Source organism: Saccopteryx bilineata, chromosome 1 (genome assembly GCF_036850765.1).
Source record: "Saccopteryx bilineata isolate mSacBil1 chromosome 1, mSacBil1_pri_phased_curated, whole genome shotgun sequence".
NCBI classification, from domain to species: Eukaryota; Metazoa; Chordata; class Mammalia; order Chiroptera; family Emballonuridae; genus Saccopteryx; species Saccopteryx bilineata.
The window spans coordinates 48,026,697-48,170,875 of record NC_089490.1 but is presented as its reverse complement, the minus strand read 5'-3'; positions in this window follow the sequence as shown (position 1 = coordinate 48,170,875).

Below are 144,179 nucleotides of genomic sequence, written 5' to 3'. Positions count from 1 at the left end.
CCCCTATTTTTTGCAGTTGTATTCTAGCTTCAAGGCTTTATGATCAGAAAATATGCTTGGTACAACTTTGATTTTTCTGAATTTGCTGATGTTGTTTTTGTGGCCCAACATATGGTCAATTCTTGAGAATAATCCATGTGCACTGGAGAAAAATGTATACTCAGTCACTTTGGGATGAAATGTCTTGTAGATGTCTATCATATCCAGGTGCTCTAGTGTTTTGTTTAGGGCCACTATATCTTTGTTGATTTTCTGTTTGGATGACCGATCTAGAGCCGTCAGCGGTGTATTGAGGTTTCCAAGTATGATTGTATTTTTGTCAGTTTTTGTTTTAAGGTCAATAAGTAGCTGTCTTATATATTTTGGTGCTCCTTGGTTTGGTGCATATATATTAAGAATTGTTATGTCTTTTTGATTCAGTGTCCCCTTAGCCATAATGAAATGGCCATTTTTGTCTCTGAGTAATTTTGCTGTCTTGTAGTCAGCATTATCAGATATGAGTATTGCTACGTCTGCTTTTTCTTGGATGTTATTTGCTTGGAGTATTGTTTTCCAACCTTTTACTTTGAATTTGTTTTTATCCTTGTTACTTAGATGAGATTCCTGTAGGCAGCATACAGTTGGATTTTCTTTTTTAATCCATTGTGCTACTCTGTGCCTTTTTATCGGTGAGTTTAATGTTTACATTTAGTGTAATTATTGACACTTGTGAGTTCCCTATTGCCATTTTATAGATTGCTTTCTGTTAGTTTTGTGTCTTGTTTGACCCTTCTCTTTCGTTTTTCTATGTTTTGTTTTTATTTGGTTGTATTCCATACATCTTTCCTCTGTTGCTATCGTTTTTAAATTATGTGCTTCTGCGGTGGTTTTCTTTAAGTAATGAAAAGGGTTCCTACCCTGTTCATTGTAGTGCACTAATTTGTGAGTACTTTTGCACTCCATCATCCTTTGCTACTGTTAATCTCCATCCTCTCCCCCCCTTTCTTTTTGTTGTTGTCACAGTTTAAATTTGTTTTTTTTGTGTTCTTCTTGGAGCTTTTACTTTTGGCTTTTTTTTTGTTGTTGTTCTTTGTATCTGATTAGAGAACCCCCTTTTGTAATTCCTGGAGTGGGGTTTTCTGATGATAAATTCCCTCATCTTTTCTGTATCTGTGAATGTTTTTATTTCTCCCTCATATTTGAAGGATAGCTTTGATGGGTATAGTATTTGTGGCTGAAAGTTCCTCTCTTTCAGGACTTTAAATATTTGGGTCCAGTCTCTTCTAGCTTGTATAGTTTCTGTTGAGAAATCTGATTATAATCTAATGGGCCTTCCTTTATATGTTGTATTCTTCTTCTCCCTGGCTGCCTTGAGAATTTTTTCTTTGCCGTTGGTTTGTGCCAATTTCATTATGATGTGCCTTGGAGTAGGTTTGTTGGGGTTAAGAAAACTTGGAGTTCTGTTTGCTTCTTGAATTTGAGGCTTTAGTTTTTTCCACAGGCTTGGGAAGTTCTCATCTATTATTTGTTTGCGTATGTTCTCCATTCCATTTTCTCTCTCTTCTCCCTCTGATATACCTATTATTCTTATGTTATTCTTTTTGATGGAGTCAGATAATTCCTGTAGGGCTATCTCATTTTTTTTTATTTTTGGGTTTTTTTTTCTCTCTGTTGTGCCTCAAGTTGCTTGTTTTCTATTTCACTAATACTACCTTCTATCTGGCCTGTTCTATTAGCTAAGCTTGTTACCTCATTTTTCACCTCGTGATTTGAGTTTTTTATCTCTGTTTGATTCATTTTTATAGTTTTAATTTCCCTGAAAATATATTTTTTGTGTTCATTGAGTTTTTTTCTGAGCTCCCTAAATTGCCTTTCTGTGTTTTCCTGTATATCTCTGAGTATTTTTAGGATTTCTATTTTAAATTCTCTGTCGTTTAACTCCAAGGTTTCCAATATATTAAATTTTTTCTCCATAGATTTTTTCTCATCTATCTGTGTTATCTCTCTTTTTTTTTTGTATCCATGATATTTGATTTTCTCTTCCTTAATGGCATCTGAGGGTGATTTTGCTGATAGTATTAATAAGATTTAATAAAGAATAAAAAGTTAAAAAAATAAAAATTTGGCCCTGGCCGGTTGGCTCAGCGGTAGAGCGTTGGCCTGTCATGCGGGGGACTCGGGTTTGATTCACGGCCAGGGCACATAGGAGAAGCACCCATTTGCTTCTCCACCCCCACCCCCTCCTTCCTCTCTGTCTCTCTCTTCCCCTCCCGCAGCCAAGGCTCCATTGGAGCAAAGATGGCCCGGGCGCTGGGGATGGCTCCTTGGCCTCTGCCCTAGGTGCTAGAGTGGCTCTGGCCACGGCAGAGTGACCCCCCAGAGGGGCAGAGCATCACCCCCTGGTGGGCAGAGCGTCGCCCATGGTGGGCGTGCCGGGTGGATCCCGGTTGGGCGCATGTGGGAGTCTGTCTGACTGTCTCTCCCTGTTTCCAGCTTTATAATACAAAAAATACAAAAAATACAAACAAAAAAAAACAAAAACAAAAACAAAAAAAAATTTGAAGAGTTGTTTTTTTAAAATTAATAATTAAATAAAGAAAAATAAAATTAAAATTAAAAAAAGGAAATTATTTCTCCCCTCCTTTTTTCCTCTCCTCTCCTCTCCCCTTTTTCTTGAGAAAATCTTGAGGTAAACTGTGAATTATATTGTACTAAATAGAACGAACAATGCCTGTAATTGAGGGCCTGAATTGGGGAGAAGTAATAAAGGGGCAAAAAAAAAGAAAAAAAAAGAAAAAAAAATGGGTATGGACCCACAAAAAGCAAATAAGGAAAAAATTGAGGTCAAGAATAAAATGATTTGCTTTTAGGTGTTGGTTGACTAAGAGTTATGATGAGAGGAATAAGAGGGAAACAGGAGAATGGGGGGACAAATTAAAAAATTACTATTGTATTTAGTGGAACAAGAACTAGATAAAATGGAGAGCCAGGGATGGGAGCACTGCTAATAAGTTAAAAAGGTGTAGTAAAAAACCCCCAAAATGCCACAAACATAATTTTGAGTCCCAGATAAGATAATTTGTTCATTATTGAGGTTTGAATGAGAGGAGATGTAAAGGAGAAAGGAAGAAACTAATATAGAAGGAGAAAGGAAAGAGAGAGAGAGAGAAAAAAAGAGGGAAGCACTAAAAGAAGAAAAAAGAAAAAAGAGGAGAGAGAGAGAGAGAGTTAAAGGTTTTGGAATGCAACCCTCAAAAAGAGAAAGGAAGAGGAAAGAAAAGATAATGAGAGATGTAACACTTATGGGTAGTGTAGTTCAAGTAGAGGAGAGAGTAAGACCGGCACAGAGTTAAATGACCAAATTGGAGGAGGAAAAAAAAAATCAAGAATGAAGATAAGAGAAACAAACTAACAAATATAATAAAATGGGATAGGTTATAAAGTCTGTGGATTATTCTTGAGTTTGAGAGGTTATCTTCTTGCTTTTTCTTTTCTCTCCCTCTTCCTGGTCGGTGACTCTGTACCCCGGTTCTGCCCCTTTGGCACGCTCAGGTAGAGGTTTGCAGTTCATAAGTCTCTATGGCGATGTCATGTATTTTGCTTCAGTCTCGTTGGCAGTCGAGGCTCATTAGCATTTATAGGCTTCGACAGTGAGAAAGTCCGTGTTCCTGGAGCCTCTCTTCTAGTCTTTCCTTCCACATTTAGAAGCCTGATAATCCAGCTATGGGGTTGCTGCTGCCTCTGCCTGGATAGTAAGAGGCTCAAAGAGCTGGCAACTCCCCTCTCTATTTCCACTCAGCACAGGGCTCTGGGTAAGGCTCAGTCAGTCAGAGCTGCTAGCATAATCAGGCGGGGCTTCCGCCCACTCAAAGACCTCTGGCTCTGCCACTGTCCGGTATCACGGGCGGGCGCCCACTCCCGGGGTGCTTGGAGGAAACTCTCGCTCACTATCTGTGCGCAAACCAGGATATCAGGCTGGAAGTCTCACCCTCTGAGTGAAACCCCTGTCCGCACGGAAAAGTTCCAGCGTTGGAATTGGCTCTTGCTCCCTCCCTGTGCGCGGCTTTTTCAGGGCACTGGGGTGGCCTGGAGATTCTGCTTTTGGCCCATACAAAGGCCCCTTACTCTGCCCCTCTGTGGGATAACACGGGGGCCCACTCCTGAGGTGCTTGGAGGAATCTCTTGCCCACTCTCCGTGCACGCCGACCAGGATATCAGGCTGGCTGCCTCAGGTGAATGTCTTTGAAATGGTTTTCCATGCTAGAGTTCTCAAATTATACTCCACTAAACCCTGGATCAGATTATATATTACTTTTTAATGAGAAGAATGTAGTAACAAATGCTATGTTAAACAAAGTTCAACATTTTTTTTTATTATACACCTTCTCAGAACCTTTCATATCTGAATTATTCTATGAGAATCATTAAGAAACTGTTACTATGCAGCATTCCTCAATTTATGATACTGGAATTCCTTTTTGGAAAACAAAACCAATATAATCTGGAAAATGCTGTTCTTTGAGCACTTTCTCATATGTTAATACATTTTGTCTTAAACAAAATAAAATATGGTCTTTATCCTGTTTTTTTAAATGTAAATTTAGCTATGTGTAATGAATATGTGCTCATATTCATAAATAGAAAGTGACATCATTATTTAAAAATGTATTGATTTTAGAGAGAGAGGAAAGAAGTAAGAGAGACAAAATAATATTAATTTGTTATTCCACATATTTATATATTAGTTCACTGACTCTTTAATCGGCTCTGATCAAGGATTGAACCTGCAATCTTGGCATATCAGGATGATGCTTTAACCAACTGAGCTACCTGTCCAAAGCTATGTTAACATTTTTATTATATTATATTATATTATATTATATTATATTATTTTATTTAGAAAATTAAATTTAACAGGGTGACATTGATCAATAAGAGTCATAGGTTATAGGTAAACATTTAAATAGCATTTGAACTGTTGATTATGTTTTAGACCCATCACCCAAAGTCAAATCATTTTCTGTCGCCTTATATTTGTCCCTCTCTATTGCTTCCCCTCCCCCTACTCCATATCCTCTTCCCCTTGGTAACCACTCACTTTTATCTGTGTTGATGAGTCTCAGTTTTATATCTCACCTATGTGTGAAATCATACAGTTCTTAGCTTTTTCTGATTTACTTATTTCACTCAGTATAATGTTCTCAAGGTCCATCCATGTTGTCGTAAATGGCACTGTGTCGTCATTTCTTATGGCTGAGTAGTATTCTATTGTACATATGTACCACATCTTCTTTATCCAATCCTCTATCAACAGACACTTTGATTGTTTCCATGTCTTTGCCACTGTGAATAATGTTGAAATGAACACGAGGGTGCATGTATCTTTACGTACCAGTGTTTTAGAGTTTTTGGAGTAGATACCCAGTAGAGGGATTGCTGGGTCATATGGTAGTTCTATTCTTAACTTTTTGAGGAAACACCATACTTTCTTTCATAGTGGTTATACTAATTTGCATTCCCACCAACAGTGAATAAGGGTTCATTTTTCCCCACAGCCTCTCCAACGCTTGTTATTATCTATCTTGTTGATAAGAGCCAGTCTAACAGATGTGAGGTGATATCTCATTGTAGTTTTGAATTGCATTTCTCGAATAGCGAGTGAAGGTGAGCATCTCTTCATTTATTTATTAGCCATTTGTATGTCCTCTTGGGAGAAGTGTCTGTTCAGATTCTATCCCTATTTTCCAATTGGATTGTTTGCTTGTTTGTTGCTGAGCTTTGTGAGTTCTTTATATATTTTGTATATTAACCCCTTATCGAAGCTGTTGTTTGCAAATATCACCTCCCATTCAGTTGGCTGCCTATTTGTTTTGTTGTCAGTTTCTTTCACTGTGCAGAAGCTTTTTAGTTTGACATTGTCCCATTTATTTATTTTTGCCTTTAATTCTCTTGCCTTTGGGGTCAAATTCATAAATTGTTCTCTACAGCCAAGGTCCATGAGTTTAGTACCGTCATCCCTCGCCACATCATGGCTCACTTTTCATGGTCTCACTGTATTGTGGATTTTTAAGTTGTATATATCTAATTTTGTATCGCAGATTTTTCACTATATCATGGCATTTGTGATATATAAGTATTTTATATATTTCTTATTTTAATTATTTTTGTGGTAAAATAAGTGTGGGAAAGGTTAATAACAGTGTGGGAAAGGTTTATAAGAGTGTAGGGAGGGTTTACAAAGCCATAAAAATATATATAAATAATAAAATAAATATAAAGTCTCTGTTTTGCTGATTTTTGCCTATCATGACTAGGGGGTTCTTGAACCTAAACCCCGCTATAGATGAAGGACCACTGTACCTATGTTTTCTTCTATGTAACTTATTGTTTCAGATCTATATTTAGGTTTTTGATCTATTTTGAATTAATTTTTGTGCAGGGGGGCAAACTATCGTCAAGTTTCATACTTTTGTATGTGACTTTCCAGTTTTTCCAGAACCATTTATTGAAGAGGCTTTCTTTTCTCCATTGTGTGTTTATGGCTCCTTTGTCAAAGATGATTTGTCCATATATATGTAGTTTATTTCTGGTCTCTCAATGCTGTTCCATTGGTCTTTATGTCTGTTGTTCTGCCAATACCATGCTGTTTTGATTATCATGGCCCTATAGTATAATTTGAAGTCAAGTAGTGTGATACCTCTGGCTTCATTTTTTTTCCCTCAGGATTGCTTTAGTTATTCAGGGTTTTGTATAAGTTCATACAAACCTGGTAATTTTTTTGTTCTATTTCTTTAAAAAATGACATTGAGATTTTGATAAAGATTGCATTAAGTTTGTATATTGCTTTGGATAGTATGGCCATTTTAACTATGTTGATTCTTCCAGTACAGTGGTACCTTGAGATAAGAATAGACCAACACACAAGTTTTTTAAGATATGAGCTGCAACTTGGTCTGTATTTTTGTTCTAGATCCGAGCGAAATTCCGAGATATGAGTCGTGATTCAGGAAGCTGCCGCTAGTTGGCATGTTGGTGCACAGGTCTAGTATCAGCAGTTTGATATACAAGTTGACTGACTTAAAAGCTCGGTTACAGAACAAATTAAATTCGTATCTCAAGGTACCACTGTACATAACAATAGAATATTTTTCTATTTCATTGTGTCTCTTTTAATTTCTTTCAATAATGCTTTGTAGGTTTCAGTATATAAGTCTGTGGGGCAGATAAAATATATTATGCTCACTTTGTTAAAGATGGTCCTGCCCATGTGGAAGCCCGTTGCCCACGTGATATTAATGTGTGTTGGAGGCGGGCTGTAGGCAGGCAGGATCCTTGTAGCCTGGGGCTTGGTTTTAGGACTAAGCCTTTCCCACCCTTTTTGATGTGGGGTGGTGCAATCCCATCATGCCTCAGATAAGTGACTTTGTATTAGAGACTTCCCTATTTTGTATATTGGATTAAAGGTTTTGATTTCTGCACTATAAAGTGGGGCAGACCAGGATCTTGCTCTCTTGGTTCCTGAGATTAGCATTAGAGAGCAGAGAGCAGAGAAAGGCCATGTGGAGAAGGCCAGGAGAAACAGCCAAGATGGCAGAGTGTTGAATGAGAAGCCAGTTTGTCCAGAGTTTGTGCAGAGAGGAGATGAGGAACAGAACTGAATGAGACTGGTGATGTTAGAAACCTTTGATTCTAGGAAACTCGGATAAGTCAGTGGCTTTGTGAGCACTGAATGAGTGGGTTTTGGAGCCTAGTGTGTGTTTTTACTTGCCCACCAGGTGCAAGCTAGGATTAAAGCTAATGGCCCACCAGTTCTTGGCTCTGTTGTTTCATTATCATCTGTCCGAATTCAATGCGAACCTGCATGGGCCAGGCGGCTATGATGGTGGCCATGGCTACTGGCTTCACAAGGTCCTTCATGTCCTTTGTTAGGTTTATTCCTAGGTATTTTATTTTTTTGTTTCAACTGTAAAAGGAATTTTATTTTTTTTAGTTTATTTTTTCAAAGTTTCATTGTTGGTGTATAGGAAAGCAATAGATTTTTATATATTGATTTTGTATCCTGCAACTTTACTGTATTGGTTTATTGTTTCCAGTAGTTTCTTGGTGGAGTCTTTGGGGTTCTCTCTATACAGGATTATATCATTTGCAAAAGTGATACCTTTTCTTCTTCTTTCCCAATATGGATGCCTTTTATTTATTTATTTTGCCTGATTGCTCTAGCTATAACTTCCAGAACTATGTTGCATAAGAATGGTGAGAATGGGCAGCCTTGGCTTATATCTGATTTTAGAGGAAAAGCCCTCATATTTTCAACATTTAGTATGGTATTAGCTGATGGGGTTTAGAACCTAGGTCCTCTGTGTCCCAGTCCAATGCTCCAACCACTGCGCCACCACCTGGTTAGGTTGCATCACAGAAATTTTAATATGTCATGTTGTCATTTTCATTTGTCTGTATATATCTTTTGATCCCTGCTTTTATTTATTCTTTGACCCAGTCATTATTTAGAAGTATGTTGTTTAATCTCACATTTTTGTGGGTTTCTTTACTTCCTTTTTACAGTTGAATTATAATTTCAAAAAGCCTTATGGTCAGAAAATATGCTTGGTATAATTTCAATCTTTCTGAATTTGTTGATGTTAGTTTTATGGCCCACCATATAATCTATCCTTGAGAATGATCCATGCACACTGGAGAAGAATGTATAATCTTAAGGCTGTGGTTCTCAAACTTTTTGAAGTCAGGGTGCATTTAAATCCTACAAATAATTGTAGGTGCACTAATACAAATTTCTGAGAAATATGTTATAATAATTAAGTCAAATATTAAAGAAAAAATATAAAGTTCAAGTGTGCTTTTATGGTAATTAAGCAAAATTAATATGACAAAATTAAATTTATTTGGACATTAAAAAACATTTTTATGTTACATTTTTTGAGTTATGTTTTTTAGAATTTGTAAAAAAGGGTTAAAAAATAAAAAAACCCCAAAAAGTTATCTTTTTATATATGTAGATACATTCTTAGTAAGATTTAGTAAATTCGGCAGGTCCCAGCGTGAATGTGTTAAGTTTTTTCATTCTTATGTTTATGAGAAACATGAGCCTAGTGATTTCTTCAATATTTGAGCATATATTGGAAAGGCAAACTCTTATTTCCTCATTGATACATTGAAGAATTTTTCTCTCTTTACTCTTACTTGTGATGAATGCAGAAAACCCCCACCATGCATATCATCTTAACTTTACACCAAAGGATAGAAGAAACTTGCCTCCAGTCTTTCCCGGGAACATGGGAAGTAGCATAAACAATTCAGCACCACAGCTTAACAGCCTTTTGCAACCTAATCAGGCAAGTGAGGTAGGGGGTTGAGCAGACTGTCAGTTTACAGCCAATTCCCCACCCCTCTGTTTCCCCAAAATCTAAACTCCAAAATCCCTGTTGGTTTTTTGGTCCCCAACAGGCACATATTTCTCTAGAATACCATAGGGCGCACCTGGAAATCTTCTAGGGCACACCAGTGTGCCCTGGTGCACACTCTGAGAACCACTGTCTTAAGGTTTGGGATGAAACGTCCTGTAAATGTTTCTTCTATCCATTTGATCTAGTGGTTATTTAAGGCTGATATTTCTTTATTGATTTTCTGTTTGGATGATCTTTTAATTCCATTAATGGTGTGTTGAGATCTGCAAGTATGATTGTGTTTTTGCCTGTTTCTATTTTTAGGTCAGTTAGTAGATGTCTTATATATTTTGCTGCTTCCTGGTTCAGTGCATATATATTAAGAAGTGTTATGTCTTTTTGATACAATGTCCATCTTTATCTCTGGTTATCTTTGTTGTTTTGAAGTCAGCATTGTCAGATGTGTGTATGGCTACACCTAATTTTTTTTATATCATTTGCTTAGATTTATCTGTATGTCCAATCTTTCACTTTGAATCTACTTTTGTCCTTGCAGCTTTGATGTGTCTTTTGAAGGCAGCATACAGTTGTGTTTTGCTTTATGATCCAATATGCTACTCTGTGCCTATTTATTGGTGAGTTCAGTCAATTTATATTTAGGGTAATAATTGACATTTGAGGATTTCCTATAGCATTTTGTTTTCTTTTCTGGTAGCTCTGTGTCTGGTTTTGTTCTTCTGTTTAGTGTTTCAGCCAGTTGTTTTTTTTTTTTTTGGGAAGGGTCATATTTCCTACTTCTTTCCTCTGTTTATTTTTTTAAGCTGTGTATTTCAGTGGTGGCTTTTTTTTGTGGGTGATTATCACTAGGATATTAAGAGAAAAATGTTCATATATACAAATATCCTTTGTCTTATGAGTACTTCTTAACTCCATCCACCTTTACTATTGCAGCTCTTTATTCCCTCCACTTTTATGTTATTATTGTCACAGATTATCTTTGTTTTTATTGAGACTTTGTGGGAGCTTTTACTTGTAGTTTTGATTTGTTTTGTTCTTTGTATCTGGTGGAATAACCCTCTTGAGTATTTCTTGCTGTGGAGGTTTTCTGGTGATACATTCCCTAAGCTTCTGTATGTCTGCAAAAGTTTGAAGGATAACTTTGATGGATATAGTATTCTTCGCTGGTAATTGTCTTTCAGTACTTTGAATGTTTGAGTCCACTCTCTTCTAGCTTGTAGAGTTTCTGCTGAGAAGTCTGATGACACCAAAATGGGCCTTCCTTTGTATATTATGTTCTTTTCCCTAGCTGCCTTGAGGATTCTTTTTTTTGTCATTGATTTTTGACAGTTTTATAGCCATGTGCCTTGAAGTAGGTCTGTTTGGGTTGAGGTAACTCGATTTTCTGTTTGCTTCTTGGATTTGAAGCTCTAACTCTTTCCATAGGCTTGAGAAATTTTCATTCATTATTTGTTTAAATAGGCTTTCCATTCCTTTCTCTCTCTCTTCTTTTCTGATATACCCATTATTCTTAAATTGCTCTTTCTGATGGAGTCAGGCAATTTTTGTAGAGCTCTTTCTTTTTTTTAATTCATGAGTCTCTCTCCTCTTCTCTCTGTAGCATCTCTAGTTGCCTATCTTCAGTGTCACTTATTCTTTCCTCTATCTGGCTTGTTCTATTAGCTAAACTTACTATGTCAATTTTCAATTTATGTATTGAGTTCTTCATCTTTGTTTTTAAAGTTTTAACCTCCTTGGTGACGCGTTTGTTTTGTTTTCTGAGCACATAAAATTGCCTCTCATTGAGTATTTTTAGAACGTCACGTTTGAATTCTCCTTTATTTAACTCCAGAGTTTCCATGAAGTTGAGATTTTTTTCTGGAGATTTTTAATTTTCTTTCTGAATTACATCTTCTGTCTTATGTAGCCATGGTACTCAATTTCTTCTTCCTTCCTTGATGGCATTTGAGAGTGGTATTGTTAAAAACTCTAACAAGAAAACCCCATTAAAAATATGAAAAATAAAAATTGAAAAAATAGAATATAAATATAAAAAATTTAAAAATAATGACAAGTAAAAAGAAAAATCACAGAAAACAAAAATCAAAAAAAAAAAATTAAAAACAAATAATACATCCACAAAAACATAATAAAAATATAAAATTAACAAAAATGAAATTCAAAAGAGAATAAAAGAAAAAGAAGAAAAAGGAATAAAATCTATTTCAGTTTTGAGAGGTTACTATATTCTTCCAGTTGTTGTCATTGTACTTCAGTTTTAGCTCTGTGAAATTTCTGAGCTGTCCTTGCTGAGATGTTGCTGTCACAATGGTAGGCAGAACTGTAGTCACATTGGTGGGTGTGGCTTGTTAAGAGGGCTTTATGGCTTTGCAGCTTTAACAGTGGTGATCTCAAGCCTCCTGGTACTCCTCCCCATGTCTCAACAGACCAGTAGACCTGACATGAGTACTTCTGTTCTTCATGGGAGAGAGTGGCTTTGTAGAGTTAGCTGTGGGGTCTGTCTCTGACACTCTTTGTACTTGATAAGTAAGGAAGGCAGTATCTGGGAGGCAAGGGGGCTGCACTTTGGTTTTCTCTCTCTGCTGAGTGCAGGTTGCAGGCAGACCATGGGAACACTGGCTGTGACCCCACGCTCTGCTGCCCTTTTGATTTAGTGTCTCCCCTTTTGCCTCTCAATCTATCTGTTGCTCCTGTCAGATGAAGGCTCAGGTTTCCATCTTTGTATCTCAGCAGACAAAACTCAGACAACCTGAGCTTCCCTCCTCCCTGTAGTCCAGCAGAGAAAACAAACAAACGAAAAAAGAAAAAAACACTGAGTCACTCGAGGTTTGTCTCCTCTTTGGAGCCAACTACAAGTGCATTTTTCCTTCTGCTCCTCCTTTTCATCCCACCGCATCTTTAGTCCATTCATTGCGTGGATCTTTCAGGCACACCTGTGAGCCCAGTTGAAGTTCCTTTGCTGCATTATAGTTGTTCAATTTATTGAAATTTCAAGGGGAGATATCAGGAGTATCTCTCATGGTGCCATTTCTCTGACATCAAGTTCTACATCGTCATTTTTCATGGCTCTATAATATTCCATTTTACACATGTATTATCTTCTACTTAACCAAATTCTCTATTAGGGAGCTCTGGGGCACAAAGCCATAATAAAGATATATACACTAGTTTTACAAAAATATTTGCAAGTATGCAAAAAGGTAAATATATCATTAAGAATATGTACAAGAACACAGACAATTCACAGGAAAACAATAGGTCAATATAGACATGAAATTATGTTCAGCTTCACATCTTACCATGCAGTTAAGGACACTGAATTATGTTTTATTGACTCGATTGCCAAAGAATGAAAAGACTAACAAACTCAACATTAGTGTTTGAGAAAATGTATACTTTTTCTCTATTAGTAAAAAGTTTAAATTGGCGCCATCTTTCTTGGGGGTAGATTATCTATACTTTTAAAAATTTTTAATGAGCATATCCTTAAAACCAGCAGGTACCCTGTTTGGCTAATAAATCTCTATTGACTTTTATAAACAATTACTTATTTAGGTCTTGCTGTGGACTGCATGCTTTGTTAGATTGATGGGCATGAAGAATCTCTGTTCTTTACTTTTTCTCAAAAGCTTGTGATAAACACACTTTTGAGCAAATTGGGCTTACAAAGAACCACAAGACTTTCCCCAAGACTTCTGAATACCCATTAATAATAATACATTTGGCTATAATCATAATTAGAATACTGAAATTAATCAAGCTTTTCCTAAACAGATATTTTCTCCACTTTCAGGAGGGATGAAAAGAAAGTTTAAATTGTCAGAAGTTCCTAGCAGGGCTAGCCTTTATTCTTAGTTGTGTGCTAGCATTATACCACTGGCAAGCGTTCTAGTGAGTGCTAATGAAGGGCAGCTTTCAGAAATCAAGGTTTTGTATTCTGAGACATGTGCATGTATTTTTATCTTGCACACTGTCTCTACTGTATTTCCATCATGTTCCCTACTGTAGTCACTGAGCAGTAGTCAACTGGATAAATAAGATAAAGAAGATAAACCAATTCAGCTAGAGGCTTCTTGAAGAAATGAGTTATACTATACCCACCGTGATGACTCTAGTAACCAGGGCTTGTTGCCTAGCCTATTGGGTGAACTCAGTATTTGTTATGAAAGAACTTCATGAAAGGTAATGTTAAGAGCTTAGACCTTTGAAAGTGAGCTCTAGATAGAAAGCCTGGTCATGGATCCTCTCCACATTCATGTACTTTTCAACTGTAATTTCCTAGATATAAAATCACCAAGTGTAGAAACTTGATGGACAAATGGAAATTTAGCTAAATGAGAATTTTGAAGATCAAGTATTTATAAGTGCTCATTTGTCAAAATCAGACATGTGATTAAGATGGAGTATCAATACACAGGTGATTTCATAAATATGAAAATAAAATGGAAGGAGGAGGAAAGGGATAAGAGCAAATATGTGTTAAGTACCTTAGTATTTCTAGTGCCTGTATGCATATATTGCAATAATTCTCCCTACAATGCTGCAAGATTACTGATATTGTGCTTTTTTACACATGAGTTTCTAACACTTTAAATAATTTGCTGCAGACTACTGTTTGCTCATGGAATAAATGGAAAATAAAATCCTCTCTTCCTTGTTACATGAACAGACCTGCTGAAGATGGCTAATCAAAGGGACAGCATCAGAATAATCAGTTTGATAAACTGGGACAGTAGTTCTCAAACTTTAATGTATACCAGAGTCATGTGAGAGCTAGTTATAACCAGCTTTTTGGTCCCCAGCACCAGAGTATCTGAGTCAAAAGGTCTAGCAGGGGCCAGTCAATCTGTATTTCTAACTAGCTCCCAGGTGCTGTTGCTGCTGCCAGAAAGGGGACCATACTTTAAGAAGCACTGGAACTTGACTATTATCATTTGTATCAATTTTTAAAAAGCATTTGAAAATGCTTTTTTATAATATTCATTTGGTCGAGACTTTTCCAGGATTAACCCAGACGTGGTTCATTCAATGAACAGTTCATTCAACAAACTCTTCACTCAACAAGTAGAGTAATGAGGGAGACAGGATATGGAAATACAGATTGAAAGCTGCTCCCAACCAATGAAATATTATTTAATGGGAATTAAAGACAAGTTCTGATCATAAAGTCAATATATGGTTAACAAGAAAGAGAACCTCTAAAAATTCCTAAGGTTACTTCAGAATTTATTAATATAGGTCTGACATTACAATTATATTCTCTGTACTCTGGGGTGCAGAGAATAGCTGGATTAAAGTGGTTTAACCCCAGCTGCCACATAAGGGAGTAAAACAGAGTCTAAGTGCAGAGAGTTTAGCTAAGCTACTCCATGCCATTGCTGCCCTGGCCTCCCTTTTCTTTGGCAAAGTGGTCTACAGTGGCCCTAAATCAACACTAGTGATGTCCCCACCCATGCAAGTACAAACCCTAGGTAGCCCACAATGTCACAGTAAATAAGTTCCTGATATAACTTTTCCAATGGCTTTGTGATAAACAGTCTCCCCACCCCCAGGGACTTCCTCTGTGCTCCTCAGATAAGACTCCCAAACAGCTTACTAAAACCTTACTCTTTTTGGTTTAAGATGACCAATCAGTGAGGCTCAGAAACCCCAGAGCACTCCTCTGTGGACCCTAATAAAAACATTTGCCCAAGTCCTATCGTGTATTCTTGATCTACCTGAGTGGCCCCTTGAGTTGTGCCTGCACTTCCTCCAGGCCCTGTGAGTAATACATTTTTCTGTTTCAATCTCCCTGTGATCTTTTATTAACCAACCTCACCATCTGACATTGCAGGACTCTACTTAGCAAATGTTTATCTAGCAAAGTCACAATACTGTGGTACTGAGAGGTCTAGAACTGCCACAGTTTTTACTGAGAGGTAAAAATGCCAGAACACAGATTTGATGACTGAAAATGCTGGGGATGTAATAGCAGTACTGCAATGGTGAGAAGTTGTACTAAATAAACTCTATCTGCTTCTGACCTAAGATTTAGGATAAAACTATGTCTAAAGACACATAAGCCATTGTTATGCTATAAAACAGGAAGAGCTAACTGATACTATTGGGCTGATTAAAAATGTGCTGGGAGACAACAGGAGAGAGAAAATAGATAGGACCATCAAAATCTGGCAAGGTCTTACAATGATGTTCCATCTGAGTGGGTCATGGAAAAGAAAAGAATTTTCAAATGTAGAATTTAAACTTGTTCAATTCAACCAACACTTGTGGGTCATTCATTGCACATGGGGCCTGGCACCTGGGATATGAAGACAAATCAAACACACTGTCTGCCTCCAGAGTGCCTAGAGAGTAGGGTGGTGAGAAGAAAATAAAGTGGGTTCCAGGTCTTAGGAGGTTCACATCGTAGTGGAGAGAAATTTGCAGTGTAGTGGGATAAAAATTTTGGAAATGGTGGTAAGGGCCTCTGGGGAAAGGCCATGAACCAAAACACAAGCATGGTTGTGACATGGAGGATGCCCTCCGAGTGACGGAGTAATCTAGTGGTTGCCATTTATGGGAATAAAGAGTGAATAGATGCAGTGGGAGACTGTGTGGGAGAGTGATAATGGAAATGAATGAAGTAGACATGCCTGGTGAAGTTTGGGACTAATTATTGGAGTAACAAGATTTATAGAAAAAGTATTGGAGAGTAGAGGGTGACATAACCCAATCTGTGTTTTGGGTGGATAAATCTAATTAAGGATAGATTTGAGAAGCAAGAAGTTGGATGTGAGGAATTAGGTGAGAGGTCACTGCTAGAGAACACGTGAAAGATGAGTGCTTTTGTTTCATCATCATATTAGAAACTTCAAAGATGAATCCAGGTCAAATCATTTGAAAAGGAAAATATATATGATGTATACTTAAAAATATTCGATAGTCATTGCTTTCTTCCCTCCTTTTTATGTCTATTTATTTCTACCCATCCCTCCCTTCTCCCCCCCCCCCCAACATTTTTCTTACAAACTGTTTGGGAAGATTGTCTCTAAGTCCAGAAAGATTCTTTTGTTAAAATCAGTAGAGTGTTTGGCTTAGAAATTCTAAAAGCTGTATTACTAAATTACATTTCTTATTTATCAGTTGATAACAACTGAATTTATATTTTTATGTCATTCACTATGATTTGGACCATAGGACAGGGGCACAAATTATATATTTTTGTTATGTTTTCCTTTCTGGTTTGCTGCATGTTAGAATTACTTTTTTATGAAACCCTACTTTTAATGCAGTGCTATTCTGTGTTGAAGAGATTGTGTCATCCAGTCAGTGAATTTTCTAGACTACTTAACTGCTTGTGTGCTTATTTTATACTGGTGTACTATCCTTTGGTGTGGGAAGATGACAGGAAATAGGTTTTTAGGCTAAACAGTTTTGAAGCCAACAACATTTTTGATTTCAAACAAGGCAGTAAGTATCCTCTTAGAAGTAAATGTCAAATATTCTACCTAGTGAGTAGTGAGTCTAAGGAGTTAAATAACAAAGGCATATAAAATAAAATAAAACTTACTTTAGCACTAAATTGCTCTAAAACTTTATTACCTAATTCTCTTATTTTGGCTATATCGCATCAATAAAAATAACAAGAGGAAATTCTACCTAATTTCTTGATAATAAACATATATGATAGTGATTAAAATTTGTAATACTATTTGTTTTCATAGAGAGGGTACTTGATGTGGTTTTGAGCCATTCTTTGAAGGGATTTTATTTATTGAAAAGCTATTTCCAATGGCTATGGATTGAGATAGAATTTATTTGTACATAAGGTTGATCAGGTTACTCCGACTAATTTTAAAATGAGCAAGACAGATAATTGCATTTTCTCCCTTCCTTCCTTCCTTCCTTCCTTCCTTCCTTCCTTCCTTCCTTCCTTCCTTCCTTCCTTCCTCCTTCCTTCCTTCCTTCCTTCCTTCCTTCCTTCCTTCCTTCCTTCCTTCCTTCCTTCCTTCCTTCCTCCCTTCCTTCCTTCCTTCCTTCCTTTCCTCCTTTCCTCCTTCTCTCCTTCCCTCCCTCCCTACCTCCCTCCTTTCCTTTATTGGTGTAGATAAAGCTAATTTTATTTTCTTGGATAAAATAAATCTTAGGATAGTACTATTTCTGTTATTATCAATAGAATAAGAGCACGTGATAATTATTGAGGGACCACAGCTCTAACATTTAGCAATTCTTTTTCTTATTGACTTTTTAAAAATTGAATTTATTAGGGTGATATTGGTTAATAAAATTATATAGGTTTTAGGTGTACAATTCTCTAATCCATCATCTGTATATTGCACTGTGTGTTCACCACCCCAAGTCAAGTCTCCCTCCATTACCATGACATTTTGCATAGAACAATAAGAATACATTTTACAGTTATGCAGCAATACTGGTGGTATTCTTGACTGTTTTTATAAATCTAGCCCTTGATGCTAGGACTAGAAGTGCTATTTTTGAGTAAAGAAATATATGAATTTGCAACTCTAAGTGGATGAATAAGAAATGAAATTCACTTAAATAATCTCAACTAAGACTCATCTAGGAGTCTGCTCTTTATGAGTGAACAGATATTAGCATATTCCATTTCAGTTGTTTTAGGGGACTTCTCCTTTTCCTAGGTCACATCAGAATCAGGAAGGCTTTGAGGAGCTATGAGAGAGCCTCTAATCTCAGTCCTGAGAGGTTGCTGATATCTCATTTATGAGGCTGGCCTGAGCCACGTAGTCTGGGGTGCTGCTACTCCTGGACCAACCTCAGTGTGAAGTCCTGGCTTAAGCTGACAACAACTGCTGTTGGGCCTTTTATTGCACAGTCTTACCCTCTGAAGTATTTCTCCAAAGTTCTGGCACTGCATGGAAAGTGGCTTCCCATAGTCCTGGGACAATGCAGACCTTATCTCCTTTCCAGCCTCTGGAAATTTCTTGTTTCTCTTCTTACAAGACAATTCTTTTTTCTCCCACTCTTCTTTTGGGATACACAGGACAATCTTTAGTAGTACAGACGTTTAGAGAAGACAAGAAGAGTCTATGAATTTAAATCCTAGGGAAATAATAAAGGTCTTGCTGCTTGCTTGGAATGGGACAAAATTATAAGGCATACAAACATAAAATAGTATGTTGGTGCATCGTAAACTATCTTATGTGGCTCCCTTCTTCTGGTAATACAATGCAGGGTTTGCTAGTCTAGACTGGTTTTGTGTCTTTATGACTGTCCAGGCTGCTGTGCTACACAGTTCAGGGCACCGTTCCCATCAGAGTCTGCGTGCATGGTGCCCCTGTAGTTGAGCAGTGCAGAGGTAGCATGGCTGTGTACAGCCATGTACTTACTACTTCAGAGCTGGCAATGCAGGAAACCTCCGCTACTATCGTGGGTTACAAGGCTAATCCTAGATTTTGCCAACTCCATTCACTACTCCCCCATCCTCCTACACTTTGGAACATGTAACTTTGGCTTATTTTCCTATATTTTCTTTTGCTTACTTATTTGACTCCATTCTTCTGATTTTCTAATCTTAAGTTTCCCTTTGATGCAACATTTCAAAAATTTAAACATATATGCAATGGATTAGTATTTTGGATGACATCTGAAATGTGTAGATGTGACTCAGGCCACTATAGTTTCTTGAATAGCTGTCTCTCAGAGTATGAATGACATCAGTTTCTTTAAAGCAGAGCGCTCTCTTCAGACATTTATTGAAGTTTCCATGTCTAATAGCATTGTTTTTAATGTGAATGGAATGCCTAAGTTTTGTTCTAGACTATAATCTCAAACAAATGGCACAGAAGATTTCTGAAATTCCTGGTGTGATTAACTAATATTGTGTTTATTGATTATATTTTAAGTAAATAAAACTAAATATTTTCTCAAATGAAAGCATACACATTAAATTTTAAGGAAATAAAATGAAATAATAAAAATTGATTCACTGACCAAGAAGTACGTTTTTGAGACATGATATACCTAATACTGTTTTAAGTGCCCAAGGACACACAAAAGACATAGAAGAATTGTTTCTGCCTATAAGCATCTTTAAATCTAGTTGGAAAAAACTATACATAGGAAATAAAACAAGGACAGTGTAAAAAACAACAAATTCCATTTGATAGGTAAAAATATTAAGTACAATACTAACCAGAATATAGTCTCATTGTAGGTTAAATTAGAAAAATGCAACCAACAGGAAAAAAATAAAGGAATAAATTTTCCACTTTGTAGATATATTTGAGGTCTTGCTGGTGGTTTGAAAAAGGTACACTGATGCCGAACACGCTTTATTAAACTAAAGCAGTGGTCCCCAACCCCGGGGCCACGGACCGGTATCAGTCCGTGGGCCATTTGGTACCGGCCCGCAGAGAAAGAATAAATAACTTACATTCTTTCCATTTTATTTATATTTAAGTCTGAATGATGTTTTATTTTTTTTAAATGACCAGATTCTCTGTTACATCCATCTAAGACTCACTCTTGACGCTAGTCTCTATCACATGATACATTTCTCCGTCCCACCCTGAAGGCCGGTCCGTGAAAATATTTTCTGACATTAAACAGGTCCGTGGCCCAAAAAAGGTTGGAGACCACTGAACTAAAGATATCATTAGTCATGCTGGGAGGTAGTAACTCCCAACTCAGGCCAAATAGACAGTAGAAAAAACATTGTCTTGGCAAGAAAACACAAGGAAAGATGAAACAATAAGGCACTTGCTAGGTTCAATAAAGATCTGTATAGACTGAAGAAGTCAGGGGAGAACAGACAGAATTACGAAAAGATCAGACAGAAAAGAATTGTGAACAAGTTTGTCTCCATGAGTCACTTAAGAGTGAAATTGCTATCACATGAGCCATTTCCTGAGGTCTTTGAACTCTATGTCCATCTCCCTCCAAACCCTATGTTTCTACATCTTTTATCTTTTTGTGAGTGACCACTGAAGGAGTTGTTGGGAAGGTAACATAATGGAATTGCTTGAGGCTTTTTTAGAAGACAGAATACTTGAGGGAACCCTGAGTAGAACAAAAAGATTCAAACTCCAATGGCTCAAAAAATGCTACAGGTCTAGGAGACAACTGAGGCTGGTGGTGAGTAGGGGCCATTGGAGAGTACGTGTACGTGTCAACAGACCCCCTGCCAATCAGCTTCACCACCTGTTGTTATAAGGGAGACATGGGCATTTCTGGTCTTCCAATGTTTCAAGAGGAGCCAAAATTCCAATTGTTCGTGTAAAAACATCTTCCACATTTAAAATACTGGTATTCATTTGTTTAAAAAAAATAAAATATTGTGTAAACTAGATAAGACATGTATCTACTGTATTTTTCGTTCCATAAGACACACCTGACCATAAGATGCACCTAGGGTTTTAAGGAGGAAAATAAAAAAATATTCTGAACCAAATGGTGTGTTAAAATATTTAACAAAATATACCACAATAATATTTCTACAATGTAAACTCAACAGCAGTATTAACAACCATTGGCACTGTTATTAACAAATGAGAAGAGACTTTAATGTTCAAATACTCTTATAGTTATCTGGGAACCTGCAGCAGCTAAAAAAAAAAATGAACATTCGCTCCATAAGACGTATGGGCATTATCCTCTTCACTTTTGGGGAAAAAAGGTGCATCTTATGGAGCGAAAAGTACTGTAGTTAGTAATTGGTCTGTGGGTCAATAGGTGCAAACTCTGAGATGGTGTACCGAGCTGAACAGCCTTTATTACTCGAAGGTTTCTGCCTTTCTTTCACCAGAGAAAGCACATAGGGAGAAAGAATTATTTCTCTTTGTGTTTTTTACTTCTAGAGGGAGAGTGGAGCAATTCAGGAGAAGGAGAATGGCTTAGAGACTGTATGGCTGTCAATCACAGAAGCCCCAAATAACCATTTGACCCTGTTGCTACCCTCCATACTTTATGTACCTCAGGACATCATTGCAAGTAGTATAGGACTAGGCAGAACGTGAATGCTCAAGGAACATTCAAGTATTGACTCAAATATTTAATGTAGACACTACCATAGAAAATGACCAATATATTATATATTTACCTAAAAAAGTCATATTTATAGTATATTTTCAGATAATAATCCAGATAAACATGATTGGCTTTGGGTAGATTTTGTAAAATAATCAGAACTTATTTTAAAGGGAGTTTAACATAATAAATAAAAATGTGGGCTATGGAATTAGATTGTCTATGTTTGAAAACTGGCTCTGCCATTTTGTAGCTGGTTTGCCTCAGTTTCCTCATATCTCTGATGGGTCTAAAAGAAGAATCTACCTGATATTGACATTGTGAAGGTCAAAGGAGTTATTGCAGATGATACTTAGGAGGGTCTGGGCACATATTCAGCTGTTAGTAAATGAGAGCTATTATTTCCACTTTCTCTTTCTTCACTTCTCATGATCTGATTGCTTAGGAATCCTCTCCTGCTACACCTGACTCGATCTAGCTTTCTCCTGACAGCACTTTAAAGTGACCTCTATTCATCTTCTCCAAATTTTTTTCCCATCAATTCTAATTAGTTGTCACAAGAAATGCAGTTGAGTGAATTATGATTGACATAAGTTTAGTAAATGACCATTCCCAGGGAAATTTGCATTTAAAATAAAACAAATAAAGAAGCAATTTTTTGTTTCCCAAAACTTGTCTGGTGGTAAGAAACACACACAACTGTGAAACTTCCAGATCCTGTCCTTGAGATTTGAATTTAGTTGATCCAGGATGAATGCTGGGAGTCTGTATTTTTAATAACTACCTCAGCAATTATTTTCAGGCAAGGTTGGAAAAACTACTTTAAGCCCGATAACTCAATTTCTGATATACACATGGCATCTTCTGTAATTGGCTTGTTTTATTATTCTTTCTTGGAGGAGGAGGAGTTTGTATATGTACTTCTAATGTCGCCTAAGTCACAAACATGTGCTACTCTCTAGTCTATTCACACTAATAACCTAAGATCTTAATTTCAGAATTAACTGTGAAACTCCAAAACTTTAAAGTTTCTTTTCTATACAGACTACAAGGAGAAAATCATGGTCATACAAATACTCTTCAGACCACTGCTATTTAAAGTGGGGAGGAAGAGTAGCATCTGAAAACTTGTCTGACATGCTCCATCTCGGGCCCCACCTGGACTTTGTGAATCAGAGGCTGCATTTCACAGCGTCTTGGGGTGATTCACGTGCATATTAAAGCTTGAGAGGCACAGCCTCAGAATGTGAGGAGACCTTGCTGGTACACTAAATTGACCTTATGTAAGTTTCTTGGCAGTGAAATTAAAAATGTTTTCTCCTGTATTCTTGATGCTCTTTTATATAATGAGGTAATTTTAGTGTTTGGTATTTTTTTAATATCATTTTGATGAAAATAAAAACATTCTATTATATATTACTATCGGTGAAAAGCCTCTTCTGTATCCAAATTTCCTGAACATGTGCAATATCTTAAAAATTGCCCTTCAATAAAAATGTAACCATGTTGTAGATAACCATTCTGAACATCAGTTCAGCAAAAGTGCTCGCATGCCTTTCATGCACCGATTTCTTGTAGAAAAACCACATTAGCATGAGCTATATGGATATATCTGTGATTTCTTTGTAGACTGAGTCTTATCCATCTCACTAACTTTTTAGTGAAAAGTTATAGAGAAAAACTACACCCAATTTAGATTAATGACATTTATTTACTCAATAATATCCTCATTTCCATGTTTAGTAGAGAGAACAGTTTACATTTAAAAAAATCAGGCCAATTCAGATACATGTGATAAAATTAACATCATCTTTTTGTCTTCTTAATTTTTACCTCTCATTTCCCCACCTCCAGCCTCCAACCCTCTCATGTAGTGTATGCCCCACGTGCAGTTATTGCTCATTTAATGATTTTTGAATTGATATGCCATTAAGTTTCATTCTCTCTGTATGCTCTTGGTCCTATAATTAGTCTTTTAAATCATTCTTAAATAAACATATAATGTAGCATATTGTGTATAACAAAATGCATGTGGTCTGCACCATCTTTAAATGTGAAAGTGATTCAGTTCTATGTGGACACTCATTGAAGATTATATTGCTTCCACAGAGTATGTTTCTTTGAAGAGAAACACAAACAAGGCATGTTTATATACATTTCTTTTTAGTTTCTTTTTAGTCTTTTTTGGAAGCTCATCAATTTCTAAGTGACTCAGATAAAATGTTATTTCACGTAAGAAAAAGAAGCTACTGACTCAATATCTAGAGCATGTGTTTTTATGGGAAAGATAATTAGCCTTTTTGGACAGTCATCTGCACTCTTCAGTGGGACATATTTTGGGAGAGGGGATATCTGGTTATAATTTTACTTATTAGGAATCACAGGGTTTAAATAAGGACAACCACAGATCACTGATATTGCTGTCTTATTTGTGACAATGAGGACCTCTTTTTCTACCCACATTTATAAGTCAGATCATATGGTTTATTTAAAATAACACTTCAGCTAATACAAACAACTTAGAAATAGAATTGTTGCTGCTTCTTAGAATTGATATTGATGTAGGACTATCTTTGTCATCAGAATATTGTTGGTATGACTCTTATAAAGTTCAAGGTACAAAGCAAAGCATAGAGTCAGTGTAATTTGGGATGGTATATAACATGATATCAACTGTTATATTTATATATAAGTATCATTTTATTTTATGATAGCTATTATATTTCACAGTTTTTCATTGCCACATGTGTTAATGTTTTCAAAAAATATCTTCTCTTTTAAATTCAAACTGGTTTGAAATTTTAAACATCTAAGGAAAGGGTTCTCTTGAAAATTTATTCATTTCATAATACTTTATTGTGTTTTCAGAATATCTTATATTTCAAACTAAATTACCTATATATTCCAACACAAAGAGAGCAGACTCAAGTTCATTATGTAGTGAAATGCCAAGACCAGCTGTTTTTACGATGATCTTGGGTGTATAGGTTCTAAGGACATAAAAAGGCATTAGAGAAAAACATGTTTCAACTGAAAATTCTGATAAACAAAATTGTGTCCATATTTTTCTAATTAAGAAGAAAATGGGATACATACATTATTATATTATTGTGCATTTTAAGCTGAATTTTTTTAAAAAATGTTTTTTAAATTTATTAATTTTAGAGGAGAGAGAGCACAAGGCAGTGGGGAAGGAGCGGGAAGCATCAACTTGTAGGTTGTTGCTTCTTGTATGTCCTGACCAGGCAAGCCCAAGGCTTCACACTGGTGAGCTCAGTGTTCCAGGTCAACATTTTATCTTTAAAAAAAATTTTTTTAATTTACATATTTATTTTTAGAGAGGAGAGAGAAAGAGAGAAAAAGAGAGAGAGAAAGGGGGAGGAGCAGGAAGCATCAACTCCCATATGTGCTTTGACCAGGCAAGCCCAGGGTTTTGAATTGGTGACCTCAGCATTCCAAGTCGAAGCTTTATCCACTGCACCAGGACAGGACAGGGTTAACTTTTTTTTTTTTTTAATGAAGGATGCTACACTGAGTGATGCAAGGCCGGGTCCCCCTTCAGAGTTCCTTATTGACTCCACTACTCTTCTGGATGAAGCTTAAGGCTGTGCTCCTGATGTAGTAGTCACTAGACCAAGGGGCACTGAGCGGTCAAAGTGTGACTACCAAGATTACAAGGACGAATTTTTAATTTCATTAAACTTAATTAATTAGAATTAAAGTTTAAATGGTCACGTATGGCTAATGGTTGTAATCTCGGTAAGAGCAACTCTGTACAGTAAAAACGGAAGAGAATTCTAGTTCCTGGGGAACCATCTTGGCTTTTCTGGTGACTAGAATTCTATCAGTAGATTGCCATATCTCAGAGATTGGTGTTTGTCTTTTTGATTTTTCTAGACTAAACAGCTAATTTAAATAAAATTTTAAGTACAGTTTGTGAAGAGGAGTGGTATGTGTGTTTTCTCAAGTACTTTACTACTAGGATTGCTAATGTCATTATGGGGATGTCTCCCTTCCAAGTTTTCTGGTTTTGCAAGAAGCTCACCCCAAAAATGTGCATGAGGGAGAACGATGTTAGTGTAAGCTTCTCACTCCTCTTGGCTCCATTCCACTCACCACTTCGCCCAACGTAACATGTCCCCCGAGTTACTCGTTTGGGGAAAAGGAGGAATGGCTAGGATTGCAACCATATTCCACATCTTTTTATTCAGTTTCTGGAGATAGAAGGGCTATGCAAATGTGATTTCCATTCATGCTGGCAGAGACAGGGAGGTAAAGCCGCAAGCGCGCATTGCAAAGTGTAAAAGCTGAGGCCTCTTCTGATACAAGTCAGAGATGGAACAGCAGCCTGAGGAACCAACCAAGTTCTTGAATGAAATGTGTGTACCAGTGCTGGAGAAAAGATGTTTAATGCTCTAATTTAAGTTAGAAGACATGAGGGTACGGAATCTGACCAAACAATTTCTGGATCAGTCAGATTTTAATGGTGCAAGGGATCTTATAAAGAACCATTCCCACACTTTAAGTAATGAAATTTGTCCAGGGACGATAAATGAGTCAGATCACATGTATATGGGAAGAGAACTCTGGTCAGCAGTCTGAATCGGCTGCAAGGCTAGTGGTTTTAACTTGAGAACATGTTTCTTATCTAATACTCTGTGGAGAAGGCCATTTACTGTTGCTTCTGAGGTAGGCCTAAAGACAGCATTAGAGAGCCAACCTAAAGCAGGAATGTCTCTTATCTTCTATTCCCAGAGCTACCCAGAAGAGAAATTCTTCAAACAAGTCTTCAAATATGAGCTTTTCAGCTACTCACAATAACCTATAATTTTAAGCCTTTTAAGGTCATTCTGGGAGAGAGGTTTAAGATGAGAGAGTTCTTTTTCCTTTTGAAAAAAGAAACCTCTGGTTTTCCAAACATTTCACAAACCTCTGGAACTCTTTGCAGTGAGCCAGAAGTGGAAAAAGTAACTGGAACTTCTTGGGAAAAATTAGTAGTAGCTGTTGAAAAGAGCATTTATCAGTAATCCAGACAGTAAGGAAGTTTGGACATTGCTGAACAAGCAGTGTGGCCAGAAATGACCAGACTTGGGACATTGCTGGTCAGGTAACTTGGTTTAGATGTGGTTGGGTTTGAATAATTTTCTAGGATTACCATAACAAAATGCCACAAACTTAAAACAATGGAAATTTATTTTCTCAGAGATCTGGAGTCTAGAAGTTGAAAATCAAAGCTTCTCTTTGAAGCCTCTGGGACAGTTTGTTCCACGCCTTTCTCTTACCTTCTGGTGTTGCAGGCAGTCTTAGGTGTTTCTTGGCTTATACAATAGATGCCAAGACATGACAATTTCTACCTCTGTTGTCACAAGGCGTTCTATCCTTTGGTGGTTCTTTCTTCTTCAGCATGTGTCAGTCTAATTTAGGTGTACTCCCGCACACAGTGACATTATTGGGTCTAGACACAGGCATCTGAACCGCCTTAACTGCTGGGATTCCTGTTGGTTTGACTATCCCTTAATCTGACCCTTCAGGTCTATGTGCTTCCAAAGAATTTCACTGACACTATAGAGCTAACAACATGAAACAAATGTTCAAGTCTATTAACAGCTCTACAAACCTGATATGTTTGTATGTTTTATCTCCCTGTTTTTGAGAGCCAATAAAATTCTAGATGAGCCAAAAAGAAACATGTCATGCAAAGTCATTTCCTCCACATTCTTAATAGTTTTAAGCCATAAAAGGGGCAGACTCCATCTAAAAGAAACTTTACATCTTTGGATATGATAGTTTGTTTTTATCAGATGTATCTCTTAAAAGGAAGACGAGAGATATTTTTCTCAGTCTCCTCATTGACTTTTCCTTTGCTCCCCTGCCCTCTCCCATAGTTAACTTTGTTTTCAGCCCCTGAAAGAGGCAATTGTTTTATCCACAGTTGAGTTGATGGATCATGTTTATCTAGAGCGTCTGTATACATAATCACATCCTAAGCGAAAGCTTCTTAAGATGTTCAAGTGTGGTTTGGTTTAAATATTTATACTGAGACATATAGAGAGCTGATATGAATGAGGGGACCACATATTAAATTTTAAACACCAGGTGAATAACACCAAACCAAGTGGAAATGTTTGTTTCTTGTGAATATAATCATTTGGTCAAATTTGAGTGTTAATATATTATTAGATTACTGTATCATGTTTTTGAAGTGCACAAGAACTAAAGTGACTTTGTTCTAAGATAAAAATTCTTGCAAAAGATATGCTATCATTTCTATTTCTTTTCTAAAAACAGCTAAATTGGGATAGCCATAGCTAACTAATTTTTATGATTATAAATTTTATTATATAAGAACTTTCTTAGAACATGCATCATAAAATAGAGATTATTTTTTAAATGTCTAGCTCATCTTCCTGCTTCTTTCTGCATTCCTGAGGTAGAGCTACGTTCAGACCCAAACATCGTCTGGCTTCTTAGCCACCAGTGACCTGACATGGTGGATCTTTCTGCTGAGAATTGAGTTACATTGTGTTTGGAATGGCACTAGCTGAGCCAGGTCTCCTCAATTTGGAGACCTGATACCTTAGTTAATGCTTCCTCACATTTTTCCCAAGGATTTTAACTTTGTTTTCTGAACCTCCAGCCCGGGTTGGGGTCCTGCTGTGAGTGCATCTACCTCCCAGGACCAAGATGCTGCAAACTTTCCTTCCCTTGCTGGCTCATGCCAATTGCTGTTGCTATGTCACTGGCTAGTTTGGAATTCGTGTTACCATCACTCCTGTGAGCCACACTTAAACATGTTTTGACACTGCCACGAACTGACAGGTTGCTTTCCCCTCTCTGTTTCTCAAACTTTCACAAGTCAGCCTCTCAGATACCAAGTGCCACTCTCTAGCCCTGCAGAAATATCACTTTGGGACCCCTGGCTCTGCTCATGGTGGGGAAGGGCCTGCGGTCTGGCCGCTGCAGACTTGGGGTAAGGAAATGAGGACGGAAATCTCATTGGAAGGGAAAGTCTGTGAGACGTGCTGTGAAGCTGCATTTGGAAACAGACACCCCCTTTCTTCAGCTTGGGCATGTGTTTGAGGTGGCTGGGGAGAGGCTCCAGCAGCTTCTGAGTAGTGGGGTTTAAGTCCTCCAGGGACATTGTGCTGTTACTAAAACAATGTTTCTTTCCAGTTTAGGAAAGCTTTCTTTAGTCAATTTCAAAACCTTGATTTTCTACCATTTGGTAGAAAAAAAATAACTGACCATTGTCTGTTTCTTTTTTAAAACAATATAATCATGTTAACACTTGACAAGTGGCCCTAAACTATCTTAATCCAAAGGAGCAATTAATTTCAATTACTTTAGACATTATACTATGTCAAGGAAGGGGCAGTATGCTTAGTAATTCACAATGCCTGGATTAAGATGTGGCTGGCTTCTCTAACTTTATGCATGAGGCCATCCAAATAACAGGAATAAAGTTCTTACTTTATGTCATTTTCCCCCTGAAATCTCAGGCATGGTATTTTGGTAACCAAACTAGCAAACTTCCTCTTGAGTATGAATATTTACTTTCTGTTTCAAGTTTCTCCATTAAAGCAAAGTCCTTATTATTGATGTTTTATTGTTTGTTTGTTTTTTACAAAATACCCATTCAAGTCATTTATTCTTATTATTTTCTTGACTGCTTTCCTATTTATTCTTTCTTTCTCTCTCCTTCTTTCTATAATAACTCACACTCCTGTTTGGCTACTTGCTGAGAAAATGGAATATGGGACAGAGAGAACCAGGAGACAGTTTTTATTTTGGGGGAAAAACCCAAATCTGAAATTAAGATAATCTTAGGTAAAAATTTCCACTAAAAGCCTAAACATCAGGATAGTAGTAAGAACTATTATTGAAGTAGTATTCTTATTTTTACTTTTAATGCAGTCACTGATTAGCAGTCAAGATCGTCAGGCAAAGGCCTTTTGCTCAGAAAGTGTGAAGTCACGGAGGTTTATAACTGGTTTGAGAGTTAAATTTTGAACAAAAGAGTCAGGAACAAAGATGGCAGACGCTAAGCTTTTTCAAATAACCTGATATTGACTTGAATAATCTCCTTCACATTAGTTTTGAGTGATAGGACTACAGGTTCCAGATTTGCCTTCTATTCACTTCAAAATGGACACACATCTTCCTAGATTATTTTCTTAAGGAGCTGACGGTCTATAATATAGTTCATAGGAATATTACCCATGCAGATAGCACTCCCTAGATCTGCACAGTGAGGAGCCTGTGCAGCTGTGTGTTGAGTCCTAGCATGAGGTAGACATTAGAACTGCAGGAATATAAGTGGAGGTAGCTTTCTGACTTATTTCATGCCATCATAAGGCATGCCACATGATGATCTTGGCCATAGAATTGGCTTGCTTCTTCTTTCTTTACCTGGCATCACTTGTTTTTATCTCATTGTTTCTCTTTTGTGTTTTACTTTGAATCTCTGTGTGTGTGTGTGTGTGTGTGTGTGCGCATGCATGTGTGCACGCACTGTGTGGCTATGTCCTAACATAGCTGATGAGGATTACATTTTAAATAACAAAGACAGAGTAAATCTGCTTTTCTTAAGGGGTTGAAGTTATTTAATACTTTCTTTTTTCTAATTCTAAAATCAGTGACATTTATTGAGATAGCTGGTTACAGATATGGGATGCTGTCTTCAGCAGTATGAGTGGACTCAACCTGCAGGGGTGCACATGCCTCCAGAGTGAAGCACACAGCCCCGGGACCAGCTCTGTAAAGCATCGCCTGCACTCTGACTTCCAAGTTACCTGAGAGAACTGAAGGAAGGCCATTGTTCTAGGCAAGTGCCCTGGTGTAGTGACATCATGACTTCCGTAATCATAACTGAAGATCCTTGATTCTCTTATTGTCAGGTTATCTTATATATTTCTCTAATATAATCTATATAATCCTTTTTTGTGGAGGTACAGCTAAAAATGCAATATTACATGTGCAGTTTCACCTGAACCCCCTGAATCCCCACCCCAACATGTAGAATTCTTCTTATAGATCCCATGAATAGGGCTTATATAAGTCTTGGACACATTTAGAGGAATTCAATAGACTGGCAACCAAAAATGCAAATTGTTAAAATATGAAAAAAAATAGGACTTCATCTTTGCAAATTAGCATGTAAAATTTTGCTGAAAATTAGTGGGACAAAACTCAAAAGTAACTAAAACGAATGAAAAATACTGTTCAGATAAGGCATGCCACATGATAAGACCCTTTGTAAGGCTTTGGATACTGGTGATCTGCTCTGTGTTGGCCGGTCAGGGTGCTCATTATGGGCCATTTTCCATCTTGCTGACTACACGCTCAGCTCCAGGCTCAGGGGTGGACCTGCACCACTGCATTGCATCAGACTAGGGCTAGTGACCCCACAGTGCCTTGTTGCAGCTTGGCTAGTATCTAATGAGGTGACTTGTCATAAAGCACTTTGGGGATCAGCTAAGGCTGTGGAATGAAAAGAACAATGAGAGTCAAAAAGAGGAATTAGCAAGCCACTAATACTAGTTCAATTGCAAGTATCCTCAGTGACAGTGAACTGAGGGAGCCTCTGTCACAGGCAGCCAATTAACACTTGACCCTACACGTTTCCATGATAGTTGCTGGTTTCTCAGAATAGAGATCTGACTACTGAGGCTGGTTTTAGTACCCCTTGTAGGAAAGACCACAACACCTGCTTTACCTGAAAACCTTAACCAGCCAAACTAACGGGTAGTAAAGAGTGACTGTGGAAACAGAAAAGATGGGGTTGTGCAAATCATGGGGGTACAGGTTCTCTCTCTCTGCACGCTCCTCCGTCCTTTCTGAAGACTTCTACCTTCATCCAAATTAAAACAAAACCCTCGTTTGTGCAAATATCAACCAGGCAATGCAAAAATGAATGACTGAGGATGCTTGCAAACCATGACCTGGATTTTAAACACACGAGCAATTTTAAATTCTGAATAATTACATGAACAAACTCATTTTAAAGTTGAACAGACAGGCTGACAGCAGAAAATCTTGAGAATTAAGCAAGGGAGCTCCTGAAATTTGTTAGTACATCCATTTTAAGAAGGAGGGTGTGCCTGCGTGCATTTTTGGCAGCCGTGGTTCTGTGGGTAGGTGAAAGCATTCAGACTAACCATGAATGGGAAAGAGCTGATAATTTAGGGCAGAACACAATACGTTCAATTCAGCACGCAGGGAGTAAGATGATACGATACAATGCCAACTGTTTCCCTGAGCTCTGATGGATCTACTATATTAGTGAACTGGAAAAGTTATCTCCTCTGTTTGTACAAGCATGCCACCAATATTCCTCATCCCAAGATGCATTCCAACTGTTTAGTTTCATGCTTCCTGGAAAACAAAATCTCAGACTGCCTGGAAGGCTTTGCTACTTTATGACATTACTGCCAGCATTTCATTAAAACCATATTTCGTCGAATACCTTTGAAAGAATTTTATATACAAAAAAAGAAAAAAAGAAAAGAAAAAGACCATGAACTAAATCTTACTATGATGATATATTTTGACGAATAATTAACTAGAAAGAGAAGCAAAATTCTTTGATGATAACATTATTTGTTGACTCAGTATTTACCTATATAGCAAACTAAAATTAACTGTTACAAAAAAGAAATGATTGACTGTTTGGTTTACATGGTGCCACATGGGCACATTCTAAAGGCTCAAGAGGCAAGCTCTCAGAGGCAGCATGCAATCCGATTCTGCGCGCTGTCACGGGGCCAAGCACTGGTGGTGGAACTTTGGCCTCGGCGAAACCACTGCATATACATCAAATTCGTTGTTTAACAATAACAATAATTTGTAGTCTTCAGTTGGTTTTGTGGCTGTTAGTTCCTGGGTACCCTAAAAAATGAAATCTTACAGAGGTTCAAAAAGAAGAAAAATTTTACTTAAAATCAATCAATTGGTGGAGAGAAACCTGTCAAATCATTTGGCTCAGGAGTCCCCAAACTTTTTACACAGGTGACCAGTTCACTGTCCCTCAGACCGTTGGAGGGCCGGACTATAAAAAACAAACAAACTATGAACAAATCCCTATGCACACTGCACATATCTTATTTTAAAGTAAAAAAAACAAAACAGGAACAAATACAATATTTAAAAGAAAGAACAAGTAAATTTAAATCAACAAACTGACCAGTATTTCAATGGGAACTATGCTCCTCTCACTGACCACCAATGAAAGAGGTGCTCTTTCCGGAAGTGTGGCGGGGGCCAGATAAACGACCTCAGGGGGCTGCATGCAGCCCGCAGGCCATAGTTTGGGGACCCCAGATTTGGCTGATTATAGTATACAGACTAAAGTATATAGGTCAGTAAAGAAATATTAGCACAAGTATGTACAAGAGTGAGCTCTGAATAGGACTCAAAACAGCAGTATCACAAACTTACTTCAGATCTTTATGAGATAAAAAGAACTGTATTAGAGTTTATTTTAAATATATTTATAAGAAATTCAAGCTTCTATGTCCTTACTAATTGCAGAACTAAACCTCTTTTATCAAGTTGGCTTAGTCATTAAAGTCGGGGAAAATAGTAAAGAAGAGTTTGATTAGCCGCTGCTGATGAATATATGGTACACAATTTCATCGAATTCAGTACCTTTGATATATAGAGAGAATAAGTTCTTTAATAAAAGAGTATTTGATTTATGAAAATTAGATATACTTCATGCAATTTTATTAACAAGAAGTTTCTTTCATGGACAATTTTATGTAAATACTGCTTTGAACCAGGTTTAACTTTTATATACTTCACTATTATGAAGTTTAAATTAATGATATTTAAAACTAGTGAGTACAAAACAAAACAAAGTCCAGGTTTATTTTTAATATTTTTAGATGCTTTTGAAAGAGAAATGGATATGATAAAACTCGTTGTATCACTAACACGTGCATAAAGAGGCTCTATAATTTGGAGACATCTATAATTAATCTATATTTTGAGATTCATTTCTAAAATTAAATCTGAGTTTGTCTTTCTGAAATGTATTACGCCATATTGACATGTGGAACATTAGATATCCATTCAGGGTTAGATTTTCCTCCTGTGACAGTTTGGAGTAATTTGCAACAGGCAAGAGTCTTCCATGCTCCGCACCTGTATTTGTGCCCTGTGCCAGACACTCCCACACAACCACATAGCATGGCTGCCTTTTCTCTTGAATCTTCATCTCTTTCTCCCTGTGGGTTCATAGATTTTCTTTCAGAATTTTGCTTTCTACTCCTCCTCTTCTTCCTCTTTTTCTCCTCTTGTCCTCACTCTTCTTCCTCTCCAAATGCTTCTTATCTTCCTCCTTTCCTTCCCCTCCTTTCACCTTCCTCCTCTTCTCTCTTGAGAAGCATTAAAGTATCTCAGAAAACCATTGGTATGTGGTGACAAAAAAGCAAGATAAAGAGTATACTAAAAGACAGGGTGGGCCATGTAAGGAAGGAAATATGTGGGGGAACATAAAAGTACTCAAAGCCCTTTTTAAACTGGAGAGGTGAGGAAGCAGGTAGGATTAGAACAGCATGGTGGGGAAACAAATATAGTTAATACTTTGTTTTTAAAATGATCCATAGTGACACATGTGTTTGATAAAGAGAGCAGGGAAAGTGACAGTTACTATTAAGAAAATAAAAAATATATATCAGAACCTTTAAACTAAGGTGGGGAAGTAGAAATGAGCAGCAATTCAATCACACTAACAAAACTAAGGCAGAAACTAGGGAAATAACAGTGTGAATTAGTAGTAAACACTGGAGTAAGGTGGAAGAAATAAAATCAACAGTAGACCTCTGCTAAATGGGAGTGGACATAATTTACCCATTAAAAGTCAGAAACTGCTACTTTGGGTTAAAAATCAAAATTCAAATACATGAATTTACAAAAAAAGTATGTATTAACAGTCAAGAATTGCTTGAGTTTGAAAATGAGGAACAAACTAAACCCAAAGAAATTGTGAAGAAGGAATTAACTGATATAACACCTAAACTTAATGACATAAAGAACAAAAATTATTAAAAAGATAAATAAGTGCAAAAGAATGTTCTTGGAAAGAGAATTACATATTTCCATTAAGCTTTACCTAAATATCTGACAAAATCAAGCTCCAGGAAAAAAAATTTGCTCATTTAAATTTGGATAATTTCAGGAAGGTTTGAAAAAGATGCTATTGGCTGGTTGGCTGGCTCAGTGGATAGAGCATTGGCTGGGCATCTGGATGTCCTGGCTTGGAGTGGCGGGTTCAATTCCTGGTCAGGGCACATAAGAGAAGCAACCAGCTGCTTCTCTCTCCCTCCCTCTCCTCTTTTTCTCCCTCTTCCCCTCCTGCAGCCAGTGGCTTGATTGGTTCAAGCATTGGCCCCCTGGTGCTGAGGATAGCTCTGGTTGGTCCAAGTGTCAGCCTCAGGCACTAAAAATATAGCTTGTTTATTTGAGGTTTGGCCCCAGACAAGGGTTGCCAGGTGGATCCTGGTCGGGGCACATGTGGGAGTCTGTTTCTCTATCTACCCTTCTCTCACTTAAAAAAGAAGAAGAAAAAGATGCTCTTTATTAAGACAAGGGCATGGGGTGGGAAAAACAAAAAAGAGTAGCACAGTGTCTTCAGGTAGTAATAGCACAACTGTTACTACCATTTGCTCCTGAAGGGATGAGGAGAGCAAGCTATAACCAGAACTTGGGAAGAGAGAGGTATTCAGAGAAGCCACCTTCTGTGGCTTTCAACCAAGAGTCACTTAAAAATCTGAGGTGGACATTATAGGTAATAGCCAAGAAACTATTGATTTAAGCTATAATATTGATTGGTTTTCTCTGTAGGAAAAAAAAATTGAACAATGTTTTGTTTCATCACCAAGTAGGGAAAGTTGTTAAAGTACAATTATAATTTATTATTGTCAAGAGCATAACTTACTTAAAGTTTTGAAATCATATAGAGATTTTAATTAGAGAATCTCAAAAGCTTATTTAAGAAGTTTAGTGTCTTAACTCTCCATCTTAATCAATAGCTAAGTGACGCATATGCTACTCAGGGGAACTGAGGTTGAAATCTTATTTTGATCGAAGAAAAATTGTCCCCATCTGGTGAAGAGAAGACAGCAGCTTTTATGGTGACTTGTATTTCACTTGTCAACTCATAGTACCAGCTTTGGCTACCATGTGGTTTTACAGTCATATTGATGTGGGATTGAAGAAAATCAAGTGTGAAGCATCAATCAGTACTCTAACCAATATTAATCAGCACTGTGGCTTGACATTTGAGGCTGCTGCAGACATTTCAGAATGGCTTCCTAACCCTTGCCAAAGAAATTCCATTTTTCTCAACTGCTGCAATATAGTAGGTTTTTGAGCAGAATTGAATGAAAGAAAAAGAACAAACATGATATAGGTTTATCCCTCTTGCTCTTAGTCACATGTGCACTCTATCCCCTCTTTAATTTCATCATGTCAGACAGGACTATATGAATGATTAATTTTAAAAACCTTGTGATTTCTAAGATTAGTGGATTGGGTAGCCACAGTTTTGTTCAAACCTTTATATGTCAGTAATAATATGTGAGTCACCAGGATGTAAAGGAGACTTGGATCTGTCCTATCCTTTTGATTTCCTGGCCTCACCTCTTTTTATAACTCCTTGAAGTCTTCTAGACTTACATCGGTAGTTTTAGTAGTAACTTCGCCTATGATGTCAAGTAATAAAATAATACAAAATAAAAGATAAGAGAAATCTCAGTGATAATATAGTACAAATTCTAATTTTAAGAATGAGAAAAATGAGATCTAGGGACTTATTAATTGGCTAGAAGACACAGTTAGTGGCCAGAATGCTATTATAAAAGTCAACTCAAAATGTTACAGCACTGGGAACAAACTAAAGCTAACAAGCTATCTCTTGGTATCTAATAAATAGCTTTTTTCATTATTCCCTAATGATTCATAAATGAAAAGTTTAACTTATAGAAAATCTTTATACCTACTTGAAAAATGTATATCTAGGGAACATTTAAATAAAAATCAGAAAAGATAAATAGGACAGGACTGTGCTGCTAAAACTGATATGTATTCTTATTCTATACCTAATGTAACCTATGATCATATGTAAGAAAAAGGTGACATAAACTATAATTTTTTATTATAACTTCAAATTAGGGTACTTATTTAATTATGTAACCTAGTGTTTGAAAGATAATATATTTCTTTCAAGATTTCTAAAAGCTATTGAGAGTAAGGAGAAAAATTTATTTCAAATACATTTTCTTGTAAAGAATAGTTAAATATTTTGCTTTTAACAAAAGAATGGTTAGAGTCATAGAATCCCAGAATTGGAAGGGCAAGTAGAACTTTCTAGTCTAACTTTATACCCAAAATAGGAATCCTTTCTGTAGTGTCTCTGAGAAGCAGTCTTGTGGTCTCTGCTTGCATATTTCCAGTAATAAGAAACACATTATCTGTGAAGCAGCACTTTTTACCAAGATGTCATAAAATTCTTTCATATTGAGCATGTCTGCCACCCCATCCTTATAATTTCAACTTAATAGTATTAGTCCTTCCCTCTAAAGTAAGAGGAGTTTGTTCCTTTTATTTTTATTTTTGGTAGTCATCACACAAATATTTAGAGATTGTTATCCTGTCTATTCTAAGCGTTCTCTTCTGTTGCACCAGCATTTCAAGTTTCTTTAGTTTTTCCATGGAAAGCATAACTTTGAGATGCCCAGCCATTTTAGCAGTTCCTCTGAATATAGTGATTCCTCAGTGTACCCCTAGAAACTGATGCTCATGTAATGATTGTGGGTTCCCAACACTTTCTTGTATATTTTAGGTATTGCTTACCAGCTCAAGTATGGTTGACCATTTACGTTCTTGGATTGGGGCATCAAGCTTTTAGTACAGTCCTGGTTCACATTGAGCTTGGGGGTAAGTAAAATATCCCTGACCATGAACTTTGTTAAGTCATCTTCCTGATTCTGATGAAATTTGGTCAATAAAACTTAAATGCAGAACTCTACATTTTTTTTCTGCTAAATTTTTTTCATGGTTAGTTCCAGGATGCTAGCATATTTGAGCTAACATAGTTATGGCTAATCCAGAGCTTAGCCTAGGTAAAGATGGTATGGTATCTAGTGACAACTCTCGAAATGAGCTTGCATGGGGATATTCTAGCATTTAAAGAATCACACTGATAAGAATAAAAGGGTATCAAAGGGGGAGTGAGGCAGAAGGGTAAAAGTGGAAAAGCTTCCTAAGACAAAGTCCATTAATTTGCAGTTTGGACTAGAGATGGCTAGGAATAAGACATTTTTTTTTCTTCTTTTTTTAGTGAGAGGAGGGGAGATAGAGAGACAGACTCCTACATGTACCCCAACTGGGATCCAATGGACAACCCCCATCTGGGGCTGATGCTCTGCCCATCTGGGGCCATGCTCCTGACTGAGCCATTCTTAGCACCTGAGGAGGAGCATCCTCAGGGCCAGGGGCTGATGCATTCAAATCAATTGAGCCATGGCTGTGAGAGGGAGAGAGAGAGAGAAAGAAACAGAAAGGGGAGGGAGAGGAGAAGAGAGGCAGATGGTTGCTTTCCCTGTGTGCCCTGACCAGGAATCGAACCTGGGACATCCACATGCCGGGCCAGTGCTCTACCACTGAGCCAACTGGGCTGGGCCAGGAGTAGGGCATTTTTAAAAAGATATATTAATATTTTATTATATAGAGCCCATTATTTATGCTAAAAAACACATATGAGTAAATTAGGGGTGAATTAATCAAAGAATATTATTCTAATTTAAATTTTTTTAGGGCAGAGTTTTTTTTAACCACAGCTTTATTAACATTTCAGGTAAAAAACTTTTTTGTTGTGGGAAGCTGTCTGTTGAATTATATATTGTTTAACAGGACACTTGACCCCTACCTACTTAAATGTCAGTAGCAGGCCTACCCCAGTTGTGACAACCAAAAATATATCAGATGTGGCCAGATGTCCTCTGGGGAGATAAAATTGTCCTTGGTTGAAAACAACTTGATCTATTTCAGTAGTTAATAGTGATAGCAATAATAATAAAACATAGGCTGTTAAATTTGTCGTTAAATAGCCAACAACAAACATTAATTTTAAGGAGAATGGCCAGTAATAACATGTCCCATGCTCATTTTTGTGCATGGTCTATATAAAGGATTGTTAATTTTTTACCCAGCCTCTTTATACTATTAGAAGGACCTCATGAATTTTTCTTTACAAAGTTCTCAAAATATTAATTCATTTATTGATTTCTTAAGTAAATATTTGCTGACCTGAGAGTATGTTCCCAGTACAATTATACACACTGGGGTTACAGCAATAAATAATGTAGATAAAAATTTCTACCTTCTTAAAGCATTAATTTATATGTGCACATGTGTTCTGGAAGTGAGGATAAAAAAATGAAAATTAAAATACAAGTTATATAGGGCTATGAAGTTATTGAGGTGTTATGAAGAAAACTAAAACAGGGTCATGATTAGAATGTAGAGGGCATATGTGCTGTTTGTGGAAGAATAGTATATAAAAAATACAAATTTGAACTCAAGTGAACATGAACCATAAGGGTCACAAAAAGTGGTTACAGGAATGACTGAGTATCCTCAGGGCAGGATAGAACCTCCTGCTGCAGTTTCCCCTGAAGCCAGGGAGGACAGTCTTATCACTTGACTGCCAGCATAGTTAATTATTCTGGAATATGGTGACCTTCCTTTGTTTCTAGAGGCTATGCACAAAAGGCTCTTCTGTAATAGCCTCCAGACAAAAATTTCCCCTAAAATAGGTAACCCCTGAAGCTCTAGAGAACTCTTCCTTATAGGTGAGCTCTTGGGTAGCTTCCCAGTCTTGTGATGTGTTCAGGGTTTGGTAAGATTTGTACATGCTCATAATTCTCTTTTTTTAGACTATTGCTTTAACTCTAGAGCCCAGGCTGATGTGTCTCCATCTGGTGATGTTGTGTAGCTTATTGTTGAGTTGATTCTTTCTTTTTATTCTACTTTAGGTTACACAAGTTCAATCCCCTTTTAATTTTGCCTTGATTATTTTTTAATTGTTATTAATCATAATAAACTTTCCCCTAGAATCCATCCGAGAGAAATTGCACCTCTGTACTGTGCCTCCTGCACAGCACACTGTTGTAAGTGCTGTAGAGGACAAGCCTGTCTGAGAAGATGACATTTGTGCAGAGAACTGAATAATATAAAAGAATGAACTATAAAAGTTCTGGGGAAAGAATATTTTAGGCAGAGGAAAGAGCATTGTTATAGACTAAATTTTGTTCCCTCCCAATTCATATACAGAGGTCTTGTAAAGCCAGAAGCCAGGGCCAGAGCCACTATCAGAGCAGCCACCTGGCCCATGCAGGTTCCCATTGGATTCAGACAGTCGGTAAAGAAACAACGGAGCCACAAACTGGTGGGCCATAGTCTTTAATCCTAGCTTGCACCCGGCGGGCAAGTAAAAACACACACTGGGCTCCAAAACCCAATCACATTCAGTGCTCACAAAGCCACTGACTTATCCGAGTTTCCTAGAATCAAAGGTTTCTAGCTCACCAGCCTTATTCTCCTCAGTTCCCCATCTCCTTCCTTATCCCAGATACAAACTCTGTACAAACTGGCATCTCACTCAGCACTCCGCCATCTTGGCTGCTTTTCCTGGCCTCCTCCACGAGGCCTCCTTCCGCTGCTGGCTCTACTCTCTCTGCTCTCTCATGCTAACCTCAGGAACCAAAAGCGCAAACTCCCGTTCTACCCCTATTTTATAGTGTAGAAATCCAAACCTTTAATCCAATATACAAAACAGGGAAGTCTCTAATACAAAGTCACTTCTCTGAGGCATGATTGGATTGTACTACCCCACATCAAAAAAGGGTGGGAAAGGCTTAATCCCAAAACCAAGCCCCAGGCTACAAGGATTCTCAACACACATTAATATCACCTGGACGTTGGCCTCATGTGGGCAGCGACATCTTTAACAAAGTGAGCATAATACATTTTATCTGCCCAACAGGTCTTAACACCCAGCATTTCAAAATGTGACTCTATTTTGAGATAGATCTTTTAAAAAGATAATTAAGAAAAATGAGGTCAAAGAGGTGGTCTTTAATCCAATATGACTGGCGTCCTTATAAGAAGAGGGGATTTGGACACAGACACAGTGTTAGTCAAATAAGTTAGTAAATATGATATATATGTTTGCTCCTTATAGTTTGCATTGGGTGTGGGAGACAGGCTGTAAACTGGCAAGGTCCTTATAGCCTAAGGCTTAGTATCCTTTTAATACTAAGATTTTTTCAATATCCTTCTAATACTAAGATCTCAAAACTGAGCTTTTCCCCACACCCTTGACTGTTGCATGATGTGGGGTGGTGCACTCTTATGAGGAATCCCATTTATGCCTCAGATAAGTGGCTTTGCATCAAAGACTTCCTTATTTGTATATTGGCTTAAAGTCTTTAATTTTCTACACTATAAAATGAAGCAGACCAGGGGCTCTTGCTTTCTTAAATATTGCCATCAGCATTGTAGGGGAGAGGCAGCCAAGATGGTGGAGTACTGAAGGAGAGCAAGTTTATGTAGAGTTTGTACAGAGAGAAGGAGATGGGGAACAGAGGTGAATAAGGCTGATGGGGCCTTTGATTCTAGGAAAACTCAGATGAGTCAGTGGCTTTGGGAGCCCTGAATGGAAAGGGAAGTGTTTTTTCACTGTGTGCATTTTCTCGCCTGCTGGGTACAAGCTAGGATTAAAGGTAATGGCCCACCAGTTCTTGGCTCCGTTGTTTCTTTACCGTCTGTCCGAATCCAATGTGAACCTGCATGGGCCAGGCAGCTGTGATGGTAGCCGTGGCTACTGGCCATAAAAACAGCCAGCCATATGAAGACATAGGGAGAAGCAACATCTGTGCTGGGCAGATAAAATATATTATGCTCACTTTGTTAAAGATGATGCTGCCCACATGGAGGCCGTTGCCCAGGTGATATTAATGTGTGTTGGGGGCTGGCTGTGGGCAGGCAGAATCCTTGTAGCCTGGGGCTTGGTTTTGGGATTAAGCCTTTCCCACCCTTTTTGATGTGGGGTGGTACAATCCCATCATGCCCCAGATAAGTGACTTTGTATTAGAGACTTCCCTATTTTGTATATTGGATTAAAGGTTTGGATTTCTACACTATAAAACAGGGGCAGAACGGGAGCTTGCTCTCTTGGTTCCTGAGATTAATATTAGAGGAGAGAGCAGAGAGAAGAGCAGAGAAAGGCCACGTGGAGTAGGCCAGGAGAAGCAGCCAAGATGACGGAGTGTTGAGTGAGAGGCCAGTTAGTGCAGTGTTTGTGCAGGGAGAAGGAAGGAGATGGGGAACAGAGATGAATAAGTCTGGTGAGCTAGAAACCTTTGATTCTAGGAAACTTGGATAAGTCAGTAGCTTTGTGAGCACTGAATGTGAGTGAGTTTTGGAACCCAGTGTGTGTTTTTACTTGCCCTCCGGATGCAAGCTAGGATTAAAGATGTTGGTCCATCAGTTTTTGGCTCCGTTGTTTCTTTACCAACTGTCCGAATCCAATGCGAACCTGCATGGGCCAGGCTGCTGTGATGGTGGCCCTGGCTACTGGCTTTACAATCTGCAAGCCAAGGAGAGAGGCCTCAGAAGAAATCAAACCTGCTGATACCTTGGTCTTCTACCTTTAGCCTCCAGAACTGTAAGGAAACAAAGTTCTATTTTTAAGCCATCCAGACTGTAGTGTTTTGTTTTGGCAGCCTTAGCAAATCAATACAAGTGTATCTACTGGGAAGAGCTTGATAAGTTTGATGAGCAACAGGTAGGTCAGAAGGAAAAAGGAGGAGAGTGGTAAGAGGTGAGATTATAAGGTGAACAACTTTTTTACAATGAAAAGGAGGACAAAAATAAATAGAAGAAAACAATATTGTAAATAAAAGAGACATTTTATTCATTGCAACAATAATACACTATAATATGATAAATGCATAATAAAAACATTTGTAATATTTTATATTGTAATTATGCTTACATGCCTATTAATTTTTAATACTAATTGTAATAAAAAGTACTCATTTAGACATAAACACGTCACATCACATGCAATGGATCAACTCTGAATTGATCAAATAGGGACATTTACAGATTAGTCTTCAAATACCAAAAAGGAGGACATGTAGGAGGACACTTTTCAAGGGAGAATGGAAGTTACAAAAGAAGGACTGTCCTCCGTAAAAGGGGACAGTTGGTCACCTTAGAGATTAGAAAGAAAGACAAGGGCCAGATCATATGGTGATCAGGAGGCTTGATTTTGTTCTTAGTAAATGTGAATAGGTTTTAGAGCAGGAGGTTGACATGAGTGATCTATGGTGAAGATGGCCCTATGACTGCAGTATGAAAAATGGACTCTGAAGAGCTAGACCAGAGCAGGAGTTGGGTTAACAGGCATGTACAGGAGCCCACATGAGACGAGAACATGGCTTGGACCTGGCTGCTGGTGGTGAAGGAGGTGAGAACCACTTAGATTCAGGGTATGTTCTGAGGGTAGAGTCAACAGGTCTTTTTTTTTTAAATTTTTTTAATTTTTAATTTTTATTTATTCATTTTAAAAAGGAGAGAGAGAGGGGGAGAGAGAGAGAGAGAGAGAGAGAAGTGGGGGAGGAGCTGGAAGCATCAACTCCCATATGTGCCTTGACCAGGCAAGCCCAGAGTTTCAAACCGGCGACCTCAGCATTTCCAGGTCGACGCTTTATCCACTGCGCCACCACAGGTCAGGCCAAAGTCAACAGGTCTTGTTGAAAGTACTGTGTAGAGAAAGGAGAAGAAATAAGAATCCTGTGTTTTGTACCTAAGTAAAGGGCTGAAGATGGTTCTGCTTCCTGAAGGGGGCAAACTTGAGGGAGGAATTATCCTGACCCTTGAATGTAGGTTGCTGTGTTTTTGTTATGTGTGTACACCATGAGATGTTATTCTTTTATTTGAAAAACTTTAAGAGTAATCTTTCTTGGAAAATGCAAACAATATATGAGGATTCCTTTAGTAACCTCACTCTTCAGAGATAAGCACTGCGAACAGCTAATGGTGCATCTTTCCAGACTTTCTAACAGTATATTTCATCTTTCTCTCACTCCCACTCCACACACATTTCTTAGGAACTGATGTCTATCATAATAAAAAAAGTGACAGAAATCTAAAAAATGATACAATTCAATGACACGTGCATTTATAACCCCCTCCTCTTTTTTAATTTTAGGGGGCACTTGTTAGACTAGTATGGAGCAGGCCAGATAGTGGGTGGTAAAACCACCACTTTGAGGCAAAGAGAGTGGCATTCTCAATGGCAGGAGTTGCTATTAATCTGGGCTCAGATCCTGGGTCTTTGTTTTCAACTGGATTTGGTTTTTATTAAGATGAATTTTGTTCAATGAATTTAAGACTTATTTGTCTGTAATTTTACAAGAGAATCTTTCTGGGGGCTGGGTTAAGAGTTATAAACACCAAATGGAGCAGTTTAAAAATTTTTAATTTGATTATTTATTATTACGTTAAAGTCTCTAACTCTTTTTATGTAGTAATCTATCCTTTCTGACATTTTTATATGATTAAACCAAATGTGAACAAGGCAGTTCAAGAAACCAATTTTACTTGCTGAATTCACCAAGTCTCCAGATGGGAAAAACAGAAATGAACAGATTCCATATAAAACATGCAAAGGAAAGGACAAAATAAAGTTAAATTTTTCATCTGAAATAGTTTAATAGAGTAAGTTTTTTAACCCTTAAAGTAACCATAAAATAAGATAAAATAAAAACTTATGTGTGTGGTCATGTTATGTATCACAGAAACATTGTAATATCTTGTGTATAATTCTAGAACAGAGCTTTTTAAATTATAGACCTACTGATTCTCCATAGCCCACCTGTATTGTTCTTCTGGTTCTTCTTCTTCATCCTGGTACAAAAAGAAATATGTTCTAGAACAAATGAGCTACACAATGCGGTCAAAGAAAAGGAGTGAATTCAGAGGACAAACTATAGCTCTAGGAGAAGGAAATAAAGATGATATAACCTAAGTAGCCTTTGGAAAGAGAAAGGATGTATCTCTGTGAGTCACTGTGATAAGCTTTTAACACTGACATCTCATTTAGTCTTTCCATCAACCCTGATTAATGTTATTACAGTAGTCATCCTTATCTGTTGTCTTGTTTCCCTAGGTGCTTTTGTTTTAGTTATATACGATCAACCATGGTCCAGAAATTTTCATGGAAAACTCGCACCACAAACATGTTATAAATTTTAAATTGTGTGGTGTTCTCAACAGTGTGATGAAATCTCATGCCATTCTGTTCTGTCCCGCATAGGACGGGTAACATCTCTGTCTATCACGTCTGTGCTATAAGGCTATCCCAGTAACAGTAAAATTTATTCCTCTTCCTTGAGCTGCTAATGATTTATTTTGTAAATAGTTAACAATGTGGTAATTTATTGCTGAACATACATTTCTCTGTCCAAATGTTAAAGTTGACATACATTATAACACAGTTTGAAAATCTCTTTCATTTCTTTATAGTTAACTAATAGAGTTTATCTAGGATGCAACTGAAGGTATTTATGCAGGCTAATTGGAAGATGAAGATGGCTAAATTCTTAGTTGTGTGGTTTCATATTAAGCAATAAATATCCTTTATACTATATATTAATTCTAAATCCTGCATTTTTACAGCACTTTAAGTAATGTAGATGTTTGCTGTATTTCTTACAAATAACTTTGCCCTGTCTTATTTGACAAACAGGTTAGTGTTAAATAGGAGTGTGATTTGTATCTTGAGTTTTAAAACTGGAAAATGTGAGGATAGCATTGGTAAGATATTGAACTAATAAATTTTTGTCTTCTATAATTCTCAGTTCCAAATAATTTAACAATTTCTTTATGCAGATCTTCAGTTGGCATATATATATATATATATATATATATATATATATATATATATATTTACTTTAAAGAAAAGATAACTTTCTGATATTAAAACTGAAACAAATGTTTACTCTCTGGAAGAAGTAGGGTAAGAGGTAGACAAAATTGCCCCCAGAAAGGAAGAGGAATCGGAAGCCACCTGCTTCTCCCAGAGGATCACGGGAAGGGAAGTGAAGGTCAAATGTGTTTTCTGACTTTAGCCTCAAATATCAGAGAACACATTGTATTATTCAGTTTCAGAGAATATTAAAAGCAGAGAAATATTAAATCATTCCCTTTTTGGAAATCTACACTGCTTCAGAGTGTGAATTAAAAAAAAAATGACAGGGGAGAGTGGTGGTGCACATTAGTGCAGAAGTGGTAGATGAGTGTGACTGGGAGTTCTGCTGATTTGGACACTGGCATGTAAGAAGGGACCCAGAAATTCTGATATGTTCTCAGGAGGAAGTAGAACTTCTCTTACTTAAGAGTTTTACTGGTGAACTTGACAGAGGGGCTTATTGTATTAGAGGCAAATGAATGTTTCAGAAGGACTAGAGGAAGGCGACTTGTTGAGGTAGAGACCAAACAGAAGTCAAAGGCAGACCTCATAAAAGACTCACAGTGTAAGTGAAAGCTGAAGGAGGGCTGAGTCAGCAAAATGTGCAAACAAGCCAACGCCAGCTGCCTGGAGGTCTAATGACCAGGCTGACTAGAGAGAGCACCATGGAGAGCAAAGGACCCAAAAGCCAGAGAACAAGGCATGGACTATGCGCTTGGATTGCTGTCCCTCTTCACAATGAAGGCATGCACATCTCCTTTCCCTCCAGTTTTTACCCATCTTCCTCTCGATGGTGAGGGAAGGAAATCTGAATGACTAAGCATTTATTCAGAAAGGATAAGAGTAACAGAAGAGTCCTTTGTACTGGAAGATGTTTAGGCACTAAACTGCAAAATTAATATCTTCCTCGTTTCCATCAGGTAATGAAGACTTGTGAGGAAACTAGATTTTCTTTGCTCATTTGTAAGCCAGCAGTCCTGTAATTCATAATAACAACTTTTTCTTACAGGCATTTAAAAAAATCAATCATTTTTCTAGGTTGAGACAACACTGAGGCATGTAACCCTGTCCTCTAATGTGGTAGGAAGCTCTTTAGCAGCAACAGTATATCAGCATGTATTGCTTTTCACACATTGTCCTCTTCTGAAGACATTAAACCATCTCGAGTGGACTGAATTATTTCTGTGTAGTAATAATTTGTGGCTAGGAGCACTTCCATCAGGCTCCGATTTTAAGTTTTTCCTTTTACTCTTTAAGAAATACTGATGCTGATATTCTAAGCATATGTGAAAATCTTTCTATTTGGCCTAATAGATTTCTTTGTCTTTGGTTAATTGGTTGAATCATGAACTCATTTCACAAAAATTTACAGAACATGTGCCAGGCATGGTGAACAAAGCTGAAAAGTCAGACATGGTCTCTGTCCTTGTCAAAGTCACATTTGGATTATCTGGATTATTGTTCCTCTATACTCATGACACTACTCTCACATGCAAAGTTTGTTCTTTATTGTCCACAGCAGTGGTCCCCAACCTTTTTTGGGCCATGGACCGGTTTAATGTCATAAAATATTTTCACAGACCGGCCTTTAGGGTGGGATGGATAAATGTATCACGTGACCGAGACAAGCGTCAAGAGTGAGTCTTAGACGGATGTAACAGAGGGAATCTGGTCATTTTTAAAAACAAAACATCGTTCAGTCTTAAATATAAATAAAACGGAAATAATGTAAGTTATTTATTCTTTCTCTGTGGATCGGTACCAAATGGCCCACGGACTGGTTCCGGTCCGCGGCCCGGGGGTTGGGGACCACTGGTCCACAGTACCCCATTGTCAAACAACTCAAGGGAGGGGGGGAAGAGAGAGACAGAGAGAGAATAAGGGAGGAGCAGGAAGCATCAACTCCCATGATCAGGCAAGCCAGAGTTTTCGAACCAGCAACCTCAGCATTGCAGGTTGATGTGTTATCCACTGTGCCACCACAGGTCAGGCAGACAACTCATTCTTTAAGTGTGTACACATTTGTTATTTCTCTCCACTTTTTATTTTTACAGCTTTTTTTCCCCCTTGTAGTTTTATACCCTTTAATAGCATTTAACTTTCTCACTATATTTGCACTTATAGGACCTAGTTTTCCAAGTACATAAGAACTTTTAGAAAGTGTTTTTAAATAAAAATACTGTTTTATAGAGAAAATTATATTGTAAGTGCTGTAATTTTAAATCTACTTATAATATATAATTTTGATGATTTCAGGAAATTATATGAAAACTTAAAGATAATAAGACCATAATGAAAAAAATTTTTTAAAAGACAATATAATACAATTTTGGAGATAAAAATATGTATCAAACTGATTAGTAAACTTTTTATTTTAATGTTAGCTAATCATATTTTTCTATTTTGTTTTTTATATATTTTATTTTTACTTAAAAATTATGGTGATCACTTTTTTATTTTTATTATTATATTTATATATTGATTGATTAATTCCTTAGATTAAAATTTTTAAAATTTATTCTTTTATTTTATTTTTTTAATTAAATGAGAGGCAGGGAGAAAGAGAGACAGACTCCCTCATGCACCCTGACTGGGATTCACCTAGCAAACCCCCTACAGGGAAATGTTCTGTCCTGTCCATCTGGAGCCGCTGCTCTGTTGCTCAGCAGTGGAGCTATTTCAGCACCTAGGCAAGGCCATAGAGCCATTCTCAGTGCCTGGGGTCAACTTGCTCAAATCATTCAAGCTATTGCTGCAGGAAGAGAAGAGAGAAAAAGAGAGAGGGGGGGGGGAGAGGAGTGGAAAAGCAGATGGTTGCTTCTTCTATGTGTCTTGACTGGGAATTGAACCCGGGACTTCCACATGTCAGGCCAACTCTCTACGACTTAGCCAACCAGCCAGGGCTTATTCATTCTTTTTTAGAGAGAGAGGAAAGAGAGAAGGGGAGGAACAGAAAGCACCAACTCCCATGTGTTCTTTGACCAAGTAAGTCCATGGTTTCAAACCTGCAACCTCAGCATTCCAGGTCAACGCTTTATCTGCTGTGCCACCACAGGTCAGGCACGGTGATCACTTTGTAACTTATACACTGTTTAATCACTATGTTGTACACCTGAAACTAATATAATATTTCATGCCAACTATAATTGAAAAATAAAAAAAGTTATTTTAAAAAGCAAATTATCATTTTGAAAATAATTTTTAAATAAAACTATTTTAAAGAGTTAATATAATAAAAGCAAATTTTAGTTATTAAGTAAATATTCCCCAAATTATATAACTTTAATGATTTTCATTGTGTTTGCTCATGCACAGATGTCTTTTGGTTGACAAATATAACCATCTTATTTTACTAGCTGCATGATCTTGAAAAAAGTTAACTCATTACCCTTTATTTTTCTCAACTATAAAATGGGGGAATAATGTTATACTTTTCAAGTTTAAGTATGAGGGATAAATATAATATATATGTAAAGTACTAACCATAGTCTAGCAATATTAATATTATAATTGTTCTTTAAAAAGAGACTACAATCAAATAGACAACCAACAAGTGTTTAAAGAACATTTTCTACTTTTCTAACACTATGAATGTGTTATGACAAATGCAGGAATAAACAGTTTTTATAACTTACTAAAGGAGATACCAGATGCAACCATGACAATACAAGAAAATGATTTTATGTGGCAGGTTATAATTTTAAAAGCTTATCTGTATGATTACAGAAGTAGAAAAGGAGTTAGAGACAGGAGAGAATACTGTGAACTGGTATTATCATTTAGTCATTACAACATGCCTATTATTATGTAAGGAGCTAGAAATACAAGAAGACAGAATTCTTATTCACTAGAAGCTCAGTATCTCCTGAGTCAAGGGAAGTTTCACATGTCCAGTGAGTGGCATTATTTTAAGCAGAAGAGTGGAGCTATACATGGCAGGGAGTAGGCATTTTAGGGTGAGTGAACTTAACTGATGTGGGTTATTGGCTTGGCTAGAGCAGAGGGAATGTTGGAGAGTGGTGGGAGTTCAGGCTGGGTTAGCAAAGAGAGACATTCTGCAATAAAAACACTTGGGATTGCTTTCTGAGCATGGCATCATGTTGCCTGGCATAAAAATATTTTCCTGATTCCTGTTAGGTTGCTAAGTATTTCTTTATTAGCTTTATAATTCTTACATTCCCCTGTATTGCACTGAGAGCCACCAATATGGGCTACAATCTTTTTAACACTTGTTTCTCTGTCACCCAGTTCTCAATTATGTGGAATGGTGGAATTAGGAGCCACACTATGGTGTGGAGTAATCATGTGCATAGATTTTTTTCCCCAGGCTTTTGACATAGAAAGACATTCTGTACCTCCATATTATATTAGACACCATTCCCTAATTCTGTAAGAGGAAACCGAGGTGTAAAGCAGTTGCTTAACACCATAATGAGTGTGTGGAGGGCTGGGACCCAAACTCAGACTCTGATGCCCAGTGTTGGCTTTTCCACTAGATCAGCATCCCAGGAATGGGCTTCTATGACACTCTTTCTGGAGGTGTTAATTAGGGCTCCTAGAACAAAGAGTTCTGGGGAGGAAAATACTCTTGGGAGTGCTGCGTGTTAAATCCTTCTCTTGAAGATCCAAATTTTATGGTAGCACATTAAAAATGTGCAGGAGTTTGACAGTACAAATAGAAACGCATTTGGTAATGTCAAATTGTGAAAATGACCTATTTACAGAGGAATACTTTCCTTTGTACACATGTCTTCTTCTGAGAGGAGGGAGGCAGGGAGGCAGAGACAGACTCCCGCATGCGCCCTGACCTTGATCCACCTGGCAAGCCCCTTACAGGACGATGCTCTGTCCAGCTGGGGCTGCTGCTCCATTGCTCAGCAATTGAGCTATTTCAGTGCCGGAGGCAAAGCCATGGAGCCATCCTCAGTGCCTGAGGCCAAATTGCTTGAACCATTCAAGCCATGGCTGGGGGAGGGGGGCGGAGAGAGAGAGAAGGGTGATGGGGAGAGATGGAGAAGCAGATGATTGTTTCTTCTTTGTGCCCTGATTGGGAATCAAATGTATACATTCCTTCTAATAGGGAGTTATTTTCCCTTAACACCACTTAGGGATGACCTCACTAACCTTCGTCCTCATTCTCAAATTATGGTAGCCAACAGGCTTTGCTGGGTACAGTTATGATGAGGAGGACCAGAATTCTTACTGAGAAGAAAAGTCAAAGGGCCTCACAGCAGGACTTCACCCTTGCAAGTACTACAGGAATAACGAGAACGTTCATTTTGCTGAGTGCCGCCAGACTGATGAGGTATACAGGGCTAAAATATAAGAATCTTAGTTCTCATTTTCTGAAAGCAGTAGGGCCAACAGTTAAAAAAGAGATTGGATTTCATGCCAGCTAGGTTTTTGTTTGTCTAGCTTTGCCATTTAGCAGTTCTGTGATCTTGGGGGAGTTATTTAAGCTCTTTGAGCCTCCATTTCCCCATCTGTAGAATGGGGACAATAATTCCTAAACCTTATAATTTTTGTTAAGGATGAAATAATGTTAAATAGAATCTACAGCATATCACACATAGTATATATTTGTTTTAGGTTCTTAGCAGAATTCTTGACATCTTGTATGTGCTTGTGTTCAGTGTAGCTATGTAAGTACTATGTGATAGCTGGCACTTACTGAGTGTATGTGACAGGCATGCACTCAGTGCCTTTACACATCTAAACTACATGTACTACTATTCTGCAGACACATGTATATAAATGTGCTTTATATTTTGTAAATTAGTGATAATAGTTGTCACTTAGTAAAATTTCCTGTGTGCCAAGCACACAGGAGAGGTTTTTAATGAATTATCTAATTTAATCTTGAGAATCCTCAGGACAGGTTGGTCCTGTCAGTATTTTCACTTTATGGAGGAGAGAACTGAGGCACAGAGAGGTTAACTCAGCCAAAGGTACACAGCCGAGACAGTGGTGGAGGAGGCTTCGGACCTGGCCACACGCGATCTTCTACTTCTTTAGTGAAGATAAAAGTTTGTTTCATATTGAATTTTAGGTTTCTATTTTTTGTGTTATTCATATAAACAAAGTATAATACAATTGATGTTCAGAAGTTGTTTTTAAATTTATAAAACAACACTAAAATTGATCTAAATTTTGTTTAAAAACCCATTCCATAGCCATCCAAACAATTTTTATGTGATGTACTCCCTGCTAGCCTTTGACAACATATTGCTCCATGATTGTAATCAATGTTGTGCTATTATTATCAACAATGGTTTTAATGTTTCATTTTAGTTTTCCTAGTTAACATATTAACACCTGCATAATATGTCATCATGATAACGTAATTTGGCTAATCATTACCTGCCCTTCACTTTCAGCCTTTCAATTATCTGCACACATTAACGAAGGCTACTTTTAATGAAAACGAAGTAACACAAAACAAAAAACCCAACAACCCTGAATCATTCATACTATTTGTCAAATTTGAACTCAGTATTTTTTTAAGGCATTTGGGATGCCTGTCACAGGGTATCGCTATATTTTGGAGGGGCTATTTCATATTTTTTCGAGTTCTTAAAGCCTGAGTGGGGTTTGCATATATAATGTAAGCCTTTCCTCGGGGACATGGTCCAGCCTGGTCACTCAGGCACCCCCCGGGACATTATCTTCTCGCATTCTTTACCTTCAGAACTGGACCAGGGGAGAGACCAAACCTCACCAAGCTCCTGCTGCAGAGAAACACATTTCCTGTTATAAGGCACCCCTTGAAATAAGCTGCACAGTGTCAACCATTCTGCTAAAATGAACCTCTACATGTTGTCTGCTGATTTCCTTTTCTGGCTACCCTTCCCGTTTTGCTCTGAATGTTGCTATTAATGAAAGAATACTCCTTTACTTTTTCACTCAAAAGATACTTATTAGGCCTCTGCAATTTCTAGATTCCCCAAACCATCCCCCCCCCAATTGAATCCACCTGCACTATAATTACAAATTTCATTCTCCTTACTGCCTTTATTATTATAGGTTTTGACAGAATATGAGATACTCATACTCATTTTAGTCACTGGACTTTCTGATTTGCGGTTTTGGAATAATATAGAAATGGCTTGGCTATAGTACAATTTGCCATCTCACTTTTAACTACCAAACAATGTCACGTTATCTACTTTTGGATCATAGTCCTATTAGAAATAAAAGTTTATTGAGGTTTAAAAACCCTTTTCTCCCCTCAGTGTGAGACATACAGTAAATTCAGTACCATAATTTATCCCAACAGTGCAGAGTCCGCTTAGGAAATGGTTCATTTTTCCAGAGTATTCTGAGAGGTTAAGCTTTGTGTATCTTTCTTGGAGGGCCAAGTACAGCTTGCCTATATTTGCACCCCTACAGGAAATGATCACTGCACAAACTGCGTATTTCAAAACGGAAAAGAAAAAAAAGCCATAGCTCTCAAAAGACTCTTTTCAGAAAGACTGAAATTATAAAACTTGAATATTTTCTTAAATGTTTGGCCTCACGATGTATTTACATTAGGAACCCGCTGTTTTCTTTGAGCCCTCCAACTTTTATTTTAAGACCTATATCATTCTAAAGCTATAAGTTAACTGCCGATGGAGGGAATTTTACAGGATGTGTTGTGGACAGGGTGCGGGCGGAGGAAAGCATATGTTTTCGCACTTTAAGTTGTTAGGGGAAAAGGGTATTTGAGCGTAAATTGGCATTAGAAGGCAGGAAAGTCTTGGTTGGTTGGAAAAAAAAAATGTCTGCTCTGTTGAACCACAACATTTGAGTCCTTCAAAATCATGTACAATATATCTATTATTTTTCATGTTTCACATTTGAAGCGAACTTGGAGGAAACGTTAGGAGGGAAGGGATCTGTGACCCCAGATTGAAGCTGGATTTTATGGCATTTTCATTTTCCGAGTGGTACCAGCTCCATAATAGCCATTCTCCTCCCAGCAGACATTTCCATTAAAAATCTTACTGCCATCTGAAACTGATTTAATGTTCTACTCATCTTTTTGCTGCTCCCTAAGACTATTCCCTGTCCCACATTCCCTATGTTAATCTCATCATCATTTTCTCATTCCTCGAACATAAAGGCTTGAAACTAATTTTGACTTCTTCTCCCTCCCATCCAAAAAGTCACCAATTCCTACTGATTTTACCTTTGTTCTAGTTTTCCCAGGTCTCCGACCCTTCTGGGACATCCCCATAGCCCCTTATTATATTATGCCTTGGGAGCAGCACATACTGATTCAGAATGGATTTTGGAGTTAGAAACCCGAGGATCAAAGCCAAACCACATTACTTACCAGTTTGGGTAACTAAAATAGGGCTGATCCGGCCACCTTATAGGATTGGGGTAACTGCAAAATAATATACATAATGTTTGATAAAAACCAGACTGTGTAAATGAAAGTTAAAATTACTCACCACTTTCCTTCTGGATGCTATCCTTTCTTCCACCTTCACCACCACCAAATCAATCTTACTAAAATACCTCCACTATATTATCTCCACCTCCTGGAACCCCCAAAGCCGGGCTCTGAGCTACCTGGTTAGCGTTCTCTCTCTCTGCATACTTGAGTGCTACACTTGAGCCAGTCGGAGTTTTTATAGTGTCCAGAAACTGGTTGCATTTCCCCATCTTTCATGATCTCCTGCTTTGGCTCAGACTGCCCTACTCACCTGGAATCCTTTATACCTATTCATATCTTGTAAATTCTTCAGGATAAGGTCAAATTCAATTATCTCTGCTAAATCACCCCTAATCATGGCAGATGGGTGTAATTTTTTCACTTTTAAACTCCACAAGTTCTTGAAGTTAGTTACTAGTTAAAAGTTAATCACCTCACGTCTTATGACATAGTTTTCCATATTATTCTGAGTTGTGTTTTTTTTTCTTTCTCCCTTTGCACTCTTCTGAAGCTGGAAACGGGGAGGCAGTCAGACAGACTCCTGCATGTGCCCGACCGGGATCCACCCGGCACCCCCACGGGGGGGCGATGCTCTGCCCATCCCGGGCGTCGCTCTATTGTGACCAGAGCCACTCTAGCGCTTGGGGCAGAGGCGCTAGACACTAGTGGCGCTAGATAGTGGCGGTTTAATTTTCTGACATTAAACCGGTCCATGGCCCAAAAACGGTTGGGGACCACTGGTCTAGAATACACATTGAGAATCACTGCATTATAGGGTTCTAGTTGAATTCGGAAGAGGAAATCTAGCCATCCCCAGCTCCCGGGCCATCTTTTGCTCCAATGGAGCCTTGGCTGCAGGAGGGGAAGAGAGAGACAGAGAGGAAGGAGAGGGGGAGGGGTGGAGAAGCAGATGGGCGCCTCTCCTGTGTGTCCCGGTCAGAAATTGAACTCAGAACTCCTGCACACCAGGCAGATGCTCTACCACTGAGCCAACCGGCCTGGGCCCTGAGTTTTTATTGAAATGTCTTATTGCTGTGTTGTTACCTGAGGACCCCCTGTACTGGGTCTAGCCTTTCTCTAGTTATATCTATCTTAGAGATAGTGGTCAAAGTGATGTTCTCAGAAGGCTTCAGAGGCTTTCTATTGTCTACCAGATACTTTAGTCAGGGGATGCTGATGCCAGTAGTCTAGAACAGTGGTCCCCAATCCCCAGGCTGCAGACTGGTACCGGTTCGTGGGCCATTTGGTACCGGTCTGCAGAGAAAGAATAAATAACATTATTTCCGTTTTATTTATATTTAAGTCTGAACAATGTTTTATTTTTCAAAAATGACCAGATTCCCTCTGTTACATCCGCCTAAGACTCACTCTTGATGCCTGTCTCAGTCACGTAATACATTTATCCATTCCACCCTAAAGGTTGGTCCATGAAAATATTTTCTGACATTAAACCGGTCCATGGCCCAAAAACGGTTGGGGACCACTGGTCTAGAATACACATTGAGAATCACTGCATTATAGGGTTCTAGTTGAATTCAGAAGAGGAAATTAAGCCATGAAAGGTAAGAATCTGGTAGGGAGAAAATTGAATAGAGATGGTAATGCCTGGAAAACCTAATGAATTCTTTTGCATTTACCTGGATGCTTGGCATCATAAGACTAGAACTTGAGACTAAACATGCTCATCCCTATGGAGGTTAATGTAAAGAAAACTGATCCACAGATTTTCGTATGTGCATTAAAAGAATGTCTGAGGAATGGAGATCTGCATAATCTTTGAAAATCATAGTGGAAGTGTGTGTCCTAATTTTTTACTTTGTTATGTAATTTTATGAAGCTGTTTTTGAAGAATCTGGTTTTCCCAAGCTGTCAGATATATGTTTTATTAACATAGTTTAATAATATATATTTACATAGTTAAATAGACACTAGTTGGTTTGAGTTCTTCCTTAACGTGAAACTGGGTAGACAAGATGAGGGTAAGTTACATTTTGTATCTTCTCACATTCTTTGGTTTGTTTAGATTGAAGTTGAGAAAAACAATTGCTTTTAGAAAGCAAACCCTCCTGTGGCTGGTGCTTAGCTGGCCTTCCACTGGGTGTGGCATGTGTGAGTGTGTGGGGATGTGTATCGTCACTCTAAGATCAGGACTCTTGAACAACTCTAATTAGAAGAGTAAATAAAGATAGAATGCTTTAAGAATTATTATCTCCACTATTTTTTCTTTCTTCAGTCTCTGTTGTGATCATAAATGTCGACAAATGGATTCTTTTCCTCTGATTTTATTTTTTATAACTCTGAATCTGACCATGCTTTTTAAATTAAGTGTTTGTCATGCTTGGCGGTTCATTCCATGTTTGGCCATTCCTAAGCTTCAGTGATTCTTTTGAGGGCTCGAAAAGGTCGTTGTGTGCCCTGACCGCCTGCTAGGTGAACAGCTTTTCTTTTTCTCTCTCCAGATGTTTTCCAGTTCAAACTTTTATAGCTGTAGTCTGTATACAAGTCATATATGAAAAGTGTCAGCTATCATTGTCCAGCAGTAAAATTAGGACCCTTTCAAATTGGAGGGAAATGTTAACAAAATGCAACTGTGTCCTGCCAGTATTTCTCCTGGCGAGCTGGCTCAGGGTGGCTGTTTTCTCTTTGGCCATCTGTGCTTCCATAAACAATCTGCCGTGGTTCCTTCTTCTAACTCAAATTCTAGCAGCTGGATTCCAGTCTTAGCTCCTTTTGATGTTGTGACACCAGTAGCAGCATAGTCATGAATCTTGGTGCTTCTTTCTACTTTTAGGGATTATATCACCAAAAACGTTGAATAAGTAGCTCACATGAGTATTCCTCACATGAGATTCTGCAATGCAGGTACTAAAGTAGGCCAATTAGGGCCTGCTGAGAAAATAAGATAGAGTATTTTAAGCCCCCACACCCAACCTCAAATGTCCATATTTCTTCTTTATCTAAAAACAAATAAATTCTCTTATTTAACATTTAAAAGTATATATATTTTTACTTGTTGAGATCCTCCTGTTTTTATTCTACCCCCTACTACCCATCAATGTTGCCAATTTCCAAAATCATGCACTTTAGCTCCTTGGATTCAGTTCAGAAAAAATGCTTTCATAAATAAACACCTGATTTTATTAGATACTTGTCAACCTTACTCTTCCTAGTAAAAGTCTTTAGATGTAAAATTAGTATATATATATGATATATATATATATACACACACACACACACATACACATATGCTCTCTCTATATACATATATATATGTAATCTCGTCATAGAATACAATAACACTTTTTGTTTCTGTTTAAATCTATCTATTGGCATAATACTTTGCTTTTCAATTCAGTCAACCGTCTAAAATTATGGAAATTTTCAGAACGTATTATATTTGCTCTTTTACAATTTAAGGGTTAAAACCAAATCTCTGATAGTGATTTCTTTACTACTATTTCTTGCAAAAAGTTGTGTTACAAAGTCTATATAATAAGTTTTCTTTAAAGGAAAGGCAAATGTCATAAAGTTAGATAACATATAAGCAAAAAAGAAATTTAAAAATACCTTCCGGAGAGCTTTGTGAGCGATTGAATGAGAAATCCGACAGTTGAATTCTGTAATTCTTCTGAGGGTAGATGCCCAACAGTAAGCACAAAGATCTTACACACAGAAAAAAGTATCAGATGCCCAAATAATATGAAAAATCTTCAAATAAACATTAAAACATTTGAACATTAAATATTTTTTCACTGTAATACCGAAGACTCAAATTTAACAAAACATTTAAGTGATTGGTCAATATTGTCCCTTTTCACCGTCAGGCTCTGTTGACTTTGTAAGACACAGATATTAAAAGTGAGCTTGACTCTCAGTCTTAAGCTCTTTCATGTTCAGATGCTTTTCCTTTCATGTAGAATTATATTACTAAACTCAGGAAAAATATTTTTTCTCTTGAATAAACAGGTTTTTTTTTTTTTTTTTTTTGAGGAAATAAACTGTTCTTAAACATCTGTGAAATATCAATGAATTAATGAACTTTTATAAATAAGATTAAGTATCAGTATTTCATTCCAGGAACCAATTTCCACTAACTAAAATCTCCATGGGGTCAGTGTCTATCTTGTTCTTTATTGTGGCCCCAATGCCAACATGGTAGGCACTCAATGAGTGAGTGAAAAAAAGTGAATGGCTGTTGGTTGATGTTTAAAATTCATTGCACTTAAGTGGTAATGTGGGAGATACAAAGACTAAGAATCAGAAATGCTGGTTTTGCCACTTGGACAGTTGCATGATCTTGAGGCGCCTGATACCTACTGATTTCCTTAGTCAGAAAATGAAGAAATTTGAGAAGATGGTTTTTAATTTTCCTTGCAGCATTATTCCAGTGCAATCTCTAGGAAGAGAAATATCATCTTATTTTTTTCAATAAATATTTTATTGAATACTTTGATTACACCATGCAGAAGTGATTCACCCCATGCTTCTGTAATTTACAGTGTAAGTTAGAGGAAAAGAGGTGAAAAGGGTGTTGCTGGGAGATATTAAAGAGAATTTAAAGTCCAGAGGAACTGAATGAAGACTTTATGTGGTAGAAGCGTACTGGATGATGGAGAAATAGTATAGAGAAGAGTCAGAGGGGTAGAAGAGAAACAAATTAGGAGGCTGTTATAGTGGTCCAGAGGAGGGATGATAAAGGCTGGAACTAGAATGGGACAGTGGGACTGGTGAAAGTGAATGTGTTTGGAATCTATTGCATGTGTAGAGCTGACAATAGTTAGAATGGATTTTTTTTTCAAATAAAGAATAAATGATCAGGCATCATCGAGAATGATGCTCAGAATTCCTGCTTGAGCAAGTGGGTGATGAAGGGGGCCTGGACTAAAGTAAAGAACATGAGTGGAGGAGACCTGTGCTTATCTAGGTTGGTTGGAAAACAGCAAGTGGAGGTACTAAGTAGGGGATTGGATGCATGGAACTCAGAATTGAGTCGAGGATGTAAATATAAATTTTGAGTCATCACAATATATAGATCATATTTAAATTACGGAACTGGGAATAATAACAGCAACTATGCCAAAGCTTGAGAACGCCAATACTATTTGTTTAAAATGGTACTAATGTTATCTGACCCATTAAAATGACTCTTTTAGTTGAAATAATATATGAACTACCTACTAATGACCAGATGTTTCAGTGGCAAAATTATCGAAATATTTGTGTCTTTTAATCCACATATTTCAAATATTGCAAAAATATATGTGTATAAAAGATGCTTTTGATTAGAGACAGATTTCTCTTATATATGCATTTAGATTTAAATTTCCTCCATGAAACTCAGATAGGAAAAAAGTTACATTTTTATCTTTTTTATTTCTCAAATATAGCCTAAAAATTTCATGCTTTACTGGTTGGAAAATATATCCTTAGAGGATATATTTTACTCTTCTTAGAGGGTTCTATTCTTCCAGAGGCCTTGGCAAAAGTCCCAAAGGGTTAAAGCAGGGGTAGTCAACCTTTTTATACCTACCGCCCAACTTTGTATCTCTGTTAGTAGTAAAATTTTCTAACCGCCCACCGGTTCCACAGTAATGGTGATTTATTTATATAAAGTAGGGAAGTAACTTTACTTTATAAAATTTATAAAGCAGAGTTACAGCAAGTTAAAGCATTTAATAATAATACTTACCAAGTACTTTATGTCAGATTTTCGCTAAGTTTGGCAGAATAAATCTTTATGAAACAACTTACTATGGTTGAAGATGTCTTTTTATTTATACTTGGTTGCTCTGCTACCGCCCACCATGAAAGCTGGAACGCCCCCTAGTGGGCGGTAGGGACCAGGTTGACTACCACTGGGTTAAATGGTCAGAAATCTTGGGTGAAGACCTTCTGAGTTCTTCACTTTCACAGCATCAAGTAGTGAGAAGCTCACTGTACCTTAAAGGAAACCATATAAGATATAATTCTGAACAGAAGTTTGGGCTGATATTCCAATTTCTAATATATTATTCGTTTTCCCTCAGCCTCAGACTCTCGAAATTTTTACTAAGGAAGTCTGTCATGTTTTAATTCCCTTTCTGTTTCTATTTAGGCCCCTGGGAGAGGAGGATCCCGGCTGTGAGCACCGCAGGCCCTTCCTGTGCCCATGTACTTGGTGCTGCCCAGTCACAGCAAACTCCTATTACTGTGTGTTCAGCAGGGGTAAATTCAGGTTCTTTCCTCTCCTGTAACTGGATCTGTTTCTTGTGAGACCAAGGCAATCTCTTTCCCTAACTGGTTTGTGGTTTTCAGGATCCACCAGGTCCTCCTTTGTGTTCATGTAACTCTCATGCTTTTAATTTTATACTGTTGAGTGCAATCTGCCACAAAATGTCTACCTTCACTGCAAGCAATGCTAAAAGATGGACAGTTGTATGTTTTTCCATCCTCTAGTGTCTCTGAATCTGCCTGTTGTGGTTGTGCAGTATTGTTTTCAGCCTCACTATGGGCTCAGACCTCCTGCTAATCCTTGTACCTTTGCTTGTTGCCCAACCAGTCACATGGCAGACAGGTGGATGGGCCTGCCCACTAGCAGGAAATTGTACTCTTATCTTGCCAGTGTATTTTGGAAGGGACCTCATCAAAGGTGTTTACCTTGGGCTTCCCTAAAGCTGATTAGCAGCTGATTAAGCTTTCTGCTGCACTGATAATGTCTATTCTACCTGGTTTAGGGAGTGGGCTGATTCCCTTGAAATCATCCATTTGACATCTGTTTCTCAAATCTGGGATATGAGCCATTGCTGTCTTCCTCTGCTCTTACCTTTATTAACATAAGTAATTGAAAGAAGATGAGAGAAGTGTCAAAGTTTAGTCAGGTTGATCTCAGAGCAAAGCAAGTTGCCAAAATTGCCCTGCCTCACTTTTCTAAAAAAAACCCTCTTTTTTTAAAGGGACCCTTTACATTTCTAAGTCTAAAGATACCTTGGCCAGAACCCTTCTGATCATTCCATTACTTTAGTCTGTATGTTCACACCTTTTCAACCAACCTCTTGGTGTTTATCCAAACAACTGACATGTGATTTCTGTATTCAACACATCCAAGTCTGTTTTGATTAGTTGAGACATTCACAGTCACTAAAGCACTGTGAATGGGAATGCCACTCTTTTGGAAAGTAAACTCAGTAACTGATGATTTGCTTTTCCCATCAAAGGGAATACAGCCTTCTCCACTGTCTACTCCTACACATTAGCCAATGTCTTGAGTGATGTGTTTAGGTGTAGAGATGGGACGTAGGAGTGTTTTCATACCCAGAACTCTGGAATTTAGGTCTCCACCTACAGTTCTAATTTAAGAAGAGCTTTCCTGTTTGGAAATTTAGGGTCTGAGATAAGGACTTTAAAAATCAATTTACATGCTTCTTTATTTTTGGTATTTCTCTGATAATGACAGAGAAATCCATCTTTTGGCAGACTCTTCAGACTGTACTAATGTGTTTTTTTTTTCCCTTTTCTAAACTTTTTAGTTTTACTCTACATTTCCTTAGGAGATTTAAAGCATTCTCTATCTGCTTTCAAACTCAGTCCTATCTCATCCATTAGTATTTCCCACATTCATCTAGTTCCGAGTCCACATTTATCTTCACATTACAGTTCTCCAACAAGGTCACAGCTGTAACTGATCTCTTGATCAGTCTGAACTCAGTGGGGAGTGAATATGAAACCATTCTGTTTTTCTCCAGTCACAGACTAGAACCATGTTCAAATGAATTTCTCTTTCTTGTAACATGGATGACATTTTGGACAGATTAAAATTGGGGTCCCTTTTGATGACTTGGAAATGAGTTGATTTTTCAGATTGAAACCTTAACTCTTCCTCTCTCCCAGTAGATTTAAAATGAGGAGTATGAAGGGTTTGCTCTTTTATTTCTCTTTCACTTGTGGAAAGGGAGGCTGAGACCACAATACGTCTGGGATAACTATTCTCCTTCTCTCATTAAAGGCAGACAATGGTGGTCATTAGTGCTACTCCCAAGTGTTTCTATTCTGCTTGGCACATGAAGAAGTTACACTTCCCCACTCCCTTGTATCCTTTCATAATGACAGACTGAAGAAGAAGGGAATGTGGGGAATCCCACATTCTCAGCGCTGTCATCTGGAAGTGACTTATCTTACTTCCAGTTAGTTATTGTTGGCCAAAGTGAGCAGCTCTAATCACTACCATAATTTACCTTTCTGGTCCCCAAATAGTTGGCTACTTCTTACCCAAAATTTCATCCTAATATTGCATCCAGTCCCAAGTCCAGAATCTCTGAGTGATATGCCATAGTCCCTTTACCAGGTCTGGACAGAGCTTCTTTTAGTCTGAAGACCTGTGAATACAGTAGAAAAATTATCTATCTCTGACACACCCACTATAGAATGGTGGAAGAGGGATACAACAACTAAAATAAACATTCTCATGTAGAAAGAGAGAAGAGTGAGAGACACAAAGCAGCTAGAGTATAGCAATTCTTAAATCCATTTTGACAGTGAGGAATGTTTTTTGATTAGACCCCAGTAGCTTCCTGGGAGAACTCCCTGGTACACTGTTCCCATAGCTCTTGATTCTGTCACTCTAGAAGATTCTTCCTTTTCTATTTTCTTTAATGTAATCAAAACAGAAACTGGAAGATGTGTGTGCTATTGAGTACTGAGCTGTTTTATGAATCTGCTTCAAAACTGAAAAGTAAGATAATTTTAAGTCTTTATTTTTGGTTCTTTGGTAGTATAACTCTGTTGAAACATAGCAAGCACCATATCTATTAGATTTCATTCAGTTGTATGTGTCGATAACTACACACAGTTCATTTTTAGACATTCTAATTCATTTTGCTGAAGTTCTCCTGTCTCTACCTTGAGTTAATTAGAGCCTACCTGGTTTGGGTGATTTTTTTTTTCTCCCTAAGCCCTCCCTTTTTTTAATTGAAAAAAATAAATGAGCATTAAACCTTTAGTAGTTTCTTGTTGTGCTTATCTCCTTAATCTATTCAGAGATTTTAACAATGAGTTTGAAAGCCATACCCTTGATTTTATTCTTGATTAACTGTAATTGGTCTTTATTGTTCTAAGATATTGTAACATCACAGTCACCTGGCTTTTGCAGGTTCGCATTTGACTCAGACAGATGGTAATGAAACAATGGAGCCAAAAAACTAGTGGGCCGTTACCTTTAATCCTAGCTTGCACCCAGCAGGCGAGAAAATACACACAGTGGGAAAACACTTCCCTTTCCAGTCAGGGCTCCCAAAGCCACTGACTCATCTGAGTTTTCCTAGAATCAAAGTCCCCACCAGCCTTATTCACCTCTGTTCCTCATCTCCTTCTCATTGCACAAACTGCACAAACTGGCTTCCCCTTCAGCACTCCGCCATCTTGGCTGCTTCTCCTCTGAAATGCTGATGGCAAGAACTGATAGAGAGCCCTGGGTCTGCTTTATTTTATGGTGTAGAAAATTAAAGCCTTTAAGTCAATATACAAATAAGGAAGTCTCTGATACAAAGCTTATCTGAGACATAAATGGGATTCCTCATAAGAGTGCACCACTCCTTATCATGGAATAGTCAAGGGTGTGGGGAAAAGCTTAGTTTTGAGAAGATCTTAATATTAGAATGTTGTTGAGAAGATCTTAATATTAAAAGGGTGTGAAGGCTTAGTCTTAAAACTAAGCTTTAGGCTATAAGGACCTTGCCAGCTTATAGCCTGTCTCCCACACCCAATGCAAACTATAAGCGAGAAACATATACATCATATTTACAAACTTATTTGACCAACAGACATGTTTAAGTTTTTCTTTTACAAATTAAGAAAAAAGAAAATTAGTAGCCTCTTGAACCTTATTTGTAGATTTTAACTATTCCATTTTATTTGCTTTTACTTTTGCCTGAAGCTAGCCAATATTTTTTTCTGAACACGTCTTTTTCTTATAAAACATTAATCCTCCTCCCTTATCTGTGGCTTCATTATCGCCTGTTTCAGTTACCCACAGTCAACCATGGTAAAAAATTATTAATTGAAAAATTCCAGAAATAAATAATTTATAATTTTTAAATTACACCATTCTGAGAAGCATAATGAAATTTTGTCCTGTCCTGTTTCATTCCACCCACAATGTGAACACTATTTGTCCAAGTTATCTATACTGTAAATGTTACCTGCCCATCATTCACTTAGCAGCCATTTGGTTATCAGGTTGACTGTTATGCTATCACAGTGCTGTGTTCAAGTAACCATTATTTTACTTATTAATGGCCACAAAGCTCAACAGTAGTGATGCTGCAATTTGAATACACCAAAGAGAAGCTATAAAGTTCTTGTTACATATTGTCAGAAGATAATAACAGCCTAATGCTAAGTCACAATACCTACATTATTTTCCTCACTTTACATCACAAATGTAGGCATTTAATCACTTCACATCATCAGAATAGGATGAGTCCAGTACAATAAGATAATTTAAGAGAAAGAGACCACATTCACAAAATTTTTATTACAGTATATTGTTAAAATTGTTTAATTGTTAACAGATAAAAGAGGCCTGTTGGCTATCATGTATCAATGTCCAGTAAGACACAAATACAAGTTTGCAGCACACAAAGTAAGGGTTTTTCAGTTGAGGAAGTGGCCCACACCCAGAGACATGGGAGTTAATTTGAAAGACCTGGCTCCCCAATGGTTTCCAATAGATAGGTTATATAGAGAAAAAAATCATTCATCACAGTGACTAAGGGAGTTAAGGTCATAGTCACGGTCATGGTCTCTACAGATTGGTTGGTGCTAAGGTAAGGGGTCATTGATCAGTGTACCTGATGTCAGCTGTGGTGTTAATTCATCTGGTTTCACTGCTTTTCTGGGCCTGGAGCTGAATGAAGCACAACTGAGGCCTAGATATTATTTCTAGTTTGACTAGTTTGACCAAAACTCTGTGTCTGGGGTCAATAGACCTGAGACTTTGTTCCTAAGATTATTTGATGTTGACCAGAACCTCGTTGACATGAGGGCTTAATAATTAAGGGAGTAGTGGTACAAGGAAGAAGGAAGCAAGTGAGCCATGTGCTGGATGAGGCCAGATTGAATAAAAAAAAAAAAAAAAAAGGAGAAAAGGTCATATATTAAACAGATGAAGTTTCTACTCAGTTACACTATTTTATTATTAGTTATTTTTGTTCATCTCTTACTATGCCTAAATAAAAACTTTATCATAGCTATATATGTGTAGAAAAAAAGAGTACATGTAGGGTTTGGTACTAGCTACCCTTTCATGCATCCACTAGTGTCTTAAAACCTATTTTCCTTGGTTCAGGGGGACTACTGTATCTTATCAAAATGAAGTAAACAATAACCAGCATACAGGTTTTTTGTATATATTATCTTTCTTCCAAGTTATTTCAGGCAACAGCTTTAAGTATCCTTGGTACATAGCATTAATAATCATCCCTCCATCTTCCAATAACAGTTTCCTTTTCTTGCTTCTCACCACCTGGCTACTAGGCAATGCTATGTATTTATGGTTGTATATTGTGTAGCATGACATCTCACTTTAGGTACTAATTTCTATATCAGTAAGAATATGTTAGGTAGTGCTTAACCCAACCAAGTTTAATTCTTGCTACAGTTACATGTCCAATACAGGAAAATAGGAGACCTTTGCTCCTTGTGGTTGCTCAGGGATTCAGGTTGATGAAGCCTTCAGTTGATGGGAGTTCCCTGTAACTGGATTTCATCAACTATAACTAGTTATTTAGTTACATGTAAGTTTCAGACTGGATGGGGAAATTTAATACAACTGGATATCTAAAAAGGAAATTAGAGTGGCCTGACCAGGTGTTGGCACAGTGGATTGAGTGTTGGACTGGGACATGGATGACCCAGGTTTGAAACCCTGAGGTCGCTGGCTTGAGTGCAGGCTCATCTGGTTTGAGCGCAGGGTCACTGGCTTGAGTATGGGATCAAAGACATGATCCCATGGTTGCTGGCTTGAGTAAGGGGTCACTTATTCTGCTGTAGCTCCCCAGTCAAGGCACATATGAGAAAGCAATCAATGAACAACTAAGTTGCTGCAACAAAGAATTGATGCTTCTCATCTCTCTTCCTTCCTGTCTGTCTGTCCCTCTCTCTGACTCTCTCTGTCTCTGTCAAAACAATGACAACAACAAAAAAAGAATGTAGAGATGCCTCATTTAATGCTGGAGTCACACCAAGGGAGGGCAGCTTCTCCACCGAGGACAAGGCTGCAGGACTCAATTCTTGTTTCTAACACCCTCTACAGCAGTGCCTGCCTCCTAGCAGGACTGAAGACATTGATTTATTTTACTCTCTGGCAGCTGAGTTCTACAGCACTTTTAAAAGGAAAGGCTACAAGTTAATGCAATACTTCCTCTTGGGAGACTGAAAGGAGGAAGAAGAACATTTAAAGCAAATGAACAAGGTTGCTTCACTATTTGGCATAATGCTTTTAGATTCTTGACATCATCCACCTACTCCCTGTTCTTCTCTTCTGCCTCTAATTCATCCAGTGTTTCCCACGGAGGCCTCTTGTACTTTCCAGAGGGGCCATATTTTCCCCAGGCATAGAAATTGAAAGAAATTTCTGTTAGATAATCAGTGATAGTCAACCTGGTCCCTACCACCCACTAGTGGGCATTCCAGCTTTCATGGTGGGCAGTAGCGGAGCAACTAAAGTATAAATAAAAAGATAGATTTAGCTATAGTAAGTAGTTTCATAAAGATTTATTCTTCCAAACAGCGAAAATCTGACATAAGGTACTTGGTAAGTAATTATTATTAAATGCTTTAACTTGCTGTAACTCTGCTTTATAAATTTTATAAAGTAAAGTTACTTCCCTACTTTATAAATCACCATTACTGTGGAACCAGTGGGTAGTTAGAAAAATTTTACTACTAACAGAGATACAATAGTGGGCGGTAGGTATAAAAAGGTTGACTACCCCTGGGTAAGATGGTGTTTTAAGGGTTGCCAGTAAAAGGGTATGTGGAGAGACAGGGTGTGGAGCAGTAACACTGTCTCAGAAATCTTGCCTTGAGGTCCAGAACATAAACCTAAAGTACTGGTAGGAGCTGTGAGTCCTTCATTCATTTCAGTGAAAGGATTGTAGCACACCCTCTCCAGCACACAAGGAAGTCAACAGAAAAACATTTATCTTGTCTAACCTTGTAAAACTGCTCCTAAAGCAGATTGATTGAAGGAGACAGAAATGTTGGGAAAGCAGAAGTCTCTGTTCTTACAGGCAGTCCTCTGCAGGATGGAACTATGCATCCACACAAAAATGCTTTTATGGTCTGGCCCCATTTCTTTGGCTTGGATAACCGGATTCAAGGGCTTTCTTCAGGGGGCTCTGCTTGTGATTTCAGTTAACCTGGGCCCTGCTTCACTAGTTACATTTTCCTGTCTCTTGATAATGGTGATTTGTAAACAGTCTCAGCCTCTCTGTTGCAACTCAGATGTAAGTTATACACTGTGATGCAAAGAGAATTAAAAAAAAAATTGGTCCAGTATGTTCTTTGTGACATTTAGAATTCCTTTGAGAGGAATTTTCCAACTTAAAGGTCTTTTTTCCCCCCTCTCATAAGTATTTTATAAGTCTTGCAGGAATGATTAATCATTTTTCTAAATAAAACATTTACTACTCAATGTCTAAATAAGGTGTTTGAAATGCGAAGAGGTTTTCCTTTGGCTTGTCTTGAAATAAAACTTTCCTAAAAATTTCTTGGATGAAAGAATATGAACATTTTTAGGTTTAAATGTGTCAGAAAATTTGAGAAGATGGCGATGGAACTTCCTTACCTGGTGACCTGGCTGTGTGACTACTCTGCATTTGTATTTGGTTAAATGATTTATAGGATATTGAGCCTGGGAGGCTTTAGCACTGTTCCAATGCATGCCATTATGTTTTTATTGCTAATGTAATTACACACATCTACAGAATAGCAAGTGTATATAAAAGTGAATCATTCTATTTCTGAAGCCTTAATGGGCTTCTTGAAAGAAAAGGAAAGAGAGAAAAAAGATTGTGCCTATTAAGAAGGACTTTTCTGCTACCTCCTCTCAGTTTCCCAGTAGAGGGTATTTCCTTAGCCACTATTTCTTCTGTATTTCTTTCTCATGTTCAAGTTTAGTCAGTAACAAACTTTCTGACTGCTTCTCTTTACAACCATGGCATATGCATAATAGTTTCTCTTTGTGCAAAAAAAGAAGGTATAGATATTGCTAAATTTAATCACTCAGCAATAATCAGAGAAGTACAAAGTGTGAATCTTATTCAGAGGTTAGAAAATTATAATTGTAGTGTTCCCTGATTCAAATATTAATATAATTTTGATAGGTGGGATAAATGCTCAGGATGAGACTAAGACATAAAACAGGCATATGGACCTTTTAATTATTGCCTTCTGTGTGTGTTCTTGAAAAATTGAAAGTTTGGGTAATTTTGTTAGCGATGCTAACAATTTTACCAGTAGTCCTCAAGTCTTCAGCTGGGTTTTTTGTTTTGCAAGCTCCCCTTCCCCCCCGAATGATATTTCCAGTGTCTGGAGACATTTTTTTTTTTTTTTGGTTGTTGCAGATGGAGGGAAGAATGTTGCTGGTATCTCGTGGGCAGAAGTCAGGGATGATGATGAAGCATCCTACAGCACACAGGACAGCCCCACAGCAAGCACGATCTGACCCAACATTTTAATACTGCTGATTTTGAGAAACCCTGGCTTAATGTAATTTATTATTATTTAAAGATGAAAACTCAAAATGAGGAAACAAACCTAAAAAATAACTGAGCCTTATATAAACTTTAGCTATTCTTCTTTAGTTTTATTTTCATTTTTTTTTAAAGGTTTGGTCTCCTCTCCTGAAACTATTCACTTTGCTCTTTAAGCTGAATTAGTGTCTTTCCTGGGTTCCCAGCTCCTTCTGACTTCATTCCTTCTATAGCCATTTCTTCACAACCTTGTCAGTGTGTATCTTCCTTATTAAATTGTGAGCCCTTCAATAAAGAAGAATTGCAGGGCATATCTTTCTATCCTTCTATTCTTTATTATAGAGCCCTATAGAGAGAAGTCAGTAAACACAGAGCCTTTTGTGTAGGAAGTTTTCAGTAAACATGTATTTAATTAAACTGAATCTCAGACGAGAAGCCTATGGGAATGCATCTGAAAGGGGCGTGGTTGTAACACATTCAGTTTATCTTTCATGGACCGATGTAAGTTAGAGGGAATAAAACTCAAGTCATCTCCACAAAGTGCGAGGACCTAGTCTCTTGGCTTGTCTGCCCTATTAGACTTTGCTAGTCTTCATTTCCTATGGTTGCGATTTAACTACTCAAGCTCATAAAAAATTCTATTCAATTACGTCACTGAACAGAATTTAGTTTGGCCTTTAGAAAGGACTCCTAACTCTTTCCAGCCACTAGGTTATCATTTAGTCAGAGCATTGTGGTAAAGAGTGGCTGGAGAATGAATATGGAAGTGATGGTGGTCTATGACGATATTGCAGGAAGCACATAAATTACTGGCGCAATACCCGAGTGTACAACATGAGGGATAGGATAGCCGGTGTTCGGTGAAGTCCAACAATGAGATAATTCAAGTCTAGTTTCCAGGTTTCAGCCACTGCAAGGATTTTAAAGATTTAAAAATAGATATAATATGTTCCCTGTCATATTCCCAGACATGGAAGGGCTCCTCTGTCACATTCTCAGACTGTGGGTACTACAAGACATATAAAATAGAGAAAGATGTTTAAATCTCAGCAAAATTGAGGAATGAACTAATGTTCCACATTCCAAAAGGAAAAAAAGAAACATCTCGAAACAAAATCCCATCACTCTACATTCTTGCACACATAGCTAAGTTTAATATAAAAATTGTCACATCAATTTCATTCTATTTTATTCTTTTCTTCTGAGAAATGAAATAGTGGGGAAAGGGAAAAAATGAAGTTTAGGAAGGTAGACACATGACTTACAGTTTATATTTTCTAGAAAAATATAGAATGTAGAAGCCTTTCTAGAAAAAATACTCTGAAGACTGAATTGATTATTATAAAAATTTGTAAAATGTACAATTTATATTTATAAAAATGGAAGTCAAATAATAAAAAGCATTTATCAGGGATGTTAAATGTGATGATGATTAGGAGTTTTCTCAAAGAGATTTTTTTAAAAAAGTAAACATAATTTGGTTTATTTTTCATACTCAACTGAATTATTTGTTAGATCCAAACTGCACAAACTATTAGAACTCATTTGGGAAAAAAGAGAAACTACAGATCTTTTATATGCTATTTTGTTAATAACGTTTTAAACTTCAAATATTGAATATTTTATTTGGTTTCCTTTTTCTCATTTTAACTTTGTTACTAAACAAAATGAATAGTATCACTAGAGATACCACTTATTTATCAAGAAAACTATGCATATTATTAATAATTATTTCATAAAAAAGATGTTAACAAGTTTTGTTGAAGAAATAATGGAAGAAGAATTCCTTTCTGTTGTTTTTGAAAAATGTGTGGAAGTCAGACACAAAGCTTATAGAGTGAAAGTGTTAATTTGGTTTACTTTAAATGGGTTTAAGAAAAATGAAGTGGAAAAAATTTCTATAACAATGATAAAAACTTGATAGACAAATCTGCTAGCTGCTTTGAGCTTTGGTTGCCTCACCTATAAAGTGGGGTTAAATTTTCTGGCCTTTAAAATTCAATTATTATGTCATCTCCTTAATTGCCTAAAGTAAAGTTGATTTAAAAAAACCATATAGACGGAAATGGCGCCGTGAGAAGTGCGTCCGACAGCTCTCCCCTAAATCACAACAAATTTATCAACTAGAAACAGAAAAATTTATCCTCGGAGCATTCCGGAGTTCCACACAAACTGAAAGCAAAAGGACTGTTATCACTTGAATCTGAGAGGCGAGGGTGTGGAGGAAGCTACCACAGCGACGCTCATTCAAGCTGCGAGGGAGTGCGCCTGCGGTGAGTCAGCCCATATACTTGGGAACCGCGTGTCCGGTCCGGTTGAGCACCGCTGATGTTCCCAGCGGCCCGCACACTGCGAGTGGGGGTCGCCGGCCACCGGTGCCCAGAGCGCCCCATTCACGCGTGCCTTGGGCATTTCACGCGCCCAGGGTGCCCTGCTGGCCCGCACACCCAGGGGGCTCCATTATCCTGCGCCTGGTGCGGTCCAGCCGCCAGCGGCGGGGCGAGCGGGAGAGGCTTGGGAGATTCTCTCCATGGGCGGGGCACCTCACCCAGCCATTCAAGATAACAATCAAGCATTGGGGGAGGGGCGCGCGCAGGCAGCCTAAAATACCTTCGGAAGCACAGCTGCGACCCAATCACTGAAATTAGCTTAACCCATAAAATCTGCGCACCCTCGGTTCTAATTGATAAGATCTCTCTCAGTTCAGCGATCCAAGACAAGAGGCGTGATATTTTTTAGTGCCTCTCGCTAAAGGGGCGGGGGCAACTTCTGATTGATAGAGCCTCCATATTCAGGGATAAACGCTAACAAGAAGGACTTGGCAGATATTAAGGTCTATACTACACTAGTTGTAAGCAGAGACTAGTGCCTCTTCTTCCCTGCAAAAACAGGCTACAAAGTGTGGAAAGCCTGGGTTGAGAGGTCCAACTAAATGATAGGTGCTGAACAGTCACCTTGACAACAATTGACTCCCACCCCCGCCTGATTACACTGGAGGCCCTGACTGTCAGAGCCTTTCCCAAAGCCTTGCACTGAGTGGGGATAGAGTGGGGATTTCCCAGCTCTTTGAGCCTCTCACTCCCCAGGCAGAAGCAGTTGCAGCCTTATAGCTGGATCACCAGGCTGCTAATTCAGAAAGGGGGGACTAGGAGAGAGAATCCAGGAAAGCAAACTCTCTCATCGTTGGACCCTGCAAACGCCAACAAGCCTTTACTTCCAGCAAGACTAAAGCCAATTATATGACATTGCCATAGAATCCCATCAACTGCAAATCCCTACCTAAGAGTGACACAGGGGCAGAGCCTGGGGTACAGAGTCACCGACTAGGAAGAGGGAGAGAAAAGAAAAAGGAAGAAGTTAACCTCTCAAAATCAAGAAAAACCCACAGACTTTACAACTTGATCCACTATTTTTTTTTTTTTTTTTTGTTGTTGTTGTTTGTTTCTTCTATCTTTTTGCCTTTATTTCCTCCACCTCGGTCCTTCTATTCTCTGCCCATCTTATGCTTCCCCTTTCTTGAACTACACTACCCATGAGTGTTGCATCTTATTTTTCTTCTTCATCCTCACCCTCCTTTAAGGTTATACTCCAAAACACTTAACTCTCACTCTCTCCTCTTTTTTTTTTTTTTGTCTTGCTTTATTTTGTTTTTTTCTCTTCCTATTTTATTTCTTCCTTCGTTTTTCTCTTTTTCTTATTTTTTCCTTTCTATTCGTTTTTTCTTTTCTCATTTTACTTTCCTCCCATATAATCCTCAATCACGAACAAATTAGTTAATTTGGGACTCAAGGCTTTTTTTTGGCTTTATTTCTCTTTTTTGCTTTTGTTTTTATTTTTTTTTCTTGTTTGTTTATTTTTGTGGCATTTTGGGTCTTCCCAACCCAAGGTCTCCATTGTATTTAGTCTTCGCTCCACTTAATACAACAGATTTTTACTTATTATTTTTATTTTTTCTTCTTTATTATTCTTTTTTGGTCCTTTTTTCTGGTTCCCTCTTATCCCTCTCATTATATCTCTTAGTTGACCATCACATACAAGCAAATCATCTTATGCTTGTCTAAGATTTTCTTCCTTTTTTTTTTTTTTTTTTTGCATTTAGTAGGTCCTTACTCCCTTTTTTTTGCCCCTTGAACTCTTCACCCCAAATCAGGCCCTCCATTATAGGCACGATATTTCCCTGAGGAGGGGAGAGGAGGGAAAGAGAAGAGAGAAAAAAAGGGGGAAATAATAAATTATTACTGTTCTTTTTTGTGGGGTGTTTTACCCTTTTTTTTTTTCTTTTTACTCTTTATTAATTCTAATTAGTGCTATCAATAAGAACACCCTCAGATGCCGATAAGAAAGAGGAAATCGAATATTATGGATACAAAAGAAAGAGAGGTAACACAAATAGATGTGGAAAAATCTATGGAGAAAAGACTTAACATATTGGAAGCCTTGGAGCTAAATGACAGAGAATTTAAAATAGAAATCTTAAAAATACTCAGAGATATACAAGAAAAAACAGAAAGGCAATATTGGGAGATCAGAAAACAACTCAATGAACACAAAGAATATATTACCAAGGAAATTGAAACTATAAAAACAAATCAAACAGAAATGAAAAACTCAATTCATGAGCTGAAAAACGAGGTAACAAGCTTAGCTAAAAGAACAGCCCAGATTGAAGATAGGATTAGTGAAATAGAAGACAAACAACTTGAGGCACAACAGAGAGAAGAAGAAAGAGACTCAAAAATAATAAAAAACGAGAAAGCCCTACAGGAATTGTCTGACTCCATCAGAAAGAATAACATAAGAATAATAGGTATATCAGAGGGGGAAGAGAAAGAAAATGGAATGGAGAATATACTCAAACAAATAATAGACGAGAACTTCCCAAGCCTGTGGAAGGAACTAAAGCCTCAAATTCAAGAAGCAAACAGAACACCAAGTTTTCTTAACCCCAACAAACCCACTCCAAGGCACATCATAATAAAGATGACACAAACCAATGACAAAGAAAAAATTCTCAAGGCAGCCAGGGAAAAGAAGAGTACAACATATAAAGGAAGGCCTATTAGATTATCATCAGATTTCTCAGCAGAAACTCTACAAGCTAGAAGAGAGTGGACCCCAATATTTAAAGCCCTGAAAGAGAGGAACTTTCAGCCAAGAATACTATACCTATCAAAGCTATCCTTCAAGTATGAAGGAGATATAAAAACATTCACAAATACAGAAAAGATGAGAGAATTTATCAACAGAAAGCCCCCACTCCAGGAAATACTAAGGGGGGTTTTCCAACCAGATTCAAAGAACAAAAGAAAACAACACCACAAGTAACAGCTCCACCAAGAACACAATAAAACCAAACTTAAACTGTGACAACAAAGGAAAAAAAAGGGGGGAGAGGATGGAGATTAACAGTAGCAAAGGATGATGAAGTGCAGAAATACTTATAAGATAGGGTACTACAATGAATATGGTAGGTACCCTTTTCATTACTTAATGGTAACCACCCTTAAAAAAACCACCACAAAAACACTTGACTTAAAAAAGGTAGCAACAGAGGAAAGAAGTATGGAACACAAACAAACAAAAACAAATGATAGAAAAACAAAAGAGAAGAATCAAACAAGATACAAAACTAACAGAAAGCAATTTACAAAATGGCAGTAGGGAACCCACAAGTGTCAATAATTACACTAAATGTAAATGGATTAAACTTACCAATAAAAAGACACAGAGTAGCAGAATGGATTAAAAAAGAAAATCCAACTATATGCTGCCTACAAGAAACACATCTAAGCAACAAGGATAAAAACAAATTCAAAGTGAAAGGCTGGAAAACAATACTCCAAGCAAACAACACCCAAAAAAAAGCAGGTGTAGCAATACTCATATCTAATAATGCTGACTACAAGACAGAAAAAGTACTCAGAGACAAAAATGGTCATTTCATAATGATTAAGGGGAAGTTGAATCAAGAAGACATAACAATCCTTAATATATATGCACCAAACCAAGGAGCACCAAAATATATAAGACAGCTACTTATTGACCTTAAAACAAAAACTAACAAAAATACAATCATACTTGGAGACCTCAATACACCGCTGACGGCTCTAGATCGGTCATCCAAACAGAGAATCAATAAAGATATAGTGGCCTTAAACGAAATACTAGAACACCTGGATATGATAGACATCTACAGGACACTTCATCCCAAAGCGACAGAGTATACATTTTTCTCTAGTGTACATGGAACATTCTCAAGAATTGACCATATGTTGGGCCACAAAGACAATATCAGCAAATTTAGAAAAATTGAAATTGTACCAAGCATATTTTCTGATCATAAAGCCTTGAAACTAGAATTCAACTGCAAAAAAGAGGGGGAAAAACCCACAAAAATGTGGAAACTAAACAACATACTTCTAAAAAATGAATGGGTCAAAGAAGAAATAAGCGCAGAAATCAAAAGATATATACAGACAAATGAAAATGAAAATACGACATATCAGAATCTCTGAGATGCAGCAAAAGCAGTAATAAGAGGAAAGTTCATATCACTTCAGGCCTATTTGAACAAACAAGAGAGAGCCGAAGTAAACCACTTAACTTCACACCTTAAGGAACTAGAAAAAGAAGAACAAAGACAACCCAAAACCAGCCGAAGAAAGGAGATAATAAAAATCAGAGCAGAAATAAATGAATTAGAGAACAGAAAAACTATAGAAAAAATCAATAAAACAAGGAGCTGGTTCTTTGAAAAGATCAACAAAATTGACAAACCCTTGGCAAGACTCACCAAGGAAAAAAGACACAGGACTCAAATAAATAAAATCCAAAATGAAACAGGAGAGATCACCAGAGACATCATATACAAAGAATTATTGTAGAATACTATGAAAAATTATATGCCACCAAATACAACAATCTAGAAGAAATGGATAAATTCCTAGAACAATACAACCTTCCTAGACTGAGTCATGAAGAAGCAGAAAGCCTAAACAGACCAATCAGCAGGGAGGAAATAGAAAAAACTATTAAAAATCTCCCCAAAAATAAAAGTCCAGGCCCAGACGGTTATACTAGTGAATTCTATCAAACATTCAAAGAAGACTTGGTTCCTATTCTACTCAAAGTCTTCCAAAAAATTGAAGAAGAAGCAATACTTCCAAACACATTTTATGAGGCCAACATAACCCTCATACCAAAACCTGGCAAGGATGGCACAAAGAAAGAAAACTACAGACCAATATCTCTAATGAATACAGATGCTAAAATACTAAACAAAATACTGGCAAACCGAATACAACAACATATTAAAAAAATAATACATCATGATCAAGTGGGATTCATCCCAGAATCTCAAGGATGGTTCAACATACGCAAAACGGTTAACGTAATACACCATATCAACAAAACAAAGAACAAAAACCACATGATCTTATCAATAGATGCAGAAAAGGCTTTTGATAAAATACAACACAATTTTATGTTTAAGACTCTCAACAAAATGGGAATAGAAGGAAAATATCTCAACATGATAAAGGCCATATATGATAAACCATCAGCCAACATCCTATTAAACAGCATAAAACTGAGGACTTTCTACCTTAAATCAGGAACAAGACAGGGTTGTTCACTCTCTCCACTCTTATTCAACATGGTGCTAGAAGTTCTGGCCAGAGCAATCAGACAAGACAAAGAAATAAAAGGCATCCATATCGGAAAAGAAGAAGTAAAGCTATCACTTTTTGCTGATGATATGATCCTATACATCGAAAACCCGAAGGACTCCACAAAAAGATTATTACAAACAATAAACCAATACAGTAAGGTCGCAGGATACAAAATTAACATACAAAAGTCCATAGCCTTTCTATATGCCAACAATGAAATATTAGAAAACGAACTCAAAAAAATAATCCCCTTCACGATTGCAACAAAAAAAATAAAATACCTAGGAATAAACATAACAAAGAACGTAAAGGACCTATATAATGAAAATTACAAAGCATTGTTAAGGGAAATCGAAAAAGATACAATGAGATGGAAAAATATTCCTTGTTCTTGGATAGGAAGAATAAATATAATCAAAATGGCCATATTACCCAAAGCAATATACAAATTTAATGCAATTCCCATCAAAATCCCTATGAGATTTTTTAAAGAAATGGAACAAAAAATCATCAGATTTATATGGAACTATAAAAAACCCCGAATAGCCAAAACAATCTTAAGGAAAAAGAATGAAGCTGGGGGCATTACAATACCTGACTTTAAACTATATTATAGGGCCACGATAATCAAAACAGCATGGTATTGGCAAAAAAATAGACACTCAGACCAATGGAACAGAATAGAAAGCCCAGAAATAAAACCACATATATATGGTCAAATAATCTTTGATAAAGGGGCCAACAACACACAATGGAGAAAAGAAAGCCTCTTCAACAAATGGTGTTGGGAAAACTGGAAAGCCACATGCAAAAGAATGAAACTGGACTACAGTTTGTCCCCGTGTACTAAAATTAATTCAAAATGGATCAAAGACCTAAATATAAGACCTGAAACAATAAAGTACATAGAAGAAGACATAGGTACTAAAATCATGGACCTGGGTTTTAAAGAACATTTTATGAACTTGACTCCAATGGCAAGAGAAGTGAAGGCAAAGATAAATGAATGGGACTACATCAGAATTAAAAGTTTTTGCTCAGCAAGAGAAACTGATATCAAAATAAACAGACAGCCAACTATATGGGAACTGATATTTTCAAACGACAGCTCAGATAAGGGCCTAATATCCAAAATTTACAAAGAACTCATAAAACTCAACAACAACCAAACAAACAATCCAATAAAAAAATGGGAAGAGGACATGAACAGACACTTCTCCCAGGAAGAGATACAAATGGCCAACAGATATATGAAAAGATGCTCATCTTCTTTAGTTATTAGAGAAATGCAAATCAAAACTACAATGAGATACCACCTCACTCCTGTTAGATTAGCTATTATCAACAAGACGGGTAATAGCAAATGTTGGAGAGGCTGTGGAGAAAAAGGAACCCTCATTCACTGTTGGTGGGACTGTAAAGTAGTACAACCATTATGGAGGAAAGTATGGTGGTTCCTCAAAAAACTGCAAATAGAACTACCTTATGACCCAGCAATACCTCTACTGGGTATATACCCCAAAACCTCAGAAACATTGATACGTGAAGACACATGTAGCCCCATGTTCATTGCAGCACTGTTCACAGTGGCCAAGACATGGAAACAACCAAAAAACCCTTCAATAGAAGACTGGATAAAGAAGATGTGGCACATATACACTATGGAATACTACTCAGCCATAAGAAATGATGACATCAGATCATTTACAGCAAAATGGTGGGATCTTGATAACATTATAAGGAGTGAAATAAGTAAATCAGAAAAAAACAAGAACTACATGATTCCATACATTGGTGGAACATAAAAATGAGACTAAGAGACATGGACAAGAGTGTGGTGGTTACCAAGGGTGGGGGGGGAGGGAGGACATGGGAGGGAGGGAGGGAGAGAGTTAGGGGGAGGGGGAGGGGCACAGAGAACTAGATAGAGGGTGACGGAGGACAATCTGACTTTGGGCGAGGGGTTTGCAACATAATTTGATGACAAAATAACCTAGACATGTTTTCTTTGAATATATGTACCCTGATTTATTAATGTCATCCCATTACCATTAATAAAAATTTATAAAAAAAAAAAAAAAAGTTAAAAATGAAAAAAAAAAAAAAAAACCATATAGTTGTGCTATAAGACTGTGCTTTTCAAAAATGAAAATTATGAAATACCAAGTCATTTTAAATTCATTTTTATCTTGATATGTAGTCCAAATAACTTTTATAAATGGAATAATAATATTACGGATCAGACCGTTTAAGGAGGTAACAAAATACATTTTGCCTAGATGATAGAAGTTTGGGTATTAAAATCAATGTCTGTTTAAGCTAAGGCTAAAGATCACCATCATAGAATGACCCTCTGGGGCAATAGGAAATCTAAAATTTTATCCAAAAGTTTAATTATTATAATTTTTTTCTAGATAAGTGTTTATAGTAAACATTTAAAGGTGTTAAATAATACAGGGACAAGAATCTCTCAGCACCATCAACCACAAATGGCTCTTGATATCCCCGTAAAACATATTTGTGTTGCCAAATAGACATTATGAACTGATGTTGGTGGAGGAGCCTCACATCATTGTTTTCCTTCATGTTCTTTAATATTGGCTAGGAGACAACTTTCATGGATGTTGTCAACACGATTTTGAAAAAATTTTCCCCCACCCCAGCCAGTTAGCTCAGTTGCTTAGAGCATTGTCCTGGAAGGCAAGGTTGGTTGGATGTATTATGTTGTCAGGGAACATACAAGAATCAATGAATACAAAAAAAAGAATCAATGAATGCACAAATAAGTGGAACAACAAATTGGTGTTTCTTTCTTTTTCTAAAATCAATAAATTAAAATATTTTTAAAAAGAAAAAAATTTTCCCCAATACATGGCAATTTTAAGATGTTATAAATTTATATTCTACTCAAACTCATGACGACAAGATATAAAAATTACCACCTGGTACTACTTCTTTAAAATTTATGACCTAAAATATATAAAAAATAAACGAAATATAGTTTCTAATGATAGATATCCATGAAAAATCACCAAGATACTGATCTTCTTCCTAAATATTATAATTGTTGTACAATCACTTATTTACAAATACAAAGCCCAAAAAGGTATAAACATGTGTGTGTGTGTGTGTGTGTGTGTGTGTGTGTAAATATGTGACAACTGACTTAGGTGGCAAAACATGATCTAAACTGATATAAATCTCTTTGTAATGTTTACTTACTTAAAATTAGAATGACTATTACACTGGAAAGATATGACCTACTGGGGATTTTATTACATTTACAGTGCCATCTTTCTAGAACGTGAAAAATTCTGACTTTTGAAATTCAACCCCAAAGATTTCAGGTAAGTTTTTCCATATTCTTATGGGCATGTTGTGGAAGATTGTGTTTTAGCATGATGTCCTCAACAAAAGTTCTCATTCCACATGTTCTTTTCAGAACCTCACCATTCTCTAACTAAGAAGCAGGGTCTAATTCCTTTCTCTTGAAGTTTGTCACACTTGTGGCTTGCTTATAACCAACAGACTGTTACACTAATGATGCTAGGTGATTTCTGAGGTTAAACTTTAAAATGCCATAAAATTCCCTTCTTCATATGGGACTCTTATTCTTTGAATTCGGACACTATATTGTGAGGAAGCCCAAGAAGCCCATGAAAAGGACCACATGGGGCCCCCTGTTCCTTAGTCATAGCTAAATTTTCAGCTAGTAGCTAGTGCTAACATGTCAGCCATATGAGTAAGCCATCTTGAAAATGAACTCTCCAGTTCCTAGTTGAATAGCTTTAGCTGATATTGTGATTCGTCCTACTCAAATTTCAGATTCCTGATATTTAAAATAATTCATGAGCATATGAATAATTTTTGTTGCTTTAAGTCACTGAGCTTTCAGATAGTTTATTATGCAACAATAGAGGTAGAGCCCTACCTAAACTGCCATATAAGCACTTCAGTTGCCTTAAGGGTATCGTGAATCAAGGAAACCCAAACTGCCCCATGTGGAGAGAACTCATGGAGAAGCTCTGAGACTACTTTCAGAAAATAAATACCAGTCACTCACCTGCTCCAGCTGTAGCCAGCCATTCACAAAACCACATGAGAGACTCTGGGTCAGAACTTCTCCCATCCGAGTTCTTCCAGAAGTCCTGACCTACAGAAACCAAAAAGGAAGAACTATAAACTTTAAGAAATGGAAGAGGTAACAGTGTAAAACCCATTTGTAAAGAAGATTAAACTGCTCCTGAGTGATCCCTCTTGTTACAATTCTGAAGTTTTTCACTCTGATCACTTTCAAAAATACCAGACCTGTACAAAATATGTACCAGTATATATGCATGTATACAGATAGGTGTATACAGAGCAAACAGTACATAGAGAAATAGAGAGAGAACAGTGATTTATCTGCTCTAGGGCAGTTGTAAATACTGCGTAGAACAAATAACATTTGAACTGGTTCTTGGTGGGTGATTAGGAGTTTTTTGCAGATTATAAAGTGTATTTGAACATGTGGCTCTGTGGCAAGAGAGAAAGAGGGAAAGTGAGAGAACCAAGAATAGGGATAACTACAGGTAACTAGGTTTTCTTAACTAATTACTTAGTGGCTTAGTTCTTAGTTTCTGTCCTTTCTGTTTCCCTAATGAACTTTGAAAAAATTTCCTTGAGCTAATTCCACTCAAGATAGTATTTGTTTGTTTGTTTTAAAACTTGCTACAAAAAGAGCCTTAATTAAGGCAATTCTTTTGTTTAGTGACTACCCTATAATAGGTACTATGATATCATGTTGCATGTGTCAATTTGATTCTGATAAGTGCCTTTTGAATTAGATACCATTAGTCTGTTTTCGGAATAAGGAAGTTGAGACTAAATAACTTGTTAACGTCACAAAATGAAAAAGTGACAGAGGCTGTATTCAAAATTTAAACTTTAACCTTTCACTGTACAATGGCTATAGTGTTCGATCTTATCTTTATAGCTCATCTGGTATTTATATAGATATATGTGGTGTCCATATTTTTTATATGTGAATCTGTTTTATCTTCACAATTTTGAGTAAGGCAGAATTTGTATTTTTTACTTTCTTATCTTTTGGAGTTGGCATTTTGCTTTGTCTAGATTAGATGCTCTGTTAATATTTAATTGACTCAATTAGTAAAAAATAATAGAGAAAAACTAGAGCAGATAAAAAGTTTTGAATGATGACTAAGACTTCACCGAAAATTAAAAAGAGATATATTTCTTCTATTTCTTTCCTTGGGAGGAAGGAAACAAGGCTACCACCTTTGTGTGTGTTGAACTTTGCAGGGTCTCTGTACTAGGCTGGAGGTCAGGAAGGCCCTATTGGAAGAGTTATTTATCTTTGTTTTTCAGTTATTTTCTAAGACAAATTAGGCATTTGAAAACAGTTTGAATTCTTTGCAGATTAGTGAATTCAGTATTATTTTCTTTAAAGGACTCTAGCCTTGATAAAGCTAGATTTCCCTTAAAAATTACAACATTTTTTGTTTCTGCAGTAATATATAATAAAATATATTTTATTAATAAAATATATATATATTTTATTGAGAGTAGGGGTGATACAAAGACAGACTCCCACAGGTGCCCCCACCAGGATCCACCCAGGAATTCCTATCTAGCGCTGATGCTCACAACTGAGTTCTTTATAGCGGTGGTCATCAACCCCGGGCCGCAGAACGGTACCAGTCCGTGAACCATTTGGTACCAGTCCGCAGAGAAAGAATAAATAACTTACATTATTTCTGTTTATTTATATTTAAGTCTGAATGATGTTTTATTTTTAAAAAACGACCAGATTCCCTTTGTTACATCCATCTAAGATTCACTCTTGACACTTGTCTCATAAGTTCGACAATTATATTTAAAAATACCACAGTTTTTACTCTGGTTGCATAATTTTATTTTATGCATTTATCCATCCCACCCTAAAGGTCGGTCCATGAAAATATTTTCTGACATTAAACCAGTCCGTGGCCCAAAAAACGTTGGGGATCACTGCTTTATAGCACCTGAGACTGAGGCTAAAGGAACTATCCCCAGCACCTAGGGCTGATGTGCTCGAACCAATGGAGCTATGGCTGCAGGAGGGAGAGAGAGAGACAGAGAGAGAAAGGGGAGCAGAAGGGGTTGGAGAAGCCAAAGGTCACCTCTCTTGTGTGTCCTAACTGGGAATCAAACCTGGTACTTATATATGTTGGACAGATGCTCTACTGCTGAGCCAACTGGCCAGGGTGCTATTGTATAATTTCAATTGAGCTTTTCTTATATCTTTCATCATCATAATATCTCTCAAATTAGCCTAGCATTGCATAAATGTTCTCAATGAATCTTACAATGATAGATTTTAGTATTTGAAGAGGAAAAAGAAAGTATGCAGAGTGGGGTCTGCGCATTAAAAAGAAAAACCATAAAAACCTTACCTGCTGACTCCTGCTGCCCAGGTGGGGTTGAAAAACCAGCATCCAGTCTTTTTATTTTATAGGTGAAATGATTAAGTCAGAGAAAATATTGGTAAAATGTCATTTGGGTTTGCCGAAGGAATGTATAAAACTAAAAATAAATTTGAAAGCTCACCTAATAGAAATAATTTATTTTTGTAATATATTTAGTAATAACACTTTTATTTGCAAATGACTGAAGTGAACTGAAAACAACACATGAATAGAAGGAAATGGGTTGGCTTATAGGATTTGAATTCCAAACCATGAAAAGGGCAAGTATGCAATTGGACATTAGACACATTCCACATCAGGTACTCAAATGCTACCATTCCTGTCTGTTGTTAAACTTTATTCTCTTCCACTGAAGAGCCAACTTATCCACATTGCAGAACATGTGGTTGCCAATGACTTCCAAATTTTGCACCTCATCATTAAGACACCAGGAAGAGAATGACCTCAATCTTTCCCTAGAGCTGAATAAAAATATTCTACCAGATCTGTGATGAAAGTACTACTAGATTTGTATAATATGTTAATTACTCAACAATATTGTGTCTCATCTCTTAATAGTATAGCAACCCATACCTTGTAATAATAAATTATTATAAGAGATCAAATCCTGGAAAAGGAATTCAAATTGAGTTGGGCACAAATTCTCACTCAAATTAGACATGAATTTATGTCCACATAAATTATGTTGATGGGAGGGGAGGCAGCTTTTAGACAAGGGTACTTATCAAACCAGTTCAGGTACTTCCTAAAATAATCAGTTATTCAATTTGGAGAAATATATGAAAATATTTATAATCTTTTCTTTGAAACGTCTTTATACGAAGTACAAGATAATTTTATTGGAGGGACCATTTATTTTCTCTGGAGTAGAACCTCTCACCCTTCTGGGCAGTGAGATGGCCTGAGAACTCCAGAGCTCGATAGGCAGACTTTTACCGAGTCTCCTTGCATTTAGTTCTGAGCCTCATTTCTGTGCCACATGAGTTCTGTATCCAAGTTTGAAACATCCTGGTTCAGTTTCTCCAGGGAATACGTCTCTTTCGTATGGCAAAGGAGTGGAAGAAAATTAAACCCTTTTGTAAAGTTAGGATGGTACTTTGCAGAAGTTAACACAACAAGCAGGATTTAAGCTACTTTTTATTTATTTATTTTTTAATTACAAGCCTGGCCCTTGGCTGGCATCTGGTAACTTGGTTTTCAAAGTATTCCCTTTGTTACTAACCAATAAGATTATTTTACTATGCATAGGTTGTTTTCACAAATGCTGTGATTTATGATGAATATATATTTGCTATCCTTCTGGGAGTATGGAATTTTTATAGTTGCTAGACAAAGGGTGCTCATGTGATCAGCCTCCAGCAAAACTCGTAAACCATTCATCTCAAACAGGATTCTCTGGGTAGAAATATCACGTGAGTGTTGCTGCCTTTTCCCTGAAGGAAGGAATGTATGCTTTGTGTAATGGGACTAAGAGAAGATTGGAGGTCTGCACACTGATTCCTCCTGGCTCCACCTGTGTCTTCTCCCTTACTGATCCCACCTGTGTATCACTGTAATAAATCTCCTTTATGAGTGCCATTATATTCTGAGTCTTGTGATTCCTTCCAGCGACTCTTTGAAAGTATGGGTGGTCTTGGAACACTTGAAATAAGAACCTTCTTTTCTGGGTTCATGGTTTGCTCAAATTCTCAACCTCTTTTCAATATCTTTTTTCAGTATAACTGTCCATGGCCTTACATTGTAATCCATAATCTTTTCTTCTTTCAAAACTCTGTTGGAATCTTTTCTCATGGTGCCCCCTTTCAAATTATTTTTGTCTATGTGAACTAATACAATTTCTCATATTAATGTCATTTTAGTACCGGTTTGTATAAGGGAGGATAAATCAAATGTGATTAACCTGTCATATTTACCATATTTCCCCAGGTATGAGACACTCCCATGTGTAAGACACACCTTAATTTTGGGGCCTGAAATTTGAAAAAAAAAATGTATTGCATACAATTATTGAACTCAAGTTTTATTCATTATAAAATTCATACAATTCCTCATCACTGTCAAAACTCCCATCCATTAGTTTGTCCTCATCTGTGTCTGATGACGAATCACTGTGTTCAACAATGAGCGCAAAACAGGCGTGATAAAGTGGCAAATGCAAGTAAAAAGATCTACAACCAGTGTATAAGACGCACCCAGTTTTTAGACCCCAAATTTTTCGATAAAAGGTGCATCTTATACATGGGAAAATACGGTATGTGGAAGCTCTCTTATATCTGTGAGGTTTTTTTTTTTTTTTTTTGTCCTTCAGTTTATCCTAGTCACTTTTTGAAGAACATCAATTCTTCATATTTTGGCTTCCTGATAATTGTCCTCATATTCATCTCCAATCATTTTTATCTCTTGGTGCATGTTTTCACTTTGTGTAATTTTCCTGGTGACTTAGTCATATATCTGTATATTAATGGGTCTTATTTATAAATAATTCATTGGTACTATTTTTTTTTTTTTGTATTTTTTTTCTGAAGTTGGAAACGGGGAGACAGACAGACTCCCGCATGCGCCCAACCGGGATCCACCCGGCACACCCACCAGGGGCGACGCTCTGCCCACCAGGGGGCGATGCTCTGCGCCTCTGGGGCGTCGCTCTGCTGCGACCAAAGCCACTCTAGCGCCTGGGGCAGAGGCCAAGGAGCCATCCCCAGCGCCCGGGCCATCTTTGCTCCAATGGAGCCTTGGCTGCGGGAGGGGAAGAGAGAGACAGAGAGGAAGGAGGGGGTGGGGGTGGAGAAGCAAATGGGCGCTTCTCCTATGTGCCCTGGCCGGAAATCGAACCCGGGTCCCCGCACGCCAGGTCGACGCTCTACCGCTGAGCCAACCGGCCAGGGCCGGTATTACTTTTTCCATAATTTTTTATTCATTTTACTTATTTTGTTTTTAACATAAAATATCATCCTAATGCCTCATTAACTCGTATTTCAGCATGTTTTATAGAATTATTGTCTTCTCAACATTCCTTAAAAGTACCAACACGTTTAGTGATTTTATGTTATGTATCAGGGGTCCCCAAACTACGGCCCATAGGCCGTATGTGGCCCCCAGAGGTCATTTATCTGGCCCCCGCTGCACTTCCAGAAGGGGCACCTCTTTCATTGGTGGTCAGTGAGAGGAGCATAGTTCCCATTGAAATACTGGTCAGTTTGTTGATTTAAATTTACTTGTTCTTTATTTTAAATATTGTATTTGTTCCTGTTTTGTTTTTTTTAATTTAAAATAAGATATGTGCAGTGTGCATAGGGATTTGTTCATAGTTTTTTTATAGTCTGGCCCTCCAATGGTCTGAGGGACAGTGAACTGGCCCCCTGTGTAAAAAGTTTGAGGACCCCTGTTATATATAATAATTTTAAGAAATTGTTTTTCTTAATGACATCTCTTTTCTTTTATCTCTGCAATCTTTTTGCCAAAGTTTTAGTGTATGATATTTTTCTTTCTATTCATCTTGGAAGGGGGGGTTATTTCTTTACCTATTATTTTCTCTAGGATAGTGTAATAATTTCCCTGACTTTGTTATTTGTTTATTTGTACACTGTATAAACATTTTCTTTAGAGCTTGACATGAGATATTGATAATTCATAGTTTCTTTATAGTCAAGAGTATTAATGTGACATCACAGTCAGCTATAATCTGATTTTTTTGTTTTGTTCTGTTTTTTTATTTTGTTTGCCTGATTTTTCTCTAAATTTGTTGGAATTCTTGTGCTAGAATACGATGTCAACAAATTGTGACACTAGAATTTTGCTTCTGGGTGAACCAGCAGTTTGGTGAGAATACAGTTTAAAAAAAGTTTAATTGGCATTTTTATATCTTAGTTCAGCACATATTTTTTCTCTCTTGAGTTATCTTTTTTCTGCAACTAGAGTTGGCTTTAGGGCTATTCTTTTTTCTTTTAAAGCGATTTTATTTATTGATTTTAGAAAGCAGGATAGAAGGAGAGGATGAGAGATGGGGGAGGAGGGGGAAGCATAAACTTGTAGTAGTTGCTTCTCATAAGTGCTCTGTCAGGGCAAGCCTAGGGTTTTGAAAAGACAACCTCACCATTCTGGGTCGATGCTTTATCCACTGTGCCACCACAGGCCAGACAAGGGATATTCTTCTCTATCTCACACAATCCACTCTTATCTTCATACCTACCACCTGTCAGTTAAAGAGTGATTAAAGAATAAATAATGGTAATGTGTAGGTAGGCTCTTGGTTTTTCCTCCAATCTCACTCCCAAAGATGATCTGTGAATATGGAAAGTGTGCTCCCATTTAGGGATTTCCCATATTTTCCTGTCTGTATAATCTCTAGGACTTGAGTTATGTGCTGATGAATATCAGTGGGGCATTTATTTCTTTACTTTCCATCATCCTATACCATATTTTTAAGATCCTCTTTCAATTTGAACCAAATTAAATCTTTCTTATATCTTTTGATGTATCTCACATGAGTTGTGAGTTGTTTCTGTTTGGGTATAGATGACCTTTATCCTCTATTATTTATTTCTTATTATTTTGAAAAAATTTTCAATGTACATCAATATTATCATTTATTCTAGAAATCTTTTAAACAAAAAAAAAGCCCTGTCAGATTGATGATATATGAACTTCTTAACTTTAATGGAAACTTCCCAACTGTTTAACAACAAGAAAAAAATGCCCCAAAGATGAGGCTCCTTCCTTATCACATACAATGATTTAGAAAAGTATCTGTCTTCACTGACAAACTAGGAAATAATTTCCCCTCTTGGTTGATAAAACACAAGTCAAACAGCAATGATTGGTTAGTGAAACAAAGGATTTTGGTTGTCACTCAAAGCTTCTTGGCTGGGCATAAACTTCACAAGCATAAAAAGCTATCCTACATAAAACCATGCTCAGTATCTAGTAAAATCAGTCATGTTTAGTTTCTAAGCAAAATAAATCAATTGGAAGCCACAGCTAACATTATACTCAATGGTGAGAACTGAATCCTTATCCTCTTAGATCAAGAAAAAGATAAGGAGGCCAACACAGCTTTGGAATCTGCACGTTTTTTGTTTTTTGTTGGAGTAGTTACCTAGTTTTAGTTATCTATATATTTAACTATATTTCATTATTGTCTCATTGCCATTTTAATGCTCTATAGGTGATATGGGAAAATACTTTCAATGACTGTCTTGTCTCATTTTTAGTGTATAGAAGGTAAAACTTGTTGAGTTGTAAGACTGTGATGATATTTTAGTATAATTTCAAACATGTAAGTTTAAAACTTTATAAATATCAAATATTTGATAAATGAAAACTTAATTGCAAATTACTTTAGCCTATTATTGATCCAGTAAAGTAATGTATCTCTAAGGATTTAAAATCTGTATTTTAATACAGTAATATATATAAGGAATATTAACAACAGAATATTTTCTGTACATCCTCACTCTGTGATTTAGTTGTCTGAAAACTAGTCAACAGCCACTTATGATTGTTGTTAGCAGTACGTGGAATAACTGTGACCTTTCTTTGGAGAGCAGAACGGATTTGGAGAGTGAATAAAAAAAGAGTAAAGTACTTAAAAACAAACAAACACCTAAATCTGTTGAGTAAAGATGCTTCCTGCTAGTACCAGGAGCAACAGATGGTCTCATTACCAAATGTATCTACAATACATATTATAGGATCATGAAGTTGAATTTGTAAAGCTCTGACAATGTTCTCTGGTTGCTACCACTTATAATATTTTAAGATTTGTTTTACTTCATTTTTTGTACACATTCACATTTCTGCTGCAATAAAAGAAGAGAAATGAAAAAGTTGTCACGACTGCATAGGTAGAGAGAAGATAAACTTTTCAATTTAGTTAAAAAAACATACCTTAGTTGAAAGTAATATTGAATCATCATACAGCTATTTCTTTCAATATTTCTAGCTCTAAGCCCCATGAATATTAAAATATACACTAAAAAAATATATATATATACACTAAAAATAAACAGATAATTTTATTACTTTGGTTACAAGTTTAAAGACACTTGTTCTATGAAAAGGTAAATATATACAATAAAATGGATTATATTTATATTAATTATATTTAGGATATTAAAAAGTAATAATAATTATGAATATAAGTGAACTATTGCATATGTGGAATTAGTGTGGCATCGCCATTCAGCAATCCATTAAGCTTCCTTAAGTTTTGACAATTTGGCACTACAAATATATTAATTTTTAAAAATTCATATATTTAGTTCATGGATCTTGCTAACTTTTTCTTTTTTTAGTATGGCATAGACAAATTTGGTCTAGAAGGATCTAAAATCATTTATTTTGACACCAACTGTTATATAATGTCTTTTTTTCATGAATGGTTTGGGAAAATATGTGATTCTATAACTTGAGAAGTGAAAATTTTCATATTCTACTTAGATTTTCAGACTTTCTATGGAGACTTAGAATATTACTTATATCTATTTTTAGAAAACAACATTGTTCAATCCACATAAAATTTATTAATACCTTTTGGTCAAAGTATGGGTAGTCCATTCCTGCCCATATATTTGCCTTATTTGCTGGGCATCATAAGCCCATCTGATCACTCTATTTGGAATCAGAGGTAAACCTATGATAAGACAGAAAGTGGTCTACAAACACATCGCAATGAGGAATACGAAAGGTGCTCCTCTGTGAATTATCAAAACACAGACAAAATAACAAGAACAAAAAAACAAAACAAAAAAAAAAACAACAAAAAAACCCCACAGACAAATAGCCCAGAAGATAGAATGGTATTAACATAATTAGTGGGAGACATTATTAGGCTCTGAAGCTTCCTTAAACAAAGACCCTAGATTAGCACCCTTTGTCAGACAAATTCAGAAGAAAGAGTAACAACTGGTCTAGAAACTCTAATACTGTAGTTAAAAATAATACTTTGATTGATCTTATCAGTTTATATAATTTAAAAATACCCTAAGTCACCAAATATTTTTCTAGACAGAAGTAGAGGAGATAAGATCCCGGTTACTACCCAGCTGGAGCTATAATATGTCTAAGAGTTATTCATTACTCAGTGAGAAGGGGTACACTACTCTCTTAATAAAACAGCCCTGATGTGACTGTTTAATGATCGGATTTGGGGGATTTTTACGAGTCGGGGAAATTAAGGAATTTATTCAAGTATTACCCAACTCAATGTAACTGAATAACATGTTGCTCAGTCTTAAATGTTTATCAACTTTTGGTGATATTGAAAGTCAAAGCAAACACAATTAGCTTTATAAAATATTAAAGGAATATTTAAATTTGCTGCTATTAAATTTATTTATATATTTTTTATAAAGCTCTCTTTTAGCTCTGAGTAATTTAGACAAATGTTTTGGCATTGGGGAAATGTAACTTCAGCTTTAAAGTTACTAAAGTTACCTTAGCAGACAATATTAATTAAGTCCTTAATAAATCATATAGTGCTAAGACAACAGGTAGTTTTGAAATGTTCAGTAGGAGAAGCTTCAATTCTTGTATATTTCAGTTGTGACTTTAGCTTAAATCATTTAGTATTTGTCTATCAATCATGTGAGCAGTCGGAATAACAGACATTTAAGGACTCTAAGAACCATTCTGCCCGTGGACACATAAGGATTGGCTTAATGATCCTTAGTTGTTGAGAATAATTATGTCATCATAGGTGTGGCTATAGGTTAATAGACAATATGAGAAACATAAAGATAGGTTGTTTCTTTTTTTTATATGATTAAATATTAAGTTATCAACCCACTTTTCCACCATGTATTTCTAAAAATTTTTAGAGAAATTTTTGCCAAAGAAGAAGGACACTGGACTATGGTACAGTGAACAGAGCGTCAACTCTGGAATACTGAGGTCACTGGTTTGAAACCCTGGGTTTTCCAGGTGAAGGCACATATGACAGGCAACCAATGAAAACTAAAATGAAGAAGGACACAAACAGAAGTGCATGTGCATACAAAGTTAAAATGTGAGTTTTTAAAAAAGACAATGATACATTTAAAAGAAGAAATACAAATATCTGAGATATAAAATCATAATTGCTCTGACAGCATAAATTCTGATAACAGTCCTCTAAAGTAAAAAAAAAAAAGATGACATTTTTAAGTTATATAATTTTCATAATCAGAGAAAGAAAAGTGAACTGGCTATTGAGAAAGATAATTATATTCCTAATTACTGAACTCAGAAAAACTGAGCAATAGTAGTTTTATAGAGTATGTAGAATCAACTCAAAGGCATGTTTTCAATATTCACCTTGATAAATGCCAAGGACTAAAGTTAAAATGTGAGTCTGTGACCAGCACCCAGCAAAGAGTTAATATAAAAAATGTCAAGGTATTGTGTTGGGTTGGTTTAGAGCAGTGGTCCCCAACCTATTTTGGGCCACGGACTGGTTTAATGTCAGAAAATATTTTCACTGACCAGCCTTTGGGGTGGGATGGATAAATGTATCATGTGACCGAGACAAGCGTCAAGAGTGAGTCTTTTTTTTTCTTTTTTGTATTTCTCTGAAGTTGGAAATGGAAGGCAGTCAGACAGACTCCCGCATGTGCCCGACCGGGATCCACCCGTCATACCCACCAGGGGGCGATGCTCTGCCCATCTGGGGCATTGCTCTGCAGCAACCAGAGCCCTTCTAGCGCCTGAGGCAGAGGCCACAGAGCCATCCCCAACGCCCGGGCAAACGCTGCTCCAATGGAGCCCTGGCTGCAGGAGGGGAAGAGAGAGACAGAGAGGAAGAAGAGGGGGAGGGGTGGAGAAGCAGATGGGTGCTTCTCCTGTGTGCCCTGGCCAGGAATCGAACCCAGGACTCCTGCATGCCAGGCCAACGCTCTACCACTGAGCCAACCGGCCAGGGCCTAAGAGTGAGTCTTACGGATGTAACAGAGGGAATCTGGTCATTTAAAAAAAATAAAACATCATTCAGACTTAAATATAAATAAAACAGAAATAATGTAAGTTATTTATTCTTTCTCTGTGGACCAGTACTGAATGGCCCACAGACCCATACCGGTCCACGGCCCGGGGGTTGGGGACCACTGGTTTAGAGGACTCTCAGGTAGATCTTCAATGACTCTTTTGTTTCAAGAGTAGACTTAGAATCCTTAAATGAATTGCCAAAGCATATTTTTAAAATTGTCTTCTGTTTTTATCACTTATTAACCAATAATTCATTAACTTTGGGAAGACAGAGAAGCAGGTGCTCTGATTAATTTCTGCTACTGAACACCAACAAGGTTGCCAGTTTCCTGCCCTGCACAGAAAGACCCTCTGCTTTCACAAAAGTTGGAAAGATGACCTACAAGTAAGTGTACCTCCCTCTTAATAATATATGTTTCAACAGTTACACTCATGACTACTGAGATTTATGGTGGTTATGGGTTGAGTTGTGTCCTCTTTCCCAATTCATATGCTGAAATCCTAGGACCTAGTACATCAGGATCTGGTCTTATTTGGAGACAGGGTCTTTACCAAGTTGAAATGAGGTGATTAGTGTGGGTCCTAATCCAATACAACTGATATCCTTATAAAAAGAAATTTGGGGATAGACTTACATGCAGGAAGAATTCCATGTGTATATAAAGATGGTTATCCATAAACCAAGGAGAGAAGCCTGGATAGAGCCTTCCCTCATAGACCTCGGAAGAAACCAACCCTGCCCACACCTTGATCTTGGACTTCTAGACTCTAGAACTGCGAGACAATCAATGTCTGTTTAAGTCACCCATTTTGTGGGTATAGCAGCTCTAGGAAATTAATCCCATGAAAATGAGATAGCACCTAGATTTAAGACTTTTGGTTATGTACCAGAATAAATCCAAAAATTAAAATAAACTGGAGCAAAAACATACCTTTCTGTTACTCTTCATATTTAGTTGCCATTTTGCACTAAGACTGTATAGTTGTAAACAAATGTGCATTTCTAGGCTGTTAACCAGATACAAATTCTTATATTTTAAAGAATTAACAAATATCCTCAGGAAATATATAAACATAATTGTTGATAAGTGTTTTCTAAGTGAAAATAACCTGATTTTAATTCTAAAATTTTATTATGACTGTCTATAAACATATTTTTCAAGCTATTACTTATGCTTTTGAATCTCTACTTTTTTTCTTATTGAAAAATATTCTTTACCAAAAGATTTTGAATGGTGGAGTGTTTTATGCTGTCATGTGATCACAGTCTTTATTCTTGATTTATTTGGAATTTTCCCAACACTAAAGGTTTAATAAAGTTATAGTAGGTGTTTGTAATTCAATGAATTTTCTGACATCTGATAATAAAAATACTTAAATTTGAATTCAGAACCTTTTTATAGACACTAAAAAATATTCCTAGACTGAATATAAAATATACAATAAGTTTAAGGTTAACTTTAAATGTATCTATTATAAAATAATTACTGAAAGTTGAAGCATCAGCTTCTTATTGAAATTAGTGTTTATACCAAAGTATAATCTGAAATTCTGAACCAAGATTAATTTGCTTAAATAACTTCCCCCCACTTCATTTTTTGGCTCGATAGAGCTGTTACCATTGGGTAGCTTATGCCTCTGCATTTTGAGTAGATCCCATAAACTGAACTTATATTGTAGGCTAAATACCGTGTCTCCTTTAGCTTCTGCATCCAGTAAAAATCATAGATTCCTACAAATTTGAGAAATCGTCTATATATGTTTCTTCACATAGAAGAGAAAAAGTGTGTTCTTCCTTTGCCATCTCCTGCTCCACTCCTGATGCCGGCCCTTTGGTCTTGGTAATATTGTTATCATCACATCTCCTTTTTATAATTCAGATCCTGGCCTAATGGGACAGTTAGTTGTAACCTTTACTTTTCTAATCTTTATTTAAATGATTATTATTATTTTTTAGTAAGGTTCCAATGCTTATTATTATTGTTGTGGGGTTTTTTTTTAGTTTTTTAAAATTTAAACGTATTGGCGTGATACTGGTTAAGAAATTACACAGGTTTCAGGTACATAGTTCTACAACACATCTTTTGTATTATTTTTATATTTAGAATTTTATTTGCCAAAAGGAAGACACATAGAAAAATTAGTATGTATCCTTCTTTGACTTAATCCTCCCTTACAACTTCTAGGTTTTCAATGTACTTATAAACTCTTTGTCATTAAAGTGAAAACAGTGATTTTACCAAATGACGCTTTTAGGTTTACGTGGTTTGATGATATGGCTATTAGTGGTAACTGTAACTAAAACCAAGCATGCACATGTCAGCATACTATTTTAAACTGTCTGGATTTTACCCCCTTAATTTATATACGTTTTATGGTTTGTCATCTGCTGGGAGACTTGTTTTCTTAGCCAGCAATAATCTTGCTCACTATGTAGCACAAGGAAACTCTTTTAATAGTGAAAAAATATTGAGCAAATGAGATTGTTGGTTCTTACAGGAATTCATTCACCATAAAAGGAGAGTCAGCAACCTAGGAAAAGACCTGCCTAAAACCAAAGATTAAGCAACCTCTTACATGTCTCACTCCCAATGAGACATTCCTAAGGCAAACATTCTTAAAGTAACACTCCTTAAATTGATACTCTCACTTTGATTAGCAATATAATCAAAGATTATTAGAATCTTGGTTCTAATATTTCAGCCACTTAAAGTGAAATCTCAAATATAACTTCAAATTTATCATAAAAGTCACTTGAGGGGAATAATATTGTCCAAGATATCAAAAACAACTCAATGTAGAAATTGTGCACAAATTATTTATGTAAACTTTTTTTTTAATTTATGTAAACTTTTTAAGCCATTAATTTAGCTGTGTCAGAAATGCTTAGCTGCATATCAAACACGTACTTCTCCTTTTTTGGTACAGAATTATCTCTGGGAAGCAGCTGTCCACTCAGTGACCAAATTTGCCAGTGCTGCCTCCCACCAGCATATCCTAGTTTTACCAATGGGATGTGGACAGAAATGAGGGTCATCTCTCCTGGACCCAAATTCTCCATATATCTTTCTCTTCATAATTGCTTTAACTCTTTACTAGTAACTCAATGTAATTCACCAGTCCATGGCTATGATTTCTAAAGTGCTCATAATGAAAGCACAGCCTTGATGCTTGGATGAAAGTTCTGAATATACACAGCCTGCACTGAATTTCTGAAGCTAAATGTGACTTCTAGAATTCCATTATTTTCAGTATAGTCTACCTCTTCCTCTTGAAATCTTGAACAAGGAGAATTCTTTGTCCTGAATGATTTTGTCTTGCTCAGTTATCTGAAAGGCACTAGAGCTATTCACACTTGGAGTCAGGCACTCTGGGACTCCCTTGTCTCACAAGTGCAGGCATGAATTCTTCCCTCTCTTGGCTCCTGTCACCAGTTCTTCACAATAGAGGTAGCCAGACACAAATGTCTCTGTTTACCATGACTCAGAATGACTTAGGATTCTTTATAACTTTGACAAACTATAAATTTAAAAAAGTATAATAACTTAGGCTAAAGCAGGAGAAAAGGTAGCTTTCCACCCAGAATGCCTATCTTTTGTGCCCAGTACTTATTTCACACTCTGCCATGCCACACATGTGCAGTTATTTATGTGGCCATTGTGCTTCTAACCTATGGTGCACACTGATTTCAAACTTCTCATAAAACTCCTTTTTTAAAAAAATTAAATTTAAAAATTAATCTCTGACAGAGAGGTTATAATAAACTCCACTTTATGTTTAACTCAAATGTGCAGCATCTGTAACAATGAAAAATATCTAATAGTTGCTTCGCTGTGTGAAGTCAGAGTGCAGTATGCCTCAGGCACTTCATGTCATATTCCAGGGAAAGTATAATTGAGAGAAACTTAGGAATAACGAGAGTCCGGGACACTGACATTGCTTTCTTCAATAGAAGATGGTCCAAAAAATTCTGCTTAATGGGGGTAAAATGAGGAAACAGCAAGTTATTATTCTCAAATATTTAACATTTCTGTGATAAGTGAGTGCTTCTCCAGTGTAATAGTGAATCCAGCCAAACTGAAGAGAACTGGTTTAGACATCATAGTTCCTAAGAGGAAGAAAGGATCATGAATTCGCTTTTTAAAAGCTAATGGAAATAAAGTGATAAATAAGGCCTTATATATGTGTTCCTTTCTTCCCTGCTTCTCACAGCAGCCGTCTCCATAAGGTGAGGTCACATTGTTTGATTCTGGATTAGAAGTTAGGAGACTTTCACTTAGGTTTTGATTTGTGCAAGTTCTCAGGGCTGAAACTAGGGTAAAGTCTCTTTTTTATAGAAGTCCCTGCTTAGTATAAAATGAGACTGCAAATTAGGCAGGTCTGGAATGTAATGTGGAGAGATGGTGCTCTTTGCTGGTAAACAGACCTCTGAGAATATGGTTCATTGACTTCACGTTGTCTTATTTTGTCTACTGTGGAGTTGTAAAATCTGTCAAAGGATATTCAGAATTTTGATATTATTATAAAGTAAAACCAAGTGTGTGTATATATACTTATATGTATATTATCTGAAATAATATAGTTTTGTTTTTTTTCTGAAGTTGGAAACAGGGAGGCAGTCAGACAGACTCCCGCATGCGCCCGACGGGGATCCACCCGGCACGCCCACCAGGGGGCAATACTCTGCCCATCTGGGGCGTTGCTCTGCCGCAATTAGAGCCATTCTAGCACCTGAGGCAGAGGCCATGGAGCCATCCTCAGCTCCCGGGCCAACTTTGCTCCAATGGAGCCTTGGCTGCGGGAGGGGAAGGGAGAGACAGAGAGGAAGGAGAGGGGGAGGGGTGGAGAAGCAGATGTGCGCTTCTCCTGTGTGCCCTGGCTGGGAATCGAACCCGGAACTCCCACATGCCAGGCCAATGCTCTACCACTAGGCTAACTGGCCAGGGCTGAAATAATATAGTTTTAAAATTTAAGCTGAACACTTGTTATAACATTATAGTCAAGGGAGATATTCAGACAATTTAAGCACCTTTTATGGCACAGACACTAGCCATTCAAAACAGGGCACTGGCCAATCAGAATGGGAGTTAAACATAAATAGTGAGTGTGTCACAGTTGACCATCAGTGCCAACACTGAAGTATTCTCAGATTGAGATCCCAGAGATGAGGGCAGAAATGATACTGGCTTGCTCCTATTCTGTCCCAGCAACATGCGTGGGGCCACTGTGTAGGCTCTTAATGAAGACTTTTAAATGAGTAAATCCATACACACTGAATTTTATAATTTTTCTGAAATTATGGGATAACTTATTTTTCATGATAAACACTCAATGCATTTATGATGAAGGAGGAAAAACAGACTTATAGGGACTGACAAAAAAAATCTGTGTTTCTATACAGGCTCTTATTTTTCAAAGTTAATAGTTAAGAGTTTTACAAAATATTTTACTCATCAAAACATGACCATATATTAAACATCACATACTGATGTTCAGACTCTCCTATGAAATTGCAAAGGCATTGGGTCTGCCTCCTGGGCATGTTGAATAACACCAGTCTGTTACTGGGAGACTAGAAATTCAGGAGCAGACACCACTGTACCCTGTTCCTGCCATATTCCCTTTGGGTCTCCCAGCCACCATCTAGACTCCTGATCTCTACTGTGACTGATTCTATCTGTGGCATATTGTGGAGCAGCTGTGTTAGGCTTCCTCCCGGGGTTACCAACTGCAAGCATTTTGCCTGATTGGTGCGTGGGTGCGTAGCAACGCCACGTGTGTATAGCCTATATAAGACTATGGGGTGCTTGGCTCCAGAGAGATTGGGGATTGCCGATGGTGGATTGCCTGCCCGCCACTGTGAGGGGCCATTTTGCTGTTTGTTTGCCTGAGAGGCGGTTTCCCCTGCCAGTGTGCTTGTCTGCCATGGTGAGACTTTATTAAAGGGAATGGCCCACCCCTTTCTGGCCCCGCCGTTTCTCTACCATCTGCTGAAATCCAGTGTGGACCTGCGTGGCCTGGGCCACCAGCATTACATATATATTTTATAGTTAGGTGATATAATTATTTTATAAGCCTTTTACAGAACTTCAAAAGAAACATTTTTCCCCATAATGTTTCTAGACCTAATTCTGTTTAAAAATATGTTGAAACTTAATGATAAATCTGGTCCATAAAAATAAGTGCAGAGAACAATATGAGTGTTATTTTTGTTTTTAAAATTAATATGGCAACCACAAAAATAGGAAAGTATGTTTGTAAATTGATGCAGATTTAAAAGAAATTAGCATCCATATAAATAGTTGAGATAATTCCACTAAGTTAGTCAATAAATATTTTCTCTGAAAAAATGTGGAAAATGTAAGTTCAGTTTGAAAATTTTTTGGAAAAATTTTAGGGGAAGTTATTTGCATAATTTCCAATAACATAACAAATTCTTAGGGGAAGTATACTTACTGTTGACATTTTCTTTAACTTTTCTACATTCAGAGAGCAATTAATCTGTGGTGAGATCATGCAGTCTCCAGGTACAAATGATTTTCTGACCTATTTTTATGGAGTTTTAGATAATGGATTACAGCAGATAGGGATAGCCCCTCTTAGAGGAGGCTCTTGCTATGTATAATGCAATTTCCAGATTTTCAGAGCTGGTTCTCCTGCCTCGGAATAACATGTCACCGTTTTAAACTGATGCTTACTTCCAATTGAAATTGAGTAAAAACTGAATCTTTGTGTCTTTGTTTAACTTCTGCTTTTAACCTTATGGATGGGCATTAAATATACTTTTTAATATACTACTAACATGTGTAGCCACTTTTAGTTAGGTGAATTTTATTTATCATGAACTGAATTGTGTCCTCCACTTTCGCTCTTATGTTGAAGTTCTAATCCCCAATGTGTCTGTATTTGTAGATAAGGTTTTAAGGAGGTGAATTAAATTAAATGAGATAATAAAGGTGGGGTTCCACAGGATTTGTGTCCTCATAAGAGGAAGAGACACAGAGATGGCTCTCTCCCTGAGCATGCAGAGGAAAGGCCACAAGGTCTATGGCCTTGTACAGCAAAGGTGTACCACACTGAACAATTGTCTGTGGCCATCAGCTCAGACATGTGCTCTGATTCTCCTGTGGATCTCAGAATAATTTTGGAGACTGTTGTCCACACATGGTTTGAAAAGCTACAAGAACACTGATGTGCAAGCTGATCCAGACCACAGGTATTTGGTCATCACTAAAAACAGATTTCTAGAGGGAGTTTCCCAATTTCTTTCTTTTTTTTCAAAGCATCTGTTTGCTTTCTTGTGCTCAGTAACGTTCAGTTTTGCTTACTAATTTGTCCTTTTGGATAGATCCCTGTGGTAGCCACCATGCAGAATTAGTATAAAGTAACTCAGACTTCTAGACTTTGTAATTAATGAGACACATGTTTTTCTCAAAACATCCCAGAAGCATCGCTTGAATTTGAATGTAGAAGGGCAGAAAAGGTGTGAACTTGTAATTTGAATAGGACAAAAGGTATCAGTTAAATTTGGGGGAGTGGGGGGTCTGGATAGGGAACTTTGAGTCCAGGTATTGCTATGTTTTTTAAATTAAGCATTTAGCACTGTAATGCTGGTGGCCGAGGCGAGGCAGGTCCAAACTGGATTCATGCAGATGGTAGAGAAGCTGCAGAGCCCCCAAACATTGGGCCATTACCCGTATAGAGTTTCACAATGGTGGACGAGCAAACAGGCAGGGAAAACTGCTTCTCAGGCAATGAAACAGCAAAATAGCTCTTCACAGTGGCGAGCAGGCAACTTGCCATCTGCAATCCCTAAGCACAAGCACCCATAGCCTTACATAGGCCATTACACGTGGTGCAGCCACATGCTTATGCACCAATCAGGCAAAGGGCTTGCAGTCGGTAAACCAGTGAGCAAGCCTAACACTGCTGCTTCCTCACAAGGACTATTTGACGTTTGGTAGTGAGAAATAGGTGTATTATTTTGATAAGGTGCTAATTAAAATTTTTAATAATTTTTATCTATTGATTGATTGACTTTAGAGAGACAGTGGTGGGTGCAAGGGAAGCATTCATTTGTTGTTCCACTTAGTTGTGCTTTCATTGGTTGCTTCTTTTATGTGCCCTGACCTGGGGTTGAACCCGCAACCTTGCTGTTTCAAGACAATGTTCTAACCAACTGAGCTAACTGGCCAGGGTCTAAAAATTTTAAGAATAAAAAAAATTATGGGCTCTGGCCAGTTGGCTCAGTGGTAGAGTGTCGATCTGGCATATTGAAGTCCCAGGTTCGATTCCCAGTCAGGGCACACAGGAGAAGTGACCATCTGCTTCCTCATGCTTCTCTCTCTCTCTCTCTCTCTCTCTCTCTCTCCCCCCCCCTCTCCCTCTCTCCTTCTCCCACAACCATGGCTCAATTGATTAGAGTGTGTCAGCCCTGGGCACTGAGGGTGGCTCAGTTGGGAGCATCGGCCCCAGATGTGGGTTGCTTGATGGACAGGCCACATGTAGGAGACTGTCTATTGCCTCTTCTGTCACTTAAAAAAAAAAAGGGAAAGAAATTATGAAGACACACTTTGCCTTCAAGGGGAGTCAACAAAACACAAAATATTTAATTCCTTAGTTACACATTTCTTAAATTGTGAGAATCTGATTTAGATACCATCTAAAGGCAGTCACTTTTTCACTGAATCTGCTACTTATGCTAAAGTTGTGTCTTCCAGTAAGTCATTAGAGCCCAAATCTTGTCACTGCTACCATACTTGTCTAGAACAGTTTCATACCTATAAAAGCTTCACTGGTTCTGAGACCTTCCTGCCTCTCTTGCAAACTCCCACAGTAGACTTAGCCAACTTAGTGTGGCTCTTCTGTGGGTGAGTCTCTGGGGACTTGTAATGATGACCCTCACAGAAACAGAGGCATGATTCCAACTGTGGGCTGTGTACTGCTTCTACTCTCTTGCTCTATGAGTCCTGGCAACATATCTCAAAGGCAGTTGTCACAGGTTAAAAGTTATAGTCACAACTGATATTTCTTGAGATATAACTTCAACTTTCCCAAGAGTGTTTATTTTTGCTCAGTGGAAAACATTATTGCCACTTCTAAGTAAAACTGGTTCAATATAGTTGCTTTAAATTAAGCATATTAATCCAGTATACAAAAACATCTTTTTAAAAAAATATGAGGTGATCTTCTCTTATCTAGGAGCTTGCAATGGGAAGTTTATGTGTCATACTGTTCAGGGACCTCAGTTATGTGCACACAAGACTCTCCACTTAGTTCCTACTAAGGCTGAAGTTCTTTTGAGTCTTGACTATGTCTTTCGTACTTTCCCTGGAATACCTAGCTCCTCCATATAGGTTGCCAGATACTGCAAATAAAATGCAGAGTGGCTCCGTAGTTACAAAATTGCAGCCTGGACCATATTTGACACTGTCACTCCAGCAGTGTTTAGTGAAGTGGACAGGTCCCCTCTATACTCTGGAACATAGCCATAAGATCCAGGGGGCATAGTATGTAAGACTCTGGGCTTAATAACTATAAAGTCCTTGGTACTGGAATAGCACCAGAAACACACTGGAAGTGATCAAGTGCTCTACTGGGAGTCTACAGCCACTGATGACTGGAAGGTGGTCTGGTGACCTTGGACCTGCCACCCCTGAATATACCAGGACTTCATGGGACCCACATCCTTGCATTAAGTAATGGCTCCTTAGATATAACAACAAAAACACAAGCAACCAAAGAGAAAGTATGTTCAGAGCTCTTACAACTCAGTAATAAAAACACAAGTACAGTTGACCCTTGAACAACATGGATTTGAACTATATAAATTTATTTCAATAAATAACTATACTGTTTTTGATCTGCAATGAAGAGCCTATTGATGCTGAGGGCTGACTGGATGCATTGATCTGTGCAATTTTATATAGGAAACTTGAGCATCCTTGGATTGGTATTCATGGGGGACTTGGAACTGATCCCTCCACAGATGCTGAGGGACAACTTAAATGTTTGGGGAGTCAAAAGTTATATACCAATTTTTGAATGTGTGTGGAAGGGGTTAGAGTGCCTAAACCCCACATATTCAAGGGTCAACTGTAATTAAATATAAAAATGAGTAAAGTAATAAACATTTCTTTAAAGAAGATATATAAATGGCTAATAAATACATGAAAAGATAATCAATATTATCAACCATCAAATACTGTAAATCACAACCATAACAAGATACTTCACAACATACTTCATGCCCCCTCAGACAGCTCTAATAAAACTGGTTGGTGATAATGAGTGCTGGCAAGGATATGCAGGAATCAGAACCCTTATACATCTCTGGTGAGAATGTAAAATGGTGCAACTGCTGTAGAAAGTTTGGCAGTTCCTCATAAAACTGAGTTACCATATTGCACAGTTATTGAACTCCAGTGTATATTTGCAAGAGAAACGAAAACATTTTCACACAAAACGTATACAAATGTTAATAGCAGCATTCTTCATATTGCTTCCAAATAGAAACAATCCAAATATCTATCACTTAATGAATGGGTAAGTAATAGCAGTATATCCATACAATGGAATGTTATTCCACCATAGAAAGAAATAAAGTTCTAATAAATGTTATAGTATGGATGAAACTCAGAAACATGCTTCGTGAAATAAGACTGATACAAAAAGTGAAATGTTGTAAAATTTTATTTCTATCAAAATGTCTAGGGTCTGACCAGTGGTGATGCAGTGTATAGATAGGCCTGGGAAGTTGAGGTCCCAGGTTTGAAACATGGAGGTCGCTGGCTTGACTGCAGGCTCATGTGGCTTGAGCCAGGGGTTGCCAGCTTCAGCATGAGATCATCAAAATGATTCCATGGTTGCTAGCTTGAGCCCAAGGTTGCTGGCTGAATAAGGGGTCACTGGCTCAACTGGAATCCCAGAGTCAAGGCATATATAAGAAGCAATCAATGAACAACTAAAGTGACGCAACTACGAGTTGATGCTTCTGATCTCTCTTCTCTTTAAAAAAAATTCCCCAGGGAAAAATAATGTCTGGACTAGGGAAATATTGAGACAGAAGGTAGATTAGTAGTTGCTAGAGAACGAGAGGTAGAAGGGAAATGGAAAAGACTGCAAACAAGTACAAGGTATTTTATTTTTATTTTTTGAGTGATATAAATATTCTGGAATTAGATAATGTTGATGGTCACACAACTTTATGAATATATGAAAACCCACTGAGATGTACATCTTAAAACGGTGAGTTTCATGGTTGGTCAAAATATCTTAATAAAAAATATTTTTTAAATGAAGGAGGAGTTTAGTCACAAATGGAAGCCTTTATCACATTAATTCAGGTAACTAAATGTGTGGGAATTTGAAGGACTCTAATACCAATTTATACTTAGTTTGAAATTATGTATATTTATAAATTTAATTTGACAGGGAGTACAAGGCACATCACATTTATTTATTTCATCCCCCTTTCTTTTTGGGGTGGTGATGCATAAAAAAGTTGTGTCTTGTTCTACTGTATCCTTCAGAGAAAAGCCTCATTCCATCCTGGTTGCTGCTGAAGTAGTCTTTCTCAAGTTTGTAAGTGGGTGGCTTGAGTACATTCATGTAGACCTCAGTTCAGACATATTTTTTATGACCTCCAAGGTTCAGTTCTTAATTTGGGGAACCTTACATATATCTATTAACTTCCTCAATAGCAGTGTTGTCAGAACTTGTGGTATGTCTGCAATATAACAGCACCTGAAAGGTATGATGTGGTTAACTTCTTGGGATAAAGGAAAAAAATACTTGGAGTTAAGAGAACAAAGCACTCAACTAATTATCTTGCCATATAAGCAGAGGGGAAAGAGGGCCTGAAATGATTTATAAAAAATTCATCGCGTAGTCCTTTTTGAATAGTGGGAATAAAAATTTTACACTTCTTCCATAGACTTTTTTGGAGCAAAAATATGTTGTTCAATAATTTTAAAAACCCTTCTTAGAGAATCCAGCTTACCCAGAAAACTAGCCTAATGACCAACTGCAGCCATATATATGGTAGCTATTAGATGCCAAGTACTTTGCAAAGTAATAGGAAATGTGATCCAATTGATAATGTGCAATAATAGGGGATGACAAGAAATGACCCTAAAATAGTTACTTTATTGCTTTCAAATGGGAACTTGCAAAGGAGAATAACTTCTCACCACATTCTATTTTGGCTTAGTAGCAAAAGGTAATAAGAATACAATGATAGCTTCCTTAAAGCTATGATTCCCTTTGATAGTCATCAATAAATACTTATTTCAGTGTGGTTCGGATCATGGGTTCTGGAGCCAGACTGCATGGGTTTAAATCTCAGCTCTATAATTTATTAGCTGTGTTACCATGGGTGAGTTATTTAATCACCCTAGGACTCAATTTAATTCACAGCACTTCCCTTATAAGTTTGTATGATTATCACATAGAGAGCATTTAGTACAATGTCAGGTAGTTAGTAAACATAAAATAAATGTTACATAACCAGCATAGACATGATGTACTATTAAAAAAAATTAGCCTTTCTATACATATACTACAAGCTTTAAAAACCCAAAAGCAAAGGTTGTATGATATATAAGTTGATTTTAGAAAACACTTCTTATGCTAAGCCTCTTAATTTAAATACACAATAACTTCTACTATGAGACACAGTGCTAATTGTACTTGAACACTAAGTAAGCTGCTATTGTAAATTCTAATCAGCATTGAGGTTTTTAAATTCTAATGATTAAATTTAGATCTAAGATTCCAATAATCAAAATAAATATGTTGTGAAGAAGCATAACCTTGTATAATCTTGGAACAAAGTATTAGCAATTGTGTTAGTGTCATAAATGTGCTAGCCATATGTGGTTAAGTCTATAGTCTGAAATTTTATCACTTTACTCAACTTGATACCTGTTGGGTTGAGACCATAAGGTATGGAGTCCTTTTCTGTTCTGATTGCATAATGCCATTTGGTTGTGATGTGTACATCCTTGTCTACTTCCAGAATCATTGGACCAGGGAAGGCATGCCAAGTTCCATCTATGCATGTGTAGCTTGGGGCCAAAGCTGTTTTTCCTTAATGCTCAATTTCCTTATAAAGACAACCTTGGCCTCCAAAAATCCTCAGGCAATTTTCTTTGTGAAAAATTAAATTAAAAAAGTTATTTAGTCTATTTTGCAACTCACCTGGGGTTCATTTTCATTGTTAGAGTTTTTGAGTTGTTTACATTGCAGAAGTAACATGTTTACCTCTTTCCAAATAAGCACGGAATACTTTAATAGATTGACAAATAGAGCTTATAATTTGGTATCAGGTTTCATGGATATAAAAATTAATGCTAATTTATTTTCATTTTTAAACTAGAAAGATTTATCCAAAAACATACAACTTAGAAAAAAAATAAGTGAAAAATGGAGATAGTATTTCTGCATACTTATGACTAAATGAATAATACATTATAGATGTAATAAAGAATAAATTTTTATTTTTTTAACTAATCCAAAAGGTGGTTCCATTTTGAAAATTAATGTCAGTTCCCCTGAAACTTACTACACTGAACACTGCAGAACATTTTTCCACTTTGTTGGGAAGAAATTGATGATGATGATTATTATTTTTTTAATGGACAGTATGAGGTTTCCCCAAGAACAATGTTCCTATAAAATCTCAGGGACAATGTGAAGAAACTGTGGCTTAAAATCTGAGTTTCTATTGGCTGACTTAATAAAGCTAAATTTGACCCTTGATTAATTTCACATTAAGCCATTGAAATCCATTCTAAATTTTTAAAATTTTGATTTCAAAGTAATTTAAGATATGTAAAGTAGTTACAGAGATAATACAGACTGTTCCCATGTAATCTACTTTGTTTTTCATAGTGTTAATACCTGTGATAAATTGAATGTACCCCTTGAAAATTTATTATGCTGAAATCCTAACTTCCAGGATGACAGATTAGAAGGGGAGGCCTTTGGGAGGTGATCAGGTCATTAGAAAAATGGGATAGTTGGGTCAAAAGGTAGTTCCGTTTTTAATTTTTTGAGGAAATGCCATACTGTTTTCTACAGTGGCTGCACAAGTCTGCATTCCGACCCAGCAGTGAAGGAGGGTTCCCTTTTCTCCACACCCTCGCCAGCACTTGTTTGTTGGTTTATTAATGAGAGGCACTCTGACAGGTATGAGGTGGTATCTCATTGTGGTATTTGCATTTCTCTGATGATTAGTGACATTGAGAATTTTTTCATATGCCTATCGACCATCTGTATGTCCTCTTTGGAGAAGTATCTATTCAGTTTCTTTGCCTATTTTTAAATTGTATTGTTTACCTTCCTGATGTTGAGTAGTAGAAGTTCTTTATAAATTTTGGTTATTAACCCCTTATCACATGTATCAGCGAATATGTTCTTCCACTGTTTGGGTAGTCTCTTTATTTTGTTAATGGTTTCTTTTGTTTTGCAAAAGATTTTTAGTTTGATATAGTCCCATTTGTTTATTTTGTTTTTTATTTCATTTGCTCATGGAGATATATCAGTAAAATATTGCTATGAGAGATATTGGAGAGTTTACTGCCTATGTTTTCTTCCAAGGCGTTTATGGTTTCGTGATTACATTTACGTCTCTTATCCATTTTGAGTTTGTTTTTGTGAATGGTGTAAGGTGGTGGTCTAGCTTCACTTTTTTGCATGTACCTGTCAAATTTTTCTGACGCCATTTATTAAAGAGACTATCCTTACTCCACTGTATACTCTTGCTTCCTTTGTCAAATATCAATTGGCCATAAAGGTGTGGGTATATTTCTGAATTCTCTAATCTGTTCCATTGATCTGTATGCCCGTTCTTATGCCAGTACCAAGCTGTTTTGATTACAATGGCCTTGTAGTATAACTTGATATCAGGAAGTATGATACCTCCTACTTTGTTCTTCATTTTCAAGATTGCTGAAGCTATTTAAGTTCTTTTTTGGTTCCATATACATTTTTGGAATATTTGTTCTAGATCTATGAAGTATGTCATTGGTATTTTAATAGGAATTGCATTGAATCTATAGATTGTTTTGGGTAGTATAGATTTTTTAATGATGTTAATTCTCCCTATCCATAAACATTGAATATGCTTTCACTTGTATCTTCCTCGATTTCTTTTTTCAATGTCTTATACTTTTCCAAGTACAAGTCTTTTACATCCTTGGTTAAATTAATTCCTAGGTACTTTATTTTTTTGTTATTGTTGCAAGAGTGAAGGGATTGTTTCCCTAATTTCTTTTTCTGACAGTTTATTGTTGGTGTATAAAAATGCCATTGATTTCTGAATATTCATTTTATATCCTGCCACCTTGCCAAATTCATTTATCAGATCTCATAGTTTTTGACTGAGACATTAGGGTTTTCTTGTACAGTATCAAGTCATCAGCAAATAATGACAGTTTTATTTCTTTTCCAATTTGCATGCCTTTAATTTCTTCTTCTTGTCTGTTTGCTATGGCTAGGACTTCCTGAACTATGTTGAATAAGAGTGGTGAAAGGGGACACCCCTGTCTTTTTTCCTGATCTTAAGGGGATTGCTTTAAAATTTTGACCATTGAGTATGATAATAGCTGTTGGTATGTCATATATGGACTTTATTATGTTGAGGTATGTTCCCTGTATTCCCACTTTGTTTAGAGGTTTGATCATAAATGAGTGTTGGATTTTATCAAATGCTTTTTCTGCATTTATTGATATAATCATGTGATTTTTATCCTTCATTTTGTTTATGTGATGAATCACCTTTATATATTTGAAAATATTGTACCAGTCTTGTCTCTGTGGAATTAATCCCACTTCATCATGATGTGTGATCTTTTTAATGAATTACTAGGTCCATTTTGCTAATATCTTGTTGAGAATTTTAGCATTTATGTTTATCAGGGAAATTGGCCTATAGTTTTTTTTTCTTTGTAGTGTCTTTACCTGGTTTTGGAATGAGGATAATGCTTGCCTTATAAAATGAGTTTGGAAGTCTTCCCTCCTCTTGAATTTTTGAAATAACTTGAGAAGTATAGGTGTTAGTTCTTTGAATGCTTGGTAAAATTCACCTATGAAGCCATCTGGTCCAGGACTTTTGTTTGCTGGATTTTTTTTTTTTTGATAACTGTTTCAATTTCATTTGTTGTAATCTGTCTGTTTAGAGTTTTTTATTTTTCCAGATTGAGTTTTGGAAGATTGTATGTTTGTAGAAATTTATGTATTTTGCCTAGGTTGTCCAATGTCTTGGCATATAGAGTTTCATAGTATTTTTTAGAATCCTTTGTATTTCTGTGGTGTCAGTTGTTACTTCTCCACTTTCTTTTCATATTTTATTTATTTGGGTCCTCTCTTCATTTTTTCTTGATGAGTCTGATTAAAGGTTCATCTATCTTGTCTACCTTTTCAAAGAACCAGCTCTTGGTTTCATCAATCTTTTTTTTTTTTAAGCTTCTATGTCATTTATTTCTTCTGCTCTGATCTTTATTATTTCCTTCCTTCTAATTCCTCAGGGCTTCATTTGTTCTTTTCCAAGTTTTTTAGGTACAGGGTTGGATTGTTTACTGAGCTATTGTTTTTTTTTAAGTTATGCTTGTAATGCTATGGACATCCCTCTCAGGACTGCTTGTGCTGTGTCCCATTGATTTTGGGTTGTTGTATGTTCATTTTTATTTGTTTCAAGGAAAGTCTTTATTTCATTTTTGACCTCACTGTTAGCCCATTTGTAGTTAATAACATGCTATTTAGTCTCCAAGTGTTTTAATATTTTTCAGTTTTTCTATTTTAGATGATTTCTAGTTTCATGCCATTGTGATCAGAGAAGATGCTTGATATGATTTCAATCTTCTTAAATTTATTGAGACTTGTTTTGTGTCCTAGTCTAAAAAATGTATCATGAGCACTTGATAAGAATGCGTATTCTGCTTCTTTGGGGTGACATGTTCTGAAGATATCAATTAAATCCAGTTGATCTAGTGTGTCATTTAAGCCTGCTGTTTCTATGTTAATTTTCTTTCCAGAAGATCTATCCATTGATGTTAGTTGGGTATTAAAATTTCCTACTATTATAGTATTGCTGTCAATCTAGTCTTTTATGTCCATCAAAATCTGCTTTATATATTTAGGTGCTCCTATATTGGGTACATACATATTTACAATGGTTATATCCTCTTGTTGGATTGTTTTCTTTATCATTATGTAATGACCTTCTTTGTCCCTTACTATATAGCCTTTGTTTGAAAGGTATTTTGTCAGCTATAAGTATTGCTACCCCAGCTTTTATTCATTTTCATTTACATGAAATATTTTTTTCTATCCCTTCACTTTCAGTCTATATATATCTTTTGTTCTGAAGTGGGTCTCTTGTAAATTGCATATATATGGGTCCTTTTTCTTATTCATGCAGGTACCCTATGTCTTTTGATTGGAGCATTTAATCAATTTATATTTAAGGTTAGGTTATTATTGATATGTACTTATTTATTGTCATTTTATTCTTTAAACTTACAGACCTCTTTCTTTTGATTTTTTGTTTGTTTGCTCCTTTTCTAGGTCTTTTACCATTTCTTGCAGTACTGGTTTGGTTGTAATAAACTCCTTGAGTCTTTTTTTTTGGTCTATGAAGCTTTTTATTTCTCCTTCAATTTTAAATGATAGCCTTGTTGGATAGAGAGTAGTCTTGGTTGTAGGATATTGTTTTGCATCACTTTGAATATTTCTTGCCAAACGCTTCTGGTCTGAAGTATTTCTGTTGAGAAGTCAGATGTCATCCTTATGGGGGCTACTCTGTAGGTAATTAACTGCTTTCCTCTTGCAGCTTTTAGTATTCTTTCTTTGTCTCTTAACTTTGGCATTTTAATTATGATGTGTATTGGTGTTGGCCTCCTTGGGTTCATCTTTAATGGGACTCTCGGTGCTTCTTGAACTTGTATGACTTTTTCCTTCAATAGTTTAGGGAAGTTTTCAGCTAAAAATTCTCCAAACCAAGTTCTCTATTCCTTGTTTGTTCTCTTCTCTTTCAGGAACCCTCTGATGCAGATGTTGTTTCTCTTCATGTTGTCATAGTGATCTCTTAGAAGTTTCCTCAGTTTTTTTTGAACCTCTTTTCTTTTTGCTGCTCTGCTTCTGTGCTTACATTTTATCTTGTGCTCTAAATTGCTAATTTGATTTTCCACTTCATCCAGCCAGATGTTGATTTCTTCTAATTCAGTCTTCATTTCTGATAATGTATTTGTCATTTTGACTGTTTTTCTCTAATGATTTTAATGTCCTATTTGATGATTGCCATCTCTTTGTTTAAATTCTTATTGTGATCATCCATTGTTGCTCTAAAATCCTTGAGCATCCTAATAACCATTATTTTACACTCTGCCTGTGGTAGTTTGGTTACATTAATTTTATTTACTTTTTTTCTTGGGATTTTTTGTGGTTGATGTATTTGATTCATAATTCTTTGCCCATTTTTTTCTGTGTATTAGGAAGCTCTGCTCTGGCTTTGAAATTTTTTGTGATGTCTTTATGAGGAAGATGGACTCAGTGGCACTGACCTGTACGTTACCTGAGTTCCTTGCTCTAGGAATGCTTCTTGAGGGTAGTATATATTTACCCTCTTATTGTATATGATTATCAAATACAATTGGTCCTTTCATGGGTGTGGTTATCCCTTCAGGCTGGCTCACTCTAAGGGTCAACCGTAATCATGTGTATTAGACACTGTGCAGTTTTTGTCTTGTTGAGCACATTTAGTCTCTGCCGTGTCTGGTGCCCACTGGACTCCTCCTTTGGGTGTGCTGCTTGAATAGCTAGCTGAGTCTAGCGTTGGTGCTATCTGCCACCCAATACTGGTTGTATTGGATTTTGGTCTTCTTGGTTTAGCATCAGCTATTGTTTGTAACCTGCCATGGACTAGCTTTCTGGAGCTATTGCTCTGTTCACTGTTTGTGTTTGCATTTTCTGGCCTGGGTATTATGGGAGAGGCCAACCTATGTATAAGGATCAGCTTCCTTCTGCTTGAAGCTGACAGGTCTGTAAAAGCCCCAAGGTTCATAAGATTTGCCTCTACTTTTGAGCTGCTCCACTTCCTCTTGCAGCTGCCTGGTCTTCCCACACAATCATCTGTAGAAAGACTATAGTGTGGGTTCAAACTGCCCTTACCCCACCAACCCCTCTATAGGTTGCAAGTTTAGTGGATCAGGGCTGATGGGGTTAGGAATACAACATTAGTGGGATCTCTGCTCAGGAGTCTCTTGGTTAGGAGCTCATTATGGGGAAAGTGGCCCCTCCTTCAGAGCCTGATTCCTCAGACACTACTGAATACTCCAATTCTATTTCTCCCCAGAGAAGTGAGCAGTAGGTTCATAGTGGGTCCCCTCTGCAGAAGTTCTTTGAGCTGGTGAGCCCCTGCTCGCAAGGAGGAAGACTGAGAGAGTATTCTCCTGGGGCTGACTGTGTACTCCCAGAAAGTGGCTAAGACCCTTGACTGAACCCAACAATATGCTAGTGGGCATCCATACTTTGATGTCTTTTCTCCAAGCCTCTCTCTTTTCCCCTTGTGAAACCTAGCCTAGCAGGACAGGATATCTAGGACCCTGCCTGTTTGCTTATCCACCATTGTAAAACTCTATTAATTGGGAATGGTCCATTGCTTTCTGACTCTGTAGTTTCTCTACCGTCTGCCTGAATCCAATGTGGACCTGCCTGGCCTCAGTCACTAGCATTACAGTTGGTTTTTCAAGATGGTTGTTCTTTTTTTTACGTTTTTTTTTTTTAATTTTTTATTCATTTTAGAAAGGAGAGAGAGAGGGAGAGAGAGAGAGAGAGAGAAGGGGGGAGGCACTGGAAGCATCAACTCCCATATGTGCCTTGACCAGGCAAGCCCAGGGTTTCGAACCGGCGACCTCAGCATTTCCAGGTCGACACTTTATCCACTGCGCCACCACAGGTCAGGCCTCAAGATGATTGTTCTTAAGTTGTAGTCCAATTTGGTCCTGGGAGATGGTGGTTGGAATGTTTGCCTACTCTATTGCCATCTTGGAATCAATCATCTCTTTTTCTTTTTCCTTTCTGTATTAATTTTCAGTGAATGCTTCTTGGGTTGCTACATTACTGGGGTTAATTTAATGAGTTCTGAAAAAGTTGATCATGACATTTTTCTCATTGCTTCTAGGGAGAGAAAAATTTTCAGAAGTTTTTTTTTCTTCATTTTTCTTAAGTGAGAGGAGTGGAAGCAGAGAGACAGACTCCTGCATGCTCTCCTACCGGGATCCACCCAGCAAGCCCCCTATGGCGGATGCTTTGCCCATCTGGGGCTGCTTCTCTGTTGCTTGGCAACTGAACTATTTTAGTGTCTCAGGTGAGGCCATAGAGCCCCCCCGCCCAGGGCCAGATTGCTTCAACCGAGCCATGGCTCTGGGGATGGAAGAGAGAGAGATAGAGAGAAGGGAAATGGGGAGAGGTGGAGAAGCAAAGTTTCACTTCTCCTGTATGCCCTGACTGGGAATCAAACCCAGGACCTCCACACACCAGGCCAATGCTCTACCACTGAGCCAACTGGGCAGGGCCAGAAGTTTTTATTCTTCCATTTTTACTGACATCTAAAGCTGCTGGTAAGGCACCCTGTGAACTTGTCCAATGAGTTTACTGGAAGTGATCTAGGTAGATCAACATCAGAGAGGTTTCCCTTAATTATTGCTCTGCTTTAGAATCTAGATCTTCCCACATATATGAAACAGGTTTGCAAAGAGATAGATGCTCAGTCAGTGGTGGGATTCAGCTGGTTTGCACAGGTTAGCCAGAACCAATACCTAATTTTTTTGTTGAGTTTGGCAAACCAGTTGTTAAAATGTCAATTGTGATCAGAGTTCTCTCTAAGGTGGGCACCTTGGCAGCCACCCAATGTGGAAATCACAAATTTATACTCCTTACTCTTTTTTAACATTTATCTGTGTAACAGCGTAGTCTAAGGGCCTGTAGTGATTGATCTTCATTCTGTCCATAGGTAGAAAGAATTGCAAGTGAGGATGCCAATCAAGAAGCAATATGGAAATGTCTTAAATAACAGTTTTATTGTTTTTGTCAGATATTATTTAACATTTTTCATTCATATTTTAAAACTCTTTCTTATAACATAATCTAGTTTTGTGTGTCTCTTTTATTGTTTTTATTTAAGTGTTAAATGCATGAAATAATAAACTACCTTTCAGAATATCATTTTTTTATTCTTAAAACAGTCATTAGGGCAGAGAACCAGTTTAAGTTATTTGAATCCCACCCAGTGTGCTCAGTGTTAACTGAGATTGAATTTACTACTAGATTGATATTCTAGAGACCTCAAGTCAGATTGAATAATTCAAAGAAATTAAAATCACTTGACATTTTTTGCACATTTAATTTTTTTTTTTTTGTATTTTTCTGAAGTTGGAAATGGGGAGGCAGTCAGATTCCCGCATGCTCCCGACCGGGATCCACCCGGCATGCCCACCAGGAGGCGATGCTCTGCCCATCTGGGGCATTGCTCTGTTGCAACCAGGGCCATTCTAGTGCCTGAGGCAGAGGCCATGGAGCCATCCCGGGCCAACCTTCCTCCAATGGAGCCTTGGCTACGGGAGAGGAAGAGAGACAGAAAGGAAAGAGAGGGGGAGGGGTGGAGAAGCAGATGGGTGCTTCTCCTGTGTGCCCTGGCCAGGAATCGAACCCGGGACTCCTGCATGCCAGGCCGACACTCTACCACTGAGCCAACCGGCCAGGGCCTGCACATTTAATTTTGAAATGGCAAATTAATAACTGTTGCATTAGCAAGAGCTGGTTTTCTCATATATTGTTCTCTTTCCTTCCAAATCCATTTTATATCCTAATGACTCGTTAGTTAATCCTCTAAAAAAAACCTATCATCCCAACAACTTTTTGTGATTTTCCCATTAGTTTCAGCAATGCTTTCTTCTAATGGAAAACTGAGACCTTCAGGTGCTCCAAGTGCTATCTATAGGCACACACACATACACACAATTAATTACACACGAACTATGTAAACAGGGCTTGTACTAGTTTTATATACTGAGTATTAACATATAATGTTGACTGCTAAAAAAAGTTAAAAAATTATAATTCTGTGGTATTTATATGTTCTCAAGTGAGAATTAACTGGAAGACTTGATACATAGACAAACTCCCCTGCTTCTGCCTCAGAGAAGTTCATGTGGTCCCGGTTATTGTTAATGAAACTAGTTCAGGGGTCGGGAACCTATGGCTCGTGAGCCAGAAGTGGCTCTTTTGATGGCTGCATCTGGCTTGCAGACAAATTTTTAATAAAAAAATAATAACGTTAAAATATAAAACATTCTCATATATTACAATCCACTCATTTCCTACCACTCATGTTCATGGTTGTGGGTGGCTGGAGCCAATCACAGCTGTCCTCTGGAACAACACCAAATTTTTATTGGATAATGTGTAATATACATGGGTCATTGTATGGCTCTCATGAAATTACATTTTAAAATATGTGGCATTCATGACTGTCTCAGACAAAAAGTTTCCCAACCCCTGAACTAGTTGGTTATTATGAAGCAGGTGGTCTTCATACAATCATTTGTAAAAAGCAAAAGCTATTTTACAAGAGGATAAAAAAATTTGGCATTCAAAATGCCTCACAAGTTAGGCAACTTTACCTTTGCAACCTTGAAAATATCAGCTTTCCCCAGGCTATCTGTTGAATGTGCTCTGCTCATGCTGAGTGTTGGCTGGTTTTGTTACCTCCATCTGACATGCATTACTCTTCCTTTTATGTGTGACTTTATCTACCCTTTCCTGATACCAGCTCACATTTCACCTTCTCAATTTTACTGACACTTATCTAATTTAGCTTATAACAATCAGGAGAATAAATTGGATTAGATGCTACTGTTTTCCTAAATAATAACAATAATTGCTTAGTTTTAAATGTTCTGATTTTATTGCCTTAGTGAAGGGTATGACTGTGACTGCTTTTCCCTCCTTAAATAGCTGGGAACTCGAGTTGGGCCTGTCCGTTTAACTTGGCCTGAGACAGCAGGGCATGAAGACAGTCGGGATCCAAAGATCTGTCTAGGGGCAATACGGAGATCACGAGGCAGGTGAACAGTTCCTCTCAGGTGGCAACCTGATGGAGAGGAGAGACAAATTCCAAGCAGAAGGCAACTAGACAAAGAGCAGGAGTCTCAGAGAACAAGTTCTGAGTGAAAGGAAGAAGCCGTGCCTGCATCTGGATTCTAAGCCCATTTCTTCAGGGCTGGCAGGATGGGTACAGATGGAGGTGCCTTTAGAGGCATAGCAGGACAGAAACAAAATTATAAATGATAAATTACATTGTTTTGTGTTTATTAAAAAGGTATGAAAACCTAAAAATAGTGCCACAACTTATTAGCTTAATCCTATAGAGACTATTTTTTTACCTCAGTTTTGGTTCCCTGGTGTCTTCCTTCAGTCTAATCTTCTGAGTTCCTCAATGTATGAGACGATAGAGGAAAAACTAAGGAGCAACCTTGTGCTCTGTTGATGGTTACAATCAGGCTCAGCATTAATGTTTATCACTTCCATTTTAGATTTCAATTCCTGAGCACACAGAGTGTCCCCAATTATATTGTAGTAACTCAGCATTACAATATATTTAATAATGATCTTTGTAGTTAATATACAGAATGTCTGTATGTCAGAAAAGATGCTGATTTGTTTTTTTCTCCTACAAGATACTTTTTTTAAAACTTTATTTAGTTTTTTTAGAGAGAGAGACAGAGAGAGAGAGAGAGAGAGAGAGAGAGAGAGAGAAAGGGGAGGAGCAGAAAGCATCAACTCCCATATGTGCCCTGACCAGGCAAGCCCAGGGTTTTGAACCGGCAAACTCAGCATTCCCAGGTGGACGCTTTATCCACTGCACCACCACAGGTCAGGCTACAAGATACTTTTGATGTCATCTAGACATGTACAGACAAAAACATATTAAAACCCTCATTAGATATGAAAAGTTTTAGTATGTTTTTCTTAAATTACTTGATTCTATTTGAAGATTGCTTTTATATTTTTTTCATAGGTCAGTATACATGTATATGTGTGTATGCATAATTATATGCTTAATTATCTGAAAGTTTAAGCATTGTGAGACAAAATAACAACATTGCTGTGTATGTCCCTTTTCTCTCATACTTTACATTTCAACCTTTGCTTTTAATCATATTCTTTTTTAATTTCCAATATTTCTTGGAATAATGTTTATATTTTCTTTAATGTCAGGGGCACATTAAATAATTTTTAAAAATAGCATTGATAACATATAGTTAACTATGGTTTTAACATAAGAGATGTATGAATGAAGTAGATGAAGATATTTTTGTGGTTAAGAACATTAAATATAAATAAATGTAGATAGAAAAATCTTATCATAGACATGTTTTACTTAAAATTAAAAGCCATTATTGTACAAACACACACATGTACACACACGGACATACACATCACTTCAGGGTGATAACTCCTCATACTTACAAGAAGTATTTTTAGGTTGAGACTGACAGAAAGGTTGTTTGATTTTTCTACTTCTTTTTATTTACTTATTTATTTTGTTAATCACATACTAGGTGCTGAGTAAACAATGTAAACGAAGTCCCTATCCTCATGGGTCTGCTTTTCTCCTGGAGGAAGGCAGTGTGGGAACAAGTAGACTAATGTTAAACATGGTAACATTTCAAATGGCTTTCAGTGTTATAAATAAATTTATAGTGGGTAGTAGAAAATAGAGAGAATGACTGGAAATGCAGAATTTTAAGTAAAGTGCTGGGAAGTTGTCCTTGAAGAGGTTATCTGCTCTAAAATATGTCTATCAGTTAGGCATATGAAAATATGAGAGAGCTTGTTCCAAGCAGAGGGGACCTCAAGTGTGAACAGCTTGGATAAGGGAAGGGACAAGATTGAGCATTTGAGGAAGTGGAAGAAAACCAACTAGCTGGGTTCTAGTGAAACAGGCTGTAAGAAATGATATAGAAAATGTAAGGCAGGGGCCGGATGGTGTAGAGGTTAATGGGTTTTGGAAACATATTTTATTGTATTCTAAAAGTTGCAAGAAGTAATAGGAAGGTTTTAGGCAGGAGAGTAAAATAATCTGATGGTGAATCTGGTGGGCTAGAGAACAGTGGGGATCATCTGTTTTGGTTTTAAGGGGGATATTAGATCAGCCGTTCTCAGTTCTTTCTCTGTGTCTTATTTTAATTGCAGCCAGAGCTAGACCAAGCAAGGATTGTAGACAGGAAATATTTATTGTTGTTGTTGTTGTTGTGTGTGTGTGTGTGTGTGTTTTTAGAACATAGTTTAAAGAAATCTGTTTCTTTTGGAGAGTATTGCAGATCATAAAAGTTTTGACTATTGGTAGATTGCCCATGAAAGAATGATTGCCAAAGAGATTTTAAAATGCATATCAAGAACAAAATGTTCCTTTACCCATGAAATGAACAGTAGAAAAAGTGTAAAATCTCTCTATTTTATTACAACTTTGTACATTCTCTCCTTTTTAAATTAGTACATTGTTTAATCAATAGAATTTGTATCATTGCCGAAAAAGACGTTTAATAGTACACACTAAATGAAAAAACTAAACTGTTATATGTTTATTTCTTTTTAAAATATTTATCTTTCAATTTATTTTTTTCAGTGATCTTTCAGTAATAATAAAAGTTTCAAAAAGAGGCCTTTCACAGGGCATATCATTTTTACTTATTTAGAAAGATATCATTTAGATTAAAGTGTTATTTATCACTGTATTGTTACTGTTCTTTAGCACCAAACATATCAGTGATAAAGATGACTATGTAAACATATTTGTATATTCCCAAATAATTAAGTATTGTTTGGAGAAAGTCATCAAATCAATTAAATAACAGTAGAAATAATAAAAATATTTGTGGAACGCTTTACCTAAATATACAGCATTTGGCTTTTAAAAGCTGTATTTTACCTGGTTGCCTACAAAATCTTAATAACCAAAATCTCCAACTATCTCCTGATTATTTTCAAAAAAATTATGCTAATATATTTCATTTCTTAGATTGATGGTTTTAGTATTTTATGAAAATTATATATGCCTGTGATAATTTATAAACACATAAAATAATAAGATTACATTTCATTAACTAAAATAAAAATAGAAGATATGTGATTTCACCTCTGTCCCACCATCTCTCATTGTATATATACAAGCAAATCTCAGAGCTATTCCGAGTTCAGTTACAGGTTACTACAATAAAGTAAATATTGCAATAAAGAAAGTCACACAAATTTTTGGTTTCCCAGTGTATATAAAACATTTATTTATACTACACTATAATTTATTGTTTATACTTTTATTTTCTAAAAAACAGTATATATACCTTAATTTAAAAATGCCTTATTGCTAAAAGATGTTAACCATAATCTGAGCATTCAGCGAGTCATAGTCCTTTTGCTGAAGATTTGTTGTGTCTCAATGTTGATGGCGGTTGACCAATCACACATCACCATAACAGATATAACAATAATGTAAAAGTTTGAAATATTGTGAGAATTACCAAAATGTGACAGAGATATGAGGTGAACAAATGCTGTTGGAAAAATGGTACAGATAGACAGCTTCAATGCAGTGTTGCCTTAACCTTCAATTGATAGAAACAATATCTGTGAGGCATAATAAAGTGAAGCACAAGGAACAAGGCATGCTAGTATTATATTATTATAGTATATAGTGTGTGTACACAAGCACATATAGTACAAGAAATAATAACCCCTATAAAATATAATGTATATTTTAAGGAAAACAGAATCACACAATACATTCTGTTTTGCTAAAAATAATATTACATTTAAAATTTTTTTCCCAAAGAAAAATTAATAAAATAATTGTTAAAACATTAAATATTTTTTCTTCTGACAAAAGTTAATAAATCTCAGAAGATTTTTCTAAAGCTAATTGAAAAGATTATTCAAAATTTAAAAGTTGGTGACACGTTTTAAGCTTTACTATTTCAATGGTAAACAATTGACTACACTGTTGAAAAGATGAGAAAATTACCCGTTTAAACTTCCCTCAATTCCCCTCTCCAAACTTCCTATTTTCTCTGAGTATGATATATTTAAAATTTTATATTCTCTTGTGGAATCATAAATTCCACATTTGTTCAGGTTTGTGCTAATCTAAAATACATCATAAATCCAGTTTGCTAAGTATTCTCCATTTTATATTTTCTTACTAGATTTATATTTTTTTGGTTTTCTTTTATTATGAATTTTATTTGTTTACTTTAATGTTCCAAAAAGCTTCTTCTTTTCCTGAGTTTTTGAATGTTTTCGTATATTTTTCTGTTTTTGTCACAATTGAAGGGAACAGCACAGCCAATGCTCCTGCTCTTGTGAAGTTCACAATTAGTTGTGGATAGAAAGGACACACGTGAATTTTACTGATATACTGTGATTGCTGTGGAGAGAAAATCAGGATAACGGGATAAGGTGACTGAGCCACTTCAAGGGTGTTGTTATGTAGTAGTGCCTCCGTGGAAAGGAAATTTGAGTTGGGATAGTAATGACAAAAGGAACCAGCAATGTGAAACGGGCTGGAGAGCATTCCAGGCAAAAGAAACAGAACAAAACTAAATGCACATAGCCTATGATAGAAAAAAAAGAAACATGCTTTCTGAAGACTTGCAAGGACAGAAAGAAGGTCTTTTTATGGCCCTGGCCAGCTGCTCAGTGGTAGAGCGTCAGCCCGACATATGGAAGTTCCAGGTTAGACTCCCAGTCGGTGTACGGCAGAAGTGACAATCTGCTTCTCCTCCCCTCTCCATTCCCCTTCTCTCTCTTTCTCTCTTCCACTCCTGCAGCCATGGCTCAATTGATTCAAGCATGTTGGCCTGGGCACTGAGGATAATTCCATGGAGCCTCCGTCTCAGGTGTGAAAAATATTTTGGTTGTGAGCATCAGCCCCAGATGGGGGGTTGCCAGGTGGATTCTGGTCAGGGCGCATGAGGAGTCTGTCTATCTCTCCTCCTCACACTTAAAAAAAAGTGTTTTTTGTTTTTTTGTTTTTTTTTTTTAATGCTGAAAAGTAGTAATTAGGGCTGAAAGCAGGAGTTAGGAGATGCTTTAGAGAGGTAGGGAGGGTAGACCAGTAGGCCTGGTAGGCCACCATAAGAGATTAGGGATGTTTCTAATTGCATGTGAAGTCTCCTATACTGCTCCTTTGTCAGTGCTTCACCAGGAAAAACTTCTTTAAAGGACTGTCCCCAACTTCTCACTTAATGTTATAGTCTTCATCTTTCAGGCTTATTTCCTTAGTGCTCTAAGACCTCATTGACAAAGTTATCACTTCTATGTGGAATCAAATAATTGAGTAGAATAATGATTACTAGGGGCTGGAGGATAGGGAAGATGGGGAGATATTGCTCAAAGGGAACTAATTTTCAGTAAGAGGTTGAATAAGTTCTGGAAACGTAATGTACATCATTATGACTATTGTTAACAATACTGCATTATATAACTGAGAATTGCTAAGAAACTAGATCTAAATGTTCTTACCACACACAAAAAAATGATAATTATGTGATGTGCTGTAATGTTAGCTAATGTTACAGTGGTAGTTAAATTGTAATACATGTGTATCAAATCAACACTTTGTACACCTTAAATTTACATGATACTATATGTCAATTATATCTCAGTTAAAAATGGAAGAAGAAACCAGGCAGCCAACTTATGAAAACAAAACAAAACAAAGATGGAAATGACAATAAGATTGCTTCATTTAATGGTTACTTTCCTGCTCTTAGTTTTCTTGTTCATTTAGTAGTTGTGGGGAAAAAAAAGATGGGGCCATAGACTAAACTTGACCAGCTCAGCTGAACCCTGCACGATGGCTTTGTCAACTCAGAGGCCTAAACTAACCACTGAGGATGGGCTAAAACGAAAACTTTCTAACTAAAAGCAGTTTACGGGGGGTAGTCATATCCTAGGGCGGTATTTTTTTCTCTAATAAAGTCAGTGCTTACCGTAATCAAGGCTGTCTGTTGTCTTTTGCATCTACAATAATGTACTGGATGATATGTTGTAAATGTAAGGGTCATCTTCTCTTCCTGCCCCACTCAGGGCAGGCATCTCATCAGAGCAAAAACCAACAAATGCCCTCAGTGTCATTATCATCATGTTAATTAACTATTAACTATCTTATTCCTGCCTATGTAAAAGAAGTTTCATAAGTACATTTTTACTTTTTATCCAATCCCAGAGATTTCCCCACTTTGCTTTCTCCCGCCTCCTCAATCTATCACCAATCAATTTCATGTGACCCCCTTACGTTTTCCCCTTTGATTCTAATGTATAAAATAAATGATAAAACTGCCATTTTCTGAAACATTTTCTCAATTTGGTGAGACTTTGCTTCCAGCAATTTTCAGCAGTGTGGTTCAAAAAGACTCATAAAAAATTCTTACAGGTTTGGAAGTTTCTTATGTTGACATAGTACTTGGTGAACTAAACACCTCCTCTTTTCCCATTGACATATATAATACAACTTATCCTGGTATTCTTTTAATTTTACTGAGGAGTTCTTTGTCTCCTTTTGTATATTTACACAATTTCTATGTGATTTCCCAGTTCCATGACTTTGATATCATGTACACAATATCTAACTGTCATTGTCCTGGCCTTTCCCAGAACTCCAGTTTCCTGTATCAACTGTTCACTTGACATCTCCACTTGGATATTAATGTATATCTCATGTGTAACATGGCCAACATCAAACTATTGTTTGCCCATTTGAAACTAATGATTTGATGGACTTTCCCATCACAGTCAGTGGCACCCTCATCCACTCAACTGATCAAATAAAACATTTTGGCATTCTTGAGTATTCCCTTATACTCTAATGCAATCAATCCTTCAAGAAGAACTGTCACTTCAGATCTAAAATACCCAATCAGAAAAATTTTCTCCAAGATGACCAGCCTCAATTTTATTTTCATGTACAGATCAGAAATGATATAAATTAAATAATCCTAAACAATTCTTGGCCCTGGCCGGTTGGCTCAGCGGTAGAGCGTCGGCCTCTGCCCCAGGTGCTAGAGTGGCTCTGGTCGCTGCAGAGCGACGCCCTGGAGGGGCAGAACATCGCCCCCTGGCGGGCAGAGCATCGCGCCTGGTGGACGTGCCCGGCGGATCCCGGTTGGGCGCATGCGGGAGTCTGTGTGACTGTCTCTCCCCGTTTCCAGCTTCAGAAAAGAAATAAGAAAAAAACAAAACAAAACAAAAAAAACAACAATTCTTGGAGCTGGAAAATAAAAGTAGCTATTTCGAATTGCACTTAATTACTTGTAACTTTCCTTCCTTCCTTCCTTTTTTTTTTTTTTTTTTTTTTTTTTTTTTAAGAAAGACACAGGGAGAGAGAGAAACAGAAACATAGAGCTGTTCCTGTGTGTACCCTTCCAGGGATTGAACCGGCAACCTTCTTGTTTCCGAACAACACTCTAACCAACTAAGCTAACCATCCAGGGCCTGAAATTTCTTTAATTTCAGAAGGCTTACCTAGTGGCTTTCCATCCTTGCTATTCTCAATCACAAATAATTTCATGGGAACTCACTGCCACCTTGAATAAAAACATGTTTGTGTTGCAAAGGATGATAAGACTGGATATTGGTTAAGCTGATAATGATCTCTGCCAGTTTTTTTTTCCTTCTCTTTCCACCACAAAACATATATTTTTCTCCATTTAATATCTAAAAACATTTTAGGAGAATTATTTTAAAACAAAAATGTTGCTTTAAAATTTAAAAATCACTGTACATTAATCATTTAATCCGTTGTTTGGTAATTAATGTTATAATATCATAAAATTTTAATTCTGAAGGGAACATCAAAATTATTATTCTAATGTGAGCTTTTCAAAGTGTGATGAGTACTAGTACCAGTTCATGGACAGGTTATTACTGGATTTTGTCAATTAAATAAAAATTAAGAGTAAGTGTTCAGAAACTTTTAGAGCAATTTGATAGCTTAATTAAAAGCTCAATTATTTGCCTGACCAGGCAGTGGCACAGTGGATAGAGTATCGGACCCAGGTTCAAAACCCTGAGGTCACAGGTTTGAACACGGGCTTATCTGGCTTGAGCATGGGCTCACCAGCTTAAGAAAGGTTGCTGGCTTGAGTGTGGGATCACAGACATGACCCCAAGGTCGCTGACTTGAGCAAAGGGTCACTGGTTCGGTTGGATCCCTCCCTTGGCCCTAGTCAAGGCACATATGAGAAAGCAATCAATGAACAACTAAGGTGTTTCAACTATGAGTTGATGCTTCTCATCTTTCTGCCTTCCTATCTGTCTATCTGTCTCTTTCACATTTTGCCAGGATGGCATAAAGGAACTTGGGCTAGGTAATTTTGCTCCAAAATCTTTGCACAAAAAATTATAATTAACCTATAAAGTCTGAACAACTGGTTAATTTTTTCCAAAGTAATACTAACCTATTAGAGAAAAAAATAATTTTTCCAGTTATTCATTGTCTTCTTAAATTTTCATTGAAGTCAACTAATGTGTACCTAGAAAGTCTTAAAAAAGTACAGAGTAGTAACTTAGAACCAACCTTTAAGAGGTTTATAACATAATTATAAATAATTGTTTTACTGTTTAAAGTTTAAAATATAATGGTCTAGGAATGGGAATTGGAATTATTAATTCTGTAATATATCTAATTTATTTTAAAATTATTGTACAAACCCAGTAATACCTTTTAATTCTTCTATCTCCTCTATTCTAGTGCTTCTAAATTGGTAGCATGTTGGGGCCAGACACATTATTTATCACAAAAACTTCTGTTTGAGTTTGGGGTAGTTTGTGCTCTGAAGCTAATAAACAAGACAACCCTTCCCACCAGCTTTTTAATTTGTTGCACAACATTTGTTGACTTGTCAACAGATGCTCTAGTGTCCTTGGTAAGTCTGGGAACCATGTTTCTCAGAAATCATAAAACAAGAACAGCCTAGTCATGCTCTGTGCAATATGATCAGAAAAACATAGAGGGCAAGGAACAGAAGTAGGAAGCCAGCCTAGACTCAGAGATGGAGTAAATTATCTGTACAAAGACACAGACACTATCCATTACTTAGCATGCTTAGAATTATAGTAGAGCCTCACTTATGTCTGTTGAAATGAATTTGAATGTAAAAAGTCAAGAACAGAATTCAGGCAGGGTTGGTAAAAGAAAGCTCAATAATAGAAACTACAAAAAAATTAATTTTACTTACTGTACTACAAATTGACTGAAGTCAAAGATCACTTTATTTTTACTTTCGTATACCTACCACCTAGAGCAGTGGTCCCCAACCCCCGGGCCACGGACTGGTACCCATCTGTGGGCTATTTGGTACCAGTCTGCAAAGAAAGAATAAATAGCTTATATTATTTCCATTTTATTTATATTTAAGTTTGAATGATGTTTTATTTTTAAAAAGTGATCAGATTCCCTCTGTTACATTGGTCTAAGACTCACTCTTGATGCTTTTCTCGTAAGTTCGACAATTATATTTAAAAATACCACAGTTTTTACGCTGGTCACATAATTTTATTTTGTGCATTTATCCATCCCACCCTAAAGGCCGGTCCGTGAAAATATTTTATGACATTAAACCGGTCCATGGTCCAAAAAAGGTTGGGGACCACTGACCTAGAGGTATCAACAGTGTGTGAAATAAATGAATAAATGATCTATAGTGGCTTTAGTAAAAGTAGATGCAGAAACACAGTATAGTCAAATCAGATTGATGGATTTATAAAGAAAATGGGAATGAGGACCTGGATATAATTTCAACAAATGAGGACATAAAAAGAAACAGATAATAAGAATACCAGGAAAACACATGAATGTAGACTGTAGAGAGGTCTGCGTGCATGTGCCTAGGAGTGTTTTGTGTACTGCTGGTAAAGAGTGAGGAGAGAGGAAAGATGAAGAACGTAAGTGGGATAGAGTAGCCAAAGGGATAAGGACAATAAATTTTACAAAATTATGTCCCCCTTGTATTCCCAACTTGAATAAAGAGATTTGTAATTAAGAACAGTAAAAACTTTTAGCTTGACCAGGTAGTAGAGCAGTGGATAGAGCATTGGACTGAGATGCAGAGGACCCGGGTTTGAAACCCCGAGGTCACCGGCTTGAATGCGGGCTCATTCGGCTTGAGCACAGGCTCACCAGCTTGAGTGTGGGCTTGCTGACTTGAGCATGGAATCATAGACATGATCCCATGGTCGCTGGCTTGAGCCCAAGGTCCCTGGCTTGAGCAAGAGGTCATTCACTCTGTCGTAGCCTTCCAATCAAGGCACATATGAGGATGTAATCAATGAACAACTAAGATGATGCAACAAAGAATTGATGCTTCTCATCTTTCTCCCTTCCTGTCTTTCTGTTCCTATCTGTTCTTCTCTCTGTCTCTCTCCCAGTTTCTGTCACAAAACAAAACAAAACAAAAAAGAACAGTAAAAAACTTCAAGTTGCATTATCCAATTGTATTCAGATATGATTAAAATGCATAGCTTCCAATTGAAGACTACTTGATGTTGTTCAAACAGATAATTTTTTAATAAGAAGCGGAACTGAGATGTTTTATCTAAGAGGACTACTTATTTGTGATAAGTTAAACTAACCAATTATCAAGTCTTTCTCAGGTTTTCAACAAAACTCCATGGAATTATGGATGACAATTTGCTATCAGGTTTTCAAAATACATTGTATATAAGAATGTCTCTTAAGTGTCATTAAATTCAATTGTATGCAATTGAATTTTCTTACTTTCTATATTTACTAATGAGACAGAGATAGAGTGGTTAGAGTTTGTATTTTTGCCTGATAAATTATTTTAAGAATGGAAGTAGGTATACTTTTTTTATTAATTTTAATGGGGTGACATTAATAAATCAGGGTACATATGTTCAGAGAAAACATCTCCAGGTTATTTTGACATTTAATTATGTTGCATACCCATCACTCAAATTGTCTTCTGTCACCTTCTATCTAGTTTTCTTTGTGCCCCTCCCCTGCTCCCTCCCTATCCTCTCCCCCCCCCCAACCACCACACTCTTGCCCATGTCTCTTAGTCTCGTTTTTATGTCCCACCTATGTATGGAATCATGCAGTTCTTAGTTTTTTCTGATTTACTTATTTCACTCTATATACTGTTATCAAGATCTATCCATGTTGTTGTAAATGATCCTATGTCATCATTTCTTATGGCTGAGTAGTATTCCATAGTGTATATGTACCATATCTTCTTTATCCAGTCATCTATTGAAGGGCTTTTTGGTTGTTTACATGTCTTGGCCACTGTGAACAATGCTGTACAAATGGCCATCAGAAATATGAAAAGATGCTCATCTTCATTAGCTATTAGAGAAATGCAAATCAAAACTACAATGAGATACTACCTCACACCTGTTAGATTATCTATTATCAACAAGACAGGTAATAGCAAGTGTTGGAGAGGCTGCGGAGAAAAAGGAACCCTCATTCACTGTTGATGGGAATGTAAAGTAATACAACCATTATGGAAGAAACTATGGTGGCTCCTCAAAAAAAAACTAAAAATAGAACAACCATATGACCCAGCAATCCCTCTACTGGTATATACCCCCAAAACTCAAAAACATTGGTACATAAAGACACATGCAGCCCCATGTTCATTGCAGGAAGTAGGTACACTTTAACCTCATATATAAATGTGGACTTCTTAGTGTTAAGCCTGTTTCAACACTTAGGAGTTTCCCATTTTGTCTCATCTAAGGTGTTCTTTGAATACTCACCACTGCTTGATGACGATCTACTCTCTCCTTTTACTCATCTACCTACAGGATATAGAACTGCACCAAGGCAGCCCTGAGTCTCAACAGAGCAAATTTACCAACACCCAAGGACTTAACTGCTGATACTCACAATCTAAGATAACCTCAAGTTAGTGCCCTACCTAGAGTGTGCTCTATGACTTGCACACTTGACACTTACTTTTGTAATCAGTGACTTCTGTCACTAATAGTTTTTCCTCATTTTCTTCTCAAGTCTCAAACAATTCAATCTATATTTAACCTAATTTTTCCAAGATTTGGACCATAATAATTCTGTGTAGCTTCCTAAGTCACCTTTTTCCCTAAGTAGTCTTTTCTAAGACTCTTAATGTGTCCCAAAACAAGAAAATAGCCAACACTGTTTTATCTAGTCTTCACTCAATTACTACTGCTACTAGCACTAGGATGACGACGACTACTATTGCTGGTTTAGTTGCTACCACTACCAGCACTACCTACTGCTCCTACTTCCTGCTTCGGCTGCCAATGCCCCTGTTGCGACTGATTTATCAAATCTCTACAGTGAGCCAGGCATGATGCTAAACACTGTTCTCATGACAAACCTGTAAAGGCAGGCATTATTTTTCATATTTTACAAATGAGATGCTATCAAAGCTAAAATGAATTTATGTGATCTGCTAGCAAATGTCAGAATCTGAATTCAAACCCATGCTTTCTAAACCTGGGTTGTTTCTATTCCACCAAGAACAGAGGGACTAGATTTACTTAAGAAATTATCAAGGGACCAAGATTTGTTAATAAAGAATCTGGAAAAAACCGAAGTATACATGCTGAGATTCACTGAGATAGTTGTTGGAAGACAGGAAGGAGTCTTTCTTGGTACAGGACAGTCTGTCCTTCCTAACACTAGTTTACCTGTGGGTTATGTAGGATGAGAAATTCAGGTTGAGGACTAGGCATTAGGTATACACTGTTCTCTAACTAGATGTCAAGAGGTGGAAAAATTCACTGAGGCTCACTAAGACTCATCATTATCTCTAGAGAATTAGCTTCATTTAACAACAATAAGCTCTATTGACATTCCAAAAGACATCAGTTTATGAAAAGAGTTTACTTATTTTGTCTGCTTTATTTAATTCCATCAAATTGCAAGCATTTGAAGTCCATTCTAGTCACATTATATTAAACCCAAGAAGCCTGCATTATAAATAATAGCTCCATTTTTGGTTTGAGAATCATAGAGATAGGAGGAAAGAGATAAACTAGAACTTCATATTTTTAACCTTAGCCAATTCAGTCCTTCCTGGTAAGGAAAAGGAAGGGAACAGCAAAATTAGGAAGTCCACTATGAAAGACTAGAAAAGATATTTCTTTTTGACTTAAAATGAAATAAAATCAAATGAAATGAGCACTTATTTTTAGACAAATACTATATTTAGCAGGAACATAATAAATATTTAGTAAATAATTTTAATTGGCAAACATTTTAGCTTTCTGAGAAAATGGGAAAGTCTTTGTTAACATTGTTAGAACTCTCACATTCAACTGTCTGATTTTTAAAATATAGTTTATAAGTTTAAAATTCACCATGTGGTAATTTTTCAAAAGCTTTTGGGATAATTTATTGCATGCAAATACTTTTATTATTGTTGTTTAGGAATTGATTCTTTAGAAACATGAATTAGGTTCTTAAACTTTAAAGAAAATATTTTAGTACAACACAAATAATATTGGTAAAAAGTAGAAATCACTTTTTAAAATAAAGGATCTAACTAAAATTTATCTTTATAAAGCCTTATAAAAATCTTTGTTTCAGTCTCATAGATCACATCATCATGTAACTCAATAAGAAAGTAAATGGACACTTTAAAAATAAGCAAAAAGAAAAAGTTAAACACATAAATAAATGTATTAATTAATGTATACTTTCCTATATTTTCAAGAAATCACAATAATCTTGGGTGTCATATTCCAGAAATCTTATATGAATGTGATTATATATATAGTTATTTCTTTTGGAGAAGTGTTTTCTCTTTACTGAAAATAAGGTCACTATAACCTCTTCCCTCCTTTTCCTGCCCTACCCCAATGCCTTTCAAATTGCTGTTCAGTGCCTGCTATTCCTGCCATTGGTGACTCTGTGGAAAATACTTCAGACTTTTAGAGAATTTGAGGGCTCTAAATGTTAGATAAATAGAACCTCTGAAAAGCTGCAGCAATATTAGAAAACTCAGACTTGGCAGTCTCCAGGGCACCACCAGTGGGCCTGGATGGTGCCAGCTCGCCGTGTCATAGCGTGTTTCTTCTTAAAGCCTGAATAGATTCCTTCAATTTATATCACTGCTTAATAGTTTGAGTTACAAATACAAATACTTCTTGGAAATGTCTGGGGTGTTGGAGAAATTGGCTCAATTAGATTGGTATTTTTGCTAGGAGCTGAAATCAGATGGGCTCAGGGAGCGGAGTTTGTACAGAAAGTGATGATGGGAGCACAGCTGAAGTGCTCAGGGGGTGTTTTGCAGGGTCTGGTCCATGGAGTACCAGCAAGGAATGTTTTCAAAAACTCCGCAGGAGGGAAAGTGAATGAGAATCTACGGGAAGTTTGAAAGGGGTCTATCATGATGCAAGGAAAGGAGGGGCGGAAGCAGAGGTCCTGTTGTCAGTTTATGGAAGAATGAGAATAGAGGCTATTAGGACACCAGTGATGTCCAGGGATTTGCAAAGAAAGAAAATCAATTGCAATGTAGCTGAAAAGGACAGTGAAATTAAACTTTTCCCTCTTATTCCTAAATTGCTCACTCCCTGCTTTTAAGAATTAAACATAATGTAGTGACATTTTTATTATATTTCATTTGTTTTAATGGTTCTTTATTGAGGAGACTGGGAACCTAACCATTATTGTGTGTGCATTATAAATTGCCAACAACAAACCCTTTAGAGTTCCCAACAGAAAATTCCCTAGAATGGCAAATACATTGTCTATCCTTATATTAAGATAAATTGGCATTCTCTCATTATTGTTAATCAGTTCAAATGTTTGTACTGCTGGGAACATGTAGGGAAGTAGAATGCACTTGGGCATCTGCTCACATACTCCACTCACTGCCCTTTCTTCCACCCATACCCTCAATACAGTTTGGGATGGATTTCCTAGATGAGGTGATTGGGAAATGTTGGCTCATTTTTAAAGACAGCAGTTCATTTTTCAGCTTTTTATGACTCCCCTTGGAAGAACTGGCTATTATCTCCATCACACTCCTAGATATCCTGTTTCTTCTCTGTGGTATCTAAACTATGTCCTTGTTTCCATTATCTTTCTCCCCCTATTAGCGGGTAAACCTCTTAGAACCATGAAACGTGGTGTGTTTGTCTTGTATTCTCAGGGCCGATCAAAGTAAGTTCTCTTTCCACAATGGATGAGTGAGTGAACGATTACATGGATCCATAAATGAATGAGGCAGATGGCCTATGATTCCCCTTTGGAATGTAATCTATTTATCAACTGGCACTCCCTGTCAGGATTGTCCGGGACTGCGGCGTTGGCTCTCTGTGCTGCTTTCCTTTTCTGATAGATCAAGGTCATTTCAAGTAGCCAGATGTGACAATTGCACGCAATCTAAGTAGGAAATTAAATCTTTTATTTTTGAATTTTTGTGATGATTCAAAAAAATTCCAGCTACTTTATAAACACTCATTACCTGATTTCTGGGCTGGCAAATACTAAAAGAAAACCCTGTTTATGCTTGCTATACAACTACAGGTAGGGTGGGGTCACTAGCCAGGGTAACAGAGATAAATAAAATGATCCACTTTCAATAAGCTGATAGAGATTTTAAAATAAAATAAAAATTAAATCTTGCTTCTGGATTCTCTGGATGATTTGAAAACTTCCAATGAAAAGCAACTGAGGCCCTGGCCGGTTGGCTCAGCAGTAGAGCGTCGGCCTGGCGTGCGGGGGACCCGGGTTCGATTCCCGGCCAGGGCACATAGGAGAAGCGCCCATTTGCTTCTCCACCGCCCCCCCCTCCTTCCTCTCTGTCTCTCTCTTCCCCTCCCGCAGCCAAGGCTCCATTGGAGCAAAGATGGCCTGGGTGCTGGGGATGGCTCCTTGGCCTCTACCCCAGGCGCTAGAGTGTCTGTGGTCGAGGCAGAGCGACCCCCCGGAGGGGCAGAGCATCGCCCCCTGGTGGACAGAGCATCGCCCCTGGTGGGCGTGCCGGGTGGATCCCGGTCGGGCACATGCGGGAGTCTGACTGTCTCTCCCCGTTTCCAGCTGCAGAAAAATACAAAAAAAAAAAAAAAAAAAAAAAAAAAAAGAAAGAAAGAAAAGCAACTGAGAGTTGATGCAGTGTACTCTTTCTCTTCAAAACTGTTGTTTTTGTAGAATTAGCAGAGAAATTTGACCTTGACTGCATTCCTGGAGGCCATGCCTGATCTAATTTATTCCCAGTGGAGCTGCGCAAGGAAGAGTTTGTAGAGTCTGTGGCCAGGTCTGCCACCACAGTACTTTCTTCAGAAAAGTATCTGGAAAATGTATGATTCTGCTTTACTGGCACAAGTATATCATATGTAGGAAATAGAAGAACAATGATATTAACTGAACAAGCTTCAAAATAAATATGGAATATTTTTACAGGAATGCTATCCAGTTGCTGAATAGTAAGTAGGTATAAATGTCTCTCATGTAGATGATCTGGACACTCTATTACAGGGTGTTTTTATTTTTGGAGTAAAATTTCCTAATTTTTCAATAAGGGCTATATATATATATATATATATATATATGAAAGACTAGGTTTATGTAGAATGTAAAGAACATATCAAGAGGAAGGGCCCTTGAAATTCTAGAACTGGAAGATTGATTTTTTTCTATGAGAAATATTACGCAAAAACAGTGATAAAAAGTTTCTGCTTTCAGTGTTAGTGCTGAGAATAAAAATGCTTAACTTGTACGGGATCAGCAAGCTGTAGCAGCACTATTAATTTCTGAAAAGTTGGGCATATCAGGTTTGGAACTAAAAGTTTATAAGAGGACACCTCAGGAAATTGGTTTTCATGTTCATTTTGCATAGGTCTTTTAGCTTCTCCATAAACGCACCACCAGGCATGTGTCAATATACATAAACACACACAACGATGCATCTCCCAGCTAATATTTATCATCTTTCCGATCACCGTCATCATAGTCATCATTGTCATCATAATAACGGTAAGAAGATCTATTGAACATTGTTAAAATTTATCTATTTTAAACTATACAGTTTTTTCATATTTTAACATCTCTGATGTCAGAATGTTTCAACAATATTGTTTTAGACCATTGTTATCAGTCATTTGGTAGACGTGACATAGTTGTTTGTCTTACCTGACATTTTTGGAAATATTAAATGGGGCCAGCATGAAAATATGTACAATGAGCATCATCAACTTGATCTAACATGCTAGAGACAATGGTGGAGTGTTTTAAGAAATGCTGTATGATGACCCATGGTCACGAAGGCATTGGAAAAAATATTTGTGGAATATATCAAGATTAATAAATTTTCTTTTAAAAGTCACTCAGAATGTTCTGACTATTGTAATCAAATTATTTTATTTGTACTTTTCTTTTTATTTCTGTAAAGAGTGATATATAATAAAAATGAAGAATTTGCCCATATGATTACGGAGGCCAAGAATTCCCAAGGTGTGCAGTCAGTAACTTGGACAGTAACCTGGGTGGGTTTGGTAGTGGGAATCACCATCCCTGTATCCTTCAGCTCCCTGATAGTGGCACTGATTTCTGTAGTTTCTCCAGGAATGTGATATTGATTTTGGTTTACTGTTTTTCCTGATAGAGGCAGTTTTAGTAGCTTCCATTTGGTCTTTCTTACCATGGTAGCCACAGGTAAGACAGAATCAATATGGGGATTCTGCTAGCTGCTGAGCATATTTATGCCAAATATTCTTGAAGTGGAAGAATATCCACTGGATGGGTTCAGGAACCCACTAGGTTCACTGTGACACAGACTTGAGCTAAAGCTCCACTGATCACTTGAATTCTATAAGCCTCTACTCTGACTGATGGACCACAGTGATATTTGGGTCTCCTGGAATCAGCATCAGGTCTGAGTCAGTGTCCAGTGGTCTCCCAAATGTCTGCTTATTGCCTTTTCCCCAAAGCACAGTTACTCTGGTAAAATACTATTTTTCCTTTGGTGGAAAGCTGGAATGAAAGTAACAATAGACATTTTTGATAGTGTACTGGGATCCTTCTTCAAAGGGACCCCATCACCTGCCCTTCATTCAAGGGTTACATAAACCCACTGAAATCTCGGAATTGATTGAGGGGCCATGATTTTGTATTTTTATGATTCAGTTTAAACAATCACTCACTTTATTTAGAACTTTTATGACAGGTTAAGTAAAGATTTAATAGACTTCCTATCTCATTCACTTCTAGGAAAAGCATGTTTAACTATCCAACTCCATAGGTTTGTTTGTGTCAGGCTATTCTGATTGCTACTTTAACTCTACTGCCCATTACAGTAACTATACCCACCTTGCCTTTGGCTGTTGAAAGCCCCAACTTGGCTATTGCTATTCTAAAATCCAATTACTCCTTTGCATTTAAGTCTCCCAATTCAGAGACTACAGTCTATACAGTGGGTCTGGTCTACAGAGAAGAGCAATCATAGAGCACTTCAAAGATGTCATGTTCCTTTGACAAATTAATTTCTCACAGTTGTAGTAAAAGATGTGTCTCCTTGACCCTTCTGGTGTATATGAATAGGTCTCATATGACAAGTTTACACCAACGTTCCAATTATTCTAAGCATTTGAGTCCTTCCCTCTGCATTAAATCAAGGCAGACTTGGCATTTCCAGTTTGCTCACTGTGCACCTCCTCTTGGTCCCCATTTCAGCTGACCAACCAAGTATCAGAACCCTTTCTATTCTTCTAATGGCAACATTCAATACAGAATCTCTGCTTAGTGAGTCTATATAGTAAATTGACCTGACCCAATTTTGTTATTTTAAAATTCCACAGATAATATATAACTCTGGGGAACAATTTTTTTTTTTTAATTTTCAGTTGCATGAGGTTTTAGAACTGCTTCTATATATTTCTGCATTGCTGATTCCAAATCTGAAATCTGTTTTTTGGTGCATGCTCCAATTTTTCTGCAATTTTAATTTCTTTTTGTTACAGTTAATGGCATGCATTGGTTTTTAAATTGGAGTTAAAGGACAACGGCTCTTGGATTGAACATAACCGCAAGGCAATTAATGTTTTTCAAACATCACTTTTACATAATTTTAGTTGTTTTTAAATGTAAAAAATTATTATCTGATAAAAACACCCTCTTATTTTGTTTTAAGATTGAATCATGGCTTCTTCGAGTAGGTGTAAATGTAAGAATAGTCCTGACACCTTCTGTTATATATGTGGCTAGTACACACTTCAACATCAAAGGCAAAATATTTCATCATTTGTGACATGTGCATATATTGCCTATTTTTGAGTTCCCCTTGGCAATCACAACCAAAATTGAGCTCCACATATTGTGCGTCACAATTGTGAGGAAATGCTTTGTGAATGGACAAAAGGAAAACGCAAAGGAATGCCTTTTGGTATTCTCATGGTTTGGTGTGAACCTAAGGACCACAGCAGTGACTATTATTTTTGTCTGATCCATACAAAGGGCACTGGTGAGAAAAAACAGCATATGATCACATATCTTAATATTCCTTCAGCAATATGACCTATCACACACACTTCTGGTTCCAGTTTTCAATGGTTTTATTTCTTCTAAGGACGAAGAAAGTGAACATGGTTATCAAGTGTATTTTGATAAGATGCATGAGGAAATAGTTGTAGACTCTGAAGGGTCTTCTTCTGATGCCAAGCAGTCATTAACCCCTCAGCAGTTTAGCCAACCTAAATTGAATGACTTTGTAAGAGATTTGGGCCTGTCAAAGAAAGCAGCTGAGTTATTAGCCTCCAGGCCTCAAGAAAAGAAGGTACTTCACTGGTCAGCTAAAGTATTCCATTTCAGGAAGTGTGAACAAATTTTTGTGAACATTTTTTTTCGAAGACAAACACTTTGTTTACTGTCATGACATCAGTAGTCTTCTCAGCCAGCTAGGTGTTACCACTTACAGTCCAACAGAATGGCAGCTATTTCTTGACAGCTCTAAACAGAGTTTGAAATGTGTTCTCCTACAAAATGGTAATGCTTATGCAGCGGTTCCAACTGGTTATTCAACTCATCTGCGAGAAGATTATAATGAGATAAAAATTGTCCTCGACTTTCTGAAGTATGAGGAGCATAACTGGATCACTTGTGTGGATCTTAAAATGGTAAATTTCCTGCTAGGACAACAGAGAGGTTTCACGAAGTAGCCTTGCTTTCTTTGTTTATGGGACAGCTAAGCTCGGGAGAAACACTGGACACAGAAGGAGTGGCTGAAACGTGAAGCTCTGGAAGTAGGGATGCAAAATATTGTGAATGAACCTGTAGTTAATCGAGACAGAATCATTTTTCCCCCACTTCACATCAAACTTGGCTTAATGAAGCAGTTTATTCAGGCTTTGAATAGAGAAAGTGAATGCTTTCAACATATTATTTCTGCTTTTCCTGCCTTGTCTTTTAAGAAGATAAAAGCAGGTGTATTCAATGGACCTAAAATTCGAACCCTCAAATGTGATGAACAATTTTCCAGGAAGATGAATAAGGAGGAGAAAGCAGCATGGCAGTCTTTTGTGGAAGTTACAAAGAACTTCCTTGGCAAGAAAAAAGCAGAAGACTATGAACTTCTGGTTCAAAGGATGCTGTTGGCTTTCTGCGACATTGGATATAACATTAGCATTAAGATTAACTTCCTGAACAGTCACCTTGATAAGTTTTCTGAAAATCTTGGAGCTGTTAGTGATGAGCTGGGAGAATGCTTTCATTAAGATCTGAAGACGATGGAAGAGCATTATCAGGGGCGACAGGACAGAAATATGATGGCAAACTACTGCTGGAGCATCAAACGAAATTGTCCTCAACAAGTACATGAATGCAAGAGCTACAAATGCAAATTTTTGCCTGAATAGAATTTAAATAAGTTTTGGACAAATTTTATGATTAAAATAAGTGTTTTAATATGTTCTATTTTGAAATTGTAGACAAATTCTGATGCAATCATAGCTTTTAGTGTATTAGTGTATTTACTGCATTATATAAATTATTATATTTTCACAAAGATGATGCCCAAGAAGACATTCTACTTCATTACGTTAAACTATATGTTGAAAATTTTACAATAAAATGAAAACCTAAAATCTTGAATTGCAAAAAAACTGTAGCTTACAGAGAAAACCTAATGTCAGATTTGAGATCAGCACACTCGAATTAGGTAAGAACAAGTGTTTTTGTGGATGAAATAAAAACTTGTTCCCCAGTGTAATATGGTAAGTGCTTTAAGAGAGTTACATATAGTACTTTTTTTTTTTTAAGTGAGAGAAGAGGTACTGCCAGACTCCTGCATGCACCTTGACTGGGATCTACCCAGCAACCTGGTCTGGGGCTGATGCTTGAATCAACTGAACTATCCTCAGTGCCTAAAGCCAACACTGGGAACAACTGAGCCATTGGCTGCAAGAGGGGAAGGGAGAGAGAAGGGGGAAAGGGAAGAGAAGCAGATGGTCACTTCTCATGTGTGCCCTGGCCATGGATGGAACATAGAATTTCTTCATGCTAGCTGACACTCTACCCACTTAGCCAACTGGCCAGGGCACATATAGGATTTTATGCTTTGTGAGATTTCAGGTGGTGCTAAGGTTTCACTACATAAAGAAATGAGATGGTGGAGAGAAGGGGGGATTTCCTCCAAGCAGAGGAGAAACAAAAGTATAATATTCATGGTCTGTTATCAGCAAATAAATATAAAGTCTGAAAAATTTAAGTCTGAGGCTGAGAATAAAGTTTGGTGGGACCCGTGTAAGGGAAATAAAGCTGGAAATAAAATATGAGGACCAGTCATTAAGAGTCTGTTATGAAAAAGTAAATAATTCTGATTTTAGTTATGAGATGCATGGTAGATTCCCACATTTAACAATGGAGAAAGATGAAAACTGGAGAGAATTAAAGTAATTGACTTCAGCCACATACTTGTTGTGTCAGAATCACATGAAAAAAAGAGACATTCATGTTTCAGCCAGACTGAGAATACATTAAAATGGGAATACTAAGGAAGTTCATTTCAAGGACTTCTACCCTCTCCATAAAGCAAAAAGAAAAATTCCTGGTAAGTAGAATGGGATGTAAGAAGGACAAGGAGCTGGAAATGTAAGGATGGGGGGGGGGGTTCTATAAAAGAGAGGTTTCTAAGAAGACAAAAATATAAATTAACAAGCAGCAATGAGGGCATAAGGCAAAACTGAGGTGACAAATACTTTAAATGGGACAGTTGCTCATCACTTTGGACTCTAATATTTTTTCAGCAACAATAGTTTTTCTCAGCTTCTTGAAGAGCTTCTGAAAATTCAGACATCAAGACTTCCTTCCTAGAAATTCACATCTGGCTCATTTGAGGTGGGGTCCAGGAATCTCACTTTTGAATAAGTTATGCAGATTTTTTTTGTTTTGTTTTGTTTGTTTGTTTTTTTACAGAGACAGAGAGAGAGAGTCAGAGAGAGGGATAGGTAGGAACAGGCAGGAATGGAGAGAGATGAGAAGCATCAATCATCAGTTTTTTGTTGTGGCGCCTTGATTGTTCATTGATTGCTTTCCTATATATGCCTTGACCCGGGGGCTACAGCAGATGAAGTAACCCCTTGCTTGAGCCAGCGACTTCGGGTCCAAGCTGGTGAGCTTTGCTCAAATCAGATGACCCCGCGCTCAAGCTGGGGACCTCAGGGTCTTGAGCCTTGGTCCTCCTCATCTCAGTCTGACTGCGCCTCCGCCTGGTCAGTTTAGGTGTTTCTAATATTAAACTTTTATCAACACTGGTTAAACAATTAGACAACAATTATTTCCTAAGTTGACATAAAAAGCTCTTTGGAACCAGGTTTATGGTGTTGATAACTAACCAATTAGGTTTCCCCAGATATAAAGGGCATTCACAATCTACCCTAACTTGTTAAACTGCAATGATTAAAATAACCAATATAAATATTTACTAAATATTTTTAGTTAAATAATTGTGATACACAAATTAGAGTAACAATGCAAGGAACTGAATTTATGGTGATGGTATTTAACTGCTTAATGTAAATTATACATCAGCTTTTCTCCTTCCCAATCCCCCTCTCAATAAAATCCTCCAAAGTAGCCTCTAGCCTCCAACCATCATGCTTGTGACTGTGCCCTAAAATTCATGTTTAGGCACTTGTTGCTCGTTCTTCCAGCTTCATTCTGAGCACCTGGATAAAATTACCCCTTTAGAAATCAGCACGTTCATGGTGAAATAATTAAGGAATAGCTGATCGAGAATTTGAACCCAAGCTTGAATGAATTGAATCAGTTCAACTGGATCTGGTTCTGCCACAACTATAAGTCAACATAAATTTTTGCCATGGTAGGCAGAGAGCTTGTGAAAGTCTAGGACTAGACCTAGTAAAGATATCAAACACAGGAGTTTTGGGGGAGGGGCTGTCAACCTTCTGCATCACTCTAATTATTCTTTTCTAAAGAGATTCATTACTGCAAGTGGCCATTGCCACTATAACCTAAAGGCAAAACAGAGTTCCTGGTCCCAAATTGTCCTATATAGCTAGAGGTGATTAAAAGCATATGTTCACCGAAGTGTGTTAGTGGTTTATTGCTGTGAAATACATTACCCCAAAATTTCATGGCTTAAAGCAAAATCAGTTAACTGTTTCTCACTGTGTCTGTGGGTCAAAAATTTGGATGGAGCTTAGCAAGGAGTTTCAGATTGAGGTCTATCAAACAATTTGCAGTTGGATGGGATGATGAGCGGAACTGGAACAGGGTAGGGTAGAGTCAGAAGCTCTGTCTGTTCATCTGCTCTTTCATATCCACTAGCTTGGGGTTCCTCACAGCATGACTGCTTTGGGACAGTTTGCCAGCTGACATGGTAGCCGGCTTTGCTGTAAGTGAATGTCTTAAGAGAGCCAGATAGAAGCTCCATCTTGTTTTATGACATGTCTGCTAAAGTCACATAGTACCACTTCTGCCATCTCTACTGGTTTAAACTATCACAAAAGCACAGTTCCTCCTGGTGGGAAGAGTTTTGAAACTTCTATGGACATTTTTAAAAGTCAACACACTGAGCCACTGATAATGTCTTCTGGTTTGGAGCTTTTATGACTGCTTAGAGCTAAAAAATGGAAAAGGACAATAAAATATATGCATACGTGATATACAAGTTACTTAGTATGTAAATGCACCAAAACATGTCATGGATTAAAAGGATTTGAATACTTAAATCTAAAGCTTTATATGGAGTTGTCTCCAAAGTACTGAGTGTCTCAGGATAACCATATGGATTATGACTGCATAAGTGTCTTGCTTGAGTGATGAAACCACTCTACATTTCTATTTAAAGTCATTTCCCATGTTGTTTTATTTAAGGACTTGAAAATATTTAAAGAGAAAAGGCATGGTCTCTAGAAATTGAAAGCAGATCTTTGGTAGATGCTAAATTTTTAAATGGCAAAATAAATAAAGAAATGCATTTGATTAGTAGGCATTGCTTATGAAGAAGGGTGGGGCTGAGTGAGTGAAGTAAGTCTGCTGCCAAGAAAATTCTTTCCTGATTAGAAAGAAAATTTTATATGTTTTCATACAGATTCCATCCTGCTTGTGCATGGCATTTTAGGAGACACATTTACTTCTTCCAGATTAAATTAAGCTTTATGTAAGTGAAAAATTATGGAGGCGGACTTGATATGTCCAAGAAAAGTTACGGAAAAAATAGAGGTGTGAAGAAGCTGCCTAAGGCCTTGCTATAAGTGTTTGTAAATACATTGAAGGCTGGAGGGAAGGTTCCCACTAATAATTTTATTCCCAAACATCTCAGAGGAAAAGCTGCAAGTTTGAAACAGAGCATGTGCTCAACAGTTTCAAGGCAATGCTCAGTATGCATAGGTGTTTTTCTACCCCACATGGTTCCTGAGTTGCCAGAATGTTTACTGTCGTCAAGCATCTCCTTAGAAAAATCCTCTGTGTGCTGTCTGGGGTAGGGTAACTAATTACCCAAGCAACAACCATGGCTTGGTTTCATGGCACCATCTCAAGCAGTCTCTAGCCAGGTATTCTCAATTTCTTAATTCTTCCTAAATAGGGAGCAAGTAAATCATACAATCTGGGATGCCATTCTCCATGTCCTCATGTAGAAATAAGAAAGTGGGTTTACGCTCTCTTCTCACTGCTCTTCAACGCAAGTGTCTTCATGACAGCACATGAACTGATTTTGATTTCAGTAAGATTAATAAAGGTACTGCATTTGGCTGGAATATCTGCCACAATTTAGCAAGATTTCACATTTCAAAGTACATTCTACTATTATAGTTCTTTTCTTTCTTATTCTTCCACCCTCTTATGGACACTTAGACTCTCGAAAAAGCTTTCTCATCAAATTTAAAATGCTTGTAACTGTCATGATTTGGCTGTTATTTTTTCCTCTTAATATAGGTCTTCTAGTCTTCTGAATGGTCTGCATTGCACTATTTGAGTCCTCTTCTTGTGATTTTACCTGGTGTACTACTGAGATGTCTATTCTCAGTGCACAATCTTGTTCTCTAAAATTTCTGCCCAGAAATTAGAATGTGCATTTTAGTCAATTTTTGTCCTTTCTTATTCTGCTCACGATTTTCTAGTGACAATACAGATGGCTTTACCCCAAGTATCTTTAATCACAATCTATAGAAAGGAATGAGAATTCTCTATGTAACAAGCACTTCTATAAATAACAAGTATTAAGATCTGAATAGTTTGGGAAATACTAGTAGGCATTTTTTTTTTTTTTTTGTAAGAGGCCCAATGGTAACGCTATTGGCTTTGTGAGCCATGTGGTCTCTGTTACAACTAATTAGCTCTACTGCCATCATAGTAGCCACAGATAATATATAGTGAGTAATCATGGCTGTATACCAATAAAACTTTATTTACAAATATAGATGAGCCTGGCTTTATCCATGGACTGTAATTTGCTGACTTCTGGTTTCAGAGACTACAATTCACTTTTTTAGGGCTTACTGTTACTAATGCTCTATATAAATTATTTCCGCTATTCTTTATAATACCTGGTGATAAAGATATCATTATTTACATTTTGCAGAGAGGGAAATCAGAATTTGTCATGTTGTTTTGGAATATAGTATATAAATGTTTGGGGTATCTATGAAGAGTAGATAGGACAGATAAAATTTGGGATATATAACAAGATATAAAAGTTTAAAATTTTATTAATTGATCCTATATTTGTTAAAGATTTACTCCATTTAATATTTTATGAATAATTATCTGAAGGCATTATTGGTAAAGACCTAAGTGTGGATGACGTTATCTTGGAAACAGAATAACAGAAGCCAGACAAAAAACTTGGAGAGAACTAACATATAATAGCATTTTACCAAAGCAAAAACTCTAAACTGACATCAATTTAGGTTGAGATTTTTTAATCCAGCCTCATGAAACATTTATTTAATTTTAAAGTGGAAAATTCAGTTAATTAAAATTTTCAAAATATTATTTTTTTAAAGTATCATACCCTGAGAATGTAGTGGTCTCAACTTTGACTTCATTTACTAATATAATTATATTCAAACTCTAAAAGTAACAAAAAGAGTTAGTTATGAAAATAAGACATTTTTGAAAAATAAACATTGAGAGTCATTCCTAGAATTAAAAATAAGGTGTTTTGAGTAAGACCAAAACATTGCAAGGAGAAAAAAAAAGAGTGTTGGGGATATTTTAATGAGATATATATTAATGTATTGAAAATATATTTTAAATTGTAATGTATAAAGTACATTTAATAATAAGCTAACAAGCCAAATCATTGAACACCTAGATACATCATATTTTGGGATTAATTGGGAAATAAATATGATAATCCATCTTCAAAACCAAGTAAATCACTAAAAAACTTCTATCTTGTCTTGGATCATCTTGACTTGGGGGGAGTGAACACACAATACTGTGTATAGAGATATGTTTTAGAATTGAACGACTAAAACCTATATAATTTTGTTAATGAGTGTCACCCTAATAAATTCAATTAAAAATTTTTAAGGCAAATTTTCCCACAGTCACTTTGAGCTTCAATTTCAACTTTTGTAAAACATAGAAGATAATTTTCCATCTTATAAAACTGTAAAAGTGGCCCTGGCCGGTTGGCTCAGAGGTAGAGTGTCGGCCTGGCGTGCAGAAGTCACGGGTTCGATTCCTGGCCAGGGCACACAGGAGAAGCACCCATCTGCTTCTCCACCCTTCCCCCTCTCCTTCCTCTCTGTCTCTCTCTTCTCCTCCTGCAGCTGAGGCTCCATTGGAGCAAAGATGGCCCGGGGGCTGGGGATGGCTCCTTGGCCTCTGCCCCAGGTGCTAGAGTGGCTCTGGTCGCAACAGAGCAACGCCCCAGAGGGGCAGAGCATCGCCCCCTGGTGGGCAGAGCGTCGCCCCCTGGTGGGCGTGCGGGGTGGATCCCAGTTGGGCGCATGCGGGAGTCTGTCTGACTGTCTCTCCCCATTTCCAGCTTCAGCAAAATACAAAAACAAAACAAAACAAAACAAAAACTGTAAAAGTTAAATATATTAATATACATAAGGGTTTTGGAGTAGTGCTCTGCACATAACACAAGCTTAGTATATATTTCCTATTAAAAATGTTTAGCTTATGGCACTTAAGTCTTTGAAGTACTCCATGAAGAAAAACTTCCTCCATAAAAAAAAAAGAATTTAAAAGGCAGATCACTGAGAAACCTCAGATCCGTAAATTTATCAACACATTACATAGTTATAAATTGTTGAGTAAAGAAATCTATTTCACTTTGTTTAATTATTTCTTATAATAGCCTAAACATAAAAATGGGGGGTTTGCAACCATTATAATTATTTATGTATTCTGAGGAACCCAGGTGGGACATTGCTGCTCTGAAGGACTTTTATAGCTCAACAGGAATAGCAATTACATACAGATCAGAAACATGGAAAATATAGTAAGTTCTATTGGCCAGCTACATCTTCAAATCTTCTAAGTCTTATCTGATGTATAGACATAGCTATAGTAACTTATATGCACAAATTTCAACCTACTTTGTGCAAAAAGAGTATCACTTCAATCATGCAATGGTTCTTCTTGTTTTCTGCCCTAGAATTTTCTTTTTTTCTTTTTTTCCCATTAGGAACAGAGAATTCTGGGCTGTATCTCATATGTTCCCGCTTTAAAGGTCCCAGCAGGATTAAGCACCTTTTCACACATAGTGGTGATGGACTAGAACATATTATTGTGTTGATTATCTCTCTCCTTCTCTCATTCTCACAGGGCTTTCACTGCCACAAATGGGATCACTTCTCAAATGACATGCCTGCACCTTGTCTCAGGCTCTGATTTCTGGAGAACCTAAGGAAAAAGGGAACTGATACATAGACTGATATAAGATGAGGACATATATTTTATATACTACATGTTCTCTATAAAATATAATGTAGAAAATAGATCTTGTGCTTTCTACCTTTTGAACTCAGTCTGCTAGCTTTAAAAAAATCATGTTTGATACAATATTAACATTCTACATTTGATAAAGGAGGAGAGAATAAAGAAAGTTTTTTCCCCACCAAATGTCTTATTCTAAGGTTTATGTGAGTTGGAGTTATAAATGAAATTATAGCTATCATTCTTACTTTGACTAATAAATTCTTCAGTGATAGTGACCTTTGGTAAACAAGGTATAAATTTAACAGCCAAAACATAATTGCATGAATAACAAGAATTTTAGTCATTGATAATTGATAACAGAATTGTGTGTCTATAAATCTTGTTTTTTCTTAAACTTGTTGTGTCGTTTTGTAAGTATGTTTGTTGAGATATGTGGACCTTAGATTATTTTAATTTGCTAAATGATTAGAAAAATTTTAAGAATGAGCAGAAAAATTTACATCATAAAAGAAAAATAAATGGCATTCAATAATTCAATAAAAGTCTTTACTATCAGAAAAAAGAAATTTGAAATAAATAAAATTCATAAGTAAAATCTTTTTCATCAGAATGAGGGAAGAAAATTAGACAGAAATAATCTATTTTCCATAATGAAACAGCTTTCAACTTTAATTCACATTCACATTTGAATCATTTTAAGACTAGGATAAATGAAGGCTTTTTGCTTTTAATGTTGATGTTGAAATATCATATCAAATTTAAATATTGTCCTCCATGATTAAATGGGAAAAACAACATCTCGGGTCTTGAAATATCCTCATGTTTGGCAGAGCCTTTAGAGACAGCCCCCACAGTTACTTCAGCTGAAATGATCACCGGGTGATTCATTTCCAGGTGGAAACATGTGCTGAAAGAACTACAGTTCTAATATGAAGCAATCGTGGATAACATTTTTCTGAAATTGAAGAAGGTCATGGTGTCTGATTTGAAGTCAAACCATCATAAAGCAAGGTTATCTGGCAAAAATAAATCAAAACCATGTTAGTGGTTATCATCCTCTATAAATATCTCACC